Source organism: Coregonus clupeaformis, unplaced genomic scaffold (genome assembly GCF_020615455.1).
Source record: "Coregonus clupeaformis isolate EN_2021a unplaced genomic scaffold, ASM2061545v1 scaf1871, whole genome shotgun sequence".
In the NCBI taxonomy this organism is placed as follows: Eukaryota; Metazoa; Chordata; class Actinopteri; order Salmoniformes; family Salmonidae; genus Coregonus; species Coregonus clupeaformis.
Genome location: NW_025535325.1, coordinates 1 through 105,438, shown reverse-complemented (window position 1 = coordinate 105,438; position 105,438 = coordinate 1). Strand labels below are relative to the sequence as shown.

The following is a 105,438-nucleotide window of genomic DNA, read 5'->3' as shown; positions in this document are numbered from 1 at the left end:
TAGGCCTCAGTGGACTTTTCCTCCTTGTTATTCCTATTGAGGCTTGAGCCCTCAAGACAGAGGGTGGTTGTGACCTAAACTGATATGAAAGCCTGGCTCTTAGTCAGACTAATGTAGTCCTACTCTTTCCTCTGAAAATGAGCCACACTGGGATAGGCCTTGATCAAAATTACACACCCAGAATTAGACACCCTGAGGTAGCCTACAGTGACTGACTTACCATTAGGCAAAAGAGGCAAATGCCTCACATCATGAAGGCCCTCGTGAGCTGGGCATAATTTTAAATATAAAAATATGTTTTACCGCCTCCAATGTTCTGCTCTGCTTTTTCTAAAGATCCATTTAAATATAAAGCAATAGTACCTCTATTTTCCTCTGGAGAGGAAACTGCTGCTAATGGTATGAACCATGTGGCTCTGAACTCTGCCTGACCACACCCTTTTAAACACAGCTTCAAGCAGAGTAGGTAGAGTCCACATTCACTACTCTCCAAAGCTGCGTTGCTAATTTTGTTTGCCTTTGGTATTTACCATGAGATACCGGTACTATTTATGTGCATATAGTGTTACAAATCAATGTTAAATTGGGGTCAAATGTCAATAATTCCTTTGCACCATTAGGATTATGCTTTGCTCACCCAAATTCTGCAGTGTTTGTTTTAGGACAAGTCTGTTCTAAATCAGTGTTTTTTGTTACCAGAGAAAGTAATTATAAGGATCACTGAAATGTTTAGTTGGATAATGGATAAATGTGTCACCTGGAATGGTGTCAAATTTGGGGTGTCCTCATTACCATACTGTATTCTTCAGACTCTCAAAAACGAGAAACCAGGCCACTAAGTATTGCATTTCAACACCTCTCAGAAAACACAATTAACAATGAAGAGCACTGGCTTTGTCTGTCCTGGTCCTTTGTGCTTATTAGTCTTGGTAAGGAGAGAGACAAGTCAGATCACTACTATGTTGTAACATCATAGCAAAGCTTAAGTAATTTGCTGTCTCTGGAAGCTTGTGAATTCAGTTAGAAAAAAATTTATCCAATTAAATCTAGAAATTACCCAGTAGGCCTATTTTATTAATTCAGTCATAGTCATCATTAAGTCATACTTATGAAAATGTTTTAGAATAGAAATAAAACATGTAATGGCTCTTAATTTGAAAGCTAGCAATATAAAAATCACTTATTCCGCAGGTTTATTTTAAATTTTAGCCTGTAAATGTTTTGCTCAAACAGAGAACAACCAGCGCTTTTGTATATCATGGATGAAACAGTCTAGCTCGACTCACACTTTTCATAATTGCCGCCTCTTTTCTCTCTTGTTACTTCCTGTGTCCCTAGCTGGGTGTCGGAAGCTTAAGCAGCTCCTGAGCTTTGCCATTGGTGGTCTCCTGGGTGATGTGTTCCTCCACTTGCTCCCGGAGGCTTTGGGCACATTCCCACTCCTGCAGCCTAGGTCAACTTTCTCAGCACCTCCTGTTCTTTCTGTCCCCCTTTACCCCTAATGGTGACATCCCCATTCAAACTGCCTGTGCTTTTTCTCCCAACCAGTATAACTCTTTCTGACCTCACACAGAGCAGTGAATGCCTGTGTTTCCATAGACTTGCATATCACTGCTCTGACATGTCAGCAATATTGTGAAGATAGTCTGTTTCCGAAAACAGTTGATTTCACACTTTCAACCGACAGAGTCAGAGAATGGCTGTTAACGCTCCCAGGGTACCACATTTCATTTTCGAATAAGTGAACATTGGAAGTGCTGATATTCTGTTCAGTTAAAGATTTGTCAACTATAGCATTTTACAAGACTCTTCAAAGCAGTTTTAGTGCAAAAATATATACACTGAACAAAAATATAAATGCAACACTTTCAAAGATTTTACTGAGTTACAGTTCATATAAGAAATCAGTCAATTGAAATAAATCTATTAGGCTCCCAATCCATAGGATTTCACATGACTGGGAATACAGATATATGCAGTTATTGGTCACAGATACCTTACAGGAATTAGTCAGAAAACCAGTTGCTGGATATTGGCAGGAACTGAAACCCGCTGTCGATCCAGAGCATCCCAAACATGCTCAAAGGGTGACGTCTGGTGAGCATGGCCATGGAAGAACTGCAATATTTTCAGCTGGCCCAGGAATTCTGCTTACAGATCCTTGCAACATGGTGTCGTCATTATCATGCTGAAACATGAGCTGATGGCGGCGTATGAATGGCATGACAATGGGCCTCAGGATCTCACACAGGGTCCTCTATGCACCAAATTGCCATCAATAAAATGCAATTAGGTCTTATGATTGTAGCTTATGCCTGCCCATTCTGCCACCCCAATTCTCCACCATGGTGGGGCACTGGGAAGGTGAGCATTTGCCCATTGAAGTCAGTTACATGTTTAACTGCAGTCGGGTCAAGACCTTTGTGAGATGACAAGCACGCAGATGTATTTCCCTGAGATGGTTTATGACAAAGTTTGTGCAGAAATTTAACGGTTGTGTAAACCAGTTTTGTTCGGTGGATTCACTGCGTCTCAGATGATCCCGCAGGTAGAAGAAGCTGGATGTAATGTCCTGGGCTGGCATGGTTACACGCTGTCTGCAATTAGAGGTCGGGTTGGACATACTGCCATATTCTCTAAAACGACGTTGGAGGTGGCTTATGGTAGAGAAATTAACATTCAATTTTCTGGCAACAGCTCTGGTGGACATTCCTGCAGTCAGCATGCCAATTGCAGGCTCTCTCAACTTAAAGACATCTGTGGCATTGTGTTGTGACAAAATTCATGATTTTAGTGGCCTTTTATTGTCCCTGTGCACAAGGTGCACATGTAAAATGATCATGCTGTTTAATCAGCTTCTTGATATGCCACACCTATCAGGTGGATGTATTATAGTGGCAAAGGAGAAATGCTCACTAACAACATTTGAGAGAAATAAGCTTTTAGCGTATGGAACATTTCTGTGATCCTTTTATTTTCAGTTTCATGAAACATGTGACCAACACTTTACCATTTGTTATATATTGTTGTTCAGTGTCTTTTTTGTTGACTCATTTAGATCACCAGGGGCGAATTCAGCAGACTTAACATTTGAACGCTCACATGGCATATATTATATGTAAACAGACATACTTCTCTGTCATAAGAGCAGTGTTTCCAACCCTAATCCCCCAACAGGATAAAATAAGTGTAGCCCAATGCAATAAGCACACCCTGGAATCAACTTGTTAACAAATCATCAAGCCCTCGATGAGTTGAATAAGTTGCGCTTGTCCGGCTACATCAAAAATGTGTACTGTTGGGGGACTGGTGTTGGGAAACATGTCAGATCTATTCATGGTATTTTTATCTGCAACGCTTCAACAACGCCTGGCAACTGGACATGGCCCAGATTAAGTTTCCTTAACCCAAGGTCCTCTGGGTTGTCATATGTAGAAATACACTTTAAAATGCTTTGCTGACTTGTGTGAAGACCAGTGGTGATGATGAGCAACTCCCAAGCCATGCCTGCATTCCACTGATCCATGTGAAAGTGGGTCACCATGCAATCCTAGAGAAGGTTTTCCAATTAGTTTGTCAGCCTATCTCACTGTATGTCTCTTCCATCCTCCCTGTGTTCAGATGAGAGCCATCACCACTACAGGACCCAGGCCCTGTGGGGTTATCATGGCAGCGGTCCTTCCTTCTCCTGGAGAAGATGTTTCCAGATGAGAACAGCTATCCAGATGAGAACAGCCAGGAGGACTCCATTGGTAACAGCCAGCATGTCCCTGTGAGTAGTTCATGCTGTTTTATTTTCCATGTTGTCTACATGGAAATGAAGTAACAGAGAGTCGTGGTCAAGGCCCCGTGATACAACTCTTTAATAGGCAAAAATTGATTTAAAGAAATAGTGGGCATGTCTTTTCCAAAGAAGGTGAATGTCAGGCATGTAATTACACACCCTCATCCCACATGCTGGAGCCCTCACATTTTTGTTTAGAAGGCTTGTCCAGTGCACCAGTGCTCTTTAATCCCTTCACTGGTACCACAGTGGCACTGCTCTTCCATGTGGTGGGGCTGCTAGTGAATCAGTTGGCTCTGTCAAGGGCTTTCTTGTTTGAGCTGACCTCTGCGGTGGATAACTGATCTAAACTAAAACAAGGTACATTAGATAATCTTGATTGATAGTGTTGTGGCTGAAGAAACCACAATCAGTGTTTATTACACTCTTAAGTGATGAATCATTAGCATTTTAACTTCAACAATCAACTTGAATTTAGGCCACCTTACAATGATTAAACAGTGTTGGTAATGACACATTCTTGGCCTGAATGGGAATTCCAAGAATGGTCTTATTTAGAACTTCATAAGTGGAGTTTGAGTCCAAATTGAAAATAAGAAGTCTGAGTCAGACAAATGTCATAAGCTGGTTTCCATCCAATTATGATACAGATTTAAATGTTAATATTATAAAATATGCATGTAAAATAAAAATATATATATTTTTCCCACTAGAGGTTTGATTCCATCAAACGGATCTAAGGCGGATAAAAGGCTGTGTGATGTAGTGCACATAACCACTTTTGCGCTAAAGTTTTCATGTTCTGACTAAAATACAGAAGTTCAATGTACTTCCATCGCATTTTCCACTCTATCTGGGTTTTTCACACAAACTGCTGCGAGTAAATGGCAAACGTGCCCAATCTAGTTTTGGCGCATTCTCTCTAGACAACAGCTTGCAGTTAAAGGACAGGTTAGGTTATATGATGAGATGGATAAGAGCAGATGATCTTTGCAGCTAACCACAAATCATCATGTCACTAGCATATAAAATACTCAATATTTATTGGAAAGGAGCATTAAGCTCTAACTGTGCACCACCCTGTGAAGTTCATCATAACTTTTTTAATCTGAAGCCTAATAAACTGCATGCTTTTAATCAACCACACAACATAGCATTATGCGATCACTCTATCAACAACTGCGCAAGAGTTTCCACCGCAATTTGTTGCATAATTCATTTTACCGACACAAAGATCCCACCATGTCGGTCAACAAATTGTCTGTCGACAATTATGAAATTGTACCGGCCACTTGTTTCCATCCCAGCTGTCACATTTTTTACACGGTATAAACTTACTTGCATAAAAACTGAATGGAAACGTGGTTGCTAATGCAACCTTATCGCTCCCACCTCAATAATCTCATGGAGGGACTCCATTGTGCAATAGCCCGGGAGTGTCTATCTGCTAGACATGCTTGGGATCAAAGCTGATGCCTCTCTCCCCCCCATTTCTAATACCAGTGAGACCCTTTTTCATATGAGATTTGGAGTGGGTATTAGTGCTTGAGTATTAGCTTCAGGATTCTTTTTGATGTTTTGCCATAGGAGTATGGCGTGGTTTTGGGTGGTGCATTTTCCTGTCTGACAGTGGTTTGAGATGTTCTCTGCTCTGTAGAAATGGGGAGAGCTTCTTGTAGAGTATGTAAAAACAGAGGTAAATAACTGCAGTCTTTGAAGGCTTTCATATCTGTAGGCTTCCTTTTTGATCAATTTAATTCACTGATATAGTCAATTCTAATTGTTAAAAGGTACGGATGAAAACCAGCACTTTAAATCATACTTCGCTTGTGGTCCCATATGCTAACATTGTTATTCAAGAGATAATCCTTAATTTAATTTCAGGTAGTTCTCTTAGTTCTTATCCTTGTGCCCCATTCATCTCGCAAAAGGTGTGTGTGCACCACTTTCTCCTTTGCTCAGGGAGAAGGAAGATTGGCGTCCATGTCTGGGCTCATTCATTTGTAGCTATTTATAGAGATGGGGATGAAGCAGCTGCTACATCTACTTCAGAGAGGCCAGAGAAGAAAGCGTTCAGGGGTGGATAGTGAGACTCGGTAGATCAGTGCTCATTCCACAAATGGAGTCTTATCAAGCATGTTTACATGTCAGTATCAAGACGCTGTTAATATCGTCAGAGACATAGACTCATATAGGTCATGATCTCACCTGGCGTCATACTCTCCAATTAATTACCCAGACCACTCACACTTCTAGGGGACAGATTGATATTTCCAGAAGATATGTACAATTTGACTTCTTCCTTGTGCTGCGTGTTACAAAAATAGGAGAACATTTCAGCCATATTTAGAATACAGCAGGTTATTTCCTCTCATTTAATTTGACTTAAATGATGACGCACTGTAAAGGGTTCAAAACGAGGAAGAACAAAGTCAGATTCTACCTGGGAAAAAGGTGGTAGAAGGGCTTGTGGTAGAATGAGTTTTTTTTTTTTTTTTAACTAAAGCATGCAAAGGCAGTGGAAGATGTATGACTGACAGGAATTGTAGGAATTACTGTGCAGTCAGTGGTTGGAAAAGATGGGTGAGGAGAGAGGCTATGGGTAAAAAGGACCTGCAACATAGAAGAAACACAGCACTGTAGGTTGTGTTCAATGTAATGTATATGTACTATGTAACCTTTGCATGTTATGGAATTTCCTGCTGATTGGGCTAATACCTGCTTTCTTTGTCACCCATTCTTCTCTGTGACCTCCTATAGCTCAGACTCCAGTAGTGAGGCGTTGTCCCACATCAATGGGCACCATTCTGATACGTGGAGCTCGACCCTCCAAGCCAAAGAGCAGCTTGCAGCAAGTGCCAAAGAAGATAAAGGTAAGTTGGATCAAATGGGTAAGGTTTGTCTGACAGGATATTGTTCATTTTAACGCTTCTATGTAAATGACAAAAGGGAGAACAATCTGGAAGTCTACACGCTTAAGAGACACCAAACTGAAATCCCCAGAGAGCGACCAAACTGAAATCCTCTGTACTAAGTAACCCCTTTAGTTTTATGTATATAATTTCAATGAGTCAGCCAGGATCCTTTTGAATGTTAACCTGTACAGACTTTGTTCTATGTAGCCTTTATCTGGCAGACGATTGGGTACTTGGAACTCAAGGCCAACTGCATTGACAACTTCACCCATGGCCTGGCTGTGGCAGGAGCTCCTTGGTCAGCAGGAAAGTGAGTTACTCTGCAGCACAATTCCTGCAATGAACAGTCTGGTCTCAGGTGCTCTATACTTAAATAGCGGCCATGTGTGGGTTTTTAATACATGTGAATGAAACCTAATAGCAGTTACTAATTTCAATACAAACGTTTCAACAAAATGCAACTTGGTTAGAAACAATGCCAATACTTCAACTTAGAGCCACATTATTAGCAGAGCTCACAGTATGTTATGAAAGGTGGTTGTTTTGGAATTTGAGAGGCTCATGCCCTTCTCGTGACCATGATTGGCAGAGGACCCAAACCCCTTGGCAGACTCGTAGATGGGCTGTATCAGCTCTCACCCACAACATTCACTATTCTCATAGCCGTAACGTGCACTTCTCAGCTCAGTCCACTATGGGCACGATACTTCACCCCTGCTTAAGAGACTAGTTTCAACAACAATGGTCTATGATTTAAATACTAAGTACAGTATTGTCAGCTTATTACACAACATTGAGTCAGGACATTGAATTCTACTGTGCTATTTTCTGATGGAGAAATTAGCATTACTTTATACCCACGGTTGTAGGGGAGAAAGTCCAGCTGGAGAGGCATAAGGTCTAACAGCATGAGCCAATGGGAGAGCTTCTGCCACAGAGAGGAAGTAAACCCAGCTAGATGTCTCTACATCGCTTCACACACACTGGCATCCCACTTGTTTGGTTTCCATCTGCACTCGTATGCAGGCAGCGATGGTGTTTGTCAAAGTAGAAGCCTAGTTGGATGCGTGAAACAAACATTTATGTATACACACTAATGTAGACAGGAGATGAGTTATCGGAGTTTGAGCATTATGGGATTGGAAACACAACTTGGCTAGTATATATTTTTGTGGCAGAGCCTGATCAGAGACATGTTATATGTATTTCCTGGACAGGTTGGGTGTCTCACAACCTTTGCTAATCCTGTGCTCCATGAAATCCCCCATAGAGGTAAGTTCAAACTCGCTATTTTTAGGGGGATGTGACCTATTTATTTTGAAGAAGTACACATACTTCATGCCATTAAAGCTAATTATGACTTTGGTTTTTGAGTCCTTGAGTTGATTCAGTTCTAGTTGATATCCCCATCTTTTTGCTTACATAAATGGAATCTGTGACACATTGCTGACATGGGGAATCTGCTTGACACATTGCTGACGCGAATCTGGTGACACATTGCCCATGGGAATCTGTGACACAATATTGCTTCATTAATGTGGTCTGTAACACACAGCTTTTATGATTTTTTGCTCATCTCTAGGTGGGCGACTTTGCCATCCTGCTGCGTGCAGGGTTTGACCTTTGGAGCGCCAGCCTCGCATGCAGCTGTCCCCCAGCCCTGGGAGGGGTGCTGGGGGCCTGTTTCTTCTGTGCCCGGACGTCCCAGAGGGACAGTGAGCCGCTTATCATCCTCCATATACAAAACAGCAGCAGAGCACTGAAACTACAGCGCCACACAGTGCTTGACTTGGACCCCCTAACTGAAAGAAGGGCCAGTACTTATTTTGAGTGCCGGTCTGTTTATATTTAGGTGCAAGAGCGCCACTAATACATTTGAGCTAATATTCTTAAGAGGTGCAGGAGCTAAAGCGGTAGACCATTTTTAGGTGCCGGTACTCCCGCTCCGGTGAGCTCCTGCCTGCATGTTGAGAACACTGGTCCACAACTTGGCATAGGCTATCAGGGGACCATATAGCCTTCTGTGCTTTGGCCTCCAAGCAGCATGAAAAGCTTTTTTAATTATTAAGGCAAACCAAATGTCTCATTCGTTTCACTTCATGCTGTGTAGAAAATGTAACATCGTGGATCTTACCATTCTCCTCGGGAGGCTTCCTGTACATAGCCCTGGTCAACGTGGTGCCTGACCTCCTGGAGGAGACCAGCCTTGGTTTACACTGGTCCAATTCGGCTGGACAGCCACTGACCACCATGCAAATACGTCACTATAAACTAAGAGTAAATATGCAGAGGGAAAAACTGTCGCCTTCAAAATGAAAATGAATGTGCAGACACTGAATCAAGTATTTTTTATTTATTTTTTTTCTCTGTTTTTCCAGACACTCCCTGTTGCAGATCCTGCTTCTGTGCTGTGGCATTGGTGTCATGGCTGTCTTGGTTCTGCCATAGTGATTGAAACTCAAAGGACAAGCCAAAGCACCAAAAAGATCATTCAAAACTATCACAGCAACATCTTACTGGACTGGGAAACAATCCCCTTTCTATAAAGTTTTAAGTCCCTCCAGATTGCACTCACGCTCGCTTTTTTTATTCTATGGAACTATTTTTAATACTACCCCACCTAGTGCCAAAAAGATCCTATCATCAGCATCACGCATTGCATCATCAAACATGGAAAGCGTATCCGATAATCAGAACGGCACCTTGAATCATGGTACCTGCTTTTTCTATCAGGACTGTGACTGTGTTCACCTTTGTCTGCTGACCTCAGACTACTGTCTGTGTGGACACTAATGTTGCCAAACCCAGAGACAGACATTTTTGAAACGTCAAGAGAGCTAAATAAATCTTATAGCTTTCTGGCGGACGTAACTGGACTATATGAGCTGTCAGACCATAATGGGCAGACAATCAGTCTCATCTGTGTTATTGTACTATGCATAAACTCACAACCAGGTATTATCAGACACATGAGCAGCTAATGCACATACTGTATAAACTTAATCTCCCATGGCTTTACTACCTACCATACTAAAAATGCATACACATGTCGCCCACATTATTCAAGCTGTATGCTCATGTGCTGCTTTCTATTGGTTTCTCCTCTTTCAGGCTATTTTTATATTTATTGTATCTAGTCTATATAACTCCGATGTCTTATTGGTTACTGTATCTCTGCTTGTACTGCTAAGTATTTATTGAAGTAGTTCAGAAAGTAACATGGTGCAATATTTTGTCATAAATTCTGTTATGATTTCCACCACTCCACATACCCATATTGCTTTTTTGTGGGTTAATACCTGTTACATTTGATGTATATTCAAGCAAAAACAAAGCATGTATTTTTCAATTTGTATACAATGCTAATTTGATAGTAAGACAAAGACACTCAGACAGATATATTTGGAACTCCTTAATTATGAGAGCTTAATTTGTTAAGGAAAATATGATTTTTAAATGTAATAAAAATAATATTATGCAAAATATTTTTGTGTGACCAAAGTCTTGATTTGGCTATGCTTTTCTAGAAAGTATTCACACCCCTTGACTTTTTCCACATTTTGTTACAAAGTGGGATTCAAATTGATTTAGTTGTTCTTTTTTTGTCAACGAGTTGGGAAGGGCACCTGTATCTTTGTAGTGATACACCATCCAAAGTGTAATTTAATAACTGCATCATGCTCAAAGGGATATGTAATGTCTGCCCCCACTTTTACCAATAGGTTGCCCTTTGCTAACTATTGAAAACCTCCCTGGTCTTTGTGGTTGAATATGTTGCTTGAAATGTACATTGCTCAACTGAGGGACCTTACAATTATCTGTATGTGTGGGTATAGAAATGGGGTAGTCATTTAAAAAATCATGTTTAACTATTATTGCAGAGTCCATGCAACTTATTACATGACTTGTTGGCACATGTTTACTCCTGAACTTATTTAAGCTTGCCATAACACAAGTGGCTTGAATACTTATTGACTCAAGACATTTTAGCTTTTCATTTTTAATTAATTTTGTAAAGATTTTTATTTTTTTACAGAATTCCACTTTCACATTATGAGGGTATTGTGTGTAGATCAGTGACCACGAAATCTCGATTTAATAACATTTTTATTCAGGCTATAACACAACAAAATGTGGAAAAAGTCAAAGGGTGAATATTTCTGAAGGCACTGTATTCACCCTTGGTAGTTGCATGCTCACAAGTTACAGCAAATGAAGGATATGGAGATTATGCATCAATATGTTATCAATCAAAACAAAATTCCACACTAAACATAAACATTTTCTGTAAACGCATGTTCTGCAGCAAAGAGTCCGGGCCAAAAATGTAATGGGAGCCAGAGGAGGGGGCCGCTTTGATTGTTTGTTAATTCTTGACAAGAGCCCGTTGCCATAACTGACTCCCCCTGCAGATTCCTTCCTTAGTCCTGTGTCTGTGGGAGCCTTCCTGTGAGTTAAGACACTGAAGCCCCATTTATACCTGGTTCTAACATGCACCAGTTATCTTGATCTTGTCCACATTCTGATTGTGCCCACACTTTCAGACAGGTGTGAGACGATAAAAGACACATTGTGATCAGATCTTCCTGACCACTTCCGGGAGGTAGTCAGGCACGCATTGGGAGAATCTCAATTGAATACTCCTCACATGCCCTTCGCCTTGCCTTCTTAAAACCCATGATGAGAAAGCCAGAGGTCCACTCCCCTCTGACATCCTCCAATGGGTTTTGGAGAAGAGGCGAAGAGAGAGGATGCAATTGAGATTCTCCCATAGTGTCTGGATATCTTTTAAGTGTAGACGGATCTGGACAGTGAAACCATTTTTAAATAATCAGTATCCACACCTTCTAAAACTTCTTTTACATGTGGCACCATTAACTTTATGGCATGTACAGTGGGGAAAAAAAAGTATTTAGGTCAGCCACCAATTGTGCAAGTTCTCCCACTTAAAAGATGAGAGAGGCCTGTAATTTTCATCACTGATTTTACAAATCAACTATGACAGACAAATTGGAGATTTTTTTTCTCCAGAAAATCACATTGTAGGATTTTTTTATGAATTTATTTGCAAATTATAGTAGAAAATAAGTATTTGGTCACCTACAAACAAGCAAGATTTCTGGCTCTCACAGACCTGTAACTTCTTCTCTTTAAGAGGCTCCTCTGTCCTCCACTCAAGTTATTCCTGTATTAATGGCACCTGTTTGAACTTGTTATCAGTATAAAAGACACCTGTCCACAACCTCAAAACAGTCACACTCCAAACTCCACTATGGCCAAGACCAAAGAGCTGTCCAAGGACACACAGAAACAAAATTGTAGACCTGCCCAGGCTGGGGAAGACTGAATCTGCAATATGTAAGCAGCTTGGTTTGAAGAAATCAACTGTGGGAGCAATTATTAGGAAATGGAAGACATATAAAGACCACTGATAATCTCCCTCGATCTGGGGCTCCACGCAAGATCTCACCCCGGTGGGGTAATGATCACACAGAACGTGTGAGCAAAAATCCCAAGAACCACCACGGGGGGACCCTAGTGAATGACCTGCAGAGAGCTGGGACCAAAGTAACAAAGCCTACCATCGTAACACACTACGCCGCCAGGGACTCAAATCCTTGCAGTGCCAGACGTGTCCCCCCTTGCTTAAGCCAAAGGGCTTATGTCCAGGCCCGTCTTGAAGTTTGCTGGAGTGCATTTGGATGATCCAAAAGAGGATTGGGAGAATGTCATATGGTCCAATGAAACCAAATAGAACTTTTTGGTAAAACTCAACCTTCGTCATGTTTGGAGGACAAAGAATGCTGAGTTGCATCCAAAGAACACCATACCTACTGTGAAGCATGGGGGTGGAAACATCATGCTTTGGGGCTGTTTTTTCTGCCAAGGGACCAGGACGACTGATCCGTTAAAGGAAAGAATGAATGGGGCCATTCGTGAGATTTTGAGTGAAAACCTCCTTCCATCAGCAAGGGCATTGAAAATGAACGTGGTGGGTCTTTCCCAGCATGACAATGATCCCAAACACACCACCCCGGCAACGAAGGATGTGGCTTCGTAATAAGCATTTCAACGGTCCTGGAGTGGCCTAGCCAGTCTCCAGATCTCAACCCCATAGAAAATCTTTGGAGAGTTGAGAAGTCTGTTGCTGACAGCACCAAAACATCACTGCTCTAGAGGAGATCTGCATGGAGGAATGGGCCAAAATACCAGCAACAGTGTGAAAACCTTGTGAAGACTTACAGAAAACGTTTTGACCTGTGTCATTGCCAACAAAGGGTATATAACAAAGTATTGAGAAACTTTTGTTATTGACCAAATACTTATTTTCCACCATAATTTGCAAATGACTTCCTAAAAAATCCTACAATGTGATTTTCTGAAAATGTATTCTGGCACTATTGAATCAATGTGCCGATTTTCACTGATATCTTTACCTCCCCTTTACCTCCGATGAACAATTGAGACCCATATGCACAATTCTGAATAGGAATGTGTCCCCAAAACTTCCTTGGTGATGCTTTACACTAAGTTGCTCTTATACTTGTGTAATAACAATGTAATTACTCTATTAACAATGTAATTGTTCTAGTAATAACATTTAATGAATATGTACACCTTATTGCATTGTATTGTAAATGAAAACCTATCCCTAAGTGGATATAGCATGACAGTGCTGAAGTACTGATTGAATGTCTCTCCAAAGTTTTGTAAAACGTTTCTGTGATATACAGTAGCAGTGTTTTTGGATCAGCCAAGCCTGAGTGAAGGAGGAATACAATTAGATTAATCTTAAATATTGATGTTGTTGTCATGTAGCCCAGGGGTCTCAACCCTGTTCCTAGAGAGCTACCTCCTGTTGGTTTTCGCTCCAATTCCAGTTGTAACTAACCTGGTTCAGCTTATCAATCAGCTAATTATTAGAATCAGGTGTGCTAGATTAGGGTTGGAGTAGCTCTCCAGAACAGGCTTGGAGAGCCCTGATGTAGGCCTTGCGGAAGCCCCTGGTCAGTGTGTCTCCATGTTGTTTTATAGCATTGAAATGTTAACTATATTGAAAGGCTGTGGGCTCAATTCATTTCAAACCTGGATTGTGGGAGTTTGTAAACAAAGACACCAATCATTGCTGTGGTGAGTCCAATTGAATTTCAGCCCACACCTGTCTCAGTGTGTTTGTCAACTGTGCACAGAAAAGGGCTTGTAATTAAATATGTTGGGTTTCAAATATGTTTTGATCCAGCATGTGGTCCATGTGCATGTGTATGTTTCTTCATGGCCCAATATACAATACCAGTCAAAAGTTTGAACACACCTACTCATTCAAGGGTTTTTCTTTATGTTTATTATTTTCTACATTGTAGAATAATAGTGAAGACATCAAAACTATGAATAACACATATGGAATCATGCGTAGTAACCAAAATCTTACTACATGTGTTAAAACAAATCAAAACATATTTTATATTTGAGATTCTTCAAAGTAGCCACCCTTTGCCTTGATGACAGCTTTGCACACTCTTGGCATTCTCTCAACCAGCTTCATGAGGTGTCACTGGAATGCATTTCAATTAACAGGTGTGCCTTGTTAAAAGTTAATTTGTGGAATTAATTCCTACTTAATGCGTTTGAGCCAATCAGTTGTGTTGTGACAAGATAGGGTGGTATACAGAAGATAGCCCAATTTGGTAAAAGACCAAGTCCATATTATAGCAAGAACAGCTCAAATAAGCAAAGATAAATGACAGTCCATCATTACTTTAAGAAATGAAGGTCAGTCACAATGCGGATCATTTCAAGAACTTTGAAAGTTTCTTCAAGTGCAGTCGCAAAAACCATCAAGCGCTATGATGAAACTGGCTCTCATGAGGACCGCCACAGGAAAGGAAGACCCAGAGTTACCTCTGCTGCAGAGGAGATAAGTTCATTAGAGTTACCAGCCTCAGAAATTGCAGCCTAAATAAATGCTTCACAGAGTTCAAGTAACAGACACATCTCAACATCAACTGTTCAGAGGGGACTGCGTGAATCAGGCCTTCATGGTCTAATTGCTGCAAAGAAACCACTACTAAAGGACACCAATAATGAAGAAGAGACTTGCTTGGGCCAAGAAAACACAAGCAATGGACATTAGACCTGTGGAAATCTGTCCTTTGGTCTGATGAGTCCAAGTTGAGATTTTTGGTTCCAACCGGCCATGTCTTTTGAGGCGCAGACTAGGTGAACGGATGATCTCCGCATGTGTGGTTCCCACCTTGAAGCATGGAGGAGGAGGTGTGATGGTGTGGGGGTGCTTTGCATTCTGCAGCGATACGCCATCCCATCTGGTTGGCGCTTAGTGGGACTATAATTAGTTTTTCAACAGGACAATGACCCAACACACCTCCAGGCTGTGTAAGGACTATTTTACCAAGAAGGAGAGTGATGGAGTGCTGCATCAGATGACCTGGCCTCCACAATCATCCGACCTCAACCCAATTGTGATGGTTTGGGATGAGTTGGACCGCAGAGTGAAGGAAAAGCAGCTAACAAGTGCTCTCAGCATATGTGGGAACTCCTTCAAGAGTGTTGGAAAAGCATTCCAGGTGAAGCTGGTTTGAGAGATTGCCAAGATTGTGCAAAGCTGTTATCAAAGTAAAAGGTGGCTACCTTGAAGAATCTTAAATGTAAAATATATTTTGATTTGTTTAACACTGTTTTGGTTACTACATGACTCCATATGTGTTATTTCATAGTTTTGATGTCTTCACTATTATTCTACAATGTAGAAAATAGTAAAGTAAAGAAAAACCTTGAACGAGTAGGTGTGTCCAAACTTTTGACTGGTACTGTATATACTTCATATGAAAGTAAAACAACTGTGTCAGGTCCTTACAGTTGTAGTAGATCACAATGTCCCAAATAATAAGAATAATACTACTAATAATACATGTGATATAATTCGTATATTAACACAATGTATTCATATTTAATCATACATGTTTAGCCCTATTATTTTATTATTATTATTATTATTGAACAAGCTGCTGAAGATCTAGCCAGCGCTTGGTTTCTTCCCATCCTACTGAAACCCGCCGAGAGGAGAGAGAGTGCATTGCATCACTACCCACTCGCGCATCCATCCCATCTCCTCTTTACAGTACCAAAACATATGGTGGAAAAATCATCACATCTGCCGGGACGCACGACAACAATAGACAGCATCTAGCCCAAGAGAACCGGGGGCGTCCATCATGTTTGCTGTCCAGAGCTCCATGAGGCTGTGAGCGCCGTCGTGATTTTTGACACGGTACCATCCGGCAGCCGAGGATTCTTCTCGCGACTGTCTGGGCTCTCTCCATCGAGTGGGGAAGATGGCCGCCATGAAAATTTTAACCAGCAGTGGGCTGTTCTTAGCGTTATGTGCGTTGGGGTTGCTAGCCATGGCAATCTGCACCGACTATTGGTATGAGACAGATGCGCGGAGACACCGAGAAAGGTGTAAAAACTACGCCAACAAGAGAAACGACCCGGTACATCTACATCTCAAATAGCAATCTCCCCCTCCAGATGCCCCCAAATGGCATTGTAAGGAAAGGTAACGGTCCAAGTGCCGGAGCTCAGCCTCTTATTAGGGAAAAACGGCACTTTCTGGTCGCAGCATCAGCTATGGAGTCCCACTGCAATCGCCAGTTCAATTCAACCATATCTGGGCTCTGGAGAAAGTGTCTTCGAGATGGATTTGACCTGGAGACAGAGGACCTCATATATAAAGGTAAGGATGCTACGCTAATAGCCTACATCAGGCCCTGGTGTTATGTGGTGCTGAAGCTACTCACTGAGTGTAAGCATGTTGCTCGGGATCCAAGCTCAACATGATCATATTGATACACTGGGCATGGGATTAATTGATGCTCGTAACTGTCACTGTAGGGCCGTTGCCATAATAATATTTTACAAGAGCGGCTTTTGTTCATCATTGTAAACTACAGTAGCCTACAGTAAATAATCTAGATGGGAATGCCAGTAGTGTCCGTGACGCCGAAGACGTGACACCTCCGTATTTTTTACGCTTTGTGGACAGCTCTGTCCATGGTGCTGAATTTAATTTAGGCTTTGCGACCAGCCCGTTTGCCTTGCAGTAGCACACTATGGCGGAGGAGAAGGGGGTCTTCCTTGTAAAAGCGAAAAGGTTTTGTCTCAGGTGCTATTTGGACATTTCGATTTTGCTGAGTGCATTTGGCATCTGTTACATTAAAATACTAGATAATGTGTTATGGGTGATGGGTCGACTGCCACGGGGGAGACCGAGAGAAGAACAAAGACTGAATTATTGATAAACATCCTGGTTCGTGGGAATTTTGAGCTGCAGGAGAGAAAATCACAGTGCATGGAACTCTCGCAGAACGGCCTCGTCCGATACATAAGATCAGGGTTTTCTGTGCAATGCAATGAGGCGTTCATGCCTGACAACTCTGAGATTCTGATGAATAATGAGAGCACGAAAGCATCAATGTTATCATAAACACAGTACCTTCATTCAAGGGAAATTCAGGATACTGAACATTTTGGAGAATTCTCCAGAAATTGTAGCATGTTTGTTTACCAGGATGTTTTCCTAATGTATTCAATCAGGCCTAAGAGGACAGTGAAAACATAAATGTTCTTGGGTTGTTCCACGAAAATAGTGCCTTTTGCATCCCTTTGATATTTGAATTAGAAATTATGCACCAATGTTGAATTTTAAAAGCCTGTTATATTAAATGAAGTGCCCTTTAATATAGACCACATGGAGAATTCAATACATCAGATATTTTATAAGAATACAATTCAGCATTTTGATGTGTCCCTCTGTGCACCCTCTGTGACTTCTAGGAAGATTTTAACCCCTTAACCCCAAAATGTATCCAAGTTTTCAGCATCATTGTAAAGCCCTAATTATTTTGTTGCTTTGAAAAAGTCATTTCTGAAGATTATTATTTATTTCATGTGATTAGTGATTCATTTCGTTTGTCCCTCATTTTGTTATTCTGGATGGCCAGCTAAGATCAATGACAAGCTGCCATGTGGGGAAATTGTGGTGCTCGTTTCAGCTAGTTTGATCTTGTTCTTGATACCATGTCTTGTTTTGAGGTGTTTTGACTGATGTCATGTCTATGCTAATATGGCCAAAATGTGCTAGCTAGCTAACCAACAACTGTAACGATGTATTGAGAGACAACAAGTAAGTGCTCATTATGCAAATGTATTTGTTTTCAATAAACATTGGAGAGGAAATATAGTTTACATGTTGTCAACTTAATCTAAGCCAACCCTGTCTGTTTTGCCCCCATAGTTGCGTATGCATCGGTTTTGTTAAACAACCAACCCATCTATAGTAAAATCATAGTGTAAAAACAGGTGAGCTGGTTCAAATTTTTTTGCCCCTTTTCTGGTATTTTGTGGTGGAAAACTGAGCGGGTCGAGCATAACACGTCAACCCTAGAACTGTTTTAACAATGTAATTTTGGGTGAAACTTGCATTTAGTTTCCATTCCCTGTTTCCACACAACAATCTTCCATTCCCCCTGTGATACGTGGATGTATGGCTGATTTAAGATTAAATCTTCAACCCTGTGATTCAATGCTACATGTATGGCATGACAACAAACAACAGATTAGTTGGCTAAAGCACAAACAGATCTGGCTACCACAAGACTGTGAGACCAGAGCACATTAAAAGTGAATTAATTTGGCCAATACTATAGATTCTCCTCAGTAACTGGGACATGGAACCCAATCCAGCAATGTCTATTTCATCCCTCAGGCTGCTATAGTTCCATATGAGGTTGTGAACTGTTGGCTCCATGTTTTTAGCCTGCATACAGTACTTTTGACTTCCTTAGCTTCCGTAGCTGAATGTTTGCAGCTGAAGTTCAGGTGTGACTTTTGACAACTCTATCACATTTGGTGGGTCAATACCAACGTTTTGGTGATATCCCTGCCTCAACATTGGGTTCTCACATTTGATGACTTGTTTTTGCTGCCTTTGACTTAAAATTGATCAAACAATAAAAGCGAGTAGGTAGCCAGATCTACTACTGAGGCAAGTGCTTAGTAAATTGGTCTCCATCCATTACTCTTGGTCTTGAGGGCTCACACAATGTTAGATTTTGCAGAAGTAGTCATGGGATATAAATGTCTCACCGCTCATCTGGATGACGTGTGCTTCCCCACCTGACACTGAGAACAATGAATTATGGATTTCTGTACTCTGAACAGAGTGAACTCAATGCTAAGGCCTTTTCAAACCCTTTTTTTGAACATTATCACTTGTTCATGTTTTCCTTTTTTGATTCTTCCTCTTGTTTATGCCAGAACCATATAGCCATTTCCATCGATGGTGACTGACTAGGCTTTATGGCAGGGGTCTTATTCCACACTTAAGAAATCACGTCACAAACATATTCCAGCATAAATCTCCCTTCTCCCCTGATAACAATTTACTCGATCCTAACAAGTAACTGTTGGTAAATGAACTACAATGATTAGAGAAAACAACATCCTGGAATATGTGAAGATATTTGCAATAATAATATGTCATTTGAGCATAGAGTGTCTATCTCATCACAGTGATATGATGAAACAGTAATGCAACTCTCTACTCTTCCTGTTGGTATAATTGGTCTGGATACCCACCTCGCACTGAGAGAGCCTAATTAGAGGCTGATCTACATGAATGATGCCGGATGCTGTTTCTGCTCTGAATCACAGCTAGCTGTCTCTCACGTTGAGAGGCACACTGAGGATATTGCATGACGACGTCATTCACAGTGAACAAAGGACTCATAACAATGTTCTGTTTTAGAACTACCGTAGTGTCTACATGCTTAACTGAGCCACCATATTCAGTGTGGTTGAGTATTTTGTCTGCAAAGCGCCTGTTTTATCAAGATCTTATCAAGACTGTGTTTCTATCCTAATCATAAAATATTTTCTTCAGGATTGATTCAGCGGTGCATCCCAGTCAAGTATCATTACTCTTCCTCCATCCTTCCTCGGGAATTTACCCATCAACATCACCAAGACCATCCGTCCAGGATGAGTAGCATGTCACTCCGTAAGTCTGAGCCTCTGTCTCTGTCTAATGGCTATCTTACTGGCTGTACAGTATGTCTGGACTCTCCTAGGTTCAATCCTTTTCTCTGTCTATCTCTCTAGTTCTCTTTCTCTCTAACTGTTATCTCAGGATCAAATACATTTAAAGTGGCGGCCATTGAGAGCAATAGTAATAAAACCAATCCTCTCAATTTCATCTTCTTGTTATCACTTTTTCACCCCTCCCTGTCGCCCTCTCTAGTTCTGAGATCCTTCAAAAGATAAGGAAAACGACATGGTTCTGTGAAGGAAGTGACAGGGATTTGTAAGGTGTATGGCTCTATTTATGGCAGGAATATTTTGGTATATCATATGCTGTGAATATGATTGTGCAGGCATTGCATTTCTGTGCTGTGCATGCTGTAGATCCCACTAGGCCTTCTGCTCTGATCTCCACTGTTCTTTGTCCACTAAATGATGGAGTGTGTGTCTGTTGGTGCAGATCTACGCAGATGACGGCTGGCTTTGTGGGCATGGCCGTGTCCATCATCCTGTTTGGCTGGATTATCGGAGTGCTGGGCTGCTGTCAGCAGCATGACCTCATGCAGTATGTAGCTGGACTACTCTTTCTCATGGGAGGTAAGAGCTGGCACCTCTCTCTGTTTGGTGTGTGTGTGTGTCTGTGTGTGTGCATGTGTGTGTTTCTTTGATTCATTGTGTAGACTACAGTAGTTGTGGGTATATGCGCTTGTGTGTGAGAGAGCTATATGTGTGAACATATATAGGTTTATATAATAAGGCATACAAGAAACACATGACATCTCTGTTTTACATCTCTGTAAAACTCATGACATCTCTGGAGTGTACAGATGTTACCATCTATTGTCTGGCTGACCCACTAGGCCTACCAACATAGGAATGACATAATATGTTAATTAAAGTTGCTGTGAATGATTTAGCAGTGAATCCCATACGTTTCCGTTTCTCTCCTTGTCCTCCCTCAGGAACATGCTGTATCATCTCCCTGTGTACGTGTGTGGCAGGCATCAACTTTGAGCTGTCCCGCTACCCACGCTACATGTATGGCCTCCCAGAGGATATTAGCCATGGCTACGGCTGGTCCATGTTCTGTGCCTGGGGAGGCTTAGGCCTCACTCTGCTGGCTGGATTCCTGTGCACCCTGGCCCCATCCCTAAGCACCCCCTCCCGCACAACCGTCCACAAGCCCAGGCAGGAGACGGAACCGTGTGATGGGACCGTGTGACTGGCCCACAGAGTGCACAAGGAAGCAACACCCATCCAACCTCATCCAACGTTGTTGTCCAACCACCATCTCACCTCATCCCCTTTCCCTGTCCATACCACCCCTGTCATCCATCTGAATCAAGAGTTTACCAGATAAATTGTACATGGGAGAACAGAGCAAAGACAAACCACACCAAACTGAACTATTTACTGTACATCTAAAACACACAGAGTAATGGCCCCCCAGAATACTTTGGGACATGGCAAAACCTTTTTGTTGTTAAACGTTTGACTACTAACTCTATGGCAGCCTAAAGGCGACTGTTTGTCTGTTTTTTTTTCAAGAGGAATTGTCTTAAAATGGTGCTCTCTTTTAACACAAACAACACAAGCACACACTCCAAGAGCTTAGAAAGAAACAACAAAACATCTCTAAATGGAACAAACCTACAAACAAGAAAATGTGGCAGAGCATCCTGTCATCATTCCTCTTTTAGTCGGGTGGTCTGTACTGTGTTTGTTATTGTTCTTAACGAAAAATTATGCTGGCATAAACTGTCCATTGTTTTGAATCCATTGACTGATATCAAGCATTATCCCTGGGAAGGACTTTACAGCTTAAGCCTAAAACCTGCTCCTTCGGCAGAGGACCAAGAGCACAAAATGGAAATGGCAGTGGTGGAACAGCAAGATAGGAATACAGAACTGCGCTTTTGAAGAGCATATCTTTCAGCGCTTCTATGATTCAGTATGTACAAATGCATCTCTACGTAGATTCAGGTCATTGTTTGTATAAAGTAACTCTTGAATAAGAATGTTTTTTTTTCTGTTTGTTTCGAGGTAACAATGGCGAGATTTGGGTCTTCAGTGATGTTGTTTTGCTGGAATAAATGGTATGCTTCATGATTAGAAGAATAAGAGTGATTGCAAGGTGCAGTAGGGTACTGTTTGAGAGTAGCAGAGGCAGTTAAAGGCCCAGTGCAGTCAAACATGTGATTTGTCTGTGTTATATATTTCCACACTATGAGGTTGGAATAATACTGTGAAATTGTGAAAATTATGATAATGCCATTTTAGTGTAAGAGCTGTTTGATTAGTTTTCCCCTCCCCACTCAGACCACTCCCAGACAGTCTTAGCAAAATTCTTGCCTGAGAAATTGCTCTTTGCTAAGAAGCTATTTTTGTTTCTTTCTGACCATTTTAATTGATAACAATCACAGTAAGGTACTTAATTGTTACCTGGAAATGATTTGATATTGATATAACGCTGCTTTGGACCTTTAAGTAACAGTAAGTATTGTATGTTGAAGGACTGGGTTCAATGAAAAATTGTTTTAACCTTCTGGTAACACATTCAAACTTAGAAACAATGACAGACAGTAATTTATAGTTATAAGTGACAGGATTTGGCAGGAATTGAACAGCAGACAACAGTGTTGGACTTGCATTTAATGTATTCTGCCACAAAAACCTTCACATAGCACAATACATTGTAGCAAGTATCAATGCATGGAGTGATTTGGTTTGTGTGAATTGCTGTAAAATGCAGGTTTTTGCACAGCATAGATTCCCAAAGCTTCTGTTAAAGTTAATAATTGAATCCATGTCTTATTCAACAGAACATTTCTGTTACTATTCTTCTGTAAGTGAAAATGGTTATGTTGAGATTTACATTGAGATAGCAGTAGGGCTGTGAAAATCATACTTAATGTTTACATCAGTAACACCACTGGGATGTTGTTTTTCCAGTCTACCAATCCTTCTCTCCTCTCGTTTGAGGCAGGGGTGTCTGCTCTTGCCCATAGCTGTTCTCTGTATTCTTCCTCAGTAGGGGGAACTAGAATCAGCTTAGGTCTCTTGGAGACAAGACCAAATATGTGGTATCTTGTAAGCAGACAACGTGATGTCCTGTTGCACCATCTGCATCACTTGAGCATGAAGTATCCTTATTGAGTCGACCACTTTCCTGCAAGTGGGCTGAATTAATTGAGGAGCTCACCATTTCTTAATTTCAGTGCCACTTTTGCCCCAGGCAACAGGCAGTCTTACTGGCCCTTTGCAGTTTTCTGAGTCCCCTTTGCAATTCATAGAGACAAGGAGAGGTCAAAAGGCCCTCATTTGGGTAACATTGGATTAATACTCTGTAAGTGCACAGTTCTCACAGGACTTGAGAGGTATAATGATGATACAAGCACACTTGTGTATTACATAAAGGGTCTGGGATGAAACTCAGGCCATGTTGTGAGTTTGTTTGTGGCAGGTCTAGGTTCAGACAGGCTTTGGAGGCTAGCACTGCGCATGAATTAAGATGTAATTACAGGTAAGATGGAATTTATGTATTTTGTGAGTACAGAGTACTCAAGGAACACTGTTTTGTTACCTACATTTAAAAAAGCACACTCATTGTGACACTTTTTCAGCAGTGTTATGTGGTGAGGTGATGAGCTATAACCTTTCCAGTGAATTATTTTGACTGTAGATAAAAACATTGCCTCAAAGTGACTACAAAGTGAAACATCCAAACATTGTTACTACATGTAGCACCACCTCTGACTTGTGTATATTGGTGAGCTCATCCACAGTCTTCTCCTCCAGTTTATATCACCACATACAGTGAGGGAAAAAGTATTTGATCCCCTGCTGATTTTGTACGTTTGCCCACTGACAAAGACATGATCAGTCTATAATTTTAATGGTAGGTTTATTTGAACAGTGAGAGACAGAATAACAACAACAAAATCCAGAATAACGCATGTCAAAAATGTTATAAATTGATTTCCATTTATTGAGGGAAATAAGTATTTGATCCCCTCTCAATCAGAAAGATTTCTGGCTCCCAGGTGTCTTTTATACAGGTAACGAGCTGAGATTAGAAGCACTCTTAACGGGAGTGCTCCTAATCTCAGATTGTTAACTGTATAAAAGACACCTGTCCACAGAAGCAATCAATCAATCAGATTCCAAACTCTCCACCATGGCCAAGACCAAAGAGCTCTCCAAGGATGTCAGGGACAAGATTGTAGACCTACACAAGGCTGGAATGGGCTACAAGACCATCGCCAAGCAGCTTGGTGAGAAGGTGACAACAGTTGGTGCGATTATTCGCAAATGGAAGAAACACAAAATCTCCCTCGGCCTGGGCCTCCATGCAAGATCTCACCTCGTGGAGTTGCAATGATCATGAGAACGGTGAGGAATCAGCCCAGAACTACACGGGGAGGATCTTGTCAATGATCTCAAGGCAGCTGGGACCATAGTCACCAAGAAAAAATTGTAACTCCTTCTCAGATAGACCAAAATGAGCTCTTTGGCATCAACTCAAATCGCCGTGTTTGGAGGAGGAGGAATGCTGCCATACCCAAACCATCCCCCCCTCAACATAGGTGAAATTATGTTTGGGGGTGTTTTTCTGCTAAGGGGACAGACAATTCACCGCATCAAAGGGACGATGGCGGGGCCCATGTACCGTCAAATCTTGGGTGAAACCTCCTTCCCTCAGCCAGGGCATTAAAATGGGTCGTGGATCTATTCCACATACATACCCAACACACACGCCAAGGCAACAGTGGCTCAAAGAAGCACATTGGTCCTGGTGGCCTAGCCAATCTCCAGACCTTAATCCCATAGAGAAATCTGTGGAGGGGCTGAAGGTTGAGTTGCCAAGCGTCAGCCTCAAAACCTTAATACTTAGAGAGATCTGCAAAAGTGGACAGAATCCCTCCTAGATGTGTGCAAACCTGGTGGCCAACTACAAAAACATCTATCTGTGATTGCCAACAGGGGTTTTGCCACCAAGTAGTAAGTCATGGTTTGCAGAGGGGTCAAATACTTATTTCCCTCATTAAAATGCAAATCAATTTATAACATTTTTGACATGTGTTTTTCTGATTTTGTTGTTGTTATTCTGTCTCTCACTGTTCAAATAAACCTACCATAAAAATTATAACTGATCATTTCTTTGTCAGTGGGCAGTACAAAATCAGCAGGGGGATCATACTTTCTTCCCTTACTGTATCATTTTTCCTTAATCTCCAACTGCCAATGGTATTGAATGCATGATAATTGGTACAAGAAACAGTACATGTATTGCAATTGCGTTGTTTAATGATAATAAAGGTTTTGTTGCTAATTTGGTTGATAGAGAAAAAACCTGGGTAGCATAGCAAGATTGCTGAAAAAGGGTTGTAAAATGGCCAAGTAAGAAAAGAATGAGAGAAGGGATATGCACAATATACAACTTGTATCAAAGTGACAGCAAAATGCTTCTCTTATTGGGACTTCTAGTGTTTCATGAGGAACTGAGTGTTCAATGTGAGCAATGTGGGACGCTGTGTACAAATGCCACAATTTCAAGTGGCACCTCTTGATGTAGCTCTTCTATGATTTTCTACAAGTCATTTATACTGGTTAAATCCACTGAGGATGGAGAAAGACGATAAAAATACATTATAGTCTCGCATGAGATCATTATGGTTAATTTATTTTAATGTATTCAAACTTGTGTCCATTTTTTAATCTAATTTATTTTACTGAAATAAAATGTAATTAATATACTATTCTGAAGACTGATGTGTCTGTATTATTAATGTATTTTAGATGTATATGTCATGTTATGTCATGACAGAAAAACACTGAGCTTAGGTAAACCTCTCCCTGTGAACTGCCCATCTGGGCTTACAGTATTTCCCACTCATGGAGAGTATAATCAAATAGGCTATTATGGTTTTTGCAACCACTGCAGTAAAATTATGGTTGGACATATGGCACATTCAGAAAATGTTTTTTATTTTTCAGAGGAATTACATGATTTCACAATAAAAAAATAAAAACATTATCCATCTCAGTTTGCCTTTCATCAGTATGTAGCATATATTCATTCTCCAAACTAATACATCATTTATGAGGTTTTAAAAACAATCCCATGGATGTTGCTCTCATCTCTGTCAGTTAGTGAGCTGACAATGATTTACTCCAAAATAAATGCTAGACTTAATTTAAGTGGACCTCAATGGATGAATTCCCTGTAATAATATTAGGCTGTGTTTAGACAGGCAGCCCAATTCTGATCTTTTTTCCCACTAATGGGTCTTTTGACCAATCACAGATCTTTTCAGGTTAGATATTTTTAAGAGCTGATCTGATTGGTCAAAAGACCAATTAGTGAAGAAAAGATAAGAATTGGGCTGCCTGTCTAAACGCAGCCATAGAGGCTAAGAAACCCTGGTCTAAGTGTTGCTTGTACCATCTATTGCTTATGACACATTGCCACCTAGAGGAGAGTTGGGTCTTTTCTGGCTGTGTCCTCAGTCATGTGTCTATTCCAGCAACGGAGGAAGAGTCAAGGCTGCAGGGTAGTAGCTAACCATCGAACAACTGACTACAGATAAATTGATAGTTCACATGGGCATGAAAAAAGGCAAACATGAGATGTCATTACATGATATGGCATGATATTAAATCAGAGTACAAGACAAACATATTTCATAAATGATCCCTCTACTTCTATATCTTCTTCTCTCAGGGTACTATCAAAAATATTTTATTGTACACTAAAATAATTCGTATAGAGAAATGACTGGACAGTCTTGAGATGAGCCCTCATCCAATGTAGTAAAATACAATTATAAACACCATTACCTCTCAGCTATACTAGCCTTTCTGAATCAACTTTTAAAGACTATGGGATAGGTTTTTACAGGTAAGATAACTTTATCCAAACTAATCTTAAAAATAACACCATACCAGGTATTTTGTTGAATTCCTTTAGATGATAAAATATACCTTTCTACATACAGTGGGGAAAAAAGTATTTAGTCAGCCACCAATTGTGCAAGTTCTCCCACTTAAAAAGATGAGAGAAGCCTGTAATTTTCATCATAGGTACACGTCAACTATGACAGACAAATTGAGGAAAAAATTTCCAGAAAATCACATTGTAGGATTTTTAATGAATTTATTTGCTAATTATGGTGGAAAATAAGTATTTGGTCACCTACAAACAAGCAAGATTTCTGGCTCTCACAGACCTGTAACAACTTCTTTAAGAGGCTCCTCTGTCCTCCACTCGTTACCTGTATTAATGGCACCTGTTTGAACTTGTTATCAGTATAAAAGACACCTGTCCACAACCTCAAACAGTCACACTCCAAACTCCACTATGGCCAAGACCAAAGAGCTGTCAAAGGACACCAGAAACAAAATTGTAGACCTGCACCAGGCTGGGAAGACTGAATCTGCAATAGGTAAGCAGCTTGGTTTGAAGAAGTCAACTGTGGGAGCAATTATTAAGAAATGGAAGACATACAAGACCACTGATAATCTCCCTCGATCTGGGTCTCCACGCAAGATCTCACCCCGTGGGCTCAAAATGATCACAAGAACGGTGAGCAAAAATCCCAGAACCACACAGGGGGACCTAGTGAATGACCTGCAGAGAGCTGGGACCAAAGTAACAAAAGCCTACCATCAGTAACACACTCGCCGCCAGGGACTCAAATCCTGCAGTGCCAGACGTGTCCCCCTGCTTAAGCCAGTACATGTCCAGGCCCGTCTGAAGTTTGCTAGAGTGCATTTGGATGATCCAGAAGAGGATTGGGAGAATGTCATATGGTCAGCTGAAACCAAATATAACTTTTGGTAAAAACTCAACTCGTCGTGTTTGGAGGACAAAGAATGCTGAGTTGCATTCAAAGAACACCATACCTACTGTGAAGCATGGGGGTGGAAACATCATGCTTTGGGGCTGTTTTTATTCAAAGGGACCAGGACGACTGATCCGTGTAAAGGAAAGAATGAATGGGGCCATGTATCGTGAGATTTTGAGTGAAAACCTCCTTCCATCAGCAAGAGCATTGAAGATGAAACGTTCAGCATGACAATGATCCCAAACACACCGCCCGGGCAACGAAGGAGTGGCTTTGTAAGAAGCATTTCAAGGTCCTGGAGTGGCCTAGCCAGTCTCCAGATCTCAACCCCATAGAAAATCTTTGGAGGGAGTTGAAAGTCTGTGTTCGCCGCGACAGCCCCAAAACATCACTGCTCTAGAGGAGATCTGCATGGAGGAATGGGCCAAAATACCAGCAACAGTGTGTGAAAACCTTGTGAAGACTTACAGAAAACGTTTGACCTGTGTCATTGCCAACAAAGGGTATATAACAAAGTATTGAGAAACTTTTGTTATTGACCAAATACTTATTTTCCACCATAATTTGCAAATAAATTCATTAAAAATCCTACAATGTGATTTTCTGGATTTTTTGTTCTCATTTTGTCTGTCATAGTTGACGTGTACCTATGATGAAAATTACAGGCCTCTCTCATCTTTTTAAGTGGGAGAACTTGCACAATTGGTGGCTGACTAAATACTTTTTTTCCCCACTGTACATGTGAGCCACTAAACCCAATTTACCAGAGATATACCTTTAGTCACTAGGCAATAGCTTTCATTCAAATACATCTCCAGAAAAAAACATTGATATGCTCAGCATAACCAGGAAGCTTCATTGCTAGGTTGTGGTGTCAGTTATCTGTTATGGTACATCGTTGAACAGATTCATGTTTTATTTCTTGGCACGGTAGTGTGCACCCACCACCATGTAGCTGTCTGATGACAGTGGTGAGAGGTCCTTCATGTTGGGGGACTTGCCTTTGGCCCGACAGGTCCTGACCGGGGTCACCGGTGGACTCCGGCAGGGGTCATGCTTCAGCAGGTAACATCCCAAGGTCTCCCAGCCGCCCCCGATGCGCACCATCACATGACGCTCATTCAGCATCTGCAGGAAGAACAAGATTGAGGGGATAGTCAGAGACAGAGACATTTGAGCAACTTAACCAATTCAACCATATCACAACAAAAATACTTGTTTGTTGCTCAGTACATAGCTTGGTTTTGAATCCCCCTTCACCTGTGTCTGATTTCAAGTAGGCCAAGGCATAGTAACCTTGGAAAATGTTATGATCCCCTCCCCAGACTGAAACTGCTCTTTGAGCCAAGAGAAGATACCTTTCTAATCAAATATTTACCAGTTCCTTCTGCCTGTGTAACAGCCCTCATGAAAGTCAAATGATCTCTGAGCCATAGAAAGAGACAGCTTTGTCAAAATCTCATTAAGCCAAATGAAACACTGCCTCATGACGCCAGCTGAGCACATGCAGTGGACTAATCCACAGACACATGCACGCACGGGTACGCAGGCACGCAGACACTCACTCAGAGGACACAGCATTTGTAAATGGTACGTTGGTGTGAAGTCACCATGTACAGTGTTCCACTTAGAATACCCGTGATAGCAGGCAAACACTCTGAGAGATCAGCACTCTTTAAAACCAAGCCCTCTGACAACTACTGCATAGACACCTTCCTCTACACATCACCCGCTGGTCTGGTGCAAACCTGACGCTGCCATGGCAACAGCTCTCAAATAATACAGTCGGATTGTAAGAAAATGAAAGCAGCAAAATAGAGCCTGCTGTCTCTGTACAAAGCTGTAGCTCCACACAGACATCTAGAATCCCAAGAGGCCTTGCCTGGCCATCCGTCCTTCTGTCAACACCGGCCCACCCCCTCCTTCCTTATCGCCCATAACCCCTTCATTATGGAGCCATTAAGAATGTGATAATACAAGCAGATTTACACTCCTGCTATACGCCTCCTGTCCTCCACTATGCATACTAATGGTGAGATGGATGGTGGATGGGGTGTAAGTGAATACACACACACACAAGCACACACGTGCACACAGACAATGCCTGGTAATCCCATTTACCAACCTAAGGAGCCCCTGAGACGTGATCTGCCTCAGCTGTCCACCGGCAGATTAAAATGTTATCGCTGACAGCGGGGTCAAGTTTGACATAACACACAAACACAAGGGTAAGAGAGAGGGAGTGGGAGGGGGAGCAGTGGAGGGAAACACCTATTTAGGTTTTTTCCCATTCATCAACCTTAGGTTAGAGCTGTCCATACAAATGTGGGATAAAATACTGTAGGCTATAAGGATTTGTCTTTTCAATAGTCTCTCGAAAGCACCACATTTCAAGAGCTTTATGAGGAAAATATATTATCTGGTTTACTGTATTTATTTAATTGCAGATGTAACAGAACACTAGTCAACTCAGAACACTAGTCAAAATACATTATGACCGCTATAACTCTCAAAACTAAATATTCACATAGTAAAATTATGCAAGTAGACTTTCTCAGCAATTCTGCACACAACCCCCTGCGGCAGACATTTTCTTCTCTCTATATATAATCACATTCATTCTAACAGCCACTGCCCCCCACACATGTGCCTTGACTACAGCCCATAAGCTGACTGCTGGATTCCCCTGTGTCCTCCTTCCCTGGCAGCTCTATTGATTCTCTTTCCTCTCGTTTATTGTTGAAAGATTCATGAGAATGCTAATGGAGGAAGAGGCCTTCACCCATCATCCACTAGGGGCCAGGCTTTAGCCATTCCCTTCTGAGGAAATACTATTGTGATTGCATTGGTCATTACATGAGAGATGGAGTAATTGTATTGTATCATCTTATTTCGTGGGTATCATGACTTGGATAATGTATTCTACAAAAATAGAAAATTCACACGTATCTCACTCTATGGGAGGATCTTGTCACATGCAAAAAGGGCAGGGACTTCAATATAACCTAACCACTGTCTCCTACCTATTCTTAAATGAAACAACTTTTTCCTTTTAGGTAATCCCATAGAACTTCAATGATTGCTTAATGGAGATATGTCTTCTTTTTATAGCTGTCAGACCACTGGTAAAATATAAAGCAAACCAAACAAAGCTCCTATGTGTTCTGATGGAAATAGGAAGTCATGGAAGTGAGATGATATTGCGAGAGGTTTTAATTTCTCCATTCTCTTCAGTGCCAGACAGACAGTTACCATCCCTGCTATAAAGCCTGGTGCTTAATTGGACTCGGAGAAGAAAAGCCTTCCTTTCTTCAACAGCTGAGAATTCTGCATGGAGCCCTGCAGGGCTAGCATGATTGAAACATCTCCAGTGGAGAGAGGGGGTGTCATACCAGGCCAGGCTTCAATGAGCTGTCTGATTAAATCACACCACTAATGACTTGGTCTTAGTAATCAATAGATTCTGCTCTTTAAAAAGCCAAGCAAACATCACAGGACTCATACAGCCAGACAGACAGACAGACAGACAGGGGTTATCAGTGCCTGGTTAATGGCCATTAATGGGCATCACTCCACACATACACACGGGTAACATCTTTACAGAGGAGTGGAATGGACTGTAGTGCTCTATTCATACAGAGAAGAGAAGCGTGTTTTTCAGTGATTGAGAGAAAGGACTGTGTACCCTGCAGGTAGTGCTGTACAGCAGCGGTCTTCAACCTTTTCTTGCCCAGGGATCCCCTCCTAGGCAACCAGCGACCCAGGGACCCCCATCATACGTTAGTTGACATTAGAAAGAAAATAAGATATCCTCTTTTCTGGTGTGGATGACAATAAAATGTATATATTTGTTCTTTTTTTCACAATGCATTTATTCTGTTGTTGCTAGCGATATTCGTAAAAACATTGAAATAATAAAATAAATGAATAATCACTTTTTTATTGTATTTATCTTTTTGCAGACCCCCTGCAGTACATGGGCCGTGGACCCCTGTTGAATACCTCTGCTGTACAGTAATAACAGTTAGAATGGAGATGTTGGGCACACAGACAATCTAAAGTGAAAAAGGTAACGTAGCCTGGAAAAAGGTAATGTAGTCCATGTTGCTGTAATTAATTACATCTGTAATTAGCAGTTATGCTCAGGAAACCCCAGAAGACTAAAATATGCCAAAGTGTGTTTAGGGGAGGGCATCCGGAATATCAGGAAAAATACAGAGCTTCAACAGACAAGCAGTTCACATGCAACCAAACCCCAGTCATATGACCTTGGTTGCCGAGAAACACTGAAGGATGAAAGAAAGGAAAACTACAATACCCTGACCATGAAACCTTCAGGGTACGCATATTTCTCCATTTTGTAAATGTTCATCCTAAACATACAGCCTCACTGAACTTGGCCATAAACCAACAACCTCCCTTGGCTATCCATTTTTATGACCTCCATTTTCTTTGATGTGGTGTAAGAGCATGTTTTCCCATGTTAGACATTTGACTATACTGAGAAACAGGTGTTCAGTGAGTCTAAGGCAGCCATTATATCTAAATGGGCAGTAAAAATAACGTGTCTGTTGCTCAGGGAAGAAAAATAGGAATGCAGTTGTAACTCAGCGTGTCAGCTTATTGACAAAGACAGCTAAATCACATACTGTTAGTGAGTAACATATTCTAAGCCAATGGATTTCAATAAGATTAACTGAGCATTAAAACGGTCTGCTGTTGGTGACCAATTGTCCCCAAAAGATGAGAAACAACATACGGTTTGTTCTGTCTGCTCAGTGTGGACAGAAGGCAGACGATGCTACACTGTCAGTCAAGGCCATATAGGGAAAGCTTCCACTGAGGAAGCAATTGATACATTTCTGGTTCATTAAGCCCATAGAGTGCGACCCCATCCAATTGTTAGTAAATTTTCTGTGGAATTGAATAGTCCATTTCAGAATATATTAGACATGGAGCAACTAAAGGCAAAATACACATTTCACTCAATCAAGTATACATTTTAATTTGACATTATAGCTAAGGTTTCACTTTTTGTTTAACAAAATAATATAGAATAACATATTTGTAAGACACATTCAATACATATTATGACATATCAGGTAATACAAACCTGGGCATGTTTTAATAAGACTTTTTTCCCATTAGAAGGTGTGAACTCAGTCTACCGTTGCCAAGCAACCCTGTATCCCATGCGACTTTGCCTGGAACAAGTCTTCTCTACAGAACCCCACTTATTGCAGCTTAGTGCAGCAAACATGCCCTCATTGCTCAATATTCTGAATATATGTCAATCAACATTCTTAAATATCACTTGATTAAAAAACAACCACATAAGGAAATGTAAAGAATGTAATATGTTGGTAGTAAGTCAATACCAACTAATTAAATTCCTTACATTTCCTTATGTGGTTGTTGGTTTAAATTAATGTTTTATGTCCGTACAGTATGTGTCCTATACATTATGTTGTCACTCACTGCTGTATAGCAAAATATAAATATAATCTACTTCCATGGTTTATTAACCCCGACAATTAGGGTGAAGGAAGGGGTGTAGACATACCCGTATGTAGAGGACCTTCTCCCCGACACGGTAGCGGCCTTTAGGATGCTTCTCCACAGGGAACTTGGTGGGGCAGCTGCATGGCAGGTCTTCGATGATGTTCCTCACCTGGAACACAAAACATCTCTCAGATAAAGCAAGCAAAGACAGAACCTCCTCCTACCCGTAGGCTTTACCTACCAGCATTATCAACGCTAAGAATGTTTGATAAACACTTGGGGAGGAAGTCTGGTGTGCTAGACTAGGTCAATACTTAAGATCTTTCCTACGATACAGTCAGTGGGGCAAGATGACACTGATTACCTACTGCATTTCTCATTACATTGAAGGGTAATTCATGGTTATTTTAGGCCTATTTGAGAGGTACTTACAATGTCATCCAACAAGTTGCATGTGCTTGGCATCTTCTTAGCAGATGATTTGCTTGGATGACGCGCCATGGGCTTAGGTGAGGGAGAGGGTGAGGGTTGGGATGGAGATGACGGCAGTGATGGAGGATGTGAAGGAGGTGGTGGAGAGGGGGAGACAGGGGTTTCTGTAAGGCTCAGGGCTGAGATAGGATATGTGGTTGGTGTTGTGGGAGGGGTCTGAGTGGAGGTTGTGACAGTGGTAACAGATGAGGTTTGAGTGGAAGACGTGATTGTGGTGGTTGATGAGGATGAGATGGAAGTTGGAGGAGTAGGGTCTATTGGGCTTGGACTGGGTGGTGGGGTTACAGAAGCAGGGGGTGCAGGGGTGCAGGGGGTGCAGGGGGGGTAGGAGCACGGAGCAGCGGTAAGATTAAGGGAAGACTTGTGGGTGAGGGGAAGGGGAAGGCCAGAGGTGATGATTGGGATAGAGACCCTGCCTCCTCCCTCTCTATCTCCCTCTCTATCTCCCTCTCCAGCTTCACCAACCCTGGGGGCTCCACACCATACCTGAGAGCGAGAGCGAGTCAGTGTGACACCACGACTGTTAGACAGTTGGTAAAGAAAGATTCCATGAACTGGGGAAAGTACAGTTGTGTCATATTAATGTATTATCTTTATGTAGAAAGCCTGAGGACATGAACGAAGGGCTGGGGAAAATACACAGACACAATAACCAAGTCAGTGTCAATACTCCAATTCAGCTCAATACACTGAACAGTCTCAATTCGTCAGGGCATGGACTCTACAAGGTGTCGAAATCGTTCCACAGAGATGCTGGCCCATGTTGACTGTAATGCTTCCCACAGTTGTGTCAAGTTGGCTGGATGTCCTTTGGATTGTGGACCATTCTTGATACACACGGGAAACTGTTGGGCATGAAAAACCCAGCGGCGTTGCAGTTCTTGACACAAACCAGTGCACCTGGCACCTACTACCATACCCCGTTCAAAGGCACTTACATTTTTTGTTGTGCAAGTCTAATATTTGTGAGTGAATGATGTACACAGGGTCATGACAACTCACCTGGCTACAATCCTTCCCAGCTCCATAAGACAGAGACACACCTCCCGAGGCTGTTTGTGGAGCACTGCCCATAAAGCACACACACAGAACATATGTAATGGCTGAACAAATACTGTCATATTAATGTATAAAGCCTGATGACATGAACAGCAGTTAAATGTGTGTTTATATGAACGCCCTTAACAAACCATAAAGACTGTCAGGATGTCAGGACACACAAAAACAACCTTCATCCTGCACCAAGCTATTTGAATATGAGGAAGCACACAGACAAAATTGAATAAAGATTAAACCAATGTGTTCACATTTCAAGATCCACAAACACCACACACATGCTACCCATTAACAATGAGTGTCATTCAGCTGCCAAAAGAGATGCATGCAAAGATAAAACAGGACATTATCTTTGTGGAAAATGGAAACAAGAGCAGAATTCTGAATATGTGTGAATGTCAGTCAGGACTCAGGAGGGGTTATGCCTTTCTCCAGCGCCCAGCTATCTTTGAAGCTGAACTCAAATCCCTGCAGCCGCCAGACACGTGTGTAAAGAAAACGTGGGCATGCAGGCTGAACACAGCACGCTCAATGCCTGTAATCATCAGTAGTCTTCAAAGTTAGGATCTCGAAAGTGATTAAAAGACTTATCAAAACAAAATCATATCTTGTTCTTAACATGGCATTTCAATTCACAGGGACAGAAGATGTGGTTTAGCTTTGGAGGGAAAGGAATCATAGATATACCATGTAGTGAAATTAACTTCTCTCAGTAGCTTAACATGAAAAGGAAGCACCACAAAAACACAAAAAAACGGGGAAAGGTTATGGTATTATGGTACAAATGTGTCCATAGGTACCCTTTGATCTTTGAAATTGTCAATGAATTTCCTTGTCATTCCTCTGTTCTGTAAATCCATCAGGGAAAAGGGAGGAGAGAAAGCAGGAATAGAGTAGAGTAGACATAATGCCATAAATACACAGTATACACTTACTTACATGTAGTTGTACATTGAAGTACAAAAATATAAGCAATTATGTACGTATGAAAATATACAGTATGAATGACTTTAAAATTCCTGTGTCAAACATGTTTTTCATCGGCAGGGACTGGGAAACTGGTCAGAATTGAAGGAATGATGGATGGCGCTAAATACAGGGAAAGTATTGAGGGAAACCTGTTTCAGTCTTCCAGAGATTTGAGACTGGGACGGAGGTTCACCTTCCAGCAGGACAATGACCCTAAGCATACTGCTAAAGCAACACTTGAGTGGTTTAAGGGGAAGGAGCTGGAGCAGTTTTGCCTTGAAGAATGGGAAAAAAATCCCAGTGGCTAGATGGGTCAAGCTTATAGAGACTTACCCCAAGAGACTTGCAGCTGTAATTGCTGCAAAAGGTGGCTCTACAAAGTATTGACTTTGGGGGGGGGGTGAATAGTTATGTACGCTCAAGTTTTCAGTTTTTTTGTCTTATTTGTTGTTTGTTTCACAATAAAAATGATTTTGCATCTTCAAAGTGGTAGGCATGTTGTGTAAATCAAATTATACAAACCCCCAAAGAATCCATTTTAATTCCAGGTTGTAAGGCAACAAAATAGGAAAGATGCCAAGGGGGGTGAATACTTTCGCAAGACACTGTAACTGCAAGGTCTCCCATGTTCCTCAGGTACTGAAGACATCGAACAGAAACAGAGGTGAATGAGGGAAACATTATCCAAAGACAAGAGGAATCCAAGTCACATAAGAAGATATATCAAATAAAATCCAATTTATTTGTCAGATGCGCCGAATACAACAGGTGTAGACCTTACAGTGAAATGCTTACTTACAAGCCCTTAACCAACAATGCAGTTAAGAAAAAATGTGTTAAGAAAGTATTTACTAAATAAACTAAAGTAAACAATAAATAAATACAAATAATAATGAAAAAAATAACAAATTAGAAAAATAGCAAATACTTAAAGAGCAACAATAAAATAACAGTAACGAGGCTATATACAGTGGGGAAAAAAAGTATTTAGTCAGCCACCAATTGTGCAAGTTCTCCCACTTAAAAAGATGAGAGAGGCCTGTACTTTTCATCATAGGTACACGTCAACTATGACAGACAAAATGAGAAGAAAAAAATCCAGAAAATCACATTGTAGGATTTTTAATGAATTTATTTGCAAATTATGGTGGAAAATAAGTATTTGGTCAATAACAAAAGTTTCTCAATACTTTGTTATATACCCTTTGTTGGCAATGACACAGGTCAAACGTTTTCTGTAAGTCTTCACAAGGTTTTCACACACTGTTGCTGGTATTTTGGCCCATTCCTCCATGCAGATCTCCTCTAGAGCAGTGATGTTTTGGGGCTGTCGCTGGGCAACATGGACTTTCAACTCCCTCCAAAGATTTTCTATGGGGTTGAGATCTGGAGACTGGCTAGGCCACTCCAGGACCTTGAAATGCTTCTTACGAAGCCACTCCTTCGTTGACCGGGGGGTGTGTTTGGGATCATTGTCATGCTGAAAGGTCCCAGCCACGTTTCATCTTCAATCCCCTTGCTGATGGAAGGAGGTTTTCACTCAAAATCTCACGATACATGGCCCCATTCATTCTTTCCTTTACACGGATCAGTCGTCCTGGTCCCTTTGCAGAAAAACAGCCCCAAAGCATGTTGTTTCCACCCCCATGCTTCACAGTAGGTATGGTGTTCTTTGGATGCAACTCAGCATTCTTTGTCCTCCAAACACGACGAGTTGAGTTTTTACCAAAAAGTTATATTTTGGTTTCATCTGACCATATGACATTCTCCCAATCCTCTTCTGGATCATCCAAATGCACTCTAGCAAACTTCAGACGGGCCTGGACATGTACTGGCTTAAGCAGGGGGGACACGTCTGGCACTGCAGGATTTGAGTCCCTGGCGGCGTAGTGTGTTACTGATGGTAGGCTTTGTTACTTTGGTCCCAGCTCTCTGCAGGTCATTCACTAGGTCCCCCTGTGTGGTTCTGGGATTTTTGCTCACCGTTCTTGTGATCATTTTGACCCCACGGGGTGAGATCTTGCGTGGAGCCCCAGATCGAGGGAGATTATCAGTGGTCTTGTATGTCTTCCATTTCCTAATAATTGCTCCCACAGTTGATTTCTTCAAACCAAGCTGCTTACCTATTGCAGATTCAGTCTTCCCAGCCTGGTGCAGGTCTACAATTTTGTTTCTGGTGTCCTTTGACAGCTCTTTGGTCTTGGCCATAGTGGAGTTTGGAGTGTGACTGTTTGAGGTTGTGGACAGGTGTCTTTTATACTGATAACAAGTTCAAACAGGTGCCATTAATACAGGTAACGAGTGGAGGACAGAGGAGCCTCTTAAAGAAGAAGTTACAGGTCTGTGAGAGCCAGAAATCTTGCTTGTTTGTAGGTGACCAAATACTTATTTTCCACCATAATTTGCAAATAAATTCATTAAAAATCCTACAATGTGATTTTCTGGAATTTTTCTCCTCAATTTGTCTGTCATAGTTGACGTGTACCTATGATGAAAATTACAGGCCTCTCTCATCTTTTTAAGTGGGAGAACTTGCACAATTGGTGGCTGACTAAATACTTTTTTTCCCCACTGTACAGGGGCTACCGGTACAGAGTCAATGTGCGGGGGCACAGGTTAGTCGAGGTAATTGAGGTAATATGTACATGTAGGTCGAGGTAAAGTGACTATGCATAGATAATTAACAGAGAGTAGCAGCAGCGTATCATCCCTCTATTCAAGGTACAGAGTCAGCTAGCACTTTGAGCTGACCTGCTTTCCATCTCCACTGATCCACTTGAACATCTATGTCTCTTTCATTCCCTTTAAACCATCTCACCCACTCGCTAAATCCTCTACAGCTAGTGAGGAAGCATGACTGGCGTTCTCATAGTGACAGTCACAGATCAAAGCCAGGGAGTCAGTGGACAAAGACAGGTGACACTGGAGTGTTTTCCCAGTGGGGCCATGCTTCTAGAGGACAGAGAAGAGGACCGAATGGGCAACAACACAGTCTTTCTACAGGGCACAGGCTACTAATCCAGAACAGGCACAATAAATAAACTATTCCAGAGACTACTGCCAGAGGCCTCCCATGGTCTCATGAGAGGGTATGATAGAGTAGGTATGGATGAGAGTAGAGATGGGAAAGTTTTAAAAGCAGACATCTCTGGTAAGTCTCTGGACGTCGCACACCCAGAGCACAAATTTATAACAGATTAGAATTGGCAGAATTGTGTTAATGAACTAACTGTAGGGTCTGTTGCCAATTAGCCACACCATTTCAGTGTTCATGAGTTCCTCTCGTTGACTCAGAGATTTACAGATCAACAATTGGACAGATTCTCTCTCAAACAGACAGACAACTTGATGGACATTGGTTGTTTAAGGACAGATTTGTGTCCTGTCAGTGACAGACGGAGGACAAACAAGTAGGCACTCACCCAAACCTTCAGACTCAAACAGGTAGGTCTCATCCACACCAATCTTCCGACACCAGTAGAGGAAGTTGGCAGTGTTGTCCCGGGCAAAGAAAGAGCCAGAAGTAGCATCAGCTCGCCAATGAATCACCCTGCGGATGAAGGGCTGGGGAAAATATCAATATCAATTCATTTCTGGGTAACAATTAAGTACCTTACTGTAATAGTTTTCCATTAAAAAAAATCCAAAAGAAACATAAATTGCTTTTAGCAAAAAAACGATTTCTCAAGCAAGAATTTTGCTAGGACTGTCTGGGGGTGGTTTGAATGGGGAGGGGAAAACTGAAAACTAGCTGTTATTGCCAGAGAGGTTTGGAACTCTCTTTGATATTGCTCTATTAACTAATGTAACGCCTGGTGATGATACCAGGCAGGCCAAAACTCGATCGCACCAAAACAGGCTGTAATTTCAGGCGGTCTTTTCAAACAGCTCTTACACTAAAAGGGCATTATCATCATTTTCATAATTTCACAGTATTATTCCAACCTCATAGTGTGGAAATATATATAAAACACAAGAAAATCACATTTTTGACTGCACTGGGCCTTTAACTAATTAACTGCCTGGTGATGTCACCAGGCAAGCCAAAACTCCACCCATGCAAAACCTGCTGGTTGGAAGGTCCTGTGTAGATTGTATTTTCAACCAGCAACTATCAGGAAATAACACTGATCACATGTTTTTACTTGTTTACAGTGTTAGTTTCATCAGCTGTTGAACAATATGATAATTTTACGTATGGGTTGTCCCAGTCAGTATCAGCAGCACTCTGAGAAGGGGTGAGGAGAACCATAGATGGTGACTTCAAAACCAGAGACTCAGTGAAAAATGGTCTACTTTCAAGTGATGGTTAGGTTTCAACATTATTTAAAAATTGCAGATCGTATCTTTAGACTGAGCCACTGAAATACAGCCATTTGTGTGCCGTAAGTAAGTTAATGAAAGACAGATATTCTTAATTGTGATCATGTAATGTATGGTGTCTATGGTCATGTATGTTTGTATGCTACCTTGCCATTGCTGGCTTGGATCATCCTCTCCTGTAGCTCCTGGGCCAGCTGGCACAGCAGAACTCCATTATCCAGCCTGTCCATCAGGCTGTCAGCCGTGACCCCAGAGTCTGTGGTGAGAAATGTCAGTCACCAACACCATGCTAAGCAGGCCACAGAAAGGAGAGCCCATATGACATCAAATAGTGGTACTGTATCATGGTGTGCTTTACATCTAATAATGTTTTATTTACTTATACCCTATTACTAAAAAAATCTGCTGTACATGATAAGTGACTATATAGTAGCTAACATTCTTATCATGTAGGGCGTTATATATGTCATTACACAGGTGTTCTTGTCCTGAGGTTACTACTCACTGCAATGACACAGATGTACTATATTGTTCTGGCATTATTCATGACTAATGATGAGGGTGTTGCTCGGGAGTAATGGGATTTGCATTTTTATTATGCCATTTTAAACTGAAGCATTTTGCCTTGTTAATTGGATCTTATTATTAACGACATCGTTCTCATGCAAACTTCCTGGTTGTAGACCTAGAAAATACTTATGTGTGGCTTGCATTGTTGCAAATTGAGCCCTATGTGTGAGTGACGGATATTGTCTAGTCATCTCCCCGATCCAGACACACACAGGCTGTGACATGTTCAGGCCCTCCCTGACTTCCTTCCAACAATATTGTTCCCCTGGAATCTTAACAGGGTTCCTTTCAGTGACCAGACATGCAGGGGTATTTCAAGGATTTAAGTTAATGTGTGCCTTTCCAGTTCAGAACACCAACCAATAGCTAGGTCCCCATTATCCAATATAAAAAGTATGATCCAATTTAATGTCATCGCATAACCAGTATGTCCTTCGGTGACATTTGAAAAATGACACCTTTTATTGATGTTCAGAAACTGCAAAAATAGGCCTGTTACACAAGAATCTAGCTAAACCCCAATGTATCAGATTGTCTTAGTCATAGTCTAGACACCTTCCTTGTTAAAAGTGTTTTAAAAGCCCCAAACCCCAAGATGGTTACAAGTTAGTTGCAGGTGTTTTGTTACAACATAATAACCATGTGAAGGTCACCCTACCCAGAAACGTGTTGAGCCAGAGAGCCAGGTCCTCTCTCATGGGCAGCAGGCTGGCCTCGTGGCGGCTGGGAGCCATTTGGTGTACTGCTGTGGGCTCTCCAGGCCAGGCCCATCGTGGCGGTGTTTGGGACTGAGGAGGCAACTTATTCCGAGCCCAGTGAGGTGTATTGGACTGTATTGGTTGTCCTCTCTTTCCACCAGACTGTTCATGGTTCCCTCCTATTTTGCCAGCAGGACAGGAGGAAAAGAAGCTGTTAATGTTGTAGTTCATTCATATTTTTTAACATTTTGTATAAACACTTTTCTAGATTTGAAACATTTGAATATGTCATATTAATGGAGGGAGTTGGAGCGCTTATTTGGGGTGAGGCATTTCTATCTGTAAATCAGTTCTTTGTCAGAGTGGCGTCTACCTGTCTGTCACCCTCTGGTACAGTAGGTTTTCCTGGGGTTTCAATATTTTCTGTACATTTCTAGTTGTATACGTCAGGACAGCCATTCTGTTTAAAGTTTTAATAGCCTACTACAGCAAGAGTTCAACGCAACTCAATCAAGCTCTGGCCTCTAGTTCAGTTGACAGTAAATCTAATGGTGTGGAACTCCCTCATTGACACTAACCAGGCCTAGGAGCACTCCACACCTTCCTCCCAGAGCAGGGGCCAGGACAGGGGCATACAGCTGAGACAGGTGCCAAGAGTGGGCCAGGACGGGGGGGCCTATGAGAGTCATCAACAGAGCACAGTAGGAGGACTGTCCACCAGACTCCCACATGAGCGGAAAGGTTTGGAGTTGGTGGAGGACCGGTCAGGAGAAGGTTTTGGCACAGGTAAAACTCGTAATGGTCTTCAGTGTGGAAGCCAAAAGCATGGATGTTCCACATACAGACGACCTACTAACCCACATAAACACTATGGACCATGTATTCACAAACATACAAAATACATGTACTGACACAAGAGATCACACAGAGAGCCAACATACACACAAATCTTCTCACAAACATGAACACACATGCACCAACCTTAAAACATCCAACACACAAACATTTGTCATAACTGTTAGTGCAACTGATGCCAGGAAAATATTTAATAGACCAACATCTAAAGCCAAGAGCGAATCCCCTGGCACTATTCTATGCCTAATTTCTCCTCTTTCCAGACAAGTGTTCATCATAAAGGCCAACTCCATGCAGAGACATGCTTCAGCTTCCCGTAATCCCCACAGTTAATCTGCAGGGGTAAGAAAACAACACGCACTGGGGTTGCAGGGAAGGATCGAAGAAAATATACTGGTCAACTTCAACAAACGCTAGAGTGGAGTATTACCATAAGATGACTGGCTTCTATGGCATGTACCTTTTAACGTCAGATGTGCCGTTCATTTCAATTGCCAAGAAAATGTGAGTTCTGTTTAAAGTCACAGACTATTGGAAGGTAAAACAAACTGACTGCTGACAGGGACGTAACCCCCACAGACCCCATCACTCTAATTGTACTGAAAATAGCCTTTGTTGATTAGATGCACATGTTCACACAGTATAATTTCAAGGTAATGTCCTATTGTCTTCAAATATTGACCAAGGAGCTGTCATGCTGTCACATAGGCACCCACATGAAGAAATACTACAGTACTTACTATAGAATTCTACAGTAAACTGAAGTATACTGTATACTATACTACACACTGTAGTATCCCTCGATCGATCATGTGTAGTACTTACTATAGAATGTTGTAGTATACTATAGAATACTATAGTAAATACTACGGTATTTTCCGCAATAAAACACTGTAGTAAATACTACAGTAATGTCTGCAAAAACACTACAGTCCGCAAAACACTACACTTTTTAAACTATAGTAAATACTACAGTATTTAATTTGCATATACCATGCCCATTCCCTTCCCCATATCACAATGTGTGCCATCCATAAGTGAGAAACCTACATGACAAGTATAGACCATATACTGTAAGTTATAGAAAAGAGCAGAAGCGCTGAACTATTCAAGCTTGTAGCGTCATACCCAATAAGACTCAAGGCTGTAATCGCTGCCAAAGGTGCTTCAACAAAGTACTGAGTAAAGGGTCTGAATACTTATGTAAATGTGATATTTCGTTTTTTTTATTTTTTATAAATTTGCTAACATTTCTAAAAACCTGTTTTCACTTTGTCATTTTGGGGTATTGTGTGTAGATTGATGAGGGAAAAAAACAATTTAATCAATTTTAGAATAAAGCTGTACGTGTCTCCCGAGTGGCGCAGTGGTCTAAGGCACTGCATCGCAGTGCTAGCTGTGCCACTAGAGATCCTGGTTCAAATCCAGGCTCTGTCGTAGCCGGCCGCGACCGGGAGACCCATGGGGCGGCGCACAATTGGCCCAGCGTCGTCCAGGGTAGGGGAGGGAATGGCCGGCAGGGATGTAGCTCAGTTGGTTGAGCATGGTGTTTGCAATGCCAGGGTTGTGGGTTTGATTCCCAAGGGGGGCCAGTATGTAAAAATAATGTATGCACTCACAAACTGTAAGTCGCTCTGGATAAGAGCGTCTGCTAAATTATGTAAATGTAATGTAACAAACTGTGGAAAAAGTCAAGGGGTCTGAATACTTTCCGAATGCACTATACTATAGTTAACTGTAAATACTACAGTATACTATAGTAAACACTACAGTGAATCATCTTTAAAGTTCGCAAAAACACTACAGTGAATACCATAGTATGCTATAGTATTTTTTCAAGTTGGCAGAAAGGCCTACATGGTTTACGCAACACAAGCCCCAGGTTAAGGGAGACACCTGGGAGATGTGTGGAATCCAGACAGGTAGGAAGGAGGAGGATAGCTGCTACTAGCTATGTAGTCCATTTGCTAGTGAAAGCAGGTAGATGGCGTAGCAAGCACACAACCTACAGCAACAGTAGTAGGTCAATGTACCAACAAAACCCTTAACCATGGACAGATCAGATTGATGATCTTGTAGACTCACGGTCCCTCTATGTTCGTCTTAGTGACCTTAGTAGGGTGGCTTTGTAAATGCACCATACAGGCGTAGGTGAGTAGGCGGAGGCCTGTCTGCCATGTATGTGGTTGTTTTTCAGGCTGACCGCCCCGGGCCTGGGAGCCTCACGCTCTAACAGAACATACAGGTGCCACATTCACACCTCTACTACAGGACAATCCAGGGCTGGGGAAAGAGGGCAAAGGTCGCTGGCCTACCTTTTAGACACAAGGGGTCTTTATACTCAAGTCCAAAAATACATGCACACATACTGTATGTACACCCACACACACATGCACACGTACACAGACACCCACACATGCAACCATACTGTACACAAGTATACACAGACACACACAAGCCCATACCTGCATTGATATTATGTAGGTCTCCACCACTTCATTTATCTAGCCCTACCTAAAATCTCTTTAGCTAGCACAAGATTTCCTTCATTTACATTTTGGAGCCTGTTACTGTTCTGCTTATTCATTGACTGTGTCTTACTGAGAGGGAACAACCTCACAGGGCAACAAAACTACCCATTAGGGGGAAAAAGTTTAGAATTCTACTGGTAATATCAAACTTAAGAATGTGTGTAGTACGTTCCTGTAATGCAAAAGCGGGCCATTCAAATATGTGAGCATTCATTGAAATTGCCAAGACTGATTGATGGTCTGCTTCCATTTGCCCTAGCTGGCCCTAACCTGGGCTCTCTCCTGGGGATGGGTCTGATGGCTCTGATGTCTCACATCTGGCACCGGTAAACAAGTGTCCTTTCAACAGGCTGAGAGAATGTTTTCATCTGGATATTATAGTACCTCCTTTCAAGCTTCAAGAGTTTGAGCAGAAAAGACCTCAAACTGACAACTGCTTGTCCTGACACAAAGTCAATTGCCAACGGCAGTGTGTGTCACTGTGTTGTGGTACGTACTTGAGAGGCCCCTTTTCTAAACAGCAATGACTGTCAAGTGGAACTAATTGACCACCAAACAGCCAGCAGGCTTTTTGTGGCAACTATGAACAAATATCTATAGATGCTTTCAGAGACTTCCCCCTGATCTAAATATCAGTTTTTCCAACCGATTCAGAGAAGAACAAGATGGGCAATCTCAAGTTGATGTCCAACAGCATTGCTGGAAGCTACACCATTCTAAAGCAGCATTTGAACAGAGATCTGGTGTCCCCAAGTATTGAGTCTCAGATCGAAACAGCTTAACTGGGGTAATACAACCCTACTGAACACTGATATTCAAAGGGTTGGTTGGAGGGTAGGTAGGCTACATCTTGCTGGGCTCCAGCCCCCGTGCATGGCTCTCCCTCAGCTGGTTCCAGACTAAATAAACCTCAGACCGGCAGATAGGATTGTAAGGTCAATTGCCCATCACTGTTTATGCACCTTGAACAATGGGGCTTTGCTCTAGAATTCCACTGGGAAAAAAAACAAGAAAAAAATAACTTGCCCACTAAAATCAAACAGAAAAAATATGCTTTTTTGCATGTATAACATAAACAGTGACCACGGCTCAAGCTGTTCATTGAGTGAATATTGGCCCAAACATTGCCCTCTGGTTACCAGATATACCTCAATATTTGTAAGTCGCTCTGGATAAGAGCGTCTGCTAAATGACGTAAATGTAAATGTAATATGACTATTTTCAGGGCCCCTGTTGGAAGTTGGTCGATGGTTGGCTAACAAAGTCTTTGAGGGGGATACCCTTATGTGATATGTGCGCTTAGATCAATTCTAGTAAATGTGAGACGTTTTTCTTCATGAAGTATAATTTTAAGCACATACATACTTATTTCGTTCAAAAGATGTACTATATTTTAAATTAATTTTAACGTTTAGCAAAGCAGCTGTCATTTAGCATCTATTACTTAGGATTTATCACATACAACGAATGCTACCGCTTGAAATAATAATTATTTCACTGATATTTCAATGATAAACGAATGCCTTTTGTAAAATACATTCATTTTATCTGTAGCTTCACTTTTCACATCACAAGTCACAAGTCAACAACTTGTTTTTCTAGTAGGCCTAGAATGACAATTAGTGGAGATAGTGGTCAAACTAAACAAAAAAACACAGCTATTCATTAACTGTACAGCCACCACCATCCTCATCAATGACCTTCATTATTAAATATTAATAATATCTTAATCAACTTTTTGCATAGAAATAAAACATTAGAAAGAAAATACTTACAGAGTCAATGAGTAAGTAAAACTGTTCAATAAGTTCCTCCAGTAATAATCAACAAAGAGACTGTGTGTGTCAGCGCACCAAACATCCCTTCCAGGTTATCCTCTCGGGTCTGCTATATGGAAAATGTACAATAAGAGTGTAAGGCTACCTCCACTACTCAATGAAACACCCCTGTGCGCCTTGTGAAAGCTGCTGGTGTCATCTTACAAGTTGTAGGTGTTCGAAATACCGCTGTCAACGACGTTGTGACAAGGATAAGAAGTTATTCATTTGTCGAGGTCCAATTTCAAAACTTTTCACGCCTGTTTTGTTTGATGACTCCACCTTATTGCTAGCCTACATGGAATGGATGTCGCGCCAAAAATCTAAAGACACGAGGTGACACGTCTGAATTTCAAGATACTGCCTGCACATAGTAGTCATAAAGACCACCCACACAAGTAACCCCTGCACGTTTTAATAGCAGATGGAGATTATTAAAGTCTCTGCGGGAAACTTGCTGGTGGAGGACTGATAAAACAGTGGTGCTGAGTACTCAAAGCAACAATGTTCACTACTCACCATGAGACAGGGAACATCAGCGATGACTAATGTAGGAGTTGTAAAGCATTTATAGTGGATTCCAGGTACAACATAATAGGAATTTGCGCTGTGACTAATTCAAGTCTGCCTTTTCTCTAAGGTCTATGTCAATATGGGTAGCAGCTCAGCTACCCAAGTGAAGAGGAAATTCAACAACTTTTGGACAGTGGAAATTGATTTAAAAATATATATATATTGTCAAAAATAAACCAATGTGTTTCGTCCCTTTCCAGTTTTACTATGGGTTTTACAGATTAATGGTGCCTTTTAAATATTAGTAAATGCCTTGTAGGATTCGGGCATACTGGTTGTAGGGTTGCTGAGGTGCTCAGCACCCTTGATAAATCACAATTTAAACACTCCTGTCAAAAAAAATGTCAACACCCTCACCCCCAAAAACATCTTTCCATGTTCATGTTCAGGACCAATCACAATAGGAATAAACAAATAAGTTTTTTTAAATATATATATCGTAACCTCAATCTGTAAAAACCCTGATGGCAAAAACTAGTTGGTTTTACTTAAAGAGAAAATAAAAAGCATTTTTGTCATCTTCCACTGTCCTCCAAGGGTTCTGAATTTCCTCTTCACTTCACTTTGCTTGGCTGGAGGCGCGAGGTGCGCAGTGGTAGAGCTTTTAAGTCGAAGCTTACATGGTGCAAATTCAAATACAAGAACCATTTGAACAGTTTACTATTACAGTGGATATGAGGCAGAAAGTGCGTGGAGATGTAGAAATGGACAGGGAAGAAGAAGGGAAGGAGCTGAGTGTAGAGGGGAGAGCTGAGTGTAGAGGAAGCTAGGTGTAGAGGGAAGCTGAGTGTAGAGGAAGCTAAGTGTAGAGGGGAAGCTAGTGTAGAGGAAGCTGAGTTAGAGGGAAGTTTAGGGGAAACTGAGTTAGAGGGAAGTAAGTGTAGAGGGAAGCTAGTGTAGAGGAAGCTGAGTGGCAGAGGGAAGCTGAGTGTAGAGGCAAGCTGAGTGTAGAGGGCTGTGTGGGAAGCTAGTGTAGAGGGAAGCTAAGTGTAGAGGGAAGCTGGTGTGAGAGCTGAGTGTAGAGGAAGCTAAGTGTAGAGGAAGCTGAGTGTAGAGGGGTTTGAAGTTAGTGTAGAGGGAAGCTAAGTGTAGGAAGCTGAGTGTAGAGGTAAGTGTAGAGGAGTTAGTGCGAGAAGTATTAGGAAAGCTAGTTGAGGGAAGCTGGGTTAGAGGGGTGAGTTAGAGGAAGCTAAGTGTAGGGCTAATAGTCGAGGAAGCTAAGTGTAGAGGGAAGCTGAGTGTAGATGGAAGCTGAAGGTGTAGAGGGAAGAGTGTAGGGGGAGGATAAGTGTAGGGGAAGCTGAGTGTAGAGGGAAGCTAAGTGTAGAGGGAAGCTGAGTGTAGGGGGAAGCTGAGTGTAGAGGAAAGCTAAGTTAGAGGGAAGCTAGAGTGTATGGAAGCTAAGTGTGGGGGTTGTGTAGAGGGAAGTGAGTGAGGGAAGCTGAGTGTAGAGGGAAGCTGATGTAGAGGGAATATAAGTGTAGAGGGAAGCTGAGTGTAGAGGGAAGCTAAGTGTAGAGGGAAGCTGAGTGTAGAGGGAAGCTGAGTGTAGAGGGAAGCTAAGTGTAGAGGGAAGCTAAGTGTAGAGGGAAGATAAGTGTAGAGGGAAGCTGAGTGTAGAGGGAAGTGGTGTGGTGAGGAAGATTGGCTCACAAATGTGACCTGATGAGGTATATTTCCTGCGTGGCAGGTGCAAAAGTTCGGGCCTCATCCCGATGTAACAAAGATGATTCTGGCCCAGTAGGAGTGAGATTCTTTGGAGAAATATCCTTGCCTTCTGGCTGATCCATATGTGGTGTCAGATGTGTGGAGAGAGGGGTGGGGACTGTTGATTGCTGAAGGTATCTGAAGTGACTTGTGATGATTTTTGTGTCTTCCATCCAGATGAGCAGGCCTACCACCCCCGCCCTCGGACAAACCTGTGACTTGGTTTGCTCTCCGGAGCAGGGTGCCGTTGAAAGGAGTGATAACTGGAGTGGCGTTATGTGTTGAAGTTGACCGACCTCAAACTCCAGTACAGTGGGTGCAGTTCCTATCAATTAGTTGATCGCCAATACAATTTAAAGAGGAAAACAAGGCAGTGTTCCCTACCCCACTACCCTGGAAGTTTAAGTATGCGAAAAGGCTGACTTTTTGACATTAGTTTGAGATATAACATACAGAACGTTTTGAAAAGGTGTGTATGGAGACATAATTTTAAGCTATTTTCTAAACCATAAGTGTCAGTAGGTAGGCAACTACAGGGCCAAAACACTTAGTGCTCTACTTTTCAACAGTTTTAGCAGTAGAGGGCACTGTTTATCATTGATAACCATCAACTAGGATGAGATCTATCATATGTCCATATTCTCAACCAGTTAAGCAGGCATAGGCTACACATTGCATGTTACTGTACTTCCTATGTTTACACATCATAATAGCAAACAGTCTTGAATATAGTTCTTATTTATCTTGCAGTCTGTCTGTAGCCTAAACATTTTGTGTACCCTCTGTTGCTCATTCAAACCATTCTCCCATATTCCCACCTCCCTGTTTCCATGACGACATCCTGGTAACCAGCTATATTCATCCTCTCTCCCCCCTACCAGGCTCATTAATATCTAGTTTATTGGTGCTGAAGCAGAGGGGAGGGGGGTGCAGACGTATTGCACTTTTGGCAAAGAGGGGGGGTTGGGGGATCGCTTAACAGCTATCCATCGTGTGCTCTGACATGTTACCCCCTGTGAGGGGGAGGGTCTCCCAGGTGGGGTTGATCCACCACTCCTTCCCAGGGGACGGTCTCTTGTGCCCATAAAGCCCACCAACACACCCCTTTCCAGTTGCCACCAGCCCATGCCCTAATTTCACTGTTAATTCAGCCCATCACTCACTTATATGTTGTGCTTGTTGATGGAGGGGGGGACATATTTACATAGCAAATATTTGTCTGAAAATTGCTTTGAGGATTTCTACTCATGATACATTGAAGTCGGGACTCGTCTCATGTTGAGCCTAGGAATCATCTGGTGTGTGTGTGTTAGCCCATGCTGCCAGTGTGTTAAAGGCATATTAAACCCATTTAACAATACTCACACCAACTGAAGTTCATTAACATAGACGTCTGAACTCAGCCTAGATTTCAGCAGAAGGCTGCTGTTGTTCTTTCAGTCTACTGCTATTACAGTATTATACAGTAAAATATTACTATAATACCCTTTTTATATATAACAGCGTGTTTTTCATTGTGGATTCCAAATGTGTTTTGAAATTCCTATTAAATACATTTTAATTTTGCATAGATTTTACTACAGTATTTCTGCTTCAGATTACTGTTAGAGGAGAATTTTTGGAATAACTACCTGCATAACCATGGTTCTCTGTTTTTACAATGCTGAGTTAACAATGCTTCAGATACAGGACATGGATCAGTGAGCAGACCCTACATGCATCCATGTTGCCACAACCACTTGTGTCTCCCCAAATATGGTGTGGGGGTGATGGAAATCCAGAAACCTGTTTGCATCACTCAAATTGGTCCCCATCAGAACCCATGCACCATCGTGGGTTCACACGTTTGATATAGACCAATGTTTCATCACTCTGTAAATTAGAATGAACAGATCTCTTTTTCAGGGGGGATATGCCTGCGCTCAAGTAATTACATTTTTGCCGTAGAAGTTAAATGTGCAATGTTTTAATAATCATGCATTGTTGTTTGAGCATCTGTTCCAGATCACCCCGTGTAGGATGACTGAGAGCATGTCCACCCTTATTTTTTTTCACCACTCCTACACTCAGTGGAAAAACATTGCCATATTAAATGCAGTCGGTATTTTCTACAATGTCTGCCTTTGTTAGAAAAAATTGAAGAAGTACTTTATTATTTTTCACTCTGGCTGTCAAAGAACTTATTCATTTTTAATCAGCTTGCTCTCCTCTTCTTAATTAACCAGAGCTTTGGAAAATTAAATCAAACTCGAGGACAGCAAAGGAGTGGGTGTGAGGCGTTCATAAAAATGTCTAATGGATAACTGTCAGTCCTGCCACATACCTATTTACTGAGCCTGGCCTGCCAGGGCAGCAGTCATAGCTGCGGTACAGTTGTAAAGTAATTACACTGGCTGTCCTGCTTTGTCACAGTAACTACTGTGCCCTTGAACTATTACAAATTTTCAATGATGGATTTAAACTATATCCATGGATTATTTTGGTGTTGAGTCATTGTGTTCTGCAAAATATAACAATATTCTTCTCTATAGCATCTGTAATATATTTTAGATACATATACATATGGTTCATATCCTGTGTTTGAACCAGCCGCCAGGAGAGATACTAACTACTTACTTGTAACCCTCACATACTAGCCAAGAAAAAGGGAGGAGAAATGTCTAGGGGGACGCAAATTATATTCTGTGTAGAATACAACAGTTCTGCAAGATTTCCATTCCTGCCAAAATATTATTAAATATATTGTAATCATTTTAATAAGTTAGTACTGAATTACTTTTCTCTCGTTCTTTCAAATACATTTATCCATTCTTTTCAGGTTCCACCTCACCCCACATAGCATTATAATGACTTCATTATAATGACTATTAATTTATGACATTATAATACAACCAACACATCAAATTCAATGAATTTCAGCTATTCCCTTTTCTATATTCTTCATCAGAAATTCCAATCTTTCAGCAAAATAATACAAGAAAAACAGATTATTACCACCTCTCTGTGTTGTCTCCGACCAAGTTACTCAACAAACTTTACTCCCCTCCACACTGTGCATTCGTTCATTCATTCAGACATTGGCTGCTCCGCGAGCCATTGTATTCTCCATAAACCTGTTCTCTCTGTCACTGATCCATCTTTTTAAAATTTCCTGAGGGCTGGAAGATGGAGGTGCCACTGAAATTAATTATCATGTGATGAGTGCTTGTGATGGCTATATTATCCTCCTCAGTCTCTTAACCCCTGTCATCTGAGGGATTACACCTGTCCCTGTGTTATACCATGGTGAACCTGTTTAAACATGTTGGAGATACCTGGTCGTGATGAGCAAAGCAACCACAGGCTCCAGGGAAGGTCCCACTAAGCTTCCTCAGACAGGTGTCTGTGTGCATGTGCATTTTCAACTGTCCTCTTATCTCATTCCCTGCTAGCAGAGAAAAGGAAAGCATGATTTCCTTTTTTTCAACACTCTTGTCGCTGTTGCATCTTCCTGCTCTCACTCTCTCACTCTCTCTCTCACTCTCCATTCTCTCTCTCTCCCTCACCCCACAATCTCAATATCTCATACACTTTCTCCCTTCTGCCTGTTTCCTTTTCCACAATTGTGTGGTCTCCATGACAACCTAGCTCAGCTTTGGAAAGATGACAAAGTTATAAAAAAACTACAAACCTCAAATTTATCCATGCACACATACACACTTAGTCATGTACTGGACGTGTACTGCCATAGCTAATACCAGACACACTCAGGTATACTGCAGTCAGGAGTTCTGTTGAGCATCCCAACACATAGGGACACTACCCTCACTGAGTCTCACTGAGTCAGGGTTTGTGTTTAAAACTAACTCCCTCAAGTAGAGATGTGTATTGTGGTGCTTTACAACACCGCACATATTACTTGTTTTACACACAAACTTTCACTGACTTCTATCTTCCCAGTCCCCTTTTTGTCCACCCTTATTATGTGCTTCATTTGCTGTCCTTAGTCAATGGGGGGGGGGGCTGATAGTACTCTCACATACTGTACTGTAGGCACCCACTCTCACAGGGGTACCCTAGGTCTGTGGTGACATCACAGCCCTCATATATGTGGCCAATGAGTCCCTTCTCCCGTTGTCTCTCATATTACATTATGCTTCACACCATCTGTTCCACTACATTTCTCACTACTATTTCCTTATTCTCATATGTGTCATATCATTTATATGTTTCTTGTCTCTCTCTCTCTCTCTCCTCTCTCTCTCTCTCTCTCTCTCTCTCTCTCTCTCTCTCTCTTTCTCTCTCTCTCTCTCTCTCTCTCTCTCTCTCTCTCTCTCTCTCTCTCTCTCTTTCTCTCTCTCTCTCACTCACTCACTCAATCCTTCCACTCACTCACTCCCCTCATCTCCTCACTCACTCATTCACTCTCTCCCCTAATCTCTTCCTCTCCTCTTTTCCCTCTCCTCCTGCCATCTCTCCGTCTGTTGTCTGTGGTCCCCTGTGTTCCTGGCTCCCAGACGGCCTTTTTGGCTAACTCCAGGGTCATGTCATCTCGTGCCCCCGCCACCACCCACGCCCACTCCCTTTCAGGCTGCACTCAATGCTCAGGAGCAGTCAGACCGGACTAAACAGCTTTCTCCTAACCACACCTCCTCCTTCCTCCTTACTTCCTCCTCTTTCTCCCTCCCCTCTCCCATCCATCCCTTCTTCCCCCTCCTTGCTCCCCCCTCCTCCCCTCCTTCCTGTCTCTCCTTCCTCCACATCCTCCCTACTTCCCTAAATCTCCCCCCTTCCATCATCATTTTCTCTCTAACACAAACATGTCATGCCATTACCCGTTCAGGGGACACTCATTTTCTCTCAAAGTAACAAACAGTTAAGCATTAGGTCTGTGAGCACAGCGTGCTGTTTATTTGAAGGAGGAGTGCTTTTAATCAATTTTGCGAGGGCACGTTTGAAGAGCTTGTGCACCAGCTATTCAAACAACATCACTGTGCCCAGATTTCATAATGTCATAAAGCTAAATAACAAAAACTGTCAAGCATTCTTGTCAGGCCTATCTGCAGAACAGTTTTCCTTTCATGTCAGATGCATTCTGTCTGTGGGCAGTGGGCACTTTTATTTGCAATTGAAGGCCCTGTGCTTACTACTTGCTGAAGCCTTCGAACCAAAAATCTTTAATGTTTTCACGCTACCACCAACCATGCAGTGCTGACTTTCATTTGAGAGAATGAGAAAAGGGCAGAAGAGAGAGCAGGATGTCTCTGAGGGGAGGCGTGTGAATAACAGCCTCAGCCAGTGTGGGCATTGTCATCCCTGTTGATGTGTGGTCAAGGCAGTGTGAAAAAGCATCATTAAAATCGTTTATGTATTTATTCAGGTGTCTAGGTACATTGGAAAACCACAGTCTAGTAATGGAGAGTTTCTTTGATAATACTCACTATCCGTACTCCGGCTGTTTCCTCTGCAGACTTTTTTCGGTTTGTGTGTGTGTGTGTGTGTGTGTTGTGTGTGTGTGTGCGTCGTCACAGTGCCTGTGTAGGAGGTGTGTGTGTCTGTTGTGTTTTGTGTGTGTGTTTATTCTGTGTTGTGTGTTCTGTGTCTTGTGTGTGTATGAGCGTGTGTGTGTTATGAGCTGTGTGAAAAGAAGCTATATTGTCCGGTTGCAATTACTAATTTCATATACATGTAAACCTACTTCCTGCTTGTCTATCACCATCAGTACAAGATGAGGGGGGTGGGGGGGCAGATGAACAGGAATGGATATAATGGGGAAAATACGACTTCATACTTTATCATATTATATCTCTGACTCATTTTGTTCTCATCTACCCTTTCCTTTTTCTCACCCTCTACACATTGTGCTCTACACACTTTATCTAGCAAACTCTGTGCTGATTTCTATAGTCCTGTCTTGGTGTCAAAACTTTCTCATGTCTTTGTCTATAGAAAATCAACTGCACTTCTTTCTCGCTTCAGTAAATGTCAAGGGCACTGTCCATTTGTGTACCTCCCCTTGTATATGTTCATTTTCTTGGTTTGTTCCCTCTCCTCATTGTGCTCTCTCTCACCTTCCATCCAGACCAATCCCATGAACACCATACTCATCAGCCAGACAGAAAAAAAAAGGTCTTTAACTTAGGACAACAATCAATATAATCGAAGATACATTGATCAGAAAGCTCATGTAGCCCAGTGAAAATTCCTCATATTAAAAATGCAAAAAAGATGAATCATAAGCTGAAAAAGACGAAACAATTAAAATCCTTTGGCACGCATAATGTATCTGCCAGGAGGAAATAGCTATCCATCTAAGTTATCTCCCAGTGCTGTAACATTGAAGTAGGATGGTAGAGCCAATTGGTGTATGTGTATTAATCTTACAATGGAAGTGAAATTACAGAGGTTGTTGAGGCCCCCATTCACTGTGATTTAAAAGATAAATTACAGGGTCCAGTGGCAGTGAAAAATACCAAACTATGTTCAAAAAGACCCCTGCACTTACATAACATACACACAACATTGAAATCATCCTCAGTCAAGTTTGTTGATACAATATCAAAACCCAGTATAATAACCATATACTGTAAGGCTACATTCATCCCTAAATTCACTACTTGTGCTCCATCCTAACACTGAGCAGGATGGGAGACTGTTATACCTGTCACTCCTCTTCCTTCTCTCAAATCCCATCCATCTATTCTCAAAATTAAATCGATGGGTGTGATACAACATTAAATCAATAAAACGTGGGAGATGGCCCGGAAGGGTCTAGGGTAGGCGGAGGGGACCAGGGACAGGGACAAGGAGGAGGGCAGTGTTTGTTTTAGTGTGGGTGGTTGTATTTGAGTTGGTTGACAAGTAGTGGAAAACATTTGTTTCAAAAGGAAGAGAGAAGGTCATTCTATGTGGCCCCTTGTAAAACTAAGTTACTTATATTTTGTTAACACAGTCACAGACAGTCTTGTTTTGTGTTTGTCATGTAAAAATATGGCAGTTTACCGCAAATGTCTATCAACATTGCTGATACTTTCTTCATTTCATATATATCCTTAAACTAGCTGAGGTTTTTAAGACCTTTAGTGGATAGAGTGAGTTATGGTGGGGGCAGATGTTTGTGATTGAATCCAATTGCCACCTTTCCCCATGTAGTGTTATTAAAAGCCTCCTAAACACTCCTTCCACTCCTCCTCTCACTTTTATGGTTGCAGTGTACCTGCTGTGTTACCCAACTCTTCTGCCATCTGTGACAGCCAAGAGGACAAAGGGAGGCCTAATGCTAGCTAGGGTTCAGGAGAGGCCCCCTACCTACGCGACCCTCCACCCCTCCCTACCCCCCATCTGGTGAGGAGCTACTGAGAGCCTCGAGGCATGCAGGGCTGAATGAAAGCCCTTGTCAGTAGCCCCCCCATACACACGTCCTAAGCTCCATTAATTATCTACTCTGTCTCACTTCTCCTGTCATTCTCACTTCCCCTACACACCACAGTGTTTTTTTCCTTTCATTCTCGTGGTCCAGTGCTGACGATCTTATGCCATCTCCATCACCCAGAAACTTTGCTGCTTTTCCTGACATTCCATTAGTTGTACATGCAGGTTGTTTGTCTTCCATCCTCTCTTCTGTAACATCTACCCACATATCATTCCCTTGTCATGAATAATGCAAGGCTGAATAAGCAGTTCCCTTCTATAGATTTTCAATGCTTTTCAGATGTTATCCCTAAAACCCTTTTTCTTTTCTAACCATGTGATACATCCTCTCCTTTTTACTTTATTATACATTTTGATGTATTTTATTTATGGTCATCATCTCTCACACTAAACTCCCCATTTCCCAAACCTGCACTTTCTTCTGAAAAATAATGTTCTACCCTGACCAGTGTCCTTGAATCCTCTTATGAACATGTCATTAATTTCTCACTTTCACCTTTTCCTCTTGAAAAACATTTCCCCTTCTCTTCCCTTCTATGTTCTCTTCTATCCTGTAAAAATCTCCTTTGAAGTGCTCACCACTCTAGTGCAGGGCTGCACCACAAACACTGTAGCATATCCTTTGAAACTGCATTCACTACATTCTGAAAACGTACGAGGACATATTGTGTGCAACTTTCTAATGAAAGCTACTACGAGGTCAGTTCTTTGGTGGAGCACCTGTCCACTTGTGTGTGTGTGTCTTTTGGGCATGTGTTTGTTTGTTTTGATGCTTGTGGGCAACTATTGTTTATATGTGTGTGTTTGTGTGATATTAAAGCCAGGTCTTGTACGTGTGATCTGGAGGGGGGCGGGCCTACGTCTTCCAGCCCTCTAACCATTATCGTGCCACGCCCCAAATTCTCAACTTCTACCTGTGACCTTGCACATCTCATACCCCACAGATGGGTGGGGCCTAACACCTACCAGCTGAGGTGATGCAATTCAGCAACACGTGCCAATCCCCTCCACTCTCTATCACGTTGCCAGAGGCCAGAGGGGTTCTCACCCAGCCAATCCAGGCCTCTCCCCTGCCAAACCATGCCATCCTGCCTTACTATGATCATTCATGCAACACTGTGAAAAAGTCACGTGGCCCTTCGCGACTGAAGATGGCTGGGAAGGACATGCGTCTATGCTAGAGGAAACCGAGGACTTACACTAATAAGATTCTACATTCCTATTGTTTCCAGTCTGGAATCTAAACACAGAGTTCATTTCAATTAAAAATCATTCTGTTTACCAATTATCAAACCTCCAAATGATAGATGAGATCTGTAAGCAGTGGTCTATTGTGTCTGTGTGGGGTTGGACTATTCATGCCTTTACTACTAGTTCATTCGTTGCATTCACTTCAAATTCATTCATTCATTCATTCATCGTGTTTTATGCACAGAGGTGCTGAAATGCATATTGTGCTTCATCCTCTCTGAGGTGTGTTCCTGGGACAATGATTTCAGTAGCTCCTCCCTGTATCATTTTTAGGGTTATAACGGGGTCTCATAGGCTCCAATGCTGCCCCATCATCAAAAAGTGATTTTGCTTCCATACCTCCCCTTGCCCCTGTCCACCACTGCCCCCAACCCACAGATAGCAGTCATCACCCCAAACCACCCCTGAGCATATACATCTCTCCTTTTAGCTACACCACTCTGATATCACTAACACCACACACACACACACACACCACCCCAACACAACTTCATAATCATACATATACATTTACACACCACTACACACACACACAACCCCACACCTCCCATTTTCTCTCTTGCCTTAATAATCATATAGGACAGAACAAAAAGGGATAGACAGTGTAGGTATAATAGATGGATTGATTCACACGGAGGTTTATGGGTCAGTTCCCCTGTTTGCTATAGAGATGAAACCGTGACCGTTCTGGCTGGTTGCTGGGAGAAAATATAATTTAGGGGGCTGGTACACATTTATCGAAGGCCTGTCAAATTAGCAGAAAGCAATGGGCTGAGCCAGGACATAGCTCATGGTGTAATTGCAGGTATCTGTTCTACCCTCGCTCCCTCCCCCTTGATTGTTTATCCTCTGCTGATCCAGAAAAGGGTCAATCAATCACCACTCCTCCATCCCATAGCTTCTACCAAACATCCTGCTGTTTATGCAGAAAAGGAAATATACTCCCCCCCAAAAACCAGACATCACTAGTGTTAAAAAACTCTCTAATCCTGTTCCTGTGTACTAATACCTTTCATCGGGTGTTAAATGCTATTGAGCAGCAGCTGAAGATATATTTGATTTAAAAGTAGCAGTTTGGTTTTTCTCCAAGGCCCCAGTCAACAGTTGACAATGTGACAAAACTTCGTATTTTGCTGCAGCAGTAGGCCTATTCTATTTAGGAATTAGTTTTATCTACTAAATGAAACAAAGCCAAGGACAACGGCAATGTTAACACATTTTACTTTATTAGTTTGGGGGTGACAAGTTAATCACAGTTAATAAGAGTTGAATTGATTAGTCATCTCTTCCAGTTGTAAATGAGTTGTATTACTAATTCAGTTGGCATGACAGATTTACAGGATTCTCTGTTAATGCACAGGCACATGCTGAGACAAAGGAAGTCTAGCAAGAGACAGTAACTCTTTTCAGTTTCTCCAATGATTTAACTGAGAGTCATCTTTTTACTACTGCAAGTATCAATTAGCAGTGAGATGCAGAGGAAAAACCCTCAACAATTCATCTACACTTGCCCTTCTAATCAACCATACTTAGCTTAATCACTATCTTCACAACCTTTTCATCATTATCATTAACATCTATTAAAATGTTCGTTTAGTGATAAATTTACAATATATTCCTGCACCTGTTTCATAAAGAGTGTGGTGGGTCTCCCACCACCTGAGGGGACCTTCAGTCCCAAGGGTCCCTCTGAATCGACAGTTCCTCCAAATACCCTATAAATTTTACTGCTCCTCCTCCCATCTCCATTAAGAGGTTAAAACTTGAGTCAATAGTACGGGTATGATCCATTATTTCCCTGCAAGTCAAAAGAAGGAGAATGGGGGAAGAGATCCCTATAGTGGGGTCACCATGTCCTGTAAGCTTGTGCAACACAGACTCTGTCATATCGCAACATCATGCAAGCGTATACCATACCAACAATTATCTTGGAGGGGCTCTCTGGAACAAGCATGTAACCCTGAAGGACCTTTATCGTGTTATAGTCAACACATTAACACTTTCCTTTGGAATCCTAAAATACAGCAGTTGACTTAAAGCGGCTTGCTTCAATACTGCCTATCTAACAAACATTACTGATTGAGCTGTACTTGTGATGTTTCACACAAATACATCATAGTTATTTTTGTTCATTTTTTTTTATAAAAAATGATATATATACATTTTCATTTACATCAACAAATCTCTCCTCTCCATTACTCAGCAAAATAAACCTAAATCACACTAACTTACTCAGAGCCTACAAAACAGGAAGAAATCAAGTACTTCATATTATACATCTCCATTTTTTAATTTAGATCACCTTTTTACCAACAATCTTCACGTCAGTTGAATATTGCAACAATGGAAGGGAGTTAGGTAGTTAGAGACAGATGGTTGAAGGGGCACTAGGGGTCCAGCCACTAACAGAACACACATCAATCAACCAGCAAGGGTTTAGAAACTGAACAATCACACCCTCCAAAACGACCGCTGAAGCTGCTTACAGAACAACACGATGCGCAGACACCAACGAGGTGGAACCCTAGAGGTATGAGAAGGACATCATCACATGTCTCAGGAATGGCCCAGTATCATTCTCTTCTGGTGAAGCAGTCCCCTCCTGGGCCTCACTTGCGTTATCAGCATGTCAAAGGGCTGTGTAAGGAGGACTCTAACTACATATTTTATATTTTTACAAGTACTTGTGTTTGTTCTTTTCTATATTTGATATCACACAAAACACATTCAGCTAAAAAAACACTCTAGTTACATTGCTAGTGTTTTCACATTTTTCAATGGTTAAGCAACAACTGTTACCATGATTTATTTACTTTTACACTGATATGGTTAAGCCCGAGTCCCCTTCCTGCAATTCCAGCAATTCCCTTAATATATAACCCTCCTATTCAAACCCACCTCACCTTACCTTTGGTTAATTGTGCAAAAAGAAATTGTCACATTAGTAACAGTTTAAACATACATTTAAAAAATAATCTAACATTCAACTACTTTGTTCCCTCACCAATACATTTCCATAAATACATTGTGAAGTGCTACTTTAGGTCTCCTCAACAGACAGTGAAAAAAGCAGTTTGGTCCCTACCACGCTACTGGACTATTATTACCACTGGATTGCTTTTATTGTTCCGTAAGAGGCTTTACAGAAGCCACCATTCGACCATCTTGGCCACTCCTCAGTAGAACCAGTCCTCACATAAGATAATGAAAATTCTACATATTTCAATTAAAATTTTTGACCAAAAAATTACATTTAACTAAATATTCTTTGTTGATGTAGCACATAATTTAATTTAAAATTTATTTTTTGAAATTTTTTTTTTTTGTATTTATATATATATTATTTTTATTTTCTCCTAATATAATTTAAAAGTATCTTTAATATTTCTGTAATAAATAACTGGCAAAAACAAATTAAAACATAAAAAAATCATTTCATACTTCAAAATATGTTCTTTCATGAGTGCCAAATGGAAGCGCTTTGCTTCTACACCCCGTCAGTCATCTAGTGTATATATAATCCATTGACCTGGAACCCCAGTATCTCTACCACTGGTCATTCCCACTCTTTACACACTGGCTAAATCATGTCTTGCTGCTCTTTTTGATTGTCTACCTACTCTTTTAGGAATTTAACGTTCAATGCTACTCTTGTTATTCAGTAATCACTCTAATTTAAAATAGGCATAATATGAATCTCACTCATCTACTGGCTAATTGTCCTCCTGGACTAGCAAAAGTATAGTTTACTTTAACAACATTGTCTGTCTCGATCACTATCCCAGTCTTAAATATGTTCCTTTTCATTAGCAAAACATATCTCCTGCTTTACTCAATCCATTTGACTGTCCTGTACTAATATACTGATTACTACTTCTGGTTCGGCCTGGCTGGTCTTTCTCTAGTCTAAATGCTAGCCTGAATTGTCTTTCTCTGCATTCCAGCCCTTGATAGTGCCGGCCATCACAAAATGTACTACTCCTGAAATATGCAATTTTCTTTATATTCCATTTCTTATACATCATAGTTCTATTTCTTTAGTCACCATACAAAACATTCACCATTTTCTCCTTAAATACTTGAATTACAAAGCGACAATATCATAATATCCACAACTGAGTTATGAGCGTTTGCTAATAATCCCTACACTTTTAACAGCTGATGCAACATTGTTATAGGCATGAAATAGGAAACCCAGACTACAAGGTTCTATCTGCAAAAATGATGATTCTGAGATAATTGCTCCAAAGTTCCAAACCCTCAATGGTTTTGAATGGTGTCAGCAACTTTTGAACTCAACACATGTTGGTATTTAATACTATATAGGTGAAAACATTGGAACAGAATAAGGCTATGTCACTAACTCAATTTACAAAATGCAATAAATTTCCCAAATTCAAATTCTATAAACACATGAAGCACCTTCATCATTTCTTTCTTTCATGCATCTTAACACTTTTTCCATGTAGAAATGTTATAATTCTTCAAAGCATTATTGTATCTTTATACCTCTTTGTGTTAAAGACCCAGTTTACAACCTTAATAACAAAATAAAATTATTTGTGCATTAAAAGGACACACTACTCTCAGTGCATTCAGAAGAGATACCTGTACAACCCTAAGACCTTCAGTCTCTTCCTGGTTACAACCCCTTTTTCCTGCACAATGGCTGGCTCATGAGGAGTTGTAACAAGAACCAGTTAAGGCATGATGATCCAGGAAGCCAGCTAAATCTTGTGTCTGATCTACACATAACAGCTTCTACAGAATAGAAGAAGCTCAGATTGATGAGGTGGAAATTTCACACTTACACAATGGTCACTCCAAATAAATATATCTATAATTCATATTACATTTACAAATAGATCTCATTTGATTGTGTTATATCTCTAATATTATTTTACAATAAAATTTATCTTTTGAAGTAATTTTATCTTTTAAAATAATGACTTGAATTTGTGCAAACATACAACATGTTTTATCTTTTTTTTATCGTTTTCGTCTAAACTGGTAAACACTACAAAATAAGTCTACCATGTGATGACAGTGTTCTGCTGTCTCTAGGAGTAGTCCTGTCCTCCTGTCGTCACGGCCCTCCCTCTGCCTCTTCCTGACAAACTCCTCCTTCTTATCTCCAACCATCGGCCCACGTTCTCGTGTGGCACCTGTTTTGGCTCGACCGCCACCCAGGCCACCTAACTCTGGGTGATATCCCCCCGTCCTCCTCTCCACTCATCCTCATTCGATCCACACTTTGTCGCTGGTCATTTACCCACCTGACTGCTTCTCTCCAGAGAGCAAAGATCTAAAACAACTCCCCCATAGTGAACCAGAGCCGCGATGAGACCCCCTCCACTCTTCCTCGAGGTCTGCATGGACATATTATATACAAAGTCACAGAGATTTGTAATTCTATCTGATAATGAATCTACGTTTAATCATAATGTTTTATGACTTTCCAAGGGTAACAGAATGCTCTTACTTGTTTTTTTGTCATACCTACGATCAATGGCCATTCCATGCCAGACCCAGGGTGCCACCACACGTTGAATATGCCCATAAGGATACTGGCATAGCGTGGAGCAATGTCTAAGTGATTGACGTTGAATCCTGATAAAGACATCAATAATCAGGTTTAATGTAATTACTCTCTATAAGACAATCTCTAAGACAACAATTGATTACTTGATTAAATAAAATCGGGATTATAGTTCTTAATGGTTTAACTATTTTCGCTATAATTGCCTCGATTCAATCGTTTACGTAAAACCCGCTTTGTCACATCCGCGCTGCGCGACTGTTGTTGGAAGGTGTAACTCTTAGTGTCACAAACTTCGCCCCCTTCCTTATTATCCCCACCGTGTTAGAAGTTCAACACAGTGATAGAAAAGTTTGAGCTTCTTATTTCCCATTTCTACATTGGATGGATTCATCCTATCAGTCTATCGAATTAGACATAAATCATCCACGCATTTGAGTGTTTAATTATATTTTGCCAACTGCATGAACTTCTAATTATATCAATATTATAAACGGTTGGTTTCGTACTTGCATCCAATGGCAGTGTCCACATACTAATCAATATTACCTTCTAGCATGATTCTACCTCCAACAAAACAACTGCTCTATTGAATTGTCGGCTAATACAATCTATAATCTAGCCCTTAAGGTCTCTAGAGCTTTTGCTCATTCTTAGTAGATTATTAAAAACTACCCATTTTAATTACCCTTTTCTCTTTAATTAAAACATGTATCCCTTATGATACTAGTATGTGGATTATCAAAACTACTAAATTCCACAAACATAATATAAATGTAATGGAAATATTGGAATGAAAAACAACACCATGCAGCCATCTTGTTACTCATCTCCTCCCCCCACTGAAGTGTCCTCTGTACTCACACCAGCCCCCTGTATAATTCGCTCCTCCGGATTAGTGAATTATTAAATACTCCGAGAAACCCAGATGTTATATAAAACCAGGTCTCTTGGAAGCCACAACACCATCAGCTGGAGAATAGATGCTTGAGGATATCAAAAAAATCTCTTGTTCTTTTCAGCTGATATTACCCAGTATCAATCCTCTACTAACCCTATTACCCTACCCAAACCTTAAATTATTCCAAAACTATTTTTTTACTTAATTTTAAAAATTTTCTATTATTCCCATCTGTTCAAGATTCACTTGACAATAACGTCAACCTGCAACCAAATAGTGGCCATTCTAGACAGAATCTACATTGTAGTTTGAATTTGTTCTCTTTTCCTGATGGGGGTCTCCTCCGGCTTGGCTGTATCTCCACTCTGACCACCATGTATTTAACAGGCACTGACCTCAGTATTCAAAACCACTGAAACCCCCGCAAGGACCAGAGGAAGGGAAATGGCCACCAGCTTTGGTGTAAAATCCCACTACCAACCAGCAAGCTAGCCTCCATGCCAAACCCTGCCCAGAGACAGACAGTCACACACATGCTACGTACCCGGGGTCTATGGCAATCACAGATTTGCAATTTAATTACTACAAATACTCAGTCCCAAAACAGAAATTGTTTTGCTCCAGTCATTGTATCACATCTTAGATTGTGTCAAAACATTATTATTCTATCAAACACATTTGGATATACAGTTGAAGTCGGAAGTTACCATACACTTAGTTGATCATTACTTGTTTTCAACCACTCCACAAATGTCATGTTAACAAACTATAGTTTTGGCAAGTTGTTCGACATCTACTTTATTGCATGACACAGAATTCATTTTCCCAACAATTGTTTACCAGACAGATTATTTGACTTATAATTCACTTTCACAGTGGGTCAGAAGTTTAAAACATCTTGAATTACCAAAAACATGTAATGGCTTTAGAAGCTTCTGATTAGGCTAATTGACATCATTTGGAAGTCAATTGGTGTACCTGTGGATGTATTTCCAGGCCTACTTTCAACCACAGTGCCCTCTTTGCTTTCACATCTGAAAAATCAAAAGAAATCATCAAACCTCAGAAAAAAAATTGCAGACCTCCACAAAGTCTGGTTTCATCCTTATGGGCATTTCCAAACACACTGGAAATACTTTCATCTGTACAAACAATAGTATGCAAGTACATAAACACTGGACCACGCCAGCAGTCATGCCGCTCAGGAAGGCCATCTTCCTCGGATGAGCTATTTAGTCGAAAAGTGCAACCCAATCCCAGAACAACAAAAGACCTTCTGAAGATGCTGGAAAACAGTACAAAAGTATCTATATCCCTCAGTTGCAGTCCTATATCACATAACCTGAAAAGCCTCAGCAACCCTGCTTCAACCTTCCCAGACTACGTTTGCAACTGCACTACATTTTTTGGAAAATGTCCCATCTGATCTCAGTTAAACAAAAATATATAACTGTTTGTTTCCATAATGACCATCGTTATGTTTGGAGGAAAAGGGTTGGCTTGCAAACCGAACACAATCCCATCTCCGTGAAGCACGGGGGTGGCAGCATCAACTGCTGCGGGTCTGCTTTGCTGCAGGAGGGTCTGGTACACTTCTACAAAATAGATGGCATCATGAGGAAGGAAAATTATGTGGATATATTGAAGCAACATCTCAAGACATCAGTCAGGAAGTTAAAGCTTGGTCGCAAATGGGTCTTCCAAATGGACAATGACCCCAAGCATACTTCCAAAGTTGTGGCAAAATGGCTTAAGGAAAACAAAGTAAAGGTATTGGAGTGGCCATCACAAAGCCCTGACCTCAATCCTTTAGAAAATGTGTGGGCAGAACTGAAAAAGCGTGTAGCGAGCAAGGAGGCCTACAAACCTGACTCATTTACACCAGCTCTGTCAGGAGGAATGGGCCAAAATTCACCCAACTTATTGTGGGAAGCTTAAGCAATTTAAAGGCAATGGTACCAAATACTAATTGAGTGTATGCAAACTTCTGATCCACTGGGAATGTGATGAAAGAAATAAAAGCTGAAATGAATCATTCTCTCTACTATTATTCTGACATTTCACGATTCTTAAAATAAAGTGGTAATCCTAACTGACCTAAGACAGGGCATTTTAAACTAGGATTAAATGTCAGGAATTGCGAAAAACTGAGTTTAAATGTATTTGGCTAAGGTGTATGTAAACCTCCGACTTCAACTGTAATTGTGCATGATGTGCTGAAGGGGCTCTCTCACCTCCACACAGTTCATGATCTTCCTGACTGTAGTGGTAGACAGAATGTTCCTGCTGCGTAGGTAGTCAGCCAACTGCCCTCCGATGGGCACACAATGGATTGTCATCACCAGTGGGGCAGGGCAGACACCATGCCAACCTGAGGACAGGAACAGTTGCAATCAACATCAACATAGAGTTATTACAAAAGGTATTTAAGTCGGTTAGAGCCTAGCACAACATTTTCACACATCCCTCACCTAGGCCTTGAGTACCATACCCCAGCAACCCTGTTTGTTTAGGCTGGTGCCCTATCCTGGGAACGCTCCACTGGTCTCACCTTGCTTATCTCAAACCCAAACACCTCCCTCTCCTCGAAGTAAGCCGACTGACTGATAAGCTGTAGGTAGAAGGTCCAGCTTCTGCAGAAGTTGCACGATGTTGCATAGACAGGCATGGAGGTGAAGAACTTTTCCAGGGGGGTCTTAAATTTCTACGATGGAGCAAAAGTGAGAAAATACATGAGTTACCGTGAAGGGGTAGCAGTGGTGAGAAAGAGAGAAACACAACTATGCATGCAGTCTATAGAGAGTGCCTGTCCGGCATATTCTGCAAGATTGATTGTATATTTGAAACAATTTAAAAGTAGGCTAAATTCTACAGCCCACACACTTCTATGCAAAATATGAATTGTTGTTCAATATTTAGTTTATCAATAGATTATTGGGTTTTGGAAAGTATTCAGACTCCTTGACTTTTTCCACATTTTGTTACGTTACATCCTTATTCTAAAATGGATTAAAAGTTTTTAATGACAAAGCAAAAACAGGTTTCTTAGGGACATTTTTGCAAATATATTAGCAAATAAAAAACAGAAATATTACATTTAAATAAGTATTCAGACCCTTCACTCAGTACTTTGTTGAAGCATCTTTGGCAGCGATTACAGCCTCAAGTCTTCTTGGGTATGACGCTACATGCTTGGCACACATGCATTTGGGAGTTTCTCCCATTCTTCTCTGCAGATCCTCTCAAGCTCTGTCAGGTTGGATTGGGAGCGTCACTGCACAGCTATTTTCAGGTCTCTCCAAAGATTTGATCTGGTTCAAGTCTGGGCTCTGGCTGGGCCAATCAAGGACATTCAGAGACTTGTCCCGAAGCTACTCCTGTGTTGTCTTGGCTGTGTGCTTAGGTCGTTGTCCTGTTGGAAGGTGAACCTTCGCTCCAGTCTGAGGTCCTGAGCGTTCTGGTGCAGGTTTTCATCAAGGATCTCTTGTACTTTGCTCTGTTCATCTTTCCCTCGATCCCCTGACTAGTCTCCCAGTCCCTGCCGCTGAAAAACATCCCCACAGCATGATGCTACCACCACCATGCTTCACCGTAGGGATGGTCCCAGTTTTCCTCCAGACGTCAGCTTGGCATTCAGGCCAAAGAGTTCAATCTTGGTTTCATCAGGCCAGATAATCTTGTTTCTCATGGTCTGAGAGTCTTCAGGTGCCTTTTGGCAAACTCAGGGCTGGCTGTCATGTGCCTTTTACTGAGGAGTGGCTTCAGTCTGGCCATTCTACCATAAAGGCTTGATTGGTGGAGTGCTGCAGAGATGATTGTCCTTCTGGAAGGTTCTCCCATCTCTACAAAGAAACTCTGGAGCTCTGTCAGAGTGATCATTGGGTTCATGGTCACCTCCTGACCAAGGCCTTTCTCCCCGATTGCTCAGTTTGGCTGGGCGGCCAGCTCTAGGGAAGAGTCTTGGTGGTTCCAAACTTCTTCCATTTAAGAATGATGGAGGCCACTCTGTTCTTGGGGACTTTCAATGCTGCAGACATGTTTTGGTACCCTTCCCCAGATCGGTGCCTCGACACAATCCTGTCTCAGAACTCTCCGGACAATTCCTTCAACCTCATGGCTTGTTTTTGCTCTGACAGGCACTATCAACTGTGGGACCTTATATAGACAGGTGTGTGCCATTCCAAATCATGTCCAATCAATTGAATTGACCACAGGTACACTCCTATCAAGTTGTATAAAACATCTCAAGGATGATCAATGAAACAGGATGCACCTGAGCTCAATTTCGAGTCTCATAGCAAAGGGTCTGAATACTTATGTAAATAAGGTATTTCCGTTTTTTATTTGTAATACATGTGCACAAATTTCCTGTTTTCATTTTGTCATTATAGGTTATTATGTGAGATTAATAAGGATTTGTTTTTGTAATCAATTTTAGAATAAGGCTGTAACGTAACAAAATTTGGAAAAGTCAAGGCGTCTGAATGCTTTCCAAGATTAAATAGGCTATGATGTTACACTCCTATCACACAAGCAATACTGCTAGCCTACCCATACTATCAAATATTTTACATAAGGCCTCCCGAGTGGCGCAGCGGTCTAAGGCACTGCAGTGCTTGAGCGTCACTACAGATCCGGGTTCGATCCCGGGCTGTGTGCACAGCCGGCCGCGACCGGGAGAACCCATGAGGTGATGCACAATTGGCCCAGCGTCGTCCGGGGTTAGGGAGGGTTTGGCCGGCCGGGATGTCCTTGTCCCATCGCGCTCTAGTACTCCTGTGGCGGGCAAGGTGCATGCAGCTGACGCGGTCACCAGTTGTGCGATGTTTCTCCGACACATTGGTGTGGCTGGCTTCCGGATTAAGCGAGCAGTGTGTCAAGAAGCAGTGGCTCTCCGACCTCTACCGAGTCTGTACGGGAGTTGCAGTGATGGGACAAGACTGTAACTACCAATTGGGGTAAAAAATATATACAGTAAAGAAAATGGCTGCTGTCAAAATTATCACATTTTATTGATATTGATATTGAAAAGAAGTGTGTGTAATTATTAATTATCTTTTTTGTGAGTTTGATATTCAAATTGTTTCCTAGTAAGTGAATTTCTCAGAATAGTTAAGTGAGTTGTAATATTTTTTTTATAAATAAGAGCTTATCAAGAAATGTAGTGGACACCCAGATGCAACTATGTTTTCCCCATTTTTTTCATATTTACATCCTAATGACCACTACAGAGGACAATTTCACACTTACAATAAAATATAAATAACCATATTAAAAAAATATATATACAGTGGGGAGAACAAGTATTTGATACACTGCCGATTTTGCAGGTTTTCCTACTTACAAAGCATGTAGGAGGTCTGTAATTTTTATCATAGGTACACTTCAACTGTGAGAGACGGAATCTAAAACAAAAAATCCAGAAAATCACATTGTATGATTTTAAGTAATTAATTTGCATTTTATTGCATGACATAAGTATTTGATCACCTACCAACCAGTAAGAATTCCGGCTCTCACAGACCTGTTAGTTTTTCTTTAAGAAGCCCTCCTGTTCTCCACTCATTACCTGTACTAACTGCACCTGTTTGAACTTGTTACCTGTATAAAAGACACCTGTCCACACACTCAATCAAACAGACTCCAACCTCTCCACAATGGCCAAGACCAGAGAGCTGTGTAAGGACATCAGGGATAAAATTGTAGACCTGCACAAGGCTGGGATGGGCTACAGGACAAAAAGGCAAGCAGCTTGGTGAGAAGGCAACAACTGTTGGCGCAATTATTAGAAAATGGAAGAAGTTCAAGATGACGGTCAATCACCCTCGGTCTGGGGCTCCATGCAAGATCTCACCTCGTGGGGCATCAATGATCATGAGGAAGGTGAGGGATCAGCCCAGAACTACACGGCAGGACCTGGTCAATGACCTGAAGAGAGCTGGGACCACAGTCTCAAAGAAAACCATTAGTAACACACTACGCCATCATGGATTAAAATCCTGCAGCGCACGCAAGGTCCCCCCTGCTCAAGCCAGCGCATGTCCAGGCCTGTCTGAAGTTTTCCAATGACCATCTAGATGATCCAGAGGAGGAATGGGAGAAGGTCATGTGGTCTGATGAGACAAAAATAGAGCTTTTGGTCTAAACTCCACTCGCCGTGTTTGGAGGAAGAAGAAGGATGAGTACAACCCCAAGAACACCATCCCAACCGTGAAGCATGGAGGTGGAAACATCATTCTTTGGGGATGCTTTTTCTGCAAAGGGGACAGGACGACTGCACCGTATTGAGGGGAGGATGGATGGGGCCATGTATCGCGAGATCTTGGCCAACAACCTCCCTTCCCTCAGTAAGAGCATTGAAGATGGGTCGTGGCTGGGTCTTCCAGCATGACAACGACCCGAAACACACAGCCAGGGCAACTAAGGAGTGGCTCCGTAAGAAGCATCTCAAGGGTTCTGGAGTGGCCTAGCCAGTCTCCAGACCTGAACCCAATAGAAAATCTTTGGAGGGAGCTGAAAGTCCGTATTGCCCAGCGACAGCCTCGAAACCTGAAGGATCTGGAGAAGGTCTGTATGGAGGAGTGGGCCAAAATCCATGCCAGCAGTGTGTGCAAACCTGATCAAGACCTACAAGAAACGTATGATCTCTGTAATTGCAAACAAAGTACCAAATATTAAGTTCTGCTTTTCTGATGTATCAAATACTTATGTCATGCAATAAAATGCAAATTAATTACTTAAAAATCATACAATGTGATTTTCTGGATTTTTGTTTTAGATTCCGCCTCTCTACAGTTGAAGTGTACCTATGATAAAAAATTACAGACCTCTACATGCTTTGTAAGTAGGGAAAACCTGTAAAATCGGCAGTGTGTCAAATACTTGTTCTCCCCACTGTATATTTTTTTTCACCCCAAACACTTGTTATGTTATGTAAAAAAGAAAATAGGAGGCTAATGTAACGTAACATACCATTGTAAATAGTGTCAGTGTCAGAGATTGCCCTGAGACCATGTTGTGGACTTCAATGTAAAATATCAACTTCGACTATATATTATAAACCGTGATGCCTATGGGATTACAAAACTTGAAAATATACAGTGTATTCGAAAAGTATTCAGACCCCTTCCTTTTCCACATTTTGTTACGTTACAGCCTTATTCAAAATTGATTAAATTATTTTTTTCCCTCATCAATCTACAAGAATAGCCCATAATTTTTTTGCAAATGTATACAAAATAAAAAGAAATACCTTATTTACATAAGTATTCAGACCCTTTGCTATGAGACTTGAAATTGAGCTCAGGTGCATCCTGTTTCCATGATTTGGAAAGGCACACACCTGTCTATATAAGGTCCCACAGTTGACAGTGCATGTCAGAGCAAAACCAAGCCATGAGGTCGGAAGGAATTGTCCGGAGAGCTCCGAGACAGGATTGTGTTGAGGCACAGATCTGAGGAAGGGTACCAAAAATGTCTGCAGCATTGAAGGTTCCAAAGAACACAGTGGCCTCCATCATTCTTAAATGGAAGATGTTTGGAACCACCAAGACTCTTCCCCAGAGAGCTGGCCGCCCGGCCAAACTGAGAAATCAGGGGAGAAGGGCCTTGGTCAGGTAGGTGACCAAAAACCCAATGGTCACTCTGACAGAGCTCCAGAGTTCCTCTGTGGAGATGGGAGAACCTTCCAGAAGGACAACCATCTCTGCAGCACTCCACCATTCAGGCCTTTTGGTAGAGTGGCCAGACGGAAGTCACTCCTCAGTAAAAGGCACCATCCCTGGTGAAGCATGGTGGTGGCAGCATCTGCTTGTGGGGTGTTTTTTCAGCATCAGGGACTGGGAGACTAGTCAGGATAGAGGGAAAGATGAACAGAGCAAAGTACAGAGAGATCCTATTGAAAACCTACTCCAGAGCGCTCAGGACCTCAGACTGAGCAAGGTTCACCTTCCAACAGGACAACAACCCTAAGCACACAGCCAAGACAAAGCAGGAGTGAGCTTCGGGACAAGTCTCTGAATGTCCTCGAGTGGCCCGGCCAGAGCTCGGACTTGAACCCGATCGAACATCTCTGGAGAGACCTGAAAATAGCTGTCAGCTACGCTCCCCATCCAACCTGACAGCGCTTGAGAGGATCTGCAGAGAAGAATGGGAGAAACTCCCCAAATGCAGGTTTACCAAGCTTGTAGCATCATACTCAAGAAGACTCAAGGCTGTAACGCTGCCAAAAGTGGTTCAACAAGTACTGAGTAAAGGGTCTGAATACTTATGTAAATGTGATATTTCAATTTTTAATTTGTAATAAATGTGCAAAGAAATATAGAAATCTGTTTTTGCTTTGTCATTATGGGGTATTGTGTGTAGATTGATGAGGAAAAAATCGAATTTCAACCATTTTAGATTAAGGCTGTAACGTGAAAAAATGTGGAAAAGTCAAGGTCTGAATACATTCCGAATGCACTGTTGCCTATCTTTTGCTAGTCTACTAAGTCCAATTAAATGAGAGATGCGCATGGTAATTTGTTGTATGGCTACTTCAGAAATATGAACCCATCACGGTTAGACAAGGTGAGGAATTTATTCTGCAATGGATATGAAAATAAAATAAATAGGAAACTGATTCCTATGTCTATATGTTAGATTAAACAAATAAAACACATAGATTTTCACCCACTAGCAGAGATGTGCATACACATGGTCTAAAGTTTGCAGGGAGGTGAGCACATTCTCACAAGTTAGATTTGTATTAATGTCAACTTTTTGGGTGTGAAACTGGCGCATGCGCATTTAGGGTATATTTTGTACTTACTAGCGGTTCATACATGAGGCCTCAGGCGAGCAGAGATCAAAACACGCCTAAGTAGAAAGTGGGGTATGCACCATCTCCCAATTTAATATCATAGGAATCGATTTCAGGAGAAGTGGACTTTGAAGACTTTGAGAACTCTGTTCTAATATCACTCAGAAAACATATTGGCCTACTATAAAACTTTGTCAAATTTTCACACTGACTTTGGATTATTTCACTGAAACAGAGAAGCAGGGCATGAGGTTAGTTGAGTGAAAGTTGTTTGAAACCCTTCAAACAACTTTTATTCAACCAACCTCAAGCCCTGTCCCTCACCTCAGCAGGGCCCATGAGCTTGGCACTCTCCCCGATGCTCCCTCTGTAGACACGTTCCTCCTGGGTGATGGTAGGGTGCACAGCAGGACTTTCATACGACACCAGGATCCAGAACATATACCAGAAGATCCCAAAGCACCCTGCACAGTGATATTGAGATTGTTACACAGGATAAATAAAATATGGGTTGTGGATTATGTAACTATTCCAGTCATTAGGGGTCCAAGCACAAAGCCACAGAAACCCTATTATAAATGTGTATTAATCGTGTCATTGTTGTATGTGGACATGTGAAAAGCTTAGATTGGCCTATATGAAAACATGAAATTCTTAACAGGCAGCCTGATCTTTCAGAAATCCCCCAAAGACTAAACCCCCAGACAGAAAGGCCAAATTCATCTAGTCCAGGGAGAGATGGAAAATTATTGGAGAACAGACACACCAAAACATTGGGGACAAATCAATGGTCTGGAGGTCTGAAAGCATCAGCAACTAGCTTTAAAATCTCCTGAAGATGATGTACTATACTCAACATATTTTCAAATAGGTTGTTGGTTAAAATGTGATGAAGATTAAAAAAAAAAAAAAAAAGATTGGAAGCTATATAAAAGAAAGAAAGAAGTTGAAAACTCTATATATGCTCCCAACAATTGAATCGGTAAACCTAACTAACGTTTTTGTACGCAGTGCCTTCTTTAGGATGGGTGTGTATCAGCTCATGCTTTTTTACATTTGGAAGCTATAACATCAGCATGGAACTCTATCATACCATAGAGATAGAATACAGAGGACCAGCCTGAGTACTGCACCAGGATCCCTGCTAGAGGCATGGCTATGACAGCACCAGCATAGGAACCTGCAAGAGGAAATGGTAGAGAGGTAAGAGAAGAAGGAAAAAGGACATCTAAATAGTCAGCAGTACAACTACTGTACCTCTTGCTTCACTACCATAGTGTGACAGGTAAGATAAGATACTATTGAAAATAGTATTTACCACAGAAGGAGGTGGTAGCCAGGCGACTCCTCTCCAGAGGGGGAGCCCACTTACTCCAGATCCCATGGCAGGCTGGGTAGGTCACTCCCTGGGTAGGTCACACACACCACAGAACCATGAGCAACTAAGAGTAGGTAACTGGTTTAAACTAAATAATACTGCTGCTATTATTATGAAGTTATAATTAATAAGATGGCCAGAAAATTCTGATGATCCTGCTCCTTATGGCAGAATAGCAATGGATTCTAGCGACACTGCTTAACACTTAGTTTTTAGCATTTTATTAGGATCCCATTAGCTACTGCTAAAGCAGCAGCTACTCTTCCTGGGGTAAACACAAAACATAAAACATGACATAATACATGTACACAAGTACATCACAAGGACAGAACTACATACATTTTAAGTATACACGCTTTCTTACATTTATGCCTTCATAATCATGTGATTCATAGACACTATTGAATGCAAGTGCAAAACACGAAAATGGAAATGCAATAACAAGGAGGTGCATTGCAAATAGGCTGACACTTTTCGTTAAATTCCCCTGATGTGAATATAGCAACCTTGTTCTGCTAAATTCCCTTGACGTGAATAAAGCTACCTTGTTTCTATAGTTACCACCCTTAATAATGGATATCCTGGGGTAAAGCTGAGCATAGACATTTTACAGTTACAACACACAATGGGTTAAAACATCTAATTAAAAAATAAGAATATATGTTTTATTTGTCACATGTAACTGCAGGAAATGTGTTGTTTTACAGGGTCATAGTAGTACGGCGCCCCTGGAGCAAATTAGGGTTAAGTGCCTTGCACAAGGGCACATCGACACCTTGTCAGCGCAGATATTCGAACCAGCGACCTATCGGTTACTGGCCCAACACTGTAATCGTTAGGCTACCTTTCCTGGGATAACATGTCATCTCTTAAACTAGTAAGCCTTTTGTTACAGTTACCACCCGCTATGGGTTTCATTAGGTAAAATACAACATTTATGAACATGAAATAACCATGCACTGGGCACAAACATCAATTCAACATCTAGTCCACGTTGGTTCAAATTACATGGAAACAATGTTGATTCAACCAGTGTGTGCCCAGTGGGCAGGCCTTAAATCTTGAGCCTTATTACAGTCTATCGCCCTTAACGAGTTAGCTGAGATACAGTGTAATGTGTTACTGTACCCACTATGGGTTTCATTAAGTAAATGCAACATTCATTTGTCATCTTAACCTTGTCTTCTAATCTTTCTTCACATGTCCTTCAAATACTTCCCCCATTTTGGCTCAACTGATTAATACATATAAAACATTTAAATAAAAAAACACGAGGTTGCACAGAACCATTTTAAAGACTAAATGCAGGAAACTGTGTGATACAAATAGATGGTTTCAAACATAGATTGTCACAGAATAATGGGACAAATTGTAAACATAAGACATACTAATAATAGATTGGCCTACACTGAGCTGACAATCACTTGAGGAGATCCTACTAGATATGAGCTGGCATGGTTGTAAATCAAATATGATCACAAACAAAAACCAACATTCTCTCTTCATTGCCTTTTTGATTAACATTAATAAGAGACGCAGTGCGCTGAGCTAACTGATGAGCCTCTCATAACACTGACAATGCTGCTGCCATTAAATGTTAATTAGCTGCTAATTGGAACAGAGTGTGCTATTGGAAAATGCAATCTGCATGGACATGCTAGGAGGAGATTTCTCCTAGCTATCCACTGAACTGATCTGAGATCACTATACAGTGTATGGATCACTTTTAGGTCCTCCTGTATGCACATGGAATGTATACCACTCCCAACTTAATTCATTGTGCACAATTTACTGAATATATCCAAAACACTGAAGCCTTTCCTTACAGAGACAAAAACAAGACATGCAACCAGATTAGCCTTTGTCACCTGATGGCTCATTCAAATCAAGAGACAGATGTGGGCACTGGGCACAGACGTGAATTCAACGTCTATTCCATCGTTGGTTCAACGTAATTTCATTGAAATGACGTGGAAACAACGTTGATTCAACCAATGTGTACCCAGTTGGGAGCTACTGGCCCAGTTTCACCTCAGCCATCAATGCCAAACACGTAGATGTGCTGTTGTTATTGAATTACACCATTCATTATCACAAGACATTCATCTGAACCCTATGTCTATCACTCACAGCCAACGCAGCCTATAGCCAATTATTTTAAGATAATTATTGCATTGAAAGTAGTTAGTAATGAGTCAGGGCTGTGAGCATAAATACACATTTCCATTCTCTGCAAGATAATGGACAATAAAGTATTATTCTAAAATTCCATCTATGGTGTTCAAAATGGTTCTCAATGGTTGGCTCTGCTGCCAGGATGGTGTGTCGGTTTAGCTGGATGTATTGTAGCCTGCCCTTCAGTATCAACACGGCATCATGTTTTACTATACAAGGCAGCAGCTGCCAACATCTCATGTTTGACTATGCCTACTGGACAGTGGATTTATGAGCTGCTGATGTATCAGTACATTGTCTTTGGGAATCTGATTCTGGCTAGACCAGCATTTTCTTAACTGTGGTGTTACTACCAGAGAGCAGAGCAGATATGTTTCAACAATTGTATTGATTTATTCTGATCCCTATTAGCTTTTGCGAAGCAGCAGCTATTCTTCCTGGGGTCCACACAAAAACATAAAACATGACAAGTAACAACCCACCGGGCACACACTGGTTGAATCAACGTTGTTTCCACGTCATTTCAATTAAATCACGTTGAACCAATGTGGAATAGATGTTGAATTGACGTCTGTGCCCAGTGGGAAAACACTGATACACTGATAGACAAGAACAGGCACACAAATGTAAAATACAACGATATACAAACAATACAACTAAATAATAATGAACCTTGTTAGAGTGTGTGTGTGTGTGTGTGTGTGTGTGTGTGTGTGTGTGTGTGTGTGTGTGTGTGTGTGTGTGTGTGTGTGTGTGTGTGTGTGTGTGTGTGTGTGTGTGTTTGTGTGTGTCATTTCACAGTCCCTACTGTGCCATGAGATGTTGTTTTATCCATTTATTTAAAGGTAATTTTGGTGTTTGCTTGAGTAATTGGAGGTGGAAGGGATTATGGCTCTGGATAATACTGTGCATTGCCTTCAATTCGTTTTATGACTTGGGGACTGTGAAGAGACCCCTGGTGGCATGTCTTGTGGGGTATGTATGGGTGTCTGAGCTGTATGTTATTTGATTATGCAGACAATCTGGAATTTTCATCGCGTAATATTTCTCCATAAAAACTAGAAGACAAGCAGTTAATCTCTTGTCAACTGTCAACTAGGAAAGACTGGCATGCATGTTGTTGATGTTAGTTGTGTATGTGCAGTTAAGGGCAAGGTGTGCTGCTCTGTTTTGAGCCAGCTGCAGCTTTGCTAGGTCTTTCTTTGCTGCACTTGACCATATTACTGGACAGTAATCAAGATGGGGCAACTAGGACAGTTAATTTTTGTGTCAAAAAAAGCAGAACATCTTTTTATAACAGACATAGAGGAGAGGACTCTCCCACAACAAATAACCAGCTGCAGATCAATACAACAGTCTCACATTTCCCCAGGGTGCATTCTGGCTGTTGTACTGACTCTATTCCATTGCCTCTGATATACTGTAGCCTAATCATAATCGAAATGCCACAAAGGAAAACTGGCTATTTTCGAAAACGGTGCTATTGACAGGATAGGCCTACGCAGTTTCTATTACAATTTGCATATCAAAAAGAGCTCTCCAGAAATGTGACTTTTTAATTAAAGAAGCCCTTACCTCCACCAGCCCTTGCAATATCCTCACAAAGATGACCAGTCCATAATGCGTCCGCGCCGCAGAGGGGATTAACATATTGAGCGTCGAGGTAAGGAAAATGGCTAGACCGAAAACCCTAAAAGAAATAGAAATATAAAAACATGCATATATAGTATGTCGTAGGCCTATAGATAATTTTCATAAACAATGTATCCAGTAGGCCTAGCGATTTATTTAAGGTTTATTCATGTTTTGCCCAATTTATTATTCAAAGCGGGAAACAGAAATAGCATAGGCCTAGGCCTCTCATTGACTTCATGTTTAATTTATTAATCGCTGATTTTTTTATGGCCATTCCAGTTATATTCAGCAGGGATCCATCGAACATATCACAGTCCACACTCGGTTACTGGCTTACTATCAAAAATTGACTTAGTCCTATTCGAATAGGCTATTCAATATAATTTCTCTATCCCTTTTTCTAACGGTTATATAAGGCCTATATTCGGCCGGTTGGTTTTATTCTTCTAATCAAATTGCCAATCTTACGTCCAAAATATATATAATTTTCTTGCATAATTACAATATTTAAGAATAGGATTTTTTCATGTCAAGCATTAGCTAGTGCACCGTTAACTTTTCTATTTAGGTTAGATAACAATAATTAAATTGGAGAAAGAAATTAAAGCGTGATGACAGGGAGTGCCGACAGCAGACTGCATTGGTTTGAGCGCAGCTGAGCCAGTGGAGGCAATCCCTAATGAATAACGCGAACCATGGTTTTTTAAATTTTTGTCACGTTTTGTACACACCCCGAGACCCCGCCCCTCCCACAGGCACGCGGGGGGCAACTTCTAATCCGATTGAGGCAACTCTCTGGCACGAGACAGGTTGATTCGATTACATCTCAATGTCAATCAAGAAAGCATATAGACATGTTATACATTATACAAATGGAATATATCTTACATATTTAAATAGCCTGCTCAACAAATAATAATATTGTATATACTCAACAAAACATTTTATGTTGCTAAATTGATTGTTTTTCTTCATGTCTATTAAGGGTATGAATTGCGATCAGCAAATGATTATGGATACTACTATTATGAACAGTGGACCAAATATCCACTAAAATATATAGTCATTAAACCTAGATTTCCTATTATAATATCCTATATTTAAATGCTGCTCAGGTCTCATGTAGGCTAGGCCTAAACCTTATTTATAAGCCATGTTTAGTGTGCACCTTGCATATGAGCGTGAGTAAGCCTTTGGCGACGAGGACCGGGCTGGTCGCCATGCCCCCAGAATGCAGCAAATTAGACACGGCTCCCCCCGAGGACCTCATTAACAGGTGGCAGAAAGCCCTGTGGACCGGAGCTACACGGTCAAATCTCAATGGCCCTGCCAACGTCGGCGACTGAGCGGCTCCCTCCCAAATTAATTCCCCATTAATGGCCTTCTCCATTGCAGTCACAGTGTCACACTGGTTACTAGGCCTACCTACTGTCTGTTAAACCTTGGCTCGCAATATAGGCCTGTAAATCCTCCCATTCATTCACAATGAAGTCCGAATTGTTGTAAAGATTTGAAACGTCCAAGTAAACGGCCAAATGTAGCCTATCCTTGTGGGATGCCATTGTGTCTGCAACATTTTCATACCATTAAAATATAGATTTTGTTTGAAAATTCGTTTATCACATAATTTATTCTGACGGGAAGAGGTGTGATAATAACAAGATGAAAACCGAGAATATATCCAGGCTTCAGTAGCCTGCATCCACATCATCATCACCACAGTTTATCGGAACAAACATATTGGTTACATCTCTTTATGACTAAAATAAATCAGACCTATTTTCATTTTTTTTCTTGAGGGTCGTTCATTTCATGGTGATACATTTTAGTAATCAATTGAATAATAACGAATAAATCCCATTGGAGACTGTGAGAAGGAAAGCGAACTTTTGTAAAAAAATATATACATATATATATGAATGTAGGCCTGCCTACCTGTTAGCTGCCAGTCTCGAGCATATGTACCCTCCCGGGATCTGCGTCACTATATAGCCCCAGAAAAACGAACCATGGATCATACCGACTGTCTCTGGGTCCCAGTTGAACTTTGCTTTCTTTCCAGTGAAATTTGAACAAAGACAATAAAATAAACCATTAAAAATCGATGAAACATCAAAATAAATCCTCTTCACATTCATAATTCCATTGTAATTCAATATAATAATTCACAAAACGTATAATACCATATAATAACCTTAATAACCAAAGTCTACGGCTCTCATATCATAACAGGAAATAGGGATATAGTGAGTAGCAGAAATGTGAGCTTTAATCATTACTATCATATACCGGTACACCATTTCGATGTGTAGGATACACAGGCTAAATGCTGTGTTATTATGGGATACAGTAGTTTAGTTTGGTTGTGGCATACCTATTATGGCTGCACTGAAAAAGCATGGAGCAAAATTAATCTCGCTATCAAACCCATACATTAAGGGTAATGTTCCTTTGCTTATTCTTTCTTTGCAATATAAGGTCAGGTCAAATGTGAGAATATTAAGAGATCTCCAACATCTGGACTATTTTTAGGGCCGACAAATTATGGAGCAGGAGGGCGGTGACACGATGTTGACGTCAGTAAAGTGTGCACCACACACACCTCTGTGATGATGATCTTCCCATCTTTGTGTATCGTACTGTTGTTGACCATGCCCACGATGGCCACGCCCAAATTGCATCGGATGCCGAAGGAGATACAGAAGCCTAGACCGCTCATGATGGCGATGATGTATCGGCGGGGCAGCCCAAAACACGTGCAGTCGCACAGGGGTGCTTTCTTCTCCTGGGCCTCAGAGGGCCTGCCATCCTCTGTTAGTTCGATAACTTCACCAGTTCCCTGTCGCTTCTCCATCACCCTGCAAACAGCCAGATAAAAAATAAAATAAAATGTCATCCAATTTCCTCGGTTGATCAGCCTCAAATTAATAGATTAGCCTACGTTTGATATTTGATTGTTATGTATAATAAAGGCATTTTAGTTTAGCAGAAATTCAGGCCTGTAATTATGTTAAATGATAGACCTACAGGCCTACATATCATAGCCTGTAGCCTTCAAAATATGGCCTGCATCATGTCCAATAATAGTATTTAAAATGTAGACGTTTTAGTAAATAAGGAAGGAGACTAAATCTTCTTCGGATAGCGTACTAAAATATCATTTTATTAGGTTATCTAGGTCTACATTAAATATCTTTGCCTATTCAATCCGCTGTTTTATGAGAATAGTGTATTCGCCCCAACGACTGGGGGCGCTATTTGATTAATCATAACCAACACGATTCAGAACATGACAACTAACATGATCTAGAAAATATTTTAGATTTTTTCATTACACGAAAAGTCTACTTTAGCAAGGTAATTGAACATCTATTAATAGAAAATAGCGCTGTATGTTAGCGGAACCAGGTTCAATTTAATCAAATGCCAAAACAAAGCATCGTACACTGGAGCACGAAGCAACTGAAGATGTGTCCACCGCATTGCAGCAACCGCTCACCTTCACCCTCATTTGCATTCACGGATTGGGCAGTTGCTCATCTCTCCAGGCAAACATTCATGCAGCGGTTTCAAATGTATTTATGGCCATATGTACAATTAATTCGTTTATCAAAAATAAGCCCAAATAAAGCTTAGGCTCCAGTTCCAGTATTAGGCCTTTACCTAAAATGTTTTATGTGAAATTGGCACAAGGACAAAATGACAAGGAACTCTCTATCTTATTCACAACTGCACTATAACAGTGAAGATAGCTAATTAAGCACTCCTGTTTAGAATATACATTTGGAATATCAAAACTACTGCCCATAATGTGTCATTATATGAATTACATTAAGGTGATCATTTCGTTATGCCCAACGAAAAATACATATTTTTTACGCAATAACATGTAACTGTTATTTCATCCGGCCTATCGAAGGAAGCAACAATGAATCGAAAAAATAATATCCAAACCAAAACGAAATATATTAATTTAGAGCTTCAACAATACATTGATTGACAGTAGGCTACAACTACAAGCATCAGAATAGATGTCTGAATGAAGCCCTTGCCACTTAGCAAGAAAAATCAGTTAGACGTTTAGGCTACTAGTAATAAATCGATACCCATCCCGTAAATAACGAAAGAGATACCCTCACACAACTACAGGAGGTTTTCAGTAAAATATTTAAAATATTACAGGGACCCGGTCACAAGCCAATTCCAAACGAAGATAACACTCCGTGGATTTTATCTAATAGCATACATCCTAGGCTAGTTCACGGCAAATGCATTTCACAGCTATCTGTTTAATGCATAAATGTATTATTGACTTTTTCCACATGCATCAAGGTCCTTCCTGCGCTTTCACGAGGTTATGCAGAATTGCAGAATTTTCTCACTACGTCTATTAGAGGCGTGACCATGACTGCAAGCTGTTTGAGATAAAGTAACACACTTCTCGGCATGGGATAGGAACGTACAGTACAGTAGTAGTCTACTACCATTACACCACCATATTACACCACCATATTGTAGGCCTATCACTTGAAAATACAGAAATAATAACCAGCCCCATGTTTAAACATGAATTAACCTGCATATAAAACTACATTTTAACACCTACTTGTACATCTGCCCCAGGGTCTTCGCCCCAAATTCCTTCATTCCCTCTTTGGCTCTCATCTTGACGGACTCCATATCCAAATGTGATGTTTTTCTCAAATATGTATACTGTTTAAGCTTCATGTTACGGTGCAATGTGACCGAACAAACCCGTTGAGCAAGCGATGTATCTGATTATTTGAAAAGAAAAGCAGACAAGATCTGTAGCCTATCACAGGTCGATCGCTGTAAAAACGCCTACATATGAGAGAAATCAGATGAGCTCTGATTCCCCATTCAGCATTATAAACTCATCGTTCGCCTCGGGTACAAGTGCATGCAATGCCATCGCGATGAAAATCAACAGATCATTCCTAAAGCGAACGAAAGAGAAAAACGTTAGAAGCGTCTACGGTGATAACCATATCATTTAAAACAAAAAACAACCAGTAGAAGCGGGAACTAGCGGTGTGTGGAGTTGCTTCTGTAAACCACAGAGCTGGGCGCACGCGTCTCATGTGGAGAGCGCCAGCTTTTCTGACGTCGCGAGAACCTCTGGCTGTTCAGCATCAAGGTCAGCGACAGCCTCTTGCACACTATCTGCGCGTGGTGCACGCAGCATCTCCATGTCAGATCACCAGAGCAATGTTCAATATAGCCTACTGTCCTGAAAGCTATTGTTGTTACACTGTAGTCGACTGTTTTAGGGAGTGGTTCAGGCTGGAATAAGAAAGGACGGTTAGATGGTTTGATTGCATTTGGAAATCATAACCCTACAAAGTGTGAGGGCTATGCATGGTGACATACACACGCAAGTCAGTTTCAGTTTTACAACTTTTCCCAATATTTGTTTTTATATCAGGCATGAAGCCTACATGTTGCCTACATAAAAGACTGTCTTAGCCTCCGGAGGGCGGTGCTATGGAAACCAGATGAGGGTGGATTCCCATCGAATGAGCTCTCGTGAAAACAGTAATCCATCAATAATTTAGGCATCCCCCCACATACACTTTCACCCACCTCTCTCTGCTTGCTTACACACACACACACACACACACACACACACACACACACACACACACACACACACACACACACACACACACACACACACACACACACACACACACTATACACACACATATACACACACATATACACACACACACACACACACACACACACACACACATACACACACACACACACACACACATTACTGTAACTATAGCATCAAAGGGTAGAAGGGTATAATATGGAGGCTACTCCATGCGTATTCATTGGAGCAATGTTGCAAATAAGTCAAAAAACTATTAATCCACGTTTTCTGACTATTTCTTGAGACTTGCTGTTCCACCACAATTCATTCTGAAGTTGGGTCATTGTGAAATAATAAAATGTGAGAGCCAGACACCTTTGAGAGACACATGGAGATTCTGAAAAAAGATGGCAACTACTTTATGCTAATACAGTATAAATGGATTGAGGCACTGACGCCATCTGGCGGGCATTTAGCGTAATTCTGTCAGGTTTTTGCATTAGGCCAGTGAGACATCCTCGAAGTACGGTCCATTTTACATGCAGTACTGGCTGCGATGAGATCGTGATGATCAGTGGAGGAAAAAGTACCCAATTGTCATACTTGAGTAAAAGTAAAGATACCTTAATATAAAATGATTCAAGTAAAAGTGAGTCACCCAGTAAAATACTACTTGAGTAAAAGTCTAAAAGTATTTGGTTTTAAATATCCTTAAGTATCAAAAATAAATGTAATTGCTAAAATATACTTAAGTATCAAAAGTAAAATTAAAAGTATGGATAATTTAAAATTCCTTATATTAAGCAAACCAGACGGCACAATTTTATTTTTTATTTATGGATAGCTAGGGGTACACTCCAACATTCAGACATAATTTACAAACGAACAGTGGTGGAAAAAGTACCCAAAAGTCATACTTGAGTAAAAGTATAGATACCTTAATAGAAAGTAAAAGTGAAAGTCACCCAGTAAAATACTACTTGAGTAGAAGTCTAAAAGTATTCGGTTCTAAATATACTTAAGTATCAAAGTAAAAGTAAAAGTAAAAGTATGAAACATTTCAAATCCCTTATATTAAGCAAAGCAGACAGCACCATTTTCTTGTTGAAAAAATTTACGGATAACCAGGGGTACACTCCAACACTCAGACATCATTTACAAAAGATGCATTTGTGTTTGATGAGTCCGCCAGATCAGAGGCAGCAGGGATGAACACGTGTTCTCTTGATAAGTCCATGAATTGGACCATTTTCCTGTCCTGCTACGCATTCAAAATGTAACGAGTACTTTTGGGTGTCAGGGAAAATGTATGGAGTAAAAAGTATAATATTTTCTTTAGGAATGTAGCGAAGTAAAAGTAAAAGTAGTCAAAAAATATATATAGTAAAGTAAAGTACAGATACCCCAAAAAACTACTTATTAGTACTTTTAAGTATTTTTACTTAAGTACTTTACACCACTGGTGATGATAAACTTTATTAAAAAAAAAAAACATGATATTGACTGTTCTTTGTCAAAGATTTGAAGTATTTCTCATATGAATAGGCTGCTTTTGTCATGCCTGAATTATTCTATTCTATACATGTTTGTTTGACAATGTTTTTGAAGAACTGTAAATAAATGTGAATTTGAGATTGCTTAGTTATACAGTAATTGTAGAGTGCACACATTTAAAATCCTAAAATATTTTATTTTATTACATTATCAAAATGTTGTTTAAAAGGTCAATGGCCTTTCATGCAAAACAAGCAAGACACAACATATTTAGACAACACAGACTATGATATTAAAGAATATGAGTTGTGAAACATCATTTGGAATAGAACAATAGAAAGTTATTGTTTTTGAAGAACATCCCAAAAAGTAAACATAGACATTTAAGGCATTGGTCTACTGGTCATGTACTATGGCTTGCACTCTGCATGCAAGAAGGACATGAGGAGTCAAGAGTCTCCCAAGGGATTTTGTCTGTATGGCTGAGAGTGGTGTTAGTCAAGCACTGGAATATTGACAAGCCTGAGATAGAGATCTAGCATATGACTTTGAAGTTGAAGGTATACCAAGTAAAATTGTCCAAGGGTATAGTTTCCACCATCAGCATGAGAGGCTATTAACATTTACAAAACAGATTAGCTCAAAACAGATTAACCTAGAAAAAGCCTACAAATAAAATCTGATCAATAAATTACAGAATTAACTGCATTATAAGACCTAATCTTACATTGAGTAAACTATATTTTACAAATGTAATCTGTACAGCAATCTAAATAATAAGTGAAGTTTGTTTACTGAAATTAATGTGAAAACTACTGTACATATCCCAACATTCTTCATGTGTATACAGGCTGTGATAAAATAGTGAGAATTGATTGCTGTAAAGGGGACAGTTCACCCAAGTTCTTAAATTATGCATGTTTCCTTACCTTGAATGTCTATGGGACACAAGATTCTGATGCATACTCTGAGTCTATATACTGTATAGCTAACACCTCTGTTTGCACAAGTCACATTACAGTAACTTGAAATCGATTCAATAAGCTGCAGTCCCTTTTGAAGTTGAATAACAATTGCTTTGAAACATGTAATCTAAAGTCAACTTTCCTTTTAATATGAGACCATCCAGACATGTTGGAATGATTGACATAAAACACTGATAATGTAGTGGAGTTTTCTGTCTGAAAGACTCATTTGCTAAATAAAATCAGTCCCATATAAGTGCTCTGTGCTAAAACCAAATTAAAAAGAGAAGGCCTCCCATTGTGCTACTGAATACAGACACAGAGTGTGACAGAAAAAGCTGATAGGAATGAGCAACTTAACTTAAGTGAGTAATGACTAACAGGGCTGAGGAATCTGATTTTCCTGCTTACAAGGAGTTTGATAAGTGTCAACATAAAGAGCAGATAGATACATGTGCGAGTAACACAGGCAAAAACACATTTTGGTCCCACCCCAGAAGAAATCACACATACAGTTGCATATCTCGCCATAAATCTAAACAAGAAAGAGGAATGCGACCCCAAAAACAGGGCTAATATTTTGTCTGGTATGACTTAATATGCCACTCAAAACATTTCAAACTGAGTGTAGATTATATCCATTGGAAAAAGCTCTAACAGACACAACATATATACAGTAGATGTATGGGTGCATTACCCTCTTACCATTACAGTATCTCTATCTATCATTACCCAGCTGGGAGAAACTGTTTTTAAAGACTGTCAAAATGCTGTTTGTCCTGTGTTTATATCGCAATTGTACAACAGCTGATGAAACTAACATTCGAAAAGTGTGAAAAAATGTGATCAGTGTTATTTCCTAATAGTTGCTGGTTGAACATACAATCTACACAGGACTTTTTAATCATCAGGTTTGCATGGACGGAAGTTTCAGCTTTCCATGGTGACATCACCATGTTGTAAATTGGTTGATAGACCAATAATAAAGAGAGTTCCAAACCTCTCTGCCAATAACAGCTAGTTTTCCGTTTCCCACTCCCCACTCAGACCACTCCTAGACAGTCCTAGAAAAATTCTTGCTTGAGAAAATATTGTTTTGCAAAAAAGCAATTTTAGCACATTTTTATGGAAATAAATTGCGGTAAGGTACTTAATTGTTACCCAGAAATGATTTGATATTAATATACAAACGGCTGCATTGGGCCTTTCATTTACAGTTTTTACATCGACTCGAATGAAAATATCTCAAATACATGACAGTAATTAAATGAAAACACATCACATTTAATGTAGCCCAGCTACAGCCAAATTGAAGCAGATAACATGCCAACATTTGAAGGCAAATCAATTAGATTTTATATGTTACCTTCTATCAAACATGCATATTTCTTTGAAGGTAATTAATTACATAGCTGCTGGTAAAAGCCATGGGATATCTTTGGCAGTCTTTGCTGGACATATGTTAGTAACATATTATGATATTGTGGATAAGGTGAACATTAGATTAAAATTTTTCAAGAAGCTGTATATTGTCTGGTACAATTATTATTATTTATATATATATTATTTAACCTTTATTTAACTAGGCAAGTCAGTTAAGAACAAATTCTTATTTACAATGACGGCCTACCAAAAGGCAAAAGGCCTCCTGTGGAGATGGGGGCTGGGATAAAAAATAAAAAATAAAATACAAAAACGCACATCACGACAAGAGAGACACCACAACACTACATAAAGAGAGACCTAAGACAACAACATAGCATGGCATCAACACATGACAACAACATGCTAGCAACACAACATGGCAGCAGCACAACATGGTAACAGCACAAAACATGGTACAAACATTATTGGACACAGACAACAGCACAAAGGGTAAGCAGGTAGAGACAACAATACATCACGCGAAGCAGCCACAACTGTCAGTAAGAGTGTCCATGATGGAGTCTTTGAATGAAGAGATGGAGATAAAACTGTCCACTTTGAGTGTGTTTTGCAGCTTGTTCCAGTCGCTAGCTGCAGCGAACTGAAAAGAAGAGCGACCCAGGGATGTGTGTGCTTTGGGGACCTTTAACAGAATGTGACTGGCAGAACGGGTGTTGTATGTGGAGGATGAGGGCTGCAGTAGGTATCTCAGATAGGGGGGAGTGAGGCCTAAGAGGGTTTTCTAAATAAATACAATACTCAATAGCATTTAACTGAACACTTAACAAGTTGGCACATACTTTTGTAGGATTCCATAATATCCTATCACAATCAACACTGGCAGTGAATGATTGATTCACTTACAAGAAACATAATTTCACAGAGCACATTAATCAAGCTGAACAATAGGAGATTGCATTGCAACAGCATTGGAGGCTGAGAAAAGGTGACGAGATGTGGTCATCGATCAAATTATTCCGTCCCTGCCTCCAATGCAAGTCCTAATATAGGCGAAAAGGTTGAAATCTGCTAGCTGCTCATTAGAGAATTAACAAACAACAAAACAAAACAAAGAGAAAGTTGATAGGATTGCCCCACTGACAGAAGCCCTTTACTGTATTTATGTTTACCATCAGTGGAGGAGAGTTACTGATTGGGGGCCTACAGGCACTCAGATAACACGTCATGTTTGTCGGTGGCAGTGCAGACCTCAGGTTTGGGTTCAATGATAAAACTCTGACTCAGCTGGATCTTGAGCTTCTCAACCTCGTAGCTGTGCAGGTATTCCTGGATGAGGTAACGTTCCCGTTTGATCCGAGCCTTCACCTCGGACGGCACATCCGGGATCAGCCAGGCCACAAAGAACTTCACCACAAACACCACGTGCTGATGGGAAAGGAAGAGGGTTTTTACAGAGCATACCATTATCACACACTCACCTTATGAAGTACAGATGATAACATGTTGAAAGACAGTGATAGCAAAGACTGGGCTCTGGTGCATACTGTATGTAATGTAGAGAGCACCTGCTGGTTTAGAAGGGAGAGATGTGCTGTGTTTGATAGACATATTTTGGATGGCTTACCTCCATGATAATGATGAAGGCCAGTTTGGCTGCCAGGATGTGCCAGAACTGCATAGTTTGGGAGTACTGCCTCTGGTGGCCTGGAGGGTAGCGGTAGTCACGATACCTGAGACAACATATAGGGCCAATGTCAGGACACAGCAACTACATTCAATACTGCTAAACCCCAAGCATTGACCTGTGCAGTCCTCGGTAAACATCTGGATGAATACAATCAGAGCTCCATAGTCAAGACTTCAAGTGAAGTCAAGACAAAGGGTGTATAAAATGTGCATGTGAGTGGCCTGGCATTGCGGTCTCTACCCACCTGCAGGTGGTGATGAAGGAGCTGTTGAACCAGGCAGGAATCGCCCCATCCTCGGGCGTACTGAGGAGAGGGATCTGGGAGATGTCATACACTGACAGGCTGCTGTTGATGTAGCCACTCATGGTGGCTTCAGAGCCAGGGTGGTAGGCATACAGGTAGACCAGGCGGGGGATCATGTCTGAAGTAAAGGCCATGATGAATGCCTGGGGAGATGAGAGAGCATGAGATGGGATCAGAGACACATTTAACTATTTATTTATGTATTCTGATTATACAGTATATATGAATGATAAAATGGGCCTGTTCAACAGTAAAGACATAGATTTGAACACTTGATAACAACAATGTGGCTACAGCTTAATAACAACAATGATGCAACCAGCTTTACTCCTACTCACATTGGTGACAACGGACAAGATGGCCACCACATTGAGGATCTCCTGCCAGGCTCCGATGTTGTGGGCCTTGGCCGCCACAGGCCGGCGGAACTGGGTGGTGAACTTCCAGGCGTCCACTCTGACCTCCAGGATGTTGTTACAGAGGGCCAGCAGGGGGGCCAGGGGGAAAGAGGCCACAAACAGAGTGATGAAGCCAAACTGGATTACTGCATTGAGTAGGAGGGAAAGAGAGAAAGAGAGCATGTTGATGAACAGACCTACACAGTCTCCTGTCTATGTGGGAAGAGAGTGAAGTGGGTTAGGGGCCTTCTTACCCATCTCCAGGTACTCATAGAAAAGGCCCAGCTGGCTGAAGTTCTGCAGGTCGTGGTCCTGCTCCCAGCGGCTGTACTGGTTTTTCCGGGCCTTCCTGCTGCACCACCAGTTCCTCAGCAGCCTGACAGGATACAACATAGATCGAGAGAAAATTGAACTCTGAGGAGGGCACGTGTACAATTTACATACTGAATGTCGTACATCTTTAACAAGTTCAAGCTGGTTCACACCCCATGGTGGATTACATATGCAACTGAAAGGTGATCGAGGTACATTTCGCAGTCTATCAGAAGTTGGTGAGAGGTCAGTGTAACTCACGGCAGTAAGGCCTCCTGGATGTTCCCACACAGCTGCTTCCCTGTCATGATGATCACCAGCTGGGTGGTCAGCTCAATCAGACAGCCTCCTGGGTCACACTGGGACAAGTTGCAGTGGGTGTTTAACAGTTAGGTTTGACATCAAAACATAAATACTGTAGTTCATTCTTCAAAAGTGAGTTGCATATAGTAGAATGATGTGTTGATATGCTGTAGATGCTGTGTGAAAAAGCTCACCTCCTCGTTCCTCAGCCTGCTGTATTTGCCAAACATGTAAGTGTAGTTGCCTGGGTAACCCACAAATTTGCCCTTGAAGAAGGCCACGTAGAAACATGAGGAATAGTAGTTGACAAACTGGAAGAGGAACATCTTCATTGTCAACTTGTTTTCATACTCCAGATGTGTCTTGGGAATTTCTGTTGGATCAAGTAGTAGGAGGTCAGAGGCATACACTAATGGGTGCAACGTATTTCTGAGGTATCAGTGAATATTTATAGTAGAGAAAATGTAAAAAATGAGTAGGAAATGTGACTTGGGGTAAACATCACTTTAACTTGATGTGCCATCTGTGTTCCTTTTCCCTGCATTTCCTGCTCCTCCTGAGATAATCATCATGATAACGATCTTCTCCTCCTCACCCATATCAGTGATCCAGATGGCCACTCGCTCATAGAAGAAGTTGAGGATCATAATGATGACAAAGTTGATAAAGGAGGCGGTGACAGAGGTAGCAAGCTGCGGGGTGATGAGAGAGCCCACCAGATGGATCTTTTTAGTGGGGCTGTCCTTCATGATGCTGGCGAAGGCTGCATACACAGCCAGCCTGTAGACTATCACCCCAGTGATACAGGCCACAATCAGAAGTATCTGTGGAGAATACAGAATCCACATGCACATCCAGTATACTGCACAATGGCGCGAACAAATGCTTGCAGACACACAGAATTTGTGTAGTATGTTGGCTTACCCAGAACAGAACAGTAACCCCTGAGAGGCAAAAGCGACCACACTTTTTGGGGAGGGGTAGGTATGGCTCCATTTCCTGCACAGTAACAAAGAACAGAAAGCCCAGTCAGTACTTTACATTGAATACTTTAGAATTTTCACAGTATTACAAGTAGTATGTATTAACAAGTTGTCAGCCCGTACCTGGGTGATCCGGTTGAGTCTCTGGTCAGTGCACCTGGTCTCAAACTCCGGGCGGATCTGGAGCTGCTGCTGCTCCTCCTCGAAATCCACCAGGTCCCACTCATATTCCAACTGGGCCTGCCGCCGCTTCCAGAACTCCAGGAACAGAGTCACTGCAGAACCGACAGGGAGTTGGCGGGTCATTAAACTCTAACAGTAACAGTCTGTCTCCCTCACAGGGGATGTACTGTAATTGTCCAACAGGTTAAATAGAGCAACAACAGAGTGGACAGACACTTACCCCAGATCCCCATAAACATAGCAAAGAACACGGTCCCCTCGTTATCAAACAGATGGGATTGCTGGAAGACGGAACACAGCACAGGATGAGCTCCTAACCACCCAGACAAAATGACATGCTGTGCTTTGGCCACAGCAAGATGACATACTGCACACTCAGCATGGGAGATCTCACTGGCTTTGATTGACAGGCTGGTTTAAACAATATAAGAATAAGCTAGTCATGCATAATATTTACACAGCCATTATTTTTAAGTGTGAGGAGCCATCAAGAATTAGATGTAATGGCTAATCATCAAGAGTTATGATTAGCCATTTGAGGAAAGATTACGTTATGACAGAATAAACTGTGTATGTTCCCTTACCCAGGATGAGAGGCACGTGGAGTTGAGCTTCCAGTAACTACACTTCTTATCACACAGCGGACACATCACAATACTCCCTCCAATGCTGGGGTCACAGATCTCCTTACTGTGGGAGAGATAAAGAGGAAGAATAGAAAGTGAGAAAGAACATTAATACATTTGATATGACGTGATTAAACATGTCCTGTATAGACTGACAAAGTTGTGTGATTTAGTGTACTGTTGGATGTGCAACAACAAAGATGTATATATTTTTTTACATAATCATTATTATTATTATATTGAATACACACCATCAGGTGTGTGTGTGTGTGTGTGTGTATGTATGTGTCTATGAGAGCCCACTTGGGCATGATTCAAAGGCTGTGTTTAAACAGGCAGCCCAATAATTGGTATTTTGACCAATGAGATCAGATCTTCTGCCAATAATCGGGAAAAATATTAGAATTGGGCTGCCTGTTTAAACGCAGCAAATTAACTGTTTTCCTATTTTTCAAATAAGGCACCTTTCTGCCCCCTGGTGGTACTAACCTTGTTAAATTGTCATCGTAGCTTAGCACACCGTAGGTAAAACATATGACGCCCATGACCGCAGCAAAGAACAACATCTCTGTGTAGAAGCCCAGCCAGGCAAAGTAGATCCCAATCTTCTCCCCATAATACTTCCTGTTAATAACACAGAGCTAATTCAACTTATTTGACATTAGGGAGTAGGGACACTTAGTATTTGCATGGTCTTATAGACCAGGGGTTCCCAACATGTTTCACTCGGGGCCCCCCTTCCAGCATTGGGGAACATCCTGCGTCCCCCCTGCGTGTGCACATGCGCCATGTCTATTTCTATGGGCACAAGCACTGTTCATGACACAAACTGTTCACACCCCTCTTGTTGGTGGAGAGAATGTTGCAGGTTATTTCCTGCAATTCTACACATTTTGTCATGGGGTGCAAAGAACATTTTGCAGTTTTAAAGCTAATTTTCTTGCAATTCTATACATTTTGCGATGTGTAATGTGTATTCATGTGATATTTGAGTGACAACAATTATTACAACAATATCTATGGGCTAAAAAACCTAAATAAAAAAACGTTAGTTGACATGGGCTAGTTGATCTGGACATTTATGACAAGTTATAAATAGCTCTCTAAGGTATGCAATGACTGACATGACAAGAGGAACTGATGATGCACTATCCAATTTCGAAATTGCACCTTGTGCATTCTACTATTACAACTTTCAAGAGTAAGTTTAAAGCCCCCCCCCCTGTAGATCATTGCGTCTATGCATGGGGGAAATGTAACCGATGTCCAGCCGATGTTGTCTGACCTGATGAGGTTGAGGGGCTGCTCCTTGTAGAAACAGAGGAACCTAGCCCAATTCTTATAGAGGTGGTAGCGTTCGCTCTCACACTGGTCATTTGTGTCCCTCTCCCAGTATCGACACTGACAGCATAGGAGACAGGAGCATAATCAGTTCTAGTTTTAGAACAAATCTGACATCATCACATTAAATCTACTGTCCTTATGTAAACGTGCAGATGTAGGTAGGGCGTCACGTGTTTCTTACATCATGAAGTGGGAAGGCTGAGGTGTAGGTCCCGTTGTTCAGCAACCGCTTGATACCTTTCTTGTCTCTCTCCTTGCGGTCCTCTTTATAGTACGGACAGCGAGACAGGATGTAGTACACCTGACAGGAAGGGACATCAGATCAGTGTGTGTGTGTGTGTGTCTGTGGATTCTGTGTTAAGATACTGTACTCACTATTCTGTTGCGTGTGGAGGGGGGAAAGAAGGTGTCTCGGTTGTCGATGAGGAAGAAGTCTATCTTGTCCTTATCAAATGGAGAGGTGAAGTAGTCAGGCTGTGGGCGCATCACGCTCTCTGGCAGGCGGAACGGTCGGGAGAGCCACTCCAGTGGAACGTCCTGTCCGTGGGGGATGTCACTGGCCTTAAAGGGAACCTTGATCTTCAGCACGTCAGCGTAGGTGGCCAACACCTCCCACGGGGCGTGGATCTTCAGGAAGTGCGTTTTCAGATCATCTGAGTCCTAAGAGGAATGAGTTGAGAGAGAGGACAGAGCGAGGCAATTTGACTGACCATATATTTAAGCACAAAACAGAGGAATCGTTTAAAAGATTGAGTAAATGTACTAATTTTCTAAATTCTCCATTTGAATATAGTACACATTTTCACCTAAAAGGTTGCAAAGAAAACAAATAGAAACATACACCGAGTATACCAAACATTAGGAACACCTTCCTTATATTGTAGCTTTCACCTGGATTTCACCTGGTTAGTCTATGTCATGGAAAGAGCAGGTGTTCCTAATGTTTTGTGTATGTTAGACACCCTTCTACCACTGAGGAAAGAAGACTGTGGAGTGGAATTCCCCTTTAAGAAAGCTCTCTGCTGAGATATTCCCCACTTTGCAGTAATGTGATGTGCTGCTGCATGATGACCACTAGAGGACACCAGCGTGCTACGGATGGGTAACTCACCGATTTGTCCTCATTCTCAAGCTCCAATCCAGCCTTCTTAAGGTTGGCCTCAAACTCCCTCCTCCTCTCCTGTACAAATACACAGAGACAGACACACATGCACTTTACGCAATAGCAAGGACCAGGGCTGAAAAGCATTTATCCTTGTATCTCCCTCCCCTTCTATCATTGCTGCTATCACTTTATCCTTCCATCCGTCCTTGTGTTCACTCTCATCATTTATCCTGGGGAGGATCCATTTTGTTCTTGTAGAGGCTCTGTTGAAAGAATGCCTGGCACCAGTCACAGCATTCTCAAAGTCCCAAAATCAGAAGCTAGAGGGCACAGGCATCATAGCCTTGCATTAGTGAAACTTGGTTTGTCCATGGTCTGTCTGTGGCATGACATCTTTGCCTCTCTGTCAATTTCCCCAACAACAAAGTTTCAACCACTGGCAACTTGTCAACCACTTCTTATTAGCCACCTTCTCCTCTTAATACACTGATTCAGGCTGGTCATGTGGTCAAAGCAAGCCTGACCAATCCAAGGTTAATGCACTGTGCTGTCATGTCCGTGTTTATAAACTGTCATGTGTCTCTCTGTAACCACACAATGCTCTCTGTCTCTGTGTTGATTATGGTGCACTATGCTGCCCACCTGCTTCTTCTCTCCATCCTTGTCATCTAGGTAGGACAGTATGAAATCAATCCTGCGAACCCCGTCCCTGAAGAACACAGTGTCTTTGTTCTGCTGTAGTCTGTCAGTCTGGAGGGCAGACAGAGAAGAGTGTCAGAAAACACACAGACTATTTCTCTCCTCCTCCTATGAACAGAGAACATCTGTTTACTGAATGTGACGATGTACGTTAAAAGCACATTAAAAGTACATGGTAGTAGTTTAGTATATAGTTTAGGACACGCCCCAAAATGAAATAAACAGATTTATTTTTGTAATGAGTGTGGACCTTCTCTCTTTGTGTGGTTTGTCTTATGTAACTTGAATAGGAGTTAAGAGGCAGTGGATCCTGGACATCTTCCAGTGACTTGCAAAAAGTCATGCCTATCATTATACTAAACTTAGCCCTCAACTATGGCAAGCAAAGAGGTACATACTGCACTAGGGCCTGAAATGAACTTTCTGGTTTTTATAATAACGTTAAACCTATCCTTGATATTCTCAGATCATCCCAGACCAGTATACAGCCACTTCTTGATTCAAGCCCCAAACCTGGCACTGACAATACTCTTCAATCACAACGCTCCACTCTCCAGTTTGCCAGGGTTGCAGCTACCCTCAGTTCAACACTCCACACTCCAGTTGATTTATAAGCATATTAAGCATGTGCAGGAGAAAGTCTCAGTATAGAGAAACTGCACCATTGTCAAAAAGTAAAATGCTTGTGAAATTCAGGAGATTGTATATACAGTGGGTTAAAGGCTGTTTCTCAACTAGGTTTGTTTACTCCTGGTGTTATTCCACCTGAGGGGTATAGCTAAGTATGTACAGTGCTATGCCCTGCAGTCAGGATGACACAGGGGGAAAAACCTTATCGACACAGCCTTGGACCTGGATCCAATCGGCTAAGATTATGTTCACTGATTCCAGGTCCTACATCATCTTTTGAACTTAATTTGTGAAGAAGGATTGCCTGTGTGGGGTCTGTTTCACCGTGTGACTAGGAGGAAAAGCACTTCAGTCCAATTAGCTTTGTGTGCGACAAAGCATAGGTGGATCCCTATATAAAGCAGTATCCTGGTTCTGGAGGACACACTGTGATCAGGAATAGAAACAGAGCCCCTCCCCTTTTGTTTATCAGCCCCCACACCCACAAACAGGGAGGAAGGAAACAGGGTGTGGATACAGCATACAATTCATATGATCATCAACAGAATTAAGTTGGAGAAAGCATATTAGAACAATTTGAAATGTATGGCCTTCCACCTTTATGTGTCAAAGCATGCTTGAATATGAGTGTGGGAGAAAGTGTTCAAGTTCCCTCGTCCTTGAACAACAGATTCCTGCTGGATAGAGAACACCGACACAGACACACTAATATTCTCTCTGTAGGTAGTATTTTAGTTTGTGCTTATTGCCTGGGGAGCGCTAATCTGATAAAGAGAGGAGCTCTCTGAGAGACACTGAGGTCTTGTGACTGAACAATGAGAACAGTAGTATAAAGAGGTCAGTTGTTTCCAATGTAGGCAAGGTAGACAAAGGCATGCAAAACAACCTCTTTTCAATACACACTCACTATTGGTCAACAATATTGATCATGGATGAGGTTTGATCAAGCATGTGGAGGAAGACTAAAAACAAGCACATAATCATACATTTCGTACAGCCATATACGCACATAAGTGCAAAAATGAATCTACTAATCCAGTACACCTTCAGAATTGCGTTAACCTTTATCATGTAAATAATCTGATGTGTTGTTGTTGTTGTTGCTTTCAATGAATTTGCCCGTTGCATTGCAGAACACTGCTGCATTACAGCACAGAGAGCTTGGGAAGTCAACTAGGGCAGGGATATGTTAATGTTGAGGGAAAGGACAGGGTCCAGGCAGGTCAACATGGGGTCATGGGACTCACCTCTGTGTGTCCAGGTAGCTGTGTCCCTCCGTCCTCTATGGAGTTATTATGACTGTGGCCATTATATTCCTCTGTGCGGAGAAAATAAACAGGAGCAGAGATGAGTTTAAAGGGGCAATCTGCAGTTGCTACATCCATTTTTGGACTTAGGATATACAGTACAGTATAATGATATATATGAGCCCATTGATTCTTGAAGAAGACTGTCAAACCCCATCAGAACCCAAAATATAAACTAGTTTTAATCCAATGTTTGTAAACATTGTAAATGTAAACAAACACTGTTTAGCCTCAAAACATGCTTAAAACTATAATTTTGATATCTTGGAAGGTCAGTCCTTGCATCTATCCCACTGGGCAAAAACTGGTTGAATCAATGTTGTTTCCACATCATTTCAATAAACAAATAAAATGTGATTACATTGAATCATCGTGGAAAACTGATTGGATTTGTAAAAAGTCATCAACGTAAGGGAATTCCATCTTTTTTCACCCAACTTTTAACCTAAATCCAATGTCATGGTGAATTCACGTTCGTTGACAACTCAACCAAATGTAAATAAAAAATTGACGTTGAACTGAGGTCTGTGCCCAGAGGGATAGGTCTAAGGATTGCCCCTTTAACAGCAAACTATTTACAATGTACAAATGCCATAGTAATATGTGTACAGAAATGTGTATCCACTCATTTAATTGAGAGAGAGAAAGCAATGGGTTATTTGTCTTTGAAATATTTTACCTCACTAGTCCAGAAGCATAATTATTCCAGCCTCATCACACCGATTAGCATAATAGGTCTTAATGAGACACAACATACAATTGATATGAAAATGTCAAACTTGTTCACTGTGGTCATATATGATACCTTCACTACAATTGGCTAAATTAATCCTAGAAAAATAAAGCTATGTTATTTAACTAAAATTACTTTGTAACGTCATCAGATACACTACTGGAAGCCCCTGAAATCCCATGACCGATCACTCTGTTTCCACCCACATTCCTTTTCTACAGATTTGCCAATGATTTTGCAGATGATCGAGTCATTCTCCCTCCTATTACGTAATAGTTCTATATTGAGGACAGGGATTGCTGATGTGAAGAAAACAGCATTAGTCAGTCAGTGGAACTGTGTTGTGGTCAGATGTCAGAACACCCCCACACAACACTGTGTTGACATGGACTGCCCTCAGGGCAACAGCATGGTGATATATGCATGAAGACACTCACTCTCTCAAGAGCTCTCAGAGATAAAACCAGGGGAAAGAACTAAACACATATACCTATAAAGACCCATAAACACTAGCACAAAAGCACACTTTCCATCTAGACACACACAGACAGAAACACACAGCATTCCAGCAGCAGAGCAGAATACTCCCCCAGCCCGATAGACACTGCTAGAGGGAATGTGCTCATGTTGCAGTGCCGCCTGGTTATTTCTGAATGCTGGGAAACAAGCACTTCCCGTGGGGGAGGTTAGGCCTCCACGTGCAAGGAGGGATGGGGGAGGGGCTGCAGCTCAGTCAGAGGCCCTGTGGTTCCCTCAGACATGCCACAATCTAGCTTACTAAGGAAGGACTCCTTCTGCCCTGAGCCTTTCTTTCATTGGATGAGGGGGATATTTTTTTACGAACAAGAGGTTTGACTGAGTGCTTTGCAAGCCAATGAGAGGCTTGAGGGAGCCGCCCTGTACAGCTGAGAGGTAAATTATAGAGACAACTCATGAGCTAGGAATGATGTTGAGACTGACAGCCAGCCAGATGAGTCTGAGCACAAGCATCCCTAACCCCTATGAAGGTCAAACTAGCAGAGGGGTTTTCCACAGAAGCTGTGCCAAGCTGTGAGGATTGTACTGCTAACTGTCTTTTGTCTAGTGAAGCACAGTCATTATCAGTCCAGAGCTGAACAAACACAGAGAGAGGGGGAGGGAGTGTGTTACCAAAGACGGACTTTTATGAGACATTTACAGTGGGGGAAAAAAGTATTTAGTCAGCCACCAATTGTGCAAGTTCTCCCACATAAAAAGATGAGAGAGGCCTGTAATTTTCATCATAGGTACACGTCAACTATGACAGACAAAATGAGAAAAAAAAATCCTGAAAATCACATTGTAGGATTTTTAATGAATTTATTTGCAAATTATGGTGGAAAATAAGTATTTGGTCAATAACAAAAGTTTCTCAATACTTTGTTCATATACCCTTTGTTGGCAATGACACAGGTCAAACGTTTTCTGTAAGTCTTCACAAGGTTTTCACACACTGTTGCTGGTATTTTGGCCCATTCCTCCATGCAGATCTCCTCTAGAGCAGTGATGTTTTGGGGCTGTCGCTGGGCAACACAGACTTTCAACTCCCTCCAAAGATTTTCTATGGGGTTGAGTTCTGGAGACTGGCTAGGCCACTCCACGACCTTGAAATGCTTCTTACGAAGCCACTCCTTCGTTGCCCGGGCGGTGTGTTTGGGATCATTGTCATGCTGAAAGACCCAGCCACGTTTCATCTTCAATGCCCTTGCTGATGGAAGGAGGTTTTCACGCAAAATCTCACGATACATGGCCCCATTCATTCTTTCCTTTACACAGATCAGTCGTCCTGGTCCCTTTGCAGAAAAACAGCCCCAAAGCATGATGTTTCCACCCCCATGCTTCACAGTAGGTATGGTGTTCTTTGGATGCAACTCAGCATTCTTTGTCCTCCAAACACGACGAGTTGAGTTTTTACCAAAAAGTTATATTTTGGTTTCATCTGACCATATGACATTCTCCCAATCCTCTTCTGGATCATCCAAATGCACTCTAGCAAACTTCAGACGGGCCTGGAAATGTACTGGCTTAAGCAGGGGGACACGTCTGGCACTGCAGGATTTGTGTCCCTGGCGGCGTAGTGTGTTACTGATGGTAGGCTTTGTTACTTTGGTCCCAGCTCTCTGCAGGTCATTCACTAGGTCCCCCTGTGTGGTTCTGGGATTTTTGCTCACCGTTCTTGTGATCATTTTGACCCCCACGGGGTGAGATCTTGCGTGGAGCCCCAGATCGAGGGAGATTATCAGTGGTCTTGTATGTCTTCCATTTCCTAATAATTGCTCCCACAGTTGATTTCTTCAAACCAAGCTGCTTACCTATTGCAGATTCAGTCTTCCCAGCCTGGTGCAGGTCTACAATTTTGTTTCTGGTGTCCTTTGACAGCTCTTTGGTCTTGGCCATAGTGGAGTTTGGAGTGTGACTGTTTGAGGTTGTGGACAGGTGTCTTTTATACTGATAACAAGTTCAAACAGGTGCCATTAATACAGGTAACGAGTGGAGGACAGAGGAGCCTCTTAAAGAAGAAGTTACAGGTCTGTGAGAGCCAGACATCTTGCTTGTTTGTAGGTGACCAAATACTTATTTTCCACCATAATTTGCAAATAAATTCATTAAAAATCCTACAATGTGATTTTCTGGATTTTTTTTCCTCAATTTGTCTGTCATAGTTGACGTGTACCTATGATGAAAATTACAGGCCTCTCTCATCTTTTTAAGTGGGAGAACTGGCACAATTGGTGGCTGACTAAATACTTTTTTCCCCCACTGAATATATAGCAGCACATACACACACATGCAGAAACACACACACACGCAGGTATGCATGCACACACAAACACACACACATTAACAGTATAGTATACGCATAGTATACATACGTTCACATACACCTCAGCACCCAAGCAACATACATTTTTCTATGTTTTCAAAAATGAATACAATGGGAAACACATATCGTCAAATAAAACTACCACAGTATGGTTTAACACAAAAATACACATATATATATATATATATATACAGTGGGGGAAACAAGTATTTAGTCAGCCACCAATTGTGCAAGTTCTCCCACTTAAAAAGATGAGAGAGGCCTGTAATTTTCATCATAGGTACACGTCAACTATGACAGACAAAATGAGGAAAAAGAATCCAGAAAATCACATTGTAGGATTTTTTATGAATTTATTTGCAAATTATGGTGGAAAATAAGTATTTGGTCAATAACAAAAGTTTCTCAATACTTTGTTCATATACCCTTTGTTGGCAATGACACAGGTCAAACATTTCTGTAAGTCTTCACAAGGTTTTCACACACTGTTGCTGGTATTTTGGCCCATTCCTCCATGCAGATCTCCTCTAGAGCAGTGATGTTTTGGGACTGTCGCTGGGCAACACGGACTTTCAACTCCCTCCAAAGATTTTCTATGGGGTTGAGATCTGGAGTCTGGCTAGGCCACTCCAGGACCTTGAAATGCTTCTTACGAAGCCACTCCTTCGTTGCCCGGGCGGTGTATTTGGGATCATTGTCATGCTGAAAGACCCAGCCACGTTTCATCTTCAATGCCCTTGCTGATGGAAGGAGGTTTTCACTCAAAATGACTAAATACTTTTTTCCCCCACTGTATGTATATATATATATATATATATATATATATATATATATATATATATATATATATATATATATATATATATATATATATATATATATATATATATATATATATATATGTGTATATATATATATATATATATGTGTATATATATATATATATATATATATATATATATATATATATATATATATATATATATATATATATATATATACATACATACATACATACATACATACATAGATATGTGGACATCCCTTCAAATTTGTGGATTCGGCTATTTCAGCCACACCCGTTGTATAAAGTGTATAAAATGGAGCACACAGCCATACAATCTCCATAGACAAACATTGGCAGTAGAATGGCCTTACTGAAGAGCTCAGTGACTTTCAACGTGGCACCGTCATAGGACGCCACCTCAACCCTGGTCAACTGTAAGTGCTGTTATTGTGAAGTGGAAACATCTAGGAGCAACAACGGCTCAGCCGCGAAGTGGTAGGCCACACAAGCTCACAGAACGGGACCGCCGAGTGCTGAAGCGCACATAATCGTCTGTCCTCAGTTGCAACACTCACTACTGAGTTCCAAACTGCCTCTGGAAGCAACGTCAGCACAATAACTGTTTGTTGGGAGCTTAATGAAATGGCAGAGCAGCCGCACACAAGCCTAAGATCACCATGCGCAATGCCAAGCGTCGACTGGAGTGGTGTAAAGCTCGCCGCCATTGGACTCTGGAGCAGTGGAAACGAGTTCTCTGGAGGGATGAATCACGCTTCACCATCTGGCAGTCCGACGGACTAATCTGGGTTTGGCGGATGCCAGGAGAACGCTACCTGCCTCATAGCATAGTGCCAACTGTAAAGTTTGGTGGAAGAGGAATAATGGTCTGGGGCTGTTTTTCATGGTTCGGGCTAGGCCTCTTAGTTCCAGTGAAGGGAAATCTTAACGCTACAGCATACAATGACATTCTAGACAATTCTGTGCTTCAAACTTTTTGGCAGCAGTTTGGGAAAGGCCCTTTCCTGTTTCAGCATGACAATGCCCCTGTGCACAAAGCGAGGTCCATACAGAAATGGTTTGTCGAGATCGGTGTGGAAGAACTTGACTGGCCTGCAGAGCCCTGACCTCAACCCCATCGAACACCTTTGGGATGAATTGGAACGCCGACTGCGAGCCAGGCCTAATCGCCCAACATCAGTGCCCGACCTCACTAATGCTCTTGTGGCTGAATGGAAGAAAGTCCCCGCAGCAATGTTCCAACATCTAGTGGAAAGCCTTCCCAGAAGAGTGGAGGCTGTTATAGCACCAAGGGGGACCAACTCCATATTAATGCTCATGATTTTGGAATGAGATGTTCGACGAGCAGGTGTCCACATACATTTGGTCATGTAGTGTACCACCTCCTGGAACTAGATACACATTCAGATAGTAGGAGATCCACTTGTGAAGCTGTACATCTAAATAACACCCACTTAGGCCTACTGTCTGCAGAACACCCACTTACTGTAAACACATCTGTAGTCTCCAGCACAGTCTAAATTAAACTGACATCGATAACCCCATTGGTGAAGTCCTAGAAAACATCTCGTCCTACTGTAGCTGACCTACCAGTACCTTCAGTGGGCAGTCTGGAGGGATAAATATCTCACATTGTCATGCACATCCAATAAAGCAATAAGGCCCGAGGGGGTGTGGTATATGGCCAATATACCACAGCTAAGGGCTGTTCTTAGGCACGACGCAAAGCAGAGTGCCTGGATACAACCCTTAGCTGTGGTACATTGACCATATACCACAAACCCCAGAGGTGTCTTATTGCTATTATAAACTAGTTACCAACGTAATTAGAGCATTCAAAATAAATGTTTTGTCACTCATACCTGTGGTATACGGTCTGATATACCATGGCTTTCAGCCAATCAGCATTCAGGGCTCGAACCACCTAGTTTATTTTATTTCTTAGATGCTGGATAAAAGCACAAAGGTTTATGCACTCAGTGCAGGTGTTCTTTCAGCATCTGCTAGGAGTGTTGGCCTTAAGCCTTGGCCCTAGATCTTTATAAAGGGAGAGATGTGGCAGCTTTCTGCTCATGTTTACCTTTCTGAAATATCAAATCATCCACAGTGAGATGCACAGATGAAATTATCCCAACAAAATCACGTGAAAAAATATATTTTAAATGTCAAATATGGTATAGGTAAATTCAATAAATGTAGCGTATTGGATTTGAAAGGTCATTTCCTCGATCCACTGGTAAACCCAGGGCCTTGGCACTTACTCACACATGACCAGGAAATGCAGAGTAGCATAGGGCTGGGTTTGGCGCTATGAGGAGCCTGGCTCTGCAGCCGCTGGCATGAAGGGAGGGAGGCTGAGCAGAGAGCAAACAGCACAAGCCCCAGAGTCACCAACAACAGTACACACAGCCACAGACACAGCCACTGACTAGGAGGTGAGGTTTGGAGAGGAGAGGATGAAAGGATGGACAGACAGACAGGCGTCACATTAAGCCTTTCATCTGCCCGTACCTGTTAATAGGATCATCCTGAATGCTGTCAGCACAGCAGGGCCATCTTCTTCAGAGGAGAGACAGACAGGACAAAGGGGTTAGTCTGCTTATCAAAGTGCTTCTCGACATTGATAGATGGATTTATAATATCACAGATACACAAATTCTTCTAGAATTAGAATATCTAGAGTAGCAGAAAAACAATCTGTTTTTGCACCGACCACTGACACAGACACGCTAGCCTCAAAGAAACAGGCCAGCTGTTAAATATGTTTGATATGTTCCCTGTTGGGTTCAATCACAGAAAGTGGCAGTGTGAGGACAGGAATACATTATTCCATGTTTTATTTGTGCCATAAAGAAGCTGTTACCTGGATGCTGGTGAGGACCTGCTACACACCGGTAGCACCTGTCTACTCTCCAGTGACAGTCACAGTACCCTCCTGATTGTCTATTGTTTCAGCCAGATAAACCTTTAGAGAGCCTGGTAAATGATGTATTTCATCAGACCAAGCCAATCTGGTTAGTAATTTAAATGGTAATACGAGGCCTGAGCTGTAGGCTACTTTCCTCTGATGAACCTCCTCCTCTTTTGTTTCAGCTACTGGGCTTCCCCTGTAATTAATGTTTCAAGTTGTATTAGTCGTATGTACAGGATACACATGGAATACAACGTCCAACAAAATGCTTACTTGCAGGTTCCTTCTAGACAATGCAACAACAATAAGAAATAATAAAAGATAAGAATATGAACATAAAGTAAATGGCTCAGTATAATAGAATAAAATGTTTAGCATAAGTATAATACAGGAAGGCACAATTTATCAGCAGCAATTGTGATGTGTGTAGTATGAATGTATGTGTGTGTGTGTGCATGTGTGTGGATGAGTGAGTGTGTGTGTGTGTGTGTGTGCGTGTGTGAGTGTGTGCATGTGTGCTAAGGTGAGGAGAGTCAGTGCAGGTGGTCAGTCCAGTTCAAGTGTTCAGAAGTCTGATGGCTTTTAGATAGAAACTGACTGAGCCTGTTGGTATCAGACCTTATGCTCCGATACCGTCTGGCCAATGGTAATGAGGTGAGGAGCTCATGGCTGGGGTGTGTGGGGTCCTTGATGATGCTGCAGGCCTTCCTCAGGCACCATTGTGAGTAGATGTCCTGGAAGGGTGAGAGCATGGTTCCATTGATGTGCTGGACTGTCTTCATCACCATCTGAAGGGCCTTGCAGTCATGGACGGAGAAATTCCTGACAGTACCAAGCCGTAATGCAACCGGTCAGGACGCTCTCGATGGTGCAGCAATAATATTTGGAGAGGACCCGGGGTGGCATGCCACATTTCTTCAGCTGCCTTAGGAAGTAGAGATGCCCTCTTGACAAGAGTGGTGGTGTTGTTGGTCC

General features: G+C 41.4%; 2 protein-coding genes and 3 pseudogenes across 3 annotated transcripts; 2 read left to right on the top strand and 3 right to left on the bottom strand.

The window, feature by feature from the left end:
- The first annotated feature begins 8 nt into the window (after positions 1–8).
- LOC123487907 lies at positions 9–9,147 on the top strand (annotated as a pseudogene).
- Positions 9,148–16,036: 6,889 nt separating this feature from the next.
- Positions 16,037–21,233, top strand: LOC123487906 (annotated as a pseudogene).
- Positions 21,234–28,354: 7,121 nt separating this feature from the next.
- Positions 28,355–46,489, bottom strand: LOC121556309 (growth arrest-specific protein 2). The gene is given in 10 exon segments (XM_041870226.2): positions 28,355–28,769; positions 33,205–33,312; positions 33,576–33,687; positions 34,068–34,121; positions 34,638–34,701; positions 39,083–39,224; positions 40,130–40,239; positions 41,212–41,280; positions 41,283–41,430; positions 46,413–46,489. Coding segments are annotated over 9 exon segments (1,011 nt in total). The 5' UTR covers positions 41,422–41,430; positions 46,413–46,489; the 3' UTR covers positions 28,355–28,556.
- Positions 46,490–62,659: 16,170 nt separating this feature from the next.
- On the bottom strand, positions 62,660–83,081 carry LOC123487905 (annotated as a pseudogene).
- A 4,915-nt stretch (positions 83,082–87,996) lies between these two features.
- Positions 87,997–104,499, bottom strand: LOC121556299 (anoctamin-5). Of its 2 annotated transcripts, XM_041870210.2 has the most exons (21): positions 104,416–104,499; positions 104,064–104,111; positions 97,113–97,183; positions 95,179–95,286; positions 94,543–94,611; positions 93,807–94,091; positions 93,613–93,732; positions 93,373–93,488; positions 92,577–92,711; positions 92,046–92,151; positions 91,682–91,742; positions 91,402–91,553; positions 91,220–91,294; positions 90,891–91,119; positions 90,490–90,668; positions 90,254–90,351; positions 89,935–90,056; positions 89,621–89,826; positions 89,223–89,425; positions 88,916–89,021; positions 87,997–88,716 (listed from the first exon to the last, which is right to left on the bottom strand). In XM_041870210.2, the coding sequence occupies exons 2-21, from the start codon at positions 104,077–104,079 to the stop codon at positions 88,492–88,494; spliced, it is 2,682 nt and encodes an 893-aa protein (XP_041726144.2). In that variant the 5' UTR covers positions 104,080–104,111; positions 104,416–104,499; the 3' UTR covers positions 87,997–88,491. The 2 variants fall into 2 exon arrangements, with proteins under 2 accessions (XP_041726144.2, XP_045074818.1); XM_045218883.1 differs by lacking the exons at positions 95,179–95,286; positions 104,416–104,499 and having other exon boundaries at positions 104,064–104,142.
- Positions 104,500–105,438: the final 939 nt, after the last annotated feature.

Excerpts from the sequence above, each read along its gene's own strand:
- LOC121556299 (XM_041870210.2), bottom strand. Across the intron at positions 92,152-92,576 it reads TACGATGACAATTTAACAAG|TAAGGAGATCTGTGACCCCA; the intron begins GTTAGTACCACC and ends TCTCTCCCACAG. Across the intron at positions 91,120-91,219 it reads GGGTTACTGTTCTGTTCTGG|ATACTTCTGATTGTGGCCTG; the intron begins GTAAGCCAACAT and ends TATTCTCCACAG.